This window comes from Zingiber officinale, chromosome 8B (genome assembly GCF_018446385.1).
Source record: "Zingiber officinale cultivar Zhangliang chromosome 8B, Zo_v1.1, whole genome shotgun sequence".
NCBI lineage: Eukaryota > Viridiplantae > Streptophyta > Magnoliopsida > Zingiberales > Zingiberaceae > Zingiber > Zingiber officinale.
The window spans coordinates 44325782-44455436 of record NC_056001.1 but is presented as its reverse complement, the minus strand read 5'-3'; the positions used below and the strand labels follow the sequence as shown (position 1 = coordinate 44455436).

Here is a 129655-nt window from a genome sequence, read left to right as displayed (position 1 = left end):
AGGCCCGAATGAGGTATATTTTAATTTAAACAAAATTTTTTTTAGAATTATTTCCTGTTTAAATAATAATTAACTAAAATAGAAAATGAAAACAAATCACTTCTTGAGGAAAATCAAAACCTCAAGGAAATAGGATGCTTTGAGGGCCTTCTATAAAACCTTGGGTTCCGGATATAATCAAAAGGCATGCTATAATAAAACCGGATTAGGATATAATTCGAATTCAAATAAAACCTTCAAATCATTAATAACCCAACACAAATCAACCAATCTAGCTTGGGTTCCGAAAGCGTGCTTAACCACGCAAATAGGACTTAACCAATATTATATACCTAAAGAAAAAATACATTATATAAAATCGAATAAACCAAACCAAAATCCAAAATACAAACCCAAATCAAATTCAAACTTTAAACACCTTAAAAATCAACAAAATTATCATCAAGTTAATCATAACTATAAAAGGAATCATCACAAACCTAAAACCAAAATTTAAATTAATGGCCAAAAATTCAGGGGGAGGCTCCAGAATAGCTGGCACCTCCAAAACTAACTTACCCGACAGGGTAACCCAAAATTTACCAACCCGGCAGGGTAATTAGGATTAGTTAAAAAGAGACCAAGTTTAACTTGAATCATGGTACTGGTGAAATTTTTGGATGATAGTACGTTAGGGAAGCTTGGGCATCGCATGTCTAGAAAGATATGGCTTCGATCTGGTGCATTTGGCCAAGTGGAACTGACCGAAGCTACCCTTAAATGAATCCAAACTAGTTAGACCAAGATTTAGTACTAAGTTCCGTGGATAGGACTATTCGGAAAACCTCGAAAGGTTGGTTACTTCTAATGATGTCCATGTGACTCACCAAGCTTAGAAGTTTATCCGAAGAATGCATATTTGTGGAAACCAAAGCTAAATCTGAATCTAACACACGTTAAACCAAAACTCCATAATTAAAAATCCAATTTCATCTCACGAAATCATAGGATTCCCTGATTGGAAATATAGATCGGGTGAGATGAATAAGGCTTCAACTTTAATTAATTTCAAAATTTTAATTTTAAACTTAAAAATTAATTTCAAAATTTTATTTTTAAACTTAAAAATTAATTTCAAAATTTTAATTTTAAACTTAAAAATTAATTTCAAAATTTTAATTTTAAACTTAAAAATTAATTTCAAAATTTTATTTTTAAACTTAAAAATTAATTTCAAAATTTTATTTTTAAACTTAAAAATTAATTTCAAAATTTTAATTTTAAAACTTAAAAAATTAACTTAAAAAATTAATTTCAAAATTTTAATTTTAAACTTAAAAATTAATTTCAAAATTTTAATTTTAAAACTTAAAAAATTAATTTCAAAATTTTAATTTTAAAACTTAAAAAATTAATTTCAAAATTTTAATTTTAAAACTTAAAAATTAATTTCAAAATTTTAATTTTAAAACTTAAAAAATTAATTTCAAAATTTTAATTTTGAAACTTAAAAAAAATCAATTTCAAAATTTTAATTTTAAACTTAAAAATTAATTTCAAAATCTTAATTTTAAACTTAAATTAATTTTACACTTAAATAATGCATGCTCAAAAGACTAACTTTAAATCCTACTTACTGTAGGAAACCAAGTGGATTTTGGACAGTGGTTGCTCCAAACATATGACTGGAGATCACACCAAGTTCACTCAACTCACTTACAAAAGCCTAGGAACAGTTGCCTTTGGAAACAACGGCAAACTCAAGGTAATTGGTATAGGTAATATTGAATTAAAATTAGACTTTATAATTACAAATGTTTTACTTGTTGAAAATTTTAAATATAATCTTCTAAGTATAAGTCAATTGTGTGATACTAGGTATAAGGTCAAATTTCTATCTACAGAGTGTTTAATCAAACATCTAGATAATCCTACCATAAGCCTAAAAGGTTTTAGAAAAGACAACATTTATGCCATCAACCTAACCATTTCTTCCATTAAGTGTTATTTAACAAAAAAAGAAGAAACTTGGTTATGGCATAGGAGGATGTCTCACACCAACTTTAGAAATATAAGTAAATTAAATGGACTTGTAAAAGGCTTACCAAAGCTACCTAACTTAGATTCAACCATATGTAATGCTTGTCAACAAGGCAAACAAACTAAATCAACCCACAAACAAACAAATCAACCACAAACTAACTTAATCTTAGAACTTCTACATTTAGACCTTTTTGACTCCCATGGAGTCAAATCTATAAATGGAAACTTATATTGTTTAGTAATTATAGACGATTATTCTAGGTTTACTTGGGTAAAATTCTTAAAACATAAAGATGAAACGTTTGAAATTTTTACAAATTTTTGCAAACAGATTGAAAACGAAAAAGATATTAAAATTAAAAGAATTAGGAGTGACAACGGGGGAGAATTTAAAAATCACAACTTTAACAGTTTTTGTCTAGAAAACGGTTACCATCATGAGTTCTCATGCCCTAAAACCCCCCAACAAAATGGAATTGTAGAAAGAAAAAATAGAACCTTACTTGAAGCTTCTAGAACAATGTTAAATGAGTATAACCTACCTAAATACTTTTGGGCAGAAGCCGTTAGTACAGCCTGCTATAACTCATAACAAAACGTTCTTCGAAATGTTTTATAATAAACAACCAAATATAAAATACTTTAAAGTATTTGGGTGCCCAGTCTTTATCTTAAATACAAGAGAACACTTAGGAAAATTCACCTCTAAAATTGAAAATGGAATTTTTGTAGGATATTCCCTAAATAGTAGAGGCTACAGAATTTACAATAAGGTTACCTTAAAAATTGAAGAAACTACTAATGTAAAATTTGAAGAAACTAAACAAGACAAAGAACCTACACAAACACCTGAGTTTGTTTCAGAAACCAACCAAACTCTAAGTCATGAAGAAGAGGAACAACATCAAGAGAGTCAACCTCCTAGAACAATAAGGGTTAACCCAAATCATCCAACTGATCAAATAATCGGTGACCCAGACTTAAGAGTTCAAACCAGATCATCTTTTAGAAACCTAAGTCAAATTTCATTAATTTCAAAATTTGAACCCAAAACTGTGGATGAATCCCTACTAGACCCAGATTGGATTATAGCTATGCAAGAAGAACTAGCCCAATTTGAGCGTAATGAGGTTTGGGACCTAGTCCCACCACCTAAGAATAAGAAAATAATAGAAACAAAATGGGTATTCAGAAACAAACTAAGTGAAACTGGGGAAATTACTAGAAATAAGGCTAGGCTGGTTGCCAAGTTGAAGGACTTGACTATGATGAAACATATGCCCCAGTAGCCATATTAGAATCCATTAGAATGTTACTAAGTTATGCAGCCCATAAGGGATTCAGACTATACCAAATGGATGTTAAGTATGCCTTTCTTAATGGACTAATTAAAGAAGAAGTTTATGTAGGTCAGCCTCCTGGGTTTGAAAGTCTAGAACACCCTGATTATGTTTTTAAATTAAAGAAAGCACTATATGGACTTAAACAAGCACCCAGGGCATGGTATGAGAGGCTAACATCTTACTTAACATCTAAAGGATTCAAACAAGGTCAAATTGACCCAACCTTGTTTGTTAAATCATTAAATACAGACATATTTATTGCACAAATATATGTAGATGATATAATATTTGGCTCAACAAATTCAGAATTTTTAGAAGAATTTATTAATCTAATGGAAAAAGAATTTGAAATGAGCTTAGTGGGAAAATTAACCTATTTCTTAGGATTACAAATCAAACAAACAAATGAAGGAAATTATATTTATCAACATAAATACACCAAAGAATTACTTAAAAATTTCGGAATGGAAAATACAAAAGAAATAAAGACACCTATGGCAGTAAACACAATCTTAGACAGTGACCCAAATGGAAAACCAATTGATTTAAAACATTATAGAAGTGCAATAGGTAGCCTACTGTACTTAACTTGATATTTTATTTGCAGTTAGTATGTGTGCTAGATACCAAACTTGTGCTAAGGAATCCCATTTGACACAAGTTAAAAGAATTTTTAGATATCTTAAAGGAACAACAAATGTAGGAATCTGGTATCCTAGGACAAATAATTTTGAACTAATAGGGTATTCTGACTCAGATTATGCTGGATGTAAATTAGACCGCAAAAGCACAAGTGGTGGATGCCAATTATTAGGTTCATCATTTGTTAGCTGGTTTAGTATAAAGCAACATTGTGTTGCTCTATCTACAACTGAGTCAGAATACATAGCTATAGGCGAATGTGTTGCACAATTATTATGGATGATGCATACTCTAAAAGATTTCAACTTAAATATCACAAATGTAAAAGTATTAATTGACAATATAAGTTCAATTAACTTAACCAAGAATCCTGTGCATCATTCAAGAACCAAACATATTGAAATTACGCACCACTTCATCAGGGATCATGTTACTAAAGGTGATATTGAACTCAAGTACATTGAGTCCAAATCAAATTTAGCTGACATTTTTACAAAATCACTCCCTGAAAGTGAATTTAGCAACTTACGGCGAAAATTAGGGATGTGCCTAATAGACTAGGATTTTTTTAAAAGACTACTTTTAAAATAATGTTTTTTCAACTTATAAGTTAAAACTGTATGTTTTCAAAACTTTCCATTTTTAGATTTTCAAAAATAGCTTTGGCCTTAGGCTAGTTTTGAATCCCTAGAAAGCATGTACCCATAGGACTAGTTTTTGAGCATCTCACCAACACCTTAGGCTTACCTTGCTTGTGTTTGACAAACATAGAAAGGGGTGAGATGCATAGGCTAACTGTCTGGACTTAAGATGCTTATTTCAGTGCATCAGCATAAGTCTGGACGTTAAATACAACTCAGATATTAATCAGATTAAGTTCATCAGTCAAGTCAAACACTGACTGCTTATAATCAACTTAATCTGACTAACCAAGTGAAAGCTACTATCTTCTGATAGTTAGTTAGTACATAATTGGTTAGACAGCTGTTTAATCTTAAGTGTCAAGTTCAGGGGGAGAAATTAATCAAAATTTTATGTGTTTGACAAATGCTTTTTAAAAACTAACTTATGTTTGAACATTAATTTACAAAAAAAAAAGTTAAATTTAACTAAGTGTTTGAAAAACTTGAAAGTTTAATCCCACCTAATTTTCATACCTGACTTAAAAAGTTGACTATTGAAAATTAACTTGTCTCCCCCAAGTCAACTTGATTTTTTCCTTGGATTTCAAAATTGTTCTCTTAAACCAAACTCAGATTTTTTCAAAGATTAGCTGTGATTATTTTTTTACAGTAACTCTACACGATGATTGTTTACCCTTGTTTTTTGATGAATGCCAAAGGGGGAGGGTTAGGTGGATAAGTTAGATAAACCAAATTGAAAACACTGAAACTAACTGTAAAACCAATGTACCTGGTTTCTTTTGCATATGTTTTCACTAACTTAACCAGGTTGTCATTCCATCAAAAAGGGGGAGATTGTTGGTGCGGTTAGCACTAACGATTTAACCCAGGTTTTGATGAATGACAAATAGGTTAAGTTAGTTTTGTTGTTGTCTGACACTTTGATCAAGTGTACAGGAGAAGTCCAGACAGGTCGACGGGCTGACCGGTTGTCTGGCACGAAGTCCAGCTAGGTCGACGGGCTGGCCGGATAGCTGGCGAGAAGTCCAAGCGGGTCGACGGGCTGACCGGACGCTTGGCGAGAAGTCCAAGCAGGTCGACGGGCTGACCGGACGCTTGGCGAGAAGTCCAGACGGGTCGACGGGCTGACCGGACGTCTGGCAGGTAAGTGAGGTAAGTCACTGGAGGGGAGTGACTGCGAGGACGCATTCCCAGGAAGGGAACATTAGGCGTCGATCCGGCTTAGATCCATTTCGCATCTCTAAGTCGAGATCGTGACTAGATTCCGGTCTCGGAAAGACGGAATCTAAGTCATACTATTTGTGCTAATTCTTACTATGATAAAATGTGCTAACAATCTGTGTTGCAGGATATATATTGCCTCGGACTAACTTTGTTTTGCAGGAAAAAGGAGTTTTCTGGAACAAGGTGGTCCGGGCGCCCGGAGGGAGTCCGGGCGCCTGGAGGTCCGGGCGCCCGGAAGTCAAATTATATCCAAACCAAGCCGTCACCACGTGGAGCATCTCGGTTTGAGCAGCGACGTCACATTCCAGGCGCCCGGAAGGAATCCAGGCGCCCGGAACAACATATAAAAGAAGCCCCAGGCAGGAGCTTCAGATAATCAATCAATCAATCTGAGAACTCTTCTACTACTGGTCTTGCTGCTCGACGTTCAGTGCGACGCCAACAAAGCTCCGACAAAGTGCTCCTTCGGTTTCTTAATTTCCTTGTCGGTATTGCTTTATTTTCACCAGCAGTTCTTGTGTTCATTTTTGTAACTATATTCGAATTGTTAGTGATTGCCCAACGAAAGTGGTCAAGGACCACGGGTCTTCGAGTAGGAGTCGTCACAGGCTCCGAACGAAGTAAAAAACATTTGTGTCTATTTTACTTTTCCGCTGCGTTTATACTCTAAGTTTTCAAATCGATATTCACCCCCCTCTATCGAATCTAACGGTCCTACAATTTCAAAATGTGTCAAGAATGATTTTCAAAATAGAATTTTGAAAAGTATAGGTGTGTTTTCGAAAAAATATCTTTTAGAAATATTTTGAAAAAGTATTTTTGAAAAATATAAGTATGTTTAAAATATCTATTCAAAGTAAATGTAAGCAAAAATTTGAAAGTCGTTTTTAAATATCCTCCCCCTGAATATGATATTATTTCAAAATAATATAATCAACTATAAATTGTTCTTAACTGTCTAACCGTTAGTTACTAACTAACTATCAGAAGATAGCAGTGTTCACTTACTTGGTCAGGTTAAGTCTTTTTATCCAGTTAGTGTTTGACTAAACTGTATTACTTAACCTGATCACTATAAATTTGGTATTTAACGTTCAGACTTATGTTGATGCACTGATATAAGAATCTTAAGTCCAGACAATCTACCTATGTATCTCACCCCTTTCTAAGTTTTGGCAATACACAAACAAGGAAGCCCTAATGTGTTGGTGAGATGCTCAAGTCTTAAATCTATAAGAACATGTTTTTTATGGATTTGATCTAGACTAAGACTAAAATTAATTTTAAAAATTCTAAAAATAAGGGACTTTTGAGAAGAATGTAAGAAAAGAAATTTTACTCTAGAATTTCTAAATTATTTGAAGAATAATTTTGAAAATAGTGGTCCTAGTCTATTAAACACATTCCTAATTATTGACGTAAGTTGCTAAATTCACTTTCAGAGAGAGATTTAGTGAATATGTCAGCTAAATTTGACTTGGACTCAATGTACTTGAGTTCAATGTCACCTTTATGGACATGATCCCTGATAAAATGGTGTCTAACTTCGATGTGTTTGGCTCTTGAATTATGCACAGGATTTTTTGTTAAATTAATTGAACTAACATTATCAATTAGTACTTTTATATTTGTAAAGTTTAAATTAAAATCTTTTAGAGTGTGCATCATCCATAACAATTGTGCAACACATTCTCCTATTACTATATATTCTACTTCAGTAGTAGATAAGGCAACACAATGTTGCTTTCTACTAAACCAGCTTACAAGTGATGGTCCAAGTAACTGGCATCCACCACTTGTACTCTTACGGTCTAGTTTACAGCCAGCACAGCTTGAGTTAGAGTAACCTATGAGTTCAAAGTTGAGTGTTCTAGGATACCAAATTCCTACATTTGATGTTCCTTTTAGATATCTGAAAATTCTTTTTACGTTAGTTAAGTAGGATTCTTTAGCACAAGTTTGGTATCTAGCACACATACTAACCACAAATAAAATATAGGTCGACTTACAGTTAAGTATAAAAGACTACCTATCGCACTTGTATAGTATTTTGGGTATACGGGTTTTCTATTTGAGTCATTATTTAAGGTTGTGTTAGTTGCCATTAATGTTTTTATTTCCTTGGTATTTTTCATTCCAATTTTTTTAAATAATTCCTTGATATACTTTTTTTGGTAAACATAATTTCCTTCATTAGTTTGTTTAATTTGTAAATCTAAAAAGTAAGTTAGTTTACCTACTAAGCTTATTTCAAATTCTTGATCCATTAAGGTTATAAATTCTTGTAAAAATTCTGATTTTGTTAAACCAAACATTATGTCATCTACATATACTCGAGCCATAAAGATATCTTGGTTAATTGATTTTACAAATAAAGTTGGATTAATTTGTCCTTGGTTGAATCCTTTGGAAATTAGGTAGGAGGTCAACCTTTCATATCAGGCCCTAGGTGCTTATTTAAGACCATACAAAACTTTTTTAAGTTTAAAGACATGGTCAGGATGGTCTAGATTGTCGAACCCAGGTGGTTGACCTATATAAACTTCTTCTTTTATTAGCTCATTTAAAAAGGCGGATTTAACATCCATTTGATAAAGCTTAAATCTTTTATGAGTTACATAGCTAAGTAGAATTCTAATGTGTTGGAATTCCAAGGTAGTTTTTGATGGGACCTTGACGCCGCTAGAGGGGGGGTGAATAGTGACTAACCCAATGTTTGCTAACACGTTGATTTAACGTGGTTTAAAAATAAATCTTATACTCCACGGTTGTCCGTAAGGTGGACGATCTCGATCCATCGGTGGGTGACTCCCCGGAAAACCTCCGACTAGCTCACGTAATTTCTTGTGTGTGGAGAAACCTCGCCACAAACTGGCACAAGCACGCTAGGCACACAATGACACTTTGGAGACTCTAATAGGGGTTAACCATCTCTATTTTCGTCAACCATGGCCAAGCACTCCGAGCTCTCTTTAATAGAGCTCAGGAGGAAACACATAACTATGTTTTCCGCCACCAGTCGACTAGTACAACCATCAGTCGACTGGTTCTAAGTGAAATTCGACCGTTACAAGTCAACAGTCGGCTACCAGTCGACTGATGAAAATAACAGTCAACTGTTATAGTAACGCTACAGTAACACAAAAATAACGCTAGAATTTTACCCTGAGTGCAGTCTCTTATACACTTGTCCTTATCCGGACAACCTAGACCTAGCCTTCTAACCTCCTCTATCAGTCTCGTGTCCCTCGGATGTCTCCCCATCCTTCATGCCTTGCCTTCTGGAGCTTCCATCGACCTTGTCATTGTTGTCGGGTCTTCCTTTGCCAAGAGGTCATGCCTCCGAGACTTCATCTATTGTCAAGTCACACTTGGACGTATGTTGCCAAGATTACATACTTGGACTTACACTACCAAGACTCACCCATGGACTTTCCTCCTTTGCCAAGATCACACTTGGACTCTCCTTATTGTATCTATATCCTACACACTCACAATGCATATCAAATACAACAATAAACCTAACTTAAACATTTGCCCAAACATCAAAACCTAGGGTCACACTAGATTGCTCCAACAATCTCCTCGTTTTTTATGTTTGGCAACCCAATTAAGTTAGGGAAATATAAATGCAATAACAATGCAAATAAAATTACATATCTACTCATGCATTAGTTAGGGAAACTAATTTTCATGCAATATGAACCTAATTCACATTTCAATATATGAAACACATCCCAATTGTGCCAACTCACTAGGTTAGAGACTTAAGTTCGTCTCCTAATTACTTAGCACATTTGATAACACATCTATCATGGGTCCCAGAGGCTCTTCCTAACCTTAGGAATCTTAACCTTAATCACCTCCCTTAGTGACTCATCCACTATGACTACACTCATATGGTGTACCATAGGTGACACTTGGACTACAAACTTGACTTTCTTAAACTTAGACAACATGTCTTTGGTTAATTTCTTCTTGTCCTTCACCTTGGACACCTCATCCTTGCCATAATTATATGTCACCCTAGAATATTCCTTCTTATTGGTCTTGGATGACTCTCCTTTATCCTTTGTCACACCTCCCTTACTAATGTCATGTGCCACCCTAGCACTTGACCTCCACTTGGTATAGGAGGAACCCAATTTAACACTTTTGAATCTTTGACCATCCAAATACATGTCAAGTCCTCTAGGTCTAATAATGAACCTTTCTAGGACTTTCTCCATTTCTTCAAGCCTTACCTGCAAGGCTTAATTTTCTAATTTTAGGGTTCTAACCCTTGAATCAACATGTCCACCTTGAACATCCCTAGTCCTACCCACCTTCCTAGGCATATGTCTCCCCTTCTTGGGATTTATTCTTAGGTTTTTACCCACTTTCCTTCCCTTAAGTAAAGTGATTTGGGTCTTACTAGGGCTACCCTTAATAGATTTAGCATGAATAGGTATCCTAGGATTATCACCTACATTAACCCTATTCCCATCATTGTACCTAAATCCATGATTATGCTTGGGTAAATAATCTACATTATTTCTAACAAGAATATAAGAATTAGAGCTTGGATTAAACTTTAAAATAGAGATTACCTTCCCTTTTACCTTTGAAGCTCCTCCTTGACTTGAGCTCCTCTTCTTTTCCCATTTCTTCAAGTGCGCCAATTTCTTGAACTCTCCTCTCCTTGGACACTTTGTGTGGTAGTGACCATACTTACCACACGTGAAGCATCTAATATACATATTCTCCTTCTTCTTTCTACAACTCACATTAGCTAAATCAGTCTTAGTGAGTTTAGGGTTTACCTCCCTTACCTTTTGGAGCGATGAACACCTACTCTTGTAGTGCCCCATCTTACCATACTCAAAGCATTTGATGTGGCTCTTCCCACTTTTCTTGGTGAATGAGGTGGAGGATTGAGTTTCCAAGATCTCTTCTTCCTTAGATGGATCCTCTTCCTCTTCACTCGAAGAAGTGAATGGTTCCACTTCCTCTTCCTTTGAAGATGTGGATGACACTTCCTCATCTTCCTTCTCCTCCTCGAATGTTGAGCATGTGTCAACAATCGATTGGTCCGTTTCCTTTTGAACTAATGAGCCCTTCTCCTTGGGTTCCTCCACTACTTGAAGTTTTGTAGGATCCTCATGAAGAGCAATTACCTTTTTCCAAAAATCGCTTGCGTTCTTGTATTCACCTACATTCAATACCAAATTAAGAGGTAATAAATTAATCAAAATTCTAGTTACCTCCTTGTCCACCTCCGATTGCTCTCTTTACTCCTCGATCCAATACCGAGGCCGGAGGTGCTTTTCCTTCTTGTCTGCTGGAGCTTCAAACGGTTCCTCCAACACAATCCATTTGGAACCAAATCTTTAACCGCTTCCTCCAATACTCGAAATCATCTCAATCGCATAGAGGTGGGATTCGGATATCCCATCCCAGAGGTCCTTCAGACTCCATCTTCCTCTAGTGCTTTGCTCCCTCGGCGATTAGTCCGTAGAAGAGCAACCCGCTCTAATACCAATTGATGGGACCTTGACACCGCTAGAGGGGGGGTGAATAGTGACTCACCCAACATTTGCTAACACGTTGATTTAACGTAGTTCAGAGATAAAGCTCCTACTCTACGACTGTTCGTAAGGTAGACGATCCCGATCCATTGGTGGATGACTCCTCGGAAAACCTCTAACTAGCTCACGTAGCTCCTTCTGGATGGAAAAACCTCACCACAAACTCGCACAAGCACGCAGGCACACAAGAGCACTTTAGATACTGTAATAGGGGTTAACCACCTCTATTTTCATTAACCATGGCCAAGCACCCCGAGCTCTCTTTAATAGAGCTCGGGAGGAAACACCTAGTTGTGTTTCCCGCCACCAGTCGACTGGTACAACCACTAGTCGACTCGTCCTAAGTGAAATTCAACCGTTACAAGCCAATGTCGGCTACCAGTTGGCTGATGAAAATACCAGTTGACTGCTACATTAACACTACAGTACTGCTACAATAACGCTACACGAACACTGAAATTTCACCCTAAGTGCAGTCTCTCATGCACTCGTCCTTGCCCACACAACCTAGACCTAGCCTTCTAGCCACTTCCATCAGTCTTGTGTCCCTTGAATGTCTCCCCATCCTTCACGTCTTGTCTTCTGGAGCTTCAATCGGCCTTGTCATTGTTATCGGGTCTTTCTTTACTAAGAGGTCGCACCTCCGGGACTTCATCCATTGCCAACTCACACTTGGACTTATGTTACCAAAACTACGTGCTTAGACTTACACCGCCAATATTCACCCTTGGATTTTCCTCCTTTACCAAGATCACACTTAGACTCTCCTTGTTGTACCTGTATCCTGTACACTCACAATACATATCAAATACAATAATAAACCTAACTTAAACCTTTGCCCAAACATTAAAAGCTAGAGCCACACTAGATTACTCCAACAGTTTTAATGTGATCAAATAAGTTAGGTTAGGTCTTATTAAGTTTAACATTGTGTCTAAGTGTGCAGGAACTTAGGAGCACAGGAAGTCGAACAAAAGACGCAGCTAACGAGAAGGACGATATGGGAGATAGCCGACGAGCTTGGTGTATCTGAGGGACGAGGTGCTGAGAATAGTACGCGGGCGGATGAGAAGGAGGCGTGCGACGTTTTAGAGGGACGAGAAGCCGGAGCAGAAGGTTGCTCAAGAAGGTCGGAAGTTGGGTTCGGGTGATCCCTACTTCGGATGGACGAAATCACCCAAACGAACGGAGCCAAAGCGGAAAACCCAGACTGAGGCAAGCGGAACCAGAGCGGAAGACTCGGACGAAAAAGTCAACTGTGTTAACTTTCTTGGTCCGAGCGCCCGGAATCCAAACTTTGCCCAAATCGATGTAGTGTTTAACCGTTATGTCGGGAATAGAATTCTATCCCATTTCAGGTGTTTGGAACCCTTCCAAGCGCCCCAACCAGGGCTGTAAATACAACCCTGGTCCAAGAGGTTCAGAACAACACTTGTGATTCATTTTAGTTTTGTTTTATTCTATAATTGAGTACTTCAACTGCTGTAAGAGGCTTTTCCGCCTGAAGGAGATTGTTTACTAAGCTCCAACTTCCTTGAATTAATAACTTCTCCGGTTGTAACCAAGTAACCCTTTCGTACATCTTTTTTTAGTCATTTATTTTATTTATACAAGTGTTAGATTAATTAAGCCGTAAATTCGAAAAAGATTCTTTTTATTTGTCAGGGCTATTCACCCCCCTCTAGCCGACAGCTAACGATCCTACATAATAGACTCAAGTCTAGCTATTGGGGCATATGTTTCATCATAGTCAAGTCCTTCTACTTGACTAAACTCTTTAGCCACCAGTCTAGCCTTGTTTCTAATAATTTCTACATTTTCACTTAGTTTATTTCTGAATACCCATTTTGTTTCAATTACCTTTTTATTGTTGGATGGTGGTACTAAGTCCTAGACTTCATTTGTTTCAAATTGGGCTAGTTCTTCCTGCATTGCTATTATTTTGGGTTTAATTTTTAAGATCAAAGATATTTGACTTAAATTTCTAAAGGAGGATCTAGTCTAAACTCTTAGGTTTGGGTCACCAATTATTTGATTAATTGGATAGTTTGGGTTAACTCTTACAGTTCTAGTAGGTTCATTTACTTAAGGTTGATCTTCTTCTTCGTATTCGTGACTTAGGTTTTCACTGGCTCCCCCTTGACAACTGTTACCTCGAACAAAATCAATTGTTTGAGTTTGGGGTTGTTCTAAGTTTTGGCTGGTCTCTTCAAATTTTATGATCCGGTGGTAAGAAAGGAGGGGCTGTAACACCCCTAGAAAGCCTAGATAAAGTAAGGGCAATGAGAGTACTAATGTAATAAAAAGAATGTGTAGATAGTCTACGTTGAATGTTACGATGGGAAGAATTTAGATGATTATGAAAGAAAATAAAGTTGAGAATATAAATCATCTATGCATGATTTATAATGTATGGAATTAATGTAGACAAAAGGAAGAAATATGAATACATGTATGAAATATTTATGCATAATGCATAATAGGGAAATCTACGAATTATTATGTACAAAAGAAAATAAAAATGTTAGAAGAGAGATTGAACCCTGGACCTCTTGTAAGGAACATGTATAAGATACCAAAGGGGATAGGAGAATTATTGATAAGGAGAGAAAGGATTAAGTAGTTAAGAATAAGAAAGGATTCTTTTTACTTAAAAGAAAAAGGAAGTAAAAAGAAATAAAAATATACATAACCAAGTTTTGAACCTTGGTTCTCTTGTGGATGCATGCATGTATTAACCAAGTGGGATAAGAGAGGATATTGTAAGAGGAGAGATAGAAAATTTTATTAAAGGAGAGAAAAGAGAGAGATTAAGAGAGAACTCACAAAGGCATATCTCTAGAATATTCCTATCATAAAGAAGAGGAATAAATGGGGAGGATGAATCAAGTCAAATTTCCTCCCCTCATTTTAGTATAAATAGGCATGGAGGGGTGACTTCAAATTCATCCTCCACTCCTCTCCCTCTCCTCCTCCCTCTTGTGCCGAGACCCCCTCTCCCTCTCCTCTTCTTCTTGTTGCCAAGCAACACAAGAGGAAGGAAGCTCCTCTTCCTCCTCACTCCCTCCCTCTTCTTTCTTCCTTGTTGTTGCCGAGCAACACAAGAGGAAGAAGCTTCTTCTTCCTCCCCTCTCCACCAAAAGACCTAGCCACTCCTTTCCCTCCATTGGTGCCGAACCTAGCAAGCAAGAAGAAAGGTCCAAGCAAGTTCTCAATTCTAGGAAACTTAAGCGAAGAAGGTAAGTTTCCCCTCACCTGTGGTACAAGGCTTTTTACATGTTTTTATGATTTTATGAGGATTTTAAAACCTAGAAACAAGTATGAGAAAATTCGGTTAAGAAGAGCTTTCGAAATCTAGTGATGTTTAACTAGTCTTCACTAAATGATAGATTTTCTATGCCATGGAAAAGGATTCTTCTTCATGTTTTTATACCTATATGATGCTTGATAAGAGGAGCACTTAACCCTAGAATTTCGGCCAAAAATATTTTTAAGAGACTAGAGAAATTCATTGTTTTACTCAACTAGTACAAGGTTCTTCCTATGAAATGTTAGGGACCATGTAATTAGTTTTCTTGCTTAGAAGATGTTTGAACTAAAAGGAAACCCACCCATATGTTTCGGCCAAGAAGGGGTTTAGGTAGACCCGACCCCGGGCCGGGTCTGGCCCGGACCCGGCCCGGGCCCGTAACCGGGTCAACGGGCCGGTTGCCCGTTGACCCGGTTCGCCGGGTCGAACCGCCGGTTAACCGGCGGTTCAGCCGCAAACAAATTTTTTTTTTTTTAACGGCTTGAACCGCCGGTTAACCGGCGGTTCATAGCGGTTTGAACCGCCGGTTCGTAGTCGCTGGGAGGGTTTTTTGGGTATTTTTTTTCAACGGTTAGGATCATTTGACCGTTTTTTGATCAATGGCTATGATTTAGTGTCCGTTACTATCAAAACTCTATAAATAGAGAGCTCATTTCATCATTTTTCACACACATCTTCTCTACTCTTAATCTCATTTTCGTATTCTCTAATCTCTACACGCTTTCGTTTTCAATTTTCAATTACAATGGAAGGAGGCCGCGGAGGTGCATCATCTCGAGCTCGGAAGGGAAAGCAAATAATGAATCCGCGGGAGGAGGACCCCAACATTCAATCCACCGATGATGAGATCGAGCATCTTCCGAATCCGACACCCGACACACAAGGAAGTACCGATGCAATTACTTCTAAGGTTCGGGAACTTCCTCCTCTAAAGTCTTCTATTTTTACTAAACATTTTGAGAAGGTCACTCTTCCGTCGGGAGAAATGCGTGCAAAATGTAAGCACTGCAATGCTTCCTACAAATTCCAAGCTGGCGACGGCTATGGGTCGTTGAAACGACATGTAGAAACGAAGCACCCAACGGAATATGGACTCGACCATTCTCAAACATAATTATCAAGATTTTCTTCAACTAGCGGTAGTACCGATTCCGGTTTATTTTATATTCGGATAATAAATTAAGAGAATCATTAGAAATTTGTTTCGAGAACATCTTTCTTTAGTTTTGGATCTAAATGCACATTTGAAGATTTTTGTAAAGAATCTCTTAATCCATGTGCTAAACGTGTTCCTAGGACTACACTTACTCGTACAATTAAAAAATTAGTAAAACAAGGAAAAAGAATTTAATTGATGAATTTAGTAAATTAGATAATAAAGTTTCTTTATGTTCCGATATTTGGAGTGATCATTGGCAAACACATTCGTATATGGGTGTGACTTGCCATTGGATCGATAACTCTTGGAATCTCCAAAAAAGATTATTAGCTTATAGAGTTTTTGATGAATCACATAATGCTCATAATATCGCACAATTATTATGTTTAATTTTAGAAGAATATGGTTTAACTCATAAAATATTTTCAATATCATTAGATAATGCTAGTTCTAATACCGCTTGTATAGATGATCTAAAATTTGTTTGTCAACCTATTATTGGAGGTTTATTTTTCATATTCGTTGTATATGCCATGTTTTAAATTTATGTGTTCAAGATGGTTTAAAAATTTTAGAAAGTTATATTAAACCAATTAGAATTGCAATTTCTTATTTATGGTCTCATCCATCTATAATGAAACAATGGGGTAGGTTTTGTAAAATTAATGGAATGAGACCTAAAAATTTCCACGTGATGTACCAACACGTTGGAATTCAACATACCAATTATTACAAGATTCATTTCAATATAAAGAATTATTATGTTCATTTTTGCACAAAACACTAATGCTAATATATATTTATTTTCACAACAATGGAATATTTGTAGTAGTATTTGTGAAATTTTAAAAGTATTTAATGATGCAACCAACAACTTTCCGGTGTTTATTATCCCGCTCAATTAGTTTTAGAAAATTTTTCTAATATAGTATTAGTTTTAAATGAACATATTAATAATGAATCTTTATCTCCTTGCATCTTAGCTATGAAAACTAAATGGAAAAATATTTTTATTTAATTCCTGAAATTTATTTAATTGCATTTGCTTTAGATCCTAGATTTAAATTAGAAGTTTTACAAGAAATGTTAACTTTATATTATGATGCTTTAATTCCAATTAAAGATTCTTCTTCCCCTGATCCAGCTAATATTATATATAATGTTAGAATTTATTTATATGATATTTATAATCAATATTATGCAAAATATGGAACACAAATTAATATTTCTGAAATTCAACAAACTACTAGTAGTAATTTAAAACTTACAAAAGCACAACTCTTATTAAAAGAACGGACAGAACATCTACGGGGATCCTCAAGTTCCACACAGGTACTGGAGAAGTATTGTACGACTTCTGTGGATGTTAATGAAGCAGAGTGCGTAAACTTCGAGATGTGAAAGGGGTGGTCACAGGAGGCTCAAAGCTTTGCCGTTCTCTCCGTGATCGAGTGTCAATTGTTGTTGTGGAGCAGACGTTCAGTGCCGACGGCAACATATCAGATGCACGACGATCAACTTTGTCTCCTGACTCATTGGAAGCCCAAGCATTACTGGACGATTGGACCAGAGCGGAGAAAAGAATCCAAGGAATGCAACTTTCAGATGACGAAGTTGAAGATTTTGATACTGAAGGAACAAATACGACAGGAACAGGAAATGGAAGTGAATGAAAATGTAAAAGGATAAAAATGTAAAAGAACTACGTGGGCTTTGATTCCCCTAAAGGGATACGTAGGCAACTTAAATAAGTGCAAGCCCTTTTTTTAATAAATTTTAATTTCTAATTTTTAATGTTTAATGTTTAATTTTTAATTTTTAATTTTTATTAACATATTAATCTTGAACCGTGACGAACCGTGACGAACCGTGAACCGGCGGTTCTGAACCGTGAACCGTAACCGTCTTGGGCGGTTAAGGTTAAGGGTCGACCTGCCTGGAACCGTCGAACCGGCGGTTCCGAACCGTCGAACCGTCGGTTCCGAACCGTGGTCAGGTCTGGGTTTAGGGTTAGGAATACCCTTAAATTTAAATAAACATGCTCATGAGGTAGGATACAAAGATGTTAAAAGATTTGTATGTTTCGGCCAAGTTGTTCATGAATTAAATTTATATGTTTGTTTCTTAGTAAATTTTACCATGAAACTCACTTAGGTTTTCATGCTTTAGACTACTTAAAAACCTAGCTAAAGAATGGTAGGTTTCGGCCATGTGAAGGAAATAAAAGAAAAAAAAAAGAAAAGGGAAAGAAAGAAACCTAGGAAATGTTATGCAATGAAATTTATGAAAATGCCATGATATGTGATAGCATATGAAATGCTATACATAATGAGAAGAATGAAATTTATGTAAATGCCATGATATGTGATAGCATATGAAATGCTATACATAATGAGAAGAATGAAATGTATGTAAATGCCATGATATGTGATAGCATATGAAATGCTATACATAATGAGAAGAATGAAATTATGTGAATGCCATGATATGTGATAGCATATGAAATGCTATACATAATGAGAAGAATGAAAAAATGAAATGCATGAAAGATTGTTAGGGATATGATATGATAGTTATGCATGATAAATTACTTTGTATGGTTTGTACCAAGGGTGGGCTCCGTAACCGGGGTCGATGGAATAAGACTCGGGCCTCATCAGTAATGGGCTTCTGATGCCCTAGGTCGATGGAGTAAGACTCGGGCCTAGTATGTATGTATGGTAGGGTTCAAGACTTGCTACCTTGGACCTACGTATGATGTATGTGGTACAAACCGGGATCCCCAATGATGATGATATTAATTTCAAGTATTTACAAATATAAGTTTTCAAATTCATGATGCATTGCCTGCATATGTGCTTGAATTAGCTAATGATTTGATATGATGCCATGATGATATGAATATGATATCTTTGTATGTTGTATGCTTATGATATTACGCATGATGTTAATATACGATGATTTTCGGTTTTAGTGAGTAGGAAAGGAACTTACTGAGCCATGAGTGCTCACAGCTTACTTTCCTTGTACCGCAGATAAAAGAACTGGATGAACTTGAGGAGCAACAGGAGGAGCGGATAATGATGTGTGTGGTGGTGGCTCGGTAAAGAACGATTCGGACAGATTAATATGATTAGTTATAGAATCAATATATGCATATTTAATCTGTGATATCATGCTTATTTAAATAAAATGAATTGTTTAAATTTTTTTTATTCTTCCGCTGTTATAGTAAAACATGTACGTAAGTAGTATAAGAACGTAGCGCCGCCTTTGGGTTGGGTAAGAAGGGCGGGCGTTACAGGGGCCCGCCCGGATGATGGTCAACGGCCCTGTGGCGGTCGCAATCAAAGTCAACCTACCTGAGAGATCGGCTCGGACATCGCCCGAGCCGACGCTTTGATAGCTCGGTCGTTAGTCACAATCAAAGTCAACCTACCTGAGCGATCGGCTCGGACAGTGCCCGAGCCGGCGCTTTGACAGCTCGACCGTTATGCCGAGCTTCCGACGCTCACAAGCTAAGCAGGACTCCTTTTGTTCAGAGGACCGCGCCAGTCGCCCTCGGTCGAGCGGACGACCCGCTCGGCTCAGCTGTGATGCCCATCGAACGACCGAGTGACTGACGGGCCAAGCGTCCCTTCCGCTCGGCCCGATACTGACAAAAATAACATCTGGCTATATCTTCCTCGAGACAAGCGCCACCGACAGACGGCATGGTTGGCGGTCGGACCAGATAGAGAATCGTACGGTGGAAACTTCCACTGTCACGTTAGGGATATGCTCGGAAAATTGAGGTATGGCGTCAGGCGTACTTTTCTGACACGACCATTTCTAGGTATGCTTTGAGGAGCGTGCACGCCTCAGAAAGCGTGCACACGCCCCCTGGGAGCCTTATATAAGGGCCCCCAACCTTCGACGGAGATATGTATTCTCATCTACTGTAGCTATAGTCTTCATTCTCGTTACTCTGCCTCGATCTCTTCTCGCCGGAGCTGACTTGAGCGTCGGAGGGTCGTCGCTGGGAACCCCTTCCCGGCTCGATTTTGTGCTTGCAGGTTTTTACTGGTGGCTCTCACCAGTCGGAGGTTCATACGCCGTCAACGAGAGCGCCACGTTCCCAGCGTCTGTCGACTCAGCACCCAGACAAGATCAAATTGGCGCCGTCTGTGAGAACGCACCTGGATTCGGAGCCGAGACGATGGAAGAAGCTGGACGTCAACACACCGTGACACTCTCCCAAGAAGAGCTCGACGCGCTCATCCAGGCGCGAGCAGTGAAGATAGTGGAGCAGCAACAAAAGGCTTACGCCGAGCGGCTGGCACAGCAGGCCACCTCAGCGTCAAGTGGCCGAGCGGCACTGGAAGATCGACTGGAGCAATTTTCTATCTGGGCGCAGAATAGAGGGCAGACCGACACACCAGGAGAGGCACCCGTTGCCCCTATTCCATTCCATCGGGCCCTGTTCCAGACTCTGTCCGAGCTAGCCCAAGCCAACCAGGGATCATCCGATGAAGCGCCCGTGCGGGATGCTAAGAAGGGGAAGCCGCCTCGAACTGAGTTATCCCCCGAGCGGATCAATCGCCAGTTCTCTGAGGTGATCCTACAAGACCCGCTCCCGAAGCATTACGCTCCTCTAGCGATCGGATAGTACAATGGTACAACCGACCCGGACGACCACCTCGGTAAGTTCGACAACGTCGCTACTCTCTATCAATACACTAACGGAGTCAAATGCAGGGTCTTCCTCACCACCCTGTCCGGCTCCGCACAATGTTGGTTCCGGAGGTTGCCGGACGGATCGATTCGAAGTTTCAAGGATTTCCGGACGATCTTCCTCCACCATTTTGCGAGCAGCAGGCGCTACCAAAAGACTAGTGTTAGTCTGTTCTCCATGAAGCAAGGGGCCAGAGAGACTCTCCGAGCTTACATCCAGCAATTCAATCAGGCCGCTCTGGACATTCCCGCAGTCTCATCCGAGACCATGATGCACGCCTTCACCCAGGGGCTGATGGATGGCGACTTCTTCCGCTCGCTCATCAGGAAATCGCCGCGCGACAATGACCATATGCTGAAAAAGGCGAGCGAATATATCAATGTAGAGGAGGCGCAAGCGACCCGTAAAAAGGAAACACCGGCAGAGTTAGCAACGCCGGCTGAGCGGAGGCCTCAAGCCATTCATCAATCACCCAGAGGACCCCGGGGCGAGGGGATGAGGTCGCATCAGGAATCAAGGTCGCACGCTGTCCAACACGTGGCGGCCGAACAACCTAAGCCGAAAGGAAAGGTATGAACTCTGATGTTTTGTTCACTTCATTAGTCGGCAACCCACAACACCCGCGACTGTCGGAGTCTCACCCCGGTCACTAAGCCAGTGAACTATCGCCACCGATCAATCATCAAAATGTCGGAAGGCGAGAAGCCAGACAATCACCCAAGCAGTGACACCTGCACAAACCAAGAAGCAACCCTCGAGCCTCCCATGAGCGAGCCAGACCGTCTGCTCGGGAGCAAGAAAATAGAAGCAACACCGCTGGGGGGGGAATCAACATCATCGCTGGTGGGCCAACCAACGGTGACTCCAACCGAGCCCGCAAGTCGTGCGCCCGACGATTGGAGATCCATGCCGTGGGATGCAGCCGAGAGAAGGTGAACGGGCACGAGATTAGCTTCGGCCGTGGCGACCTCGAGGGAGTTGAAGTGCCTCACGACGACGCCCTCATCATCTGAGCGGTAATAGCAAACTACACTATTCATTGCATCTTTATTGACACAGGGAGCTCGGTCAACATCATCTTTAAAAAGGTGTTCGACCAGCTTCAGATCGACAGGGCTGAGCTGCTGCCTATGACAACGCCCCTGTTCAGATTCACTGGTAACGAGGTTCAGCCGGTCGGCTAGATGAAATTGGCTATTTCGCTCGGTGAAGAGCCGCTCAGAAGGATGCAGACCACTAATTTCATCGTAGTGGACACGCACTCGGCATACAACGTCATTTTGGGCCGACCAGCCCTTAGTGAATTCCGGGCTGTCGTCTCGACATTCTATTAGAAGATCAAGTTCCCTGTCGAAGACCAAGTGGGAGAGGTCAGAGGAGATCAGTTGGCAGCACAGCGCTACTATGTGGAGATAGTCTGAGCCGAGTCGAGGTCCGCTCGGAAGGCCCCCCGGATCGAGGTAAATGCTATAACTGAAAGGCCCCCCCTTAGTTTATGAAGAAAAAGAAGAAGTGCAAATTCGGGATGGCCGACCGGAGGCCACCACCTTCCTTGTATCAGACCTGGAAGCTGGCCCGAAGGAGGAGCTGTTAGGTGCCTACAACGCAATAATGACATCTTCGCATGGTCAACACACTAGCTACCAGGCATCTCGCCGAGAGTCGCGCAGCACGAGCTCCATGTTCGACCGGACGCTCGTCCCGTCAAGCAGAAGAAGCGGGACTTTAGTGCTGAGTAGAACGTCATCATCCGAGCGGAAGTCGAGAAACTCATGGAGGTCGGTCACATACGAGAGGTGCAGTTCCCAAGCTGGCCAGCGAATGTGGTGCTGGTCTCCAAACTGGGTAATAAGTGGAGGGTCTGCATCGACTTCCGGGATCTGAATAGGGCGTGCCCAAAAGACTTTTACCCTCTACCCCGAATTGACCAGATGGTAGATTCAACCGCTGGATGTGAGCTGATATGCATGTTGGATGCTTATCAAGGTTACCACCAAGTGCCGCTCGCCCGAGAAGACCAGGAGAAAATGAGTTTCATTACAACGGACGGCACCTACTGCTACAACGTAATGTCGTCCGGACTAAAGAACGTCGGTGTCACATACTAGCGGCTCATAAACAAAGTGTTCCGGAAGTAGATCAGGCGAAACCTGGAGGTATACGTTGATGACATACTTATTAAATCAATCCGAGCGGTCAACCTTTGTGCAGATATAAAAGAAACCTTCAGGATGCTGAGAACATACGGGGTCAAGCTAAATCCCAGAAGTGTCTGTTCAGAGCAAAGAGTGGACGCTTTCTGGGGTACATTGTTACCGAGCGGGGCATAGAGGCAAATCATAGTAAAGTGAAAGCGCTGCAAGACATGCCGCCTCCCAGAAACCTGAAGGAAGCTCAGCGCCTCACGGGATGGATAACCACGCTGTCCAGATTTATCTCGAAGACCGCCGACCAGAGCTTTCCCTTTTTCAAGATTCTGCGCCGAGCCACCAAGTTCAAATGGGATGCAAAGTGCGACAAAGCCTTCGAAGAGCTCAAAGTATACCTCAATTCCTTACCTGTGTTAGCCAAGCCGGTCGTCGGGGAGCCCCTTAGAGTTTACTTGTCCTCGACTGAATATGTCGTCGGGTCAGCTCTTGTTAGGTCGGACGGCAAGGAACAGCCTGTGTACTTCTTAAGCCACCTACTAAAGAATGCTGAGTCTCGCTACACTGGTCTCGAGAAGTTAGCTTTTGCACTGGTACTCGCCGCTCGAAGGTTCCACCCTTATTTCCTTGCGCACCCGATCGTTGTGATGATAAACAGCCCCCTGGGAAGGGTCCTTCTCAATCCAGAGGCGTCCGGTGGGCTAATCAAATGGACCACAGAACTTAGCAATTCAACATACGGTATCAGCCCCGGACGACCATCAAGGCGCAGTCGTTAGCAGACTTTGTCACTGATGTGCAAGATCCCGAGGCCGAAGCCACCTGGAAGGTGTACGTGGACGGATCATCCACTCGGCAAGGAAGTGGGATCGGTGTGCTGTTAATCTCCCCTCACGAAGAACAGATGCACTTGTCCGTACGGCTGGATTATCGAGCAACCAATAATGAAGCAGAGTATGAGGCACTGATAGCGGGCCTGCAGTCCGCTCGGCATGTGGGAGCCAGCAGGGTCTTGATTCATTCAGATTCATAGTTGGCTGCTCAGCAACTTTCGAGAGCATATGAGATAAGCAGCGTTAGGCTCAAGCTTTATGAGGAAGCCTTCGAAAAACTGAAGGCCAGTTTTCGAAAGGTGCTCATCCAGAAGATCCCCCGAGCGAAGAATCAGGCTGTAGATGAGTTGGCTAAGCTAGCCAGCTTGATATCACCGATCGTCATTCAACAGCCGATTGAGCAGGTATCTTTGGTCGCCCACATCGACCAGATGGAGGGGCTCACATTTCCAAATGACTGGCTGACGGCTATAGCAGAATTTCTGAAGTCAGGAGCAACACCCTCCGATCGGGAGGAAGCACATCTGCTTAGGAGGAGATCTAGTTGGTTCATCCTCATTGGCGACCAGCTCTACAAAAAAGCGCTCTCCAGGCCTCTGCTTAAATGTGTTGGTCCGGAGGATGTGGACTATATTCTGCAAGAAGTACATCAGGGGTCTTGTGGAGGACACCCGGGCGGCCGCTCGTTAGCAAGGAAAATTCTGCTAGCCGGGTACTTTTGGTCAACCCTCCAGGAAGATGCCGCTCGGACCGTTGCACATGTCTTTCCTGTCAGAAATATCACAACTCCACCCACCGGCCCACTGAGGAGATGAAGGCGTCTACAGTGTCCTGCCCGTTTGACCAGTGGGGCATGGATATTGTGGGATCTTTCCCGATGGTGACCGGGCAGCAGAAGTTTTTACTTGTGGCGGTGGACTACTTCTCCAAATGGGTCGAGGCCGAGCCATTGACGAAAATAACCGAGCATATGGTCAAGAAGTTCATCTGGCAACACATAATATGTCGATTCAGAATTCTACGTCGACTCGTGTCTGACAATGGGCGGCAGTTCGTCAGACAGCAGCTCCGAGAATGGTGCGAGGGGTATGACATTCAGCAACACTTCACCTCTGTAGCCTATCCACAAAGCAACGGGTAGGCCGAGGTCACCAATCGGGAGATCCTTCAGATTCTTTGAGTTCGGCTCTGTTGGTGCAACCTTAGGTCAAGGTTGACCTGGTTGACCCGACTCGAGTTGACTTGACTCGAGTTGTATTTTGATGTTTGACTTGGGAAGATTGTTGATACAACTTTAGGTCAAGATTGACCTAGTTGAGTTGCATGTTGATGTTTGACACTCGTGAGAGAGTTCTATTCTTGATATGGGACAAGAATAGATGTTTGGGAGATTATTGGTGCAACCGTAGGTCAAGGTTGACCTGGTTGACCTGATTCGGGAAAAAGTCCAAGTATGGAGACTTGGCAACGGAAAAGTCCAAGCAGGAAGCTTGGCACTAGAAAAGTCCAAGTATGGAGACTTGGCACTGGAAAAGTCCAAGCAGGGAGCTTGGCACGCGAAAAGTCCAAGTATGGAGACTTGGTACTGGAAAAGTCCAAGCAGGGAGCTTGGCACGAGGGAAAGTCCTAACTGGGATGTTAGGCAGTTGGAAAGTCCTGGTGAGTGAAGCCAGGCAGTGAGAAAGTCCTAACTGGGATGTTAGGCAGTGTGGAAAGTCCTGGTGAGTGAAACCAGGCAGTGGGAAAGTCCTAACTGGGATGTTAGGCAGTGGGAAAGTCCTAACTGGGATGTTAGGCAGTGGGAAAGTCCTAACTGGGATGTTAGGCAGTTGGAAAGTCCTGGTGAGTGAAACCAGGCAAGGGAAAATCCAGATGGATCAGGGATGATCGGACTTCTGGTGTTGGAAAATCCAGATGGATCAGGGATGATCGGACTTCTGGTGTTGGAAAATCCAGATGGATCAGGGATGATCGGACTTCTGGTGTTGAAAAGTCCAAGTAGGTCAAAGGGATTGACCGGACACTTGGTGGAGAGTCTTAGCAGGTCAAGGGAGTGACCGGATGCTAAGCATGATATACCAACAGGTCAAGGTTGACCGGATGTTGGCTTGGGAGACTTGGGACTTGGTTTGGGCAAAACCCAAGCTCTGGATCGGTCTGCTGACCGATCCAGTGATACTGCGTTTGCCCTGATCGGTCTGGTGACCGATCAGAATCAGATCAGAGACGGGCAACGATCAGAAGCGGAGAAAAGAAGCTCCTGATCGGTCCCTGGACCGATCAGGTGTATGCCTGATCGGTCTCCACGACCGATCACGAGACGAGTGCGATTCTCTGTCTGTGAGAGAGCTGGGAGAGCTGGGATCGGTCTGGGGACCGATCAGGACAGAGCCTGATCGGTCCACAGACCGATCAGAGTACGCACAGAAGATTCTGTACACTGGCTGATCGGTCTGGGGACCGATCAGCGAAGGGCCTGATCGGTCCACAGACCGATCAGAGCTCCGATCGCGACACCTGATCGGTCTGCAGACCGATCAGGGTTCTAGCCGTTGCGACGCAACGGCTAGTTTTCTCACTGTCTTCTTCGCAGGTATAAAAGGATCAAGGGCATCTTCTGTGCGACAACTCTTCTTCCTCCTTGCTGTTGCTAAGTGCTGCTGTGCTTGAGTTTTGTTGAGCTCGTCCAAAGCTTCGCGTGAGCTTCCCCGACTGGAACAGCTGCTGCTGTTAGAGTTTTTGAAGCTGCTGCTTCATCCGGACTCCAGTCGACGAGAAAGCAAGATTGGTAGAGTGCTTGTGTATTCTTATTGTATTTCTTGCTTACTCTTTGTTCTTGTACTCTTTGTTTGCTGTTGCAAACGTTTGTGGCGAGGTTTCTCCACCCACAAGGAGTATATTGTATTAGCCGGTTCTCCGGGGACTCATCCACCGACGGATTGACTGGACTCGTCCACCTTACGGACACGCCGAGGAGTAGGAGCCCTAATCTCCGAACCTCGTTACATCCTCGTGTTAAGGTTTGGTTTTCTTCTCTTTCGTTTCTTTGTATTTTCCGCTGCGCTAACGAATTGTAGGAAGAAACGCGAGAGATTTGGGGTCGGCTATTCACACCCCCTCTCTAGCCGTACGAAGGATCCTAACAGGCTCGACCATGTCGGTGGCAGCTGGGTGGATGAGCTACCCGGCGTGTTATGGGCGATTCGCACTATCCCTAAGGAAGGAATGGGGGTCACGCCTTTCCACTTGGTGTACGGAGGAGAGGTTGTCGTTCCCGTGGAGGTCGGAGTAGAATCCGATCGGGTGCAACAGTACAACACAAGTAACGCCGAGCGGAGGCAGCTGGAGCTGGACTTGATAGACGAAGCGCGAGCCAAAGCAGTCATCCGGCTAATGGCGTACCGGTAGATAATGAAGCAGAATTATAATAGGCGAGTAATTCTCAGGGCATTCCAGGTCGGCGACCTTGTATGGAAGAAGGTAAAGTCGATCGGCGATGTGAGCAAGCTGGAGGCTCCCTGGGCCGGGCCCTTCAAGGTTGTCGAAAAGCTCCGATCGGGCGCCTATTACCTTGAAGACGAAGACGGACGGCAGCTAGAACGACCATGGAGCGCTAACCATCTCCAGCCGTACCGAGCTGATTGAAAGGTGCGCCAATGTAATTCATTAAGTGTATTTCTGTTCTTCGGTATCCTTTGATCGCAGGAAGGAATTCATGAAACACAAGGGTATAACAGGTTTGCGCTGAATGGCTACACTCCATCAAACCGTCGAGCGGTGACGTTAAACTCTAGAGTCGAACCGGTGACTATAAACCCCCCGGCCTGAAGACCGTCGAGCGGCGATGTTAAACTCTAGAGTCGAACCGGCGACTATAAACCCCCCGGCCTGAAGACCGTCGAGCGGCAACTTAAACTCTAGAGTTGAACCGGCGACTATAAACCCCCCAGCTTGAAGACCGTCGTGCGGCGACATTAAACTCTAGAGTCAAACCGACAACTATAAATTTCCCGGCCTGAACACCGTCGAGCGACGACGTTAAACTCTAGAGTCGAACCGGCGACTATAAAACCCTCGGCCTGAAGACCGTTGAGCGGTGACGTTAAACTCTAGAGTCGAACCGGTGACTATAAACCCCCCCGGCCTGAAGATCGTCGAGCGACGACGTTAAACTCTAGAGTCGAACCGGCGATTATAAACCCCGGCCTAAAGACCGTCGAGCGGCGATGTTAAACTCTAGAGTCGAACCGGCGACTATAAACCCCCCAGCCCGAAGTCCGTTAAACGACAACCTAAGGGTCGGTTCGACAAGAATGAAAATCCGATCAAAAGCATCTCTAAATCACCGAGTAGTGGCCGAGTGGCGGTTCCATATCCAGGAGTCGCTATCCTGGCACTTATCAGAAATCAAGGTCAAGTATCCCGCTCGGACCTAAGCAATCAACCAATGACAAGAGTAAACACGGAAAAACTAACTTTTATTAAAAAAAAGTTCCCGTCGGACGGCTAACATACATCAACAACATACAAAATAATTAGCCCTCCTCACTCCAGATAATCAAAGATCGAGTCAGGGATGACATCGAGTAGCCCGACCAGGTCCTTAGGCGGGATAGCCATCGCTTCAAGAAGGTGACCCTTACCCTTCAGATAAGCAGTCGTAGAATTAATGGCTTCCTCAAAGGCAATGACGAGCCGGTCACATACCTTCTGGACAAAATCTTCCGAGCGGATATAAGTTTGCCTCATCATAGCAAGGCGACTTGATTCGCCGTCCTGGTACTCCTTGAGGGCGGCTCAAGAAGCTTCGAGGGTGTCCTGGAGATTCTTCAGTTTTCCTTGGAATTCAGTTTGCTCCACCGATCGGCTTGTCCGTTCGGCTGATAGCAAGTCAGCCAATTCCTGGACACGTTGCTCCAGCGCTCGGGCCTCAACATTTTTTGCATCTAGATCAACAATGACTCTGTTCTTCCCTATAGTCGCCAGCTTGATCTCCTGGTCATGTGTCTTGACCCTGGCTTCAAGCCGAGCCATCATGGTTTCCAGTCCAGAGGATTTATGCCGCTCATCTTCCAGGAGCCTCTTTGTCTTGATGATCAGCTCGGCCTTCAGCTCAGCTGGTGAAGGCCCTTGGGCCGGGCCTCTCCCGGAAATCTTAAGTTTCTTCAACTCTTCCTCCAGCAACGCCAAGCGGTTGCTGACGGCGATGCTCTCCACCGAGCTCTGCACTCAGATAAAATAACATTAAAAGCCTAGCAAAATAATAATGTAAAGGGAGGTTAGGGAGGCATACACCGGTGGCTTGCTGCAGATGGCTGTTGCCGAGCTGACCGGGGGTCATCAGGGCAACACGGGCCCTCGCATCCTCCCATACTTTGGCAAGCGGTCCACGGACGATGATCTGATGCTCGGAAATTGTGGGTCGGTCAGCTGCTAGAAGGAACTATTCTGTTGGTAGGTGCAGGACGACCTTAACCACTCGGCGACTGCTCGGAGCAGACTGAGCTGAACCTGAAGGACCGGAGGACTAGCCGGTCGGAGCAGAAGTGATGTCGGAGCGACGTATACGTCGACGGGCCGGGGCAGAGAACTGACTGGTTGTGCTTCAATAGGATCTACCTGTAACGACTCACCTCCTACTTACTAGGCTGCGAGGCCGGACCGTCACATTATGCTGTGCTAAACTATATCCATGACCATTACTAAGTCTAGGTGCGGAAAACTGTACCAATTTAAAACCTTGCTAAGCTAATCCAAGTTTTTTGGTACTACATGTGCTAAGGGATGCAATCTAAGGTATACATGGCATATCCTACATCCCCTATGGTCAAGAAGCTGAATTACAAGGTCTCTTGGACGAAACCCAACTTCCCAATCGATCCAGATTGAACTCGATCGATTGCAAGCTGTTGGATCGATCCATGGATCGATTCAGATCGCTACTGTGCTCGGGGTAATAATCTGGATCGATCGGCTGATCGATCCAGACTAGTCAATCGATCCAGTGATCGATTCCAGTGCTCTCTGTTCGCGGGAGCGATTTCCCGATCGATCGAACGATCGATCCCTGAACTCTCTGTTTGCGACAGAATGCGACTGGATCGATCGGCTGATCGATCCAGAAGCTTACTGTTCACGGAACCAGGCTCCCAATCGATCCACTGATCGATTAAGGGCCCCCAATCGATCCACTGATCGATCGGGGTTTCTGATTTTGCAGCAAAACTCTGATTTCAGCACTGTTTCGTGTCAAACTCACCTACAAGAGTTCTATATTAACTGGAAACATACCGATAACACATAACTAGGATTATGAGCATAAATACTAACAATCTAAGCAAGTCTTTCACGATTCAAGGCATTAAAATAACTAGAAATGCGGAAAATAACACTATATAAAAACTAAAGTCTTAGTTTGCTAATTTATCCAAGATCTTCATTCCAGGTTCCTTCCACACACATCTTCATCGCATTAACCTCCAGCCTCCGCTAATCAATCTTTCCTTTACCTTTATCTGCAGTATAAGGAAAGAAGTATCTGTAAGCTTTACGCTTAGTAAGAAACCATCTACCTCACTAAAATATGCATACGATGAAATTTATGTTTTTAAAACATGCTATTTGAAATATATGCTGAATAGGTAAAAGCATAGCATGGCATACAAACAAACTAGTCATGGCAACAAGTGCTAATATAAGCTATCATATGATATCAATAGAAAACTGAACTGATACAAACAAACTGAACTGAGCTAATTCTAAGCTAATGCTAAAGCTGTACTGAAATCACATAACTATTTGTGAAGTTTTGAAAACTATTTTCATAAATAGATTAAAATAATAATCATGCTGCTGTTTGGGCCCGGCAACTGTACTTGCTATGCGCGCATCCCTATCTAGACCCGGGTTTGCAAGTCCCGAATTTAGTAGGGTTTACTAGGTTATCTAAATCTAGGGACGACTGTGGGAGTCCAACCCAATGGATATCTGATCCAGTACAGTGCTACTGCTAAAATAAAATACTGGTTATAGTTAAATTTTCTTATCTTGCTATTTCTAGGTTATCTGAACCTAGAGCTAGGTTATCTGAACCTAGAGGCGACTGTGGGAGCTCACCCATTGGACCGTAGTCCCATATAAGCTGTAGTGAAGCTGCATATACTAAATAAATGCTTCTATCGCATTTAGCTAACTATTAAAATGCCTAAGTCGCATTTTAATGGTGTTGAACATACTATCGGGCACTTGCCGTGCGCTGTTGCACACCCTATGTGCCACAAATCCATATACTACTAAACTAAAGCATGTAATCACACGAGAACTACTTATACTGCAGGTGAGGGGTTTCTTACTTCCTGCGCTAGACTTCCTTACTATCCGATCGCTAGATTTCCGGTGGAGACAATCTTCTCGACGATCTCCTCGCGTCTACGTGCTTTTCTCTCGGAGAGGAGCGTCCTCGTGCCGGAATTATCGCCGGAGGGTGCTCCTATAGCCCTTGGGATGAAACCCTAGGTTTGCTTGTGGTTGGCGCCGAGAGGTGAGGGAGAAAGAGAGAGGGCGGCGTGACTAGGGTGAGGGAGGAGAGAGTTACGTTAAAATAAAATAACTCTTCACTTGATTCCCTATTTATATTAAGGAATTAATTCACCCAACTCTAACTTAAATAAAATTGTTTCCCTTTCCTTTCAGCACGGCCCTGCTGGGTTCTCCTGGTTACTAGAGTTCACCTTAAGTCATAGGACCCAATAGGTCTCGGGTTCAATTCCCACGTAGGCTATTCTATGATTCTATTTATTTTTGCTACTTCTACTACTCTAAAATTTCCATAAAAATATCCTAAAATTTCAGAAAAATCATAGAATATTTCTAAAATAATTTTGAGAATTTTTGGGCGTTACACTACCAGTAGATCGAGTTGTGAAAGAGTTCGATCTGAGGAAATTGCTTCGATCGAAGCCGGAGCCAGGTCAACCCCTGCGGAAGGAACGCCAACCTGCTCAGACACTTGTTCCGCAGGTGTAGCCGGCCGGGCAGGTATCTCCGTCCGGCGCCATTTTCGGAATACCAAAGGAGCATCTTCGACCGAGTGCTCCACGTCCTCATCTTGAGTAGAGGGATGTCTAGCGGACGAAGTAGCATCGCCCACCGCTTCAGTTGTAGAAACCCGAATGGTCGATCCACCGATAGCAGTAGGTGCTTCGCCGCTCTCACCTTCGTGTGAGCCGACCGACGCAATGCCAAGGTCGGCCATCTCCTTAGCAGCCGCCGCTTCAATCTCGGCTGCCCTCAACCTCATCCGCTCGATAGCGCGAGTGCGCATCATGATGTCAGTTGCAGAAAGGGAAATAAATCAGTTAGATCAAAAGGAAAAAAGGATCAAGAGAGCTCTTACCCATGCTACTCGGAAGTTTCGAGCGGATCGGACTTATCACAAACATATCTAACACGCCCTCACAGAGCAGTTCGTGGATGTTGAACTTTTGGCCAGCCAGCATGTTGGCTGCGTGAAGGTAGGCCGGTTGGCTCCTGTATTTGCCGAGCTCTGGTGGAGAGGGTACGGCGGTCTGCCACTTGGTTCGGAAGGGTGGTGACTTGGGCAAACGCAGAAAGAAAAAGTATTCTTTCCAGTGTTTATTAGAGGTGGGCATTTTGTCGAAGAAGACAAGGCCGATCCGAGACTGGAAAAGGAAAGTACCCCACTCGGACTGTTTGGGATAGTAGAAGTAATGGAAAATCTTGGGAACTAAAGGGATGTCGTGCAACCTAAATAAGACAACTACGCTACACAGCAATCTAAACGAGTTTGGAACGAGTTGGCCGAGCGGGAAGCGAAAATAATTACATACTTCAATGACGAACGGATGTATGAGAAAACGCAGACCAGCTACAAACTGGTCTCGAAAGAAACAAGTAGTGTCGGTCGACGGATCATGAGGCCGATCAGACGGAGTAGCTAATATTAATTTATGGTCAGGAGGAAGTTCGAAGGTGCGGACGAGGCTCACCATGTCACCTGCATCAAACCGGCTCTCCATGGCGGTATACCAGAGGCCAGGAGCAGGGTCAGACGGTTGTGACGAACTCACCATCGCCGGAACAGTGGAGAAAGCGAGAATATAGGGAGGTCAACGAAAAAGACGACGGGGAAACGCTAAAAGCTCAAAAAGATGAGAGAAACAGAGGCAAAGACAAGAAGGAGCAATGGCCTTACACGGAGGATGGAAGAAAAGCATGAGTCGACGGAGCCCGGAACACAAATCGTCAACGGAGCGATGAGCACCGAATAGCCGGAGCACTAAAACGCTAAGACTGCGAAATGAAGCAGAGACAACAAGCCGACTTTATAAAAAAGAGGTTCGGCCGAACAGAGCCGTTCGATCTAGGTCGCGGGCCCCAAGACACAAATCACACTTTTGAATTCAAACCGCCAGAGGTCACATCAAGCCTGTCACCTCGAGCGTGCGATGACAACGACGGTGCCACGTGGCTGTCAATCATAGGAGGGCATTTAATGAACATCATTACGAGGCTGTGGCCGCATGCTCGACCCTAATGGACGGGATTTATGAGCATTCCGGGGAGATCTGAGACAGGTCATCATTGACCATCTTCAGATAGGCAAACCAATCAGTAAAAATTCTGCCAAGTGATAGCGGACACGCTTCTAGTCGGCGTTATGAGGTAGTGTTAGGGCTGCTAGGCTTTCTTGACCGGTCGACCTTGTGTCGGCAGACTAGTCCAGTCAGTCGGACTTACAGCCTCCTTCGGCTAGACTTGAGGAGGAGGCACGTGATCCGGTGGTAAGAAAGGGGGCCCACCCGGATGATGGTCAACGGCCCTGTGGCGATCGTAGTCAAAGTCAACCTACCTGAGTAATCGGCTCGGACAGCGCCCGAGCCGGCGCTTTGACAACTCGGCCGTTAGTCGCAGTCAAAGTCAACCTACCTGAGCGATCGGCTCGGACAGCGCCCGAGCCGACGCTTTGACAACTCGACCGTTATGCCGAGCTTCCGACGCTCACAAGCTACGCTCACAAGCTAAGTAGGACTCCTTTTGTTCAGAGGACCATGCCAGTCGCCCTCGGTCGAGCGGACGACCCGTTCGGCTCAGCCATGATGCCCATCGAACGACCGAGTGACTGACGGGCCAAGCGTCTCTTCTGCTCGGCCCGATACCAACAAAAATAACATCTGGCTATATCTTCCTCGAGACAAGCGCCACCGACAGACGGCATGGTCGGCGGCCGGACCAGACAGAGAATCGTACGGTGGAAGCTTCCACTGTCACATCAGGGATATGCTCAGACAATTGAGGTATGACGTCAGGCGCACTTTTCTGACACGACCATTTCTAGGTATGCTTTAAGGAGCATGCACGCCTCGGAAACCATGCGCACGCCCCTTGGGAGCCCTATATAAGGGCCCCCAACCTTCGACTGAGGTATGCATTCTCATATACTGTAGCTACAATCTTCATTCTCGTTACTCTGCCTCGATCTCTTCTCGCCGGAGCTGACTTGAGCGTCAGAGGGTCGTCGCCAGGAACCCCTTCCCGACTCGATTTTGTGCTTGCAGGTTCTCACCGGAGGTTCACGCCAGTCGAAGGTTCATACGCCGTCAACGAGAGCGCCACGTCCCCAGCGTCTGTCGACTCAGCACCCGGACAGGATCATTTTACATTTGAGGTTTCTTCAACTTTGTTATATACTCTATAACCTCTATTGTTTAATGAGTAGTCTACAAAGATTCCATTTTCTACTTTTGAGGTGAATTTTCCTAATTATTTTCTTGTATGTAGTATGTAAGTTGGGCATCCAAATACTTTAAAGTATTTAATATTAGGTTGTTTATTGTAATAGAGTTTAAATGATGTTTTATTATATGTTTTATTTATTGTGATTCTATTTTGTACATAGCATGCTGGCTGTGCTAACAACTTCTGTCCAAAAATATTTTGATAGTTTATACTCATTTAGCATTGTCCTAGAGGTTTTAAGTAGAGTTCTGTTCTTTCTTTCTACGATTCCATTTTGTTAGAGAGTTTTAGGGCATGAAAATTCGTGATGATAACCATTTTCAAGGTAGAATTGATTAAAGTTGTGATTTCTAAATTCACCTCCGTTATCACTTCTGATTCTTTTGATTTTTAGATCATTTTCAGTTTGTTTGCAAAATTTGTTGAATACTTCAAATGTTTCATCTTTATTCTTAATAAATTTTACCCAGGTAAATCTTGAGTAATCATGTATTATTACTAAGCAATAGAGACTCCCATTTATGGATTTGATTCCATGAGAGTCAAAAAGGTCCAAGTGCAGTATTCTAGTATTGAGTTAATTTAAGTTTGATTAATTGATTTGTGAGTTGATTTGGTTTGCTTTCCTTGTTGACAAGCATTACATATTGTTGCATTTAAATTAGGTAATTTTGGTAAGCCTCTAATTAAACCATTTAATTTTGTTAAGTTCTTAAAGTTTGAATGGGATATTCTTCTATGTCATGCCAAGTTTCTTCTTTTTATGTCAGGTGACACGTGAGTGAAGAGACAGTTAGATTAATTACACAGATGTTATCTTTTCTAAACTCTTTTAGGTTTATATTAGGGTTATTTATGTACTTGATTAAGCATTCAGAAGATAAGAATTTAACCTTATATCCAGAATCACACAGTTGACTAATGCTAAGTAGATTATATTTGAAGTCATCAACTAATAGCACTTTTTTTAACAATAAAGTTAGTTTTGAGTTCGATATTACCTATTCCAATTACCTTGAGTTTGTCGTTATTCCCAAAGGAATTGTTCCTAAGCTTTTGTAAGTTAATTGGGTAAACTTTGTGTGATCTCTGGTCATGTGTCTGGAATATCCATTGGCCAATATCCACTTTGTTTCCTAAAAAAAATAAGAATTTATTTATTAATTGGATAGATTATCTTTAATTTGGATTTTAAGTTTTAGATTTAGTTTCAACTTTTAACTTTGTTTAATTTTATTTATTAATTTAATTTGAAAGTCCAGTAGAGTTATTTTTGGAATAAATTTTTAAAGTAATTTTTAAAATATTTTTTTAAGTAAAATGATTTTTAAAGTAATTGCTAGAATAATTTTTTAAAGATCTTTTTTTTTAAAAAAAAAATAAAAGTAATAATTTTTAAGAAATTTTTAAAATAAATTTTAGAAGGATTTTTAAAATAATTTTAAAATGATTTTAAAATAGTTTTTAAATGATTTTTTAAATAAAATTTTAATTTAATTTTAATTTAAATATAAATATTTTACCTTAGTCATCTCATCCGATCTATATTTTCAGTCAGGAATCCTATGATTTTGTGAGATGAATAAAGTTTAATTTCAGAGTTAGATTTAACTTTGTGTTAGATTCAAGTTTAGCTTCGGGCTCGACAAATAGGCATTCTTTGGATAAAATTCTGGGCTATGGTAAGTCACCTGGACATCATTAGAGTAACCATGTCTTCGAGGTTTTCTAAATAGTCCTATCCACTGAGCGTAGTACAAAACCTTGGTCTAACTAGTTAGGATCTATAAGGGGTAGCTTCAGTTAGTTCCACTAAGCCAAATGCATCAGGTCGAAGCCATATCTTCCTAGACATGCATAGACAGAATTTTCCTAACTTACTATCATCCAAAACTTCGCTAGTACCATTGGTCAAGTTAAACTTTTGTCTCTATTTAGACTAGTCCTAATTACCCATCTGGGTAAGTTATTGATTTTTGGAGGTGCCAACTAATTTGGAGTCTCCTTCTGAATTATTGAACATTTGGATTTAAGTTTTAAGTTTATGTCGATTTGTTTTATAGTTGTAGTATACTTGATTATAGCTTGTGTTTATGTTGTATTCTTTTAAGTTAGGTTTAATTAACTTAAGGTTTTTCTTTTGATTTATTTTTGATGTTTTACTTTTAGAATTTAAGGGAGAGTCATTTGATTTATTTTTTATTTATGTAATGAATTTTATCTTTAGGTATATAATATTAATTGAGTCATACTTGCATGGTTAGGCATGCTTTTGGAACCCAAGCCTTAATTTGATTTTTGTTTTGGTTAACTAAAGAAATAAAAGATTTGTTGGTTGAGCTGGACTTGTATCTGAGTCCGGACTTGTTGTGCACAGCTCTTTGTGACCCAAGTATCATGTTGAGATACGTGGATCTAGTTGTAAATTTCTCTAGTAATTCTTTTAGTTTAATTACTTTGCTTTTCGACCTAAAATTGTCCTCCTTAAGTTTTGCAACTTAAGTTGGGATTTCAAATTGAATCTGTTTAACTGTTATATTTGATTTTGATTGTTCTTTAAGTATTTTATTTTCTTGGGTTAGTTCAATTATTTTAGTTTTAAAAGTAGTTAATTTTTATTTGAACATGAAATGATTTTAAAGAACTTTCTTCTTAAATCAAAATATACCTCATCGGAACCTTCGGAAACGAGTGTGGACTCTGGCTTGACTCGGGTTCGGATCCGTCTTCCGATTCATTCTCCGATTATGGTCCGTATACCATTAGTGTGAGGTAGTTATTTTGTCTTGGCTCATCGTTGTTTGATTCCTTCGAGGATGATTCTTCCCAAGTCGCCTTTAAAGACTTCTTCTTCTTGAGACTTGAGCAGTTGGTCTTGTAGTGCCCCTTCTTGTTGCATCCAAAGCATGTCACGTTCTTGCTATTTGAGTTGGAGGTGGAGTTGATCTTCTACAGATCCTTGTTGGTGAAGTTCTTCTTTCTCCTAGTAAATATTTTCCTAACCGTTACCAAGTTCACCAGGTATTCTTTATCGTCTGACTCTGGGTTAAACTCGACTTCAAGTTCCGGCTTAGTCCTGGATTTTTCTTTCGACGTTCCTGTAACAAGAGCAATACCTTTCTCGATTTTGGCGTTAGTATGTTCGTATAGCTCTAATTCACAAAAGAGTATGTATAATTTTAATTTTGATAAATTCCTCGAAATCTTATAGGCATCCACGATGGATGCCCACAATGCATTTCGAGGAAATTTGTTTAGAGCATACCTGATTAGATCCCGGTTCTCCATCTGGTAGTCTACGGTGTGAAGTCCATTGAGAATATCTTTTATCCTCGCGTGCAGCTGACTGGTAGTCTCATCTTTCTGCATTTTATATTAAATAATTTATTTAGATATAAGTCTCTTTTCATTACCTTTGCGTCGTTGGTCCCCTCGTGTAGTTCTATGAGTTTGCCCCATAGCTCTTTGGCCTTTTAGTGAGGTCCGACGCGGTTCAGCTCTTCTTTTGTTAGCCCGCACTGGATTGTATTGAGGGTCTTGAAGTCAATTTGTGCTTTTTTCTTCATTTCTGGATTCCAATTTTCTGGGTCCATTGGAATCTGGCACTGTCCATTGGTGCCTTGTACCCTTTGGTGACGTTGAACCACTGGTCGAAGTCTATTTTTAGGTACACCTCCATCCGCTTCTTCCAGTATGGGAAGTCGCCCCCGTTGAAGAGTGGGGCATGAATGATGCTTATCCTTTATTTTGGGTCATTTCACAGCTGTAGATAGAAAACTAAAAAAGAGGTGCCAAGACTTAGTCTTGGATTAGCAGAGTTTGAGATATAAAAAATTATAAAGAAAGAGAGGTGTTGCGCCAACTTCAAGTTAAAATCGAACAAAAAATAATTATCTGAATAGGTAAAGTTTTATCAATTCAAATAGAATGCGAAAAATAAAGAAGTTTAAAAATAATTCCCCCGGCTTGATTGGTGGTTGCACCAATTCAGAACAAAATCGGCTCTAATACCACTTATTGGACCGATACGCACGTGAGAGAGGGTGAATCACGTTGTTTTCAGAAACTCTTCTTATCTTTTATAAAATTTAAAGTGTATGAACACAGCGAAAAAGAAACAAACAACACCAAAAAAAACATGAGCGGTTTACTTGGTTCAGAGCCTTCGGCGACTCCTACTCCAAGACCTAGGTTCTGTGGATCTATTGATGGGTAATTCACTATAAGCCTCTTCCAGTACCTCTGGAAGAGAGAATCGAGTACAAGAATAGGGACAGTGTAACAACTTACACTTCCCTTTTAAAGCAGTAGAATTAAAAATTGCAACACTAATAACAAGTTACCAACAAATTGGAGAGTTCGGTGTGTTGTTGTTGGTTTGCCGGAGATGATCGAACGTCCTAGAAGCGTAGCTTGAAGGTAGACAGACTTTCTAGAGTAGTAGCAAAAAGCAGAAACAGTTAGAAACCCAATCGAATGCATAGTAGTTCGTATATCTATTCTATTTTGAAGCCTTCTCGATACCCACTTATATAAGGCATGGAAGGCGCCTTCCATAGGCGTGGAAGGCGCCTTCCATAGGCGTGGAAGGCTCCTCCAACCTGTGAAACTTGATCCCGAACAGCCTGACACTCATCCACGGTGAAGTCAAAAATTTATCCTGTGGAAGTCACCTTCCATAGCCATGGAAGGCGCCTTCTATGAACAATATGAAGGCACCTTCACTACTGAAGGCACCTTCGGACACTGTTCACCCAAAGGCAATTTTGCTCCTTTTTTCTACAAAACAACGTTAGTCCAAATAACCTGCAACACAAGTATTAGGGCAATAATAATTAATAATAAAGAGTAATGATTAGTTTCTGTCCTCCTAGGACCAGGAACTAGTCAAGGTCTCAGTTTGGGATCCCAAATGGACCTAAAATGGACCGACACCTAATGTCCCCTCAACTGGGATGTGTCCTCACTTAGTCACTCTCCTCCAGTGACTTACCTTAACTTATCAATTTGTCAGATATCCGGTCAGCCCGTCGACCTGTCTAGACTTCATATTGTTAGAATGTATACTAAAAGCCTAGCTTTTTGTATAAACATTTATTTTGAAATGAGAATCACATTGGTCAAATGTCTGCATTTAGTAAAATACAATTGTCCATTTAATTTATATTATAGATAACATGGTGTGTGGTGTCACATAGAAGATCATGTTATCAGTTCCTTATAAATTATAAATAGTAGCTCACAACCAAGATGGATTCGGACAAACCATTGGAATGGTTGTAGTGTAATTTGGTATTAATTTATCTTGACTATAAAATTATACTAGTGCACTATGTGTGTATTGAGCAGGACCATTTGAGGTTGTTTCTTTTTATACTGACTGCATAAAAGAATATAACCTCTGTTATTATGGATGTGCTACTCTTAATCTCGATATAATAACAAGCACATATACTTAATATTTATTTCTTTAATTTATCAATTGGTGAGATTTATTCATTAAATCAATAGGTCCGATAAGTTAGGAAATAATATTATTTATATGGTGTGTTGTTGATTATAGAAGGAAACGGTGTCCTAGTTATCTAGGTTGATGATGCCCCCTTGAAGAGCTCATAAGAATTGTCATGTAAACCCTGCAGGTGGACTTAGTTCGACATAACAATGAAGTTGAGTGGTACTACTCTTTGAGCTAGATATTAATTAAGTGAGTTGTCAGTAACTCATTTAATTAATGGACATTCGATATTTTAAACACAGGGAGATTAATGCACTCATGATAAGAAGGAGCACATAATGTAATATGGGATTGGTGCGGTAGTTCAATAATAATTCTTTAGTGGTATGAGTTATTATTGATGAACTTGAGTTGGATGTTCGGGTCGAATACAGGAAGCTCAAGCTCATCGGGAGACCAAAACCAATTCCTCCTCTCGGTCCCTGTTGTAGCTTCTATAAAACCTTGTATCCACAAAGTCTACTTCTTACCCAAGTAATGGGTCGGACACATCCTTGCTTGGTGCAAGGGGGTCGGCCAAGCATTACCTTGGAGCCCAAGAGGTGGTCGACCAAGCTTGGTGCTCAAGCAAGGGGTCAGTCACATAGGATTAAAAGGAGAGATTTTATTTTTGTCAAAATCTTTCCTTTTATAGTCATCCACATGGTTTTAAAAGAGAGTTTTAAATTTTAAAATCTTTCCTTTTATAGCTATCTACAAAGGTTTAAAAGAGAGATTTTAATCTTTCCTTTTTGTAATTATCTATAATTTTTAAAAAGAGATATTTTAATTTTGACAAAACTTTCCTTTTTGTAACCATGATTTAAAAGAGAAGTTTTAATTTTAATATTTCCTTTTTGTAGCCTTCTACATTGTTTAAAAGAGAGATTAATTTTAAAACTTTCCTTTTGTAGCCATCATAATAGGAAATTTAAAAGAGAGATATTTTAATTATTATTAAAATTTCCTTTTTTTGCCATGACCAAAGATTATAAAAGAGAGGTAGAGGGTGCCTTATGGATAACACACATATCTCTACAATTTCTCTCCTCTCTTTTCCTTGGTGGCCGGCCTCTCCCCCTTTCCTCTTCCTAAGGTCGGCGACACCTTGTTTCTTCTCTCTCTTTCTTCTTTCTAAGGTCGGCACCCATCTCTTCTTGGTGGCTGAAACTTAAAAGAAAAGAAAAAGCACTTGGTGGCCGGTTGCTTGAGAGGAAGAAGAAGAGAAGAAAGTTTCCTATTTTGGCATTCCTTGGTGGCCAGAATTTCTTGGAGGAGAAGAAGTGGTTCGGGTGGATTTCATCTTGGTAGATCATCGCCCACACGACGTCCAAGAGGAGGAGAGGAATACAGCAAAAGATCAAGAGGTCTTTGTTTACAAAGAAAGGTATAACTAGTTCTTAATTCCGCAGCGAAGCTAGTTTTTCTTTGTATGGATCCTGAAATACCAACATAAGAGGCTAGCGATTTTGTGTTTCATTTTTTGTGTTTTGATTTAGTGTTTTGATCTTGTGCTTCTATTGAGGTCTCTGTAGTTAAACCTAGGGTTACTGTAAGAAGTTTAAATATCCAATTTCTTTGAAAAGCTTTGTCTAGGAAGTGATGGATGATCTCATACCCAAGAAGGCCGAGTGTCTCGTCATGTTTAACCTGGAAGGTAATCCTTGAAATAGATATTTAATCAACTTCTGTAACATGGGATGAACTTGGATTAATAATGTTAAATATCATTTGCAATCCAAGTTTTAACTACTGAAGAACACATGAGTTGAACTTGAAGTAAAAATGTTAAGTTCCGTTTCCAATTCAAGTTTAACTCATGAGGAACACATAAGTTGTCAGGAAAGTTCTGTACTTATACAAATTTTTGTACAAAGGAAGCAGAACTGAATTCCAAGTAGCGACCAACACATGCCAACTATCCGGTCGGCCCTAGGGGTGGCAAATTTCGACCCGACTTGAAAACACGACCTGAACCGAACACGAAAAAAATCAAGTTAGGGTTGGGTAGTTTCGGATTCGGGTCGAAATCGGGTCGACCCAATTGACCCAATTAATAAACAGGTCGGATTCGGGTCAACCTAAAATGACCCAATTACAACTCGCGAACCCGTTTATAAATAATTATAAATTTAAACTAAAATTACAAATTTAAAAAAGTTAAAACTATAAACATAGAGATATGTTATTGATTGCAATGTTGCCATGGCTTATCATTTATGATATGGATTTTCAATTTGTGTAGATAAATATTATTTTTAATTTTTAATTTAATATACAAAATTTCTTTAATGAATTTAGGTCATGTTCGGGTCAAACAGGTTAAACGGGTCAAATGGGGCGGATTCGGGTCAAGTGCAAATAAACAGATCAGGTTCAGGTTGAATAGTTTGACCCAAATTAATAATGAGGTCGGGTTCAGATTGTCATTTGCCAACCTGCCAACCCGAACCCGTCAACCCGAACTCGAACCGAATTGCCACCCCTAGTCGGCCCGTTGACCTAGCTGGACTTCTCGCCAGATATTTAGTCAGTCCATCAACCTATCTGGACTTCGTACCAGCTATCTGATCGACCCGTTGACCTAGCTGATTTTTTTGCCAGATATCCGGTCGACCCGTCGACCTATCTGGACTTCCTACTGCACGCTTAATCAAGTGGTTAGATCACAACATAACCTAACTTAACTTACTTGTCATTCATCAAAACCTGAATTAGACCGTTAGTGCAAATTGCATCAACGGGACTAACCGCCTACCGAAGATAAGAAATCGATGGTCGGACCAAGCCTCATTCCACCAAAGTTCGAGGGGGAATTAGCGCACTGGAAAACGCCGAATGGAGGTATTCCTAAAAACTGACTTTGAATTTTTTTTTAATTATTAAATATGGTTTTGTAGTTCCAAAAGATCAACAAGGCGTAGAGAAAGAAGAGTACCTATGGACGAAGAAAGAACAAAGTGATTTCGTCACTAACATCAGAGATAAATATCACCTGTTAAGTGTGTTTCTGCCCAAGAAGTCAACTGCATCGGAAGCTACTCATCGGCCAAAGACCACTAGGAGAAATTCTAGAAACTCCACGAAGGCACATCCAAAGCGAAACTCGCACGACGAGACCTTCTTCGAAATCAACTAACAAACGTACGTCTGGAAAAAGGTGAGAAGGTTGCCCAACTACACGTGTAAATCAAGGAGCTAATCACCGGACTGGTAAACCTTAGTGAAACGGTAACAAACCGAGACTCGGTATGCTACACACTCAATGCTTTTCCCAGGACTCCAGAATGAACTTTGATAATCGACGCCTACTATATTTTGAAGGACTTGGAGGTAAGTACACTAGAAGAATTATTTTCGACTTTAGAATTACATGAATTTAGATGTGCAAGATCAAGTAAAGAGTTAATCCAGAACCTGACACTCAGAGCCACAAAGAAGGACGAACCCGAATCAAACTCAGATCAACAAGAAAACCAAGAAGCTTCCATGGTAAGGAAATTTAGGAAATTTTTTAGATTTAACAAATTTAAAGAAATGTAAAACAGAAAAATCCAAGAAATAGAAGAAAGGTTCGATGCTACCAGTGTAAAAAAGAAAGACACATAAAGGAGGATTGACTAAAACTCAAAAAGGAAAAAAGACAAGAGGCTCAAGCAAAACAAGTACAAGAATCTCAAGACCACTTGGAAAGAAAGCTCATCATCCGAGTCAGAAATAGAAGCATATACTGGTCTAGCACTGATGGCTAGCCACGAAGAATAAAGCACCTCAGAAGCCAACATCGATGAAGGGGGAGCGATTTTAGACGAATGCAGGGAAGCAAGGGGAAATCTAACATGGTAAGTGAGGTATGCCTCTTACCACCATTTCAGCATTAAATCAATATGCAAATTGAAAACTAAAAACGACAAATTAAAAAATGAAAATCTAGAGATAAAAAGGACTTTAGCAAAATCATGCTTAATAGAGGATCAAGATAAGTTAAAAATTGAAAATGCTAATTAGAAAGAACAAATAGAAAACTTTAAAAATTCTGCATGTTTAAATTTTTCTACTTCAAATTTTAGAGGATTAAACTGGTATTATAGATTTCACAAGGTCCAAATCAGAAAAGTAACAAAAATATATATCCCTAAAAGATATTTGATCAATCCAGTAGAAAGAAACCTATATTGGGTTTCCAAATTCTGTGTAGAATATTTTTTTTAAAAAAAAGTTACAATTTGCAGAAAGAAAGTTAAATGTTTAATTTCTTTAAAAAACTTTATCTAGAAGTGATTGTTGTTCCAATATCTAAAAAGATCTAGTGCCTCCCCACAGCCTAGAAGCTAATTATTGAAATGAATATTTAATTGACTAACTGTTAAATAGTTAACTGTTATAATTTTTTTTATTTTGCCCAATCTAAAAATATTTGTCAATTACTCAAAAAGGTAGTTTTTAAAATTTAAGTTTTTTTTAAAAAACTTATTTTCTACTTAAGTTAACTCCTTTATGCAAAATTTTATATCAGCTTTATAAATGTATGTTCAATCCCTATTAAAATTTTCAAAAAATTTCAATGTTTAAAAATATTTTTCAATTTTTTTTAACTTATTAAAGTCAAGATTTTATCGAAACTTAAACTTTCATGATTTCCTAAATAATCGTTATAATAATATTTTCCTTAGATTTTATTTTGGACTTTTTCCAATTCATTTTAAAGCACTCTTATTTTTAATGTAATCAAAGGGGGAGAGTTAAAAGTTAAGTTTAAAGGGGAGGTAGATATTTAAAAAAACTTGCATATTTTAAGGGGGAGGTAGATATTTAAAAAACTTGCATATTTATATTTACTGTTTCAAAACTTACAATTTCATTCAATGTCTTTAATTTAATATCTTGTTTATCCTAACTTAACTTGGGTTGATCCACATTAAAAAGGGGGAGATTGTAAGTACCTCATGATAGTTTTGATATGATCAACAAAGTCAAGTAAGTTCCTCTTGTTGTTTTGATGTCTTGTATCTAAGTTGGCAGGAACTTAGCAGCACAGGTAGTCGAGCGAAAGACCTAGCTAGCGAGAAGGACGACATGGGAGAGAGCCGACGAGCTCGGTGCGTTCGAGGGACGAAACACTGCAGAAGAGTACGCTGGCAGATGAGAAGGAGGCGTGCGATGTTTCTGAAGGACAAGAAGCTAGAGCGGAAGACTGCTCGAAGGCCGAAAAATAAATTTGGGTGAGCCCTATTCCGGATGACCGAAATCACCCAAGTAAGCAGAGTTGGAGCGAAGATTTGGACCCAAGCGAGCGAAACCGGAGCGGAAGACCCGGACCAAAAAGTCAACAGGATGTTGACTTTTGGGTCCGAGCGCCTGGACCCAAAAGTTTATTAGAACGCGACTTGCCGTGATCCGTTGCGATGGGGATAAAATTTTATCCCCCTCCAGGCGCCTGGAATCCTTCCAGGCACCCCGATCAGGGGTATAAATACAATCCTGATCTCAGTAGCTTAGAACAATCATTTGTAATCAACTTCTTTGTCTATTCTACTGCTGTGTGAGCTGCCAACGCTGTAAGAGGCTTCTCCACCCAAAAGAGACTTGAGTGAACTTCATTTGTCTAAGATTAGCAATCTTATGATTGCAAACCTAGTAAATTCTTTCATGCCTCTGCCTTTTAATTTATGCATTTTCGTTTTGTTATTATATAAGTGTTTTCTTTCAAGAAGGGTTGATTTTTATTTCAGGGTTATTCACCCTCCTCTAGTCGGTCACCAAGGGACCAATAAAAACTTTCGTCGGACCGAGTCGGTCACCTCAAGGATAGTCAATGAGGCTAATTGGGATTATCATTTTTTTTTAGCATTTTACTTAACCACCCACTTAGGTTTTGGAATCTCATTTTGAGTATCTAGCTCCTATAATATCAAAATCAAGTTGCGCATTCCCATTATACACCTCCTCTTTCTCATAGGTTTGCATACGCATCTCTAAATTTTTATTTTACCCATTCAAAAATTCACTACTCTCAATTTAAGCTATCAAATACACATATAAGGGAATGGATACATTAAGGAGACTTGCAATAGTACATTAATTTTAGTTCGAAGTGATTTGAAGTTCTTCAGTTCTATTAGAAAATTTAAAAGTTTCATATTTTTCAAATTAAGGAGTTCTATAAACATATTAGCGGTGTTGATTAATGAGTATCATTGTCATAGACCTTATAATGAACCTATAACAAATTTTATCAAACCTTTATAAGTTTACAAATTCACTACTCGGATTGAATTATGGGGACTTTATAAATTATATCAAAACTATGCTATCGAATTATTTAAGTCTGAGAACATAGTTTGTAAAATCATGACCTTAGATCATAGGATTGTTGGTGCAGCGGAGACCGGCAAGAGGGGGGTGAATTGCCTGCAAATAAAAGTTACCCTCCTCAAAGCTTTTCAACTCTTAAAATAAAGCAACACTTAATAACAGAAAGAGAAGTGAAGACAGAATCTTAACCTGGTTACAACCAAGAGAGTTGTTAATCCAGGGCGATAGAAAGCGCAGTAAGAAACTCCTTCTTTGAAGGCGGAGAAGCCTTGTACACTTTGAGAGCACAGAGGTTGCTTAAACAGTAATTACATAGTTGAACTTTGTTCTTAATCGTTGTATCGAATAGCTACTCGAGACCCCCTTTATATAGGTGTTCTAGTGCTTATCAGATAACCTGAACCTTCGGGATCAGGTTTGACTCGAGAGGGATCGGTCGACCGAACCTGCTGTACCTGCCAAGTCTTCCGTCCATGTGCAGTCTCTGAGGATAAAGCTTTTGTTTGGTCGACCGATCCTCATGTTTGGTCGACCGATCGGCCAACGGTCTTCCAGCTGAGTTGGCCCGATCATCTTGCTCGACTAAATCTCTGGATTAACTTCGGTTTGGTCGACCGATCAGGAGGTTCGGTCGACCGATCAGCTTTACCAACGGTCAGCTTCTGACGTGGCATTGGTTGGCTGCTGATTGAGAAGGGTTCGGTCGACCAATCAGGAGGTTCGGTCGATCGAACCATTGACAAGTCAACTTCCAGTTGACTTGCTCTGGTTCGGCTTCTTTGGGTGATTTCGGCCATCCGGAATAGGGCTCACCTGAACCCAGTTCCCGGCCTTCTCCTCGAGCAGTCTTCCGTCCCGGTTTTACGTCCCTCCAACACCGCGCATGCTCTTCACGCCCACCGGGTGTACCCTTTCGCAGCTCTCTCGTCCTTCGGACGCACTTAGCCCGTCGGCTCCCTTCCTGTGCCGTCCTTCTCGCTAGCTGCGTTTTCCGCTTGACTTCCTGCGCTCCTAAGCTCATGCACACTCAGACACAGGAATCAAATACAAAGCAGGACCTAACCTAAACTTGGTTGATCACATCAAAACTATCACGGGGTTCAACAAGGATTGTATGATCTTACAATTTGAAAGCACAAATTTATCCTAGATTACGCATAATCAATTTTTACAGTAAAATCAGATCAGGATCAGAGCTGGATCCATGGAAGATTTGAGATATCATAATTTTTTACTCGGATTGAATTATAGAGAAATATATTATATCAAATTGAAGTTCATTAAGAGATCTATAATTAGTTACAAGGTTATCTTTAACCATCCAATTTCAAACCTGAAAAAATAAATCGTTTAAAGCAGTTTCAGAGACTCGAAAGATTTTTAATCTTTTATTATTATATTTTTTTCGTCTATGGTAGAGTTAGGGTTATGACTTTAAAATTATTATTATTATTATTATTATTATTATTATTATGGTGGTGGTGGTGGTGTTAATAGAAAATTTATACTCTTTCATTTTATAATATAAATATATAAATATTGATCCGGTGGTAAGAACAGGGGACCCCGTTCGGTGAGGTCAACGCCACGTGGGAGTCAAAGTGGAAGGATGCCCGTCCGGAGATGGGAGGTCCGAACGTCCGACCGGACGGTCGTCCGACCGGTGTCGGGCTGATGGTTAAAGGCGCCCTGTAGGAAGTCAGGGTTCTGGCGCTCAGGGGGAAAGATCGCAGGGACGAGCGGACTGCACGCTCGGCCAATGCCATAAGGTAACATACTGCTAATGGTCTCCACAAAGCACGTGATGGAGAATCCCCCCAAGTAAATCACCGCATACGTCCGGCCGGATGTTGAAGGAGCTGGCCGACCGGACGACAGATCTGGAGCAAAGGGGAAAAGGTCAAGGGACGTCTTTTTCTGACAGCAGGTATGTTTCACACGCAAGCCATGCTCCAAATCTTATGACAGGAGATTTCGCTGTCCCATCGAGGACATGCTTGGACTGTAGCAGTATGGGTCAGGGAAGCTCACTGACAAGTCCTTACGGGGGTATGGGCCATGGACACGTGTACACCTCGGTAGGCGTACACCCACTTCTTCGCTGCCCTATATAAAGGCCCTCTTACTTCGCCGGAGGTACACACGCTACTAGTTTAGGAGCCCCTTTCTCTCTATTGAGCTTCGCCTGACTTGAGCGTCGGAAGGTCGCCGCCGGGAACCCCTTCCCGGCCCAACTTCTGTGCAGGTTGGCCGGAGCTTTGGAGGCATACGCCATCGACTAGGAGAGCGACACATGCCCAGCGTCCTTTGGTTCGGCGATTCGAACAGGATCAAATATAAATATTATATATATTAAAATTTTATGATACATGAGTATATATATATATACACACACATTCATGTAACATAAAATTTTAATATTTTTTAATAGGATCGTTTCTACAATCCAATCTCAACTAATTTGATCCGGACTCTAAATCAATTTTACATAGGATTATGATTCTATAAATATGTATAAGAGCATAGATATATTAATTAAACTTTAAGTACATTAGTTTTAATTTTAAATGATTTGGAGTTTTCTAGATCGATAGACCTACATCATTAGAAAATATAAAAGTTTGATATTTTTCACATGAAGGAGCCCTAAAAACTCTTTAGTGGTGTTGGCTAATATCCTAGACCTTAAATGAGATTATGACAAATTTTATCCCGTTTTGTAAGTTTAAAAATTCATTGAGACTTTCAGAAGTAAATTAATTTTGATTTGGAGTGATTCAAATATTTCTAGATCCCTCAATTAATTTTGTCTATGGATTTAGATAAATCTGAATTATTTTAAATTAAAATTAATGTACTTTTACAAATTTCCATAATATATCTATATCCTTATAACTAAATTTAATAGCATAAATTCATAGTAATAAATTTTTCAATATTGAACATACACATGCAAACCAATATAATTATTTCGTGAAAAAGGGTATAATAAGAAAATGCGCCGTATGATTGATATTATAAAAGTTAGGTATGCAATTTGTGAAATCTAATCTTATCATTTGATTTTAATATGTTTCAACGTGTCCTCATTCAGCTTGATTACGACAAATAAGATAAAGGGAAATCCAATATGAGTTTATTAAAAATGACTAAAAGTGAGAATAAGAAAATAAGATTAAATCGTAGATGAATTTATTTTAAACAGTAAAAGTGAGAGAAGGTTCGGTTTTTTTAGTTATATAGCGAAAATAATAAACTCAGCTAATTTTTTTTAGCTGGCCTTAATTTTTTTAAGGGTTATTAGGATAAATAGGAAAGTTTATTTGTGCTCTCATTTAAAAAAAAAAATTATAAACTCACTATAGTTAAGAATTGAACCGTTAGTATATCTAGAGATGGTTTAGTTATATAAAGATTATTTGATTGATGAATCGACTGTAAACATTAAGTACTTTTTTGATAAAAGTGTTAGGTGCTACGGTTCAACGCTTCTCTGACTCATTAGATATTCGTGGGATAATTTGGTGTATTGTTGAATTAATTTCCTCTAGTAAAAAAAACTTGTGACACTAGCTACCGAGTTTCGTGTTTTTGATATCTCTGAATTTATTTGAATGACCCATAAAAAATTTATCTATCGATCACCTCTTAAATTGATTATTTTAAAAAATTAAATATCAAAATTATAAAAAAAAATTTAATTCTGTCACACCTCAACTAAAATATAAAGTAAGAAAATATTATCGGACAATAACCAATAGCTATTAGCAGTCGACACAGCCCTTGTTAGCTCAAATTCACTATAGTCTATTCAAATAATTTTAATGGATTCATCAAAATAAGACAGTTAATTATCCACTAATATAAGTCATTTGAAACTATAATGCAACGATAGTATATTTAGATTGTTATTCAAATATTTATAATTTGATCTTCAACTATAATAAATTTATAAAAAAAAATTTAAATGGAGCATACAATTAAATAATATTAAAATTTTAAAATCTAGATTGTTATTCAAATATTTATAATTTGATCTTCAACTATAATAAATTTATAAAAAAAAAATTTAAATGGAGCATACAATTAAATAATATTAAAATTTTAAAATATACATCGCGAGTACTTTTTAATTTATTCTAATAAGATGAAAATTTTTTAAATTTTAAGATAAAACCGATCACCTAAGCTACTAAGTTTATCATATTTTGTTCAATGGATCGATTTAATCTTTTTTCGATCGATTAAATGAATACATTTTGAATTGTATGTGTTTTAAATTTACAATGGATTTAGCAGTCAACTCAACGCTATAGTTAAGTTGATCAGTCATTAACGAGTCAATCTATTTAATAATTCTGCTTTTACTTGTTTACAACTCGTTTGATTGGTGAACCATTTCTACGTGGTCAAGGACTCTTCTGCTCGATTCGTCTATCCCACCTCCACGTCCTCTTGACAAATAAATCTGAGTTAATTTCAGCAAAAACGTAATGATCCTGTATAGTAAAGTTTTAAAGATTTTTTGGGTCATTAAAATGTTTATAGTCAAAATATTTTAATAATTAAAAAGGACAACCATTATAATTAAAAACATAAATTTTATTATAACATAAAAAAAAATGCAAGAATGCTCATATAACATAATATATGATTTTCAAGCTCTTTTATATTTTTGGATTAATACATGTAAACTTTAATTCCACGTCATAAAATTACGTACACATTGTCAGCTAGCTAATCCCTGGGAATTATCTGAGGGCTTCATATGCCTTTGATGTACACCTTGATTATAAAATGCTGAAAATCAAAAATTAAAATCTTTGAATGTCAAAAACTACTTGAAATCCTGATTAAAGGAGATAACACATATTACAAAGCCATAATGCATTTATAGAAGCGAAATGTTGCTGAAATAATATAACAAATGTATTTTAGCTAACAAAGTTGCTGCGTCGATTAATATGAAATCTAGCAGACTAGCAGAGCACGATGATAAAATATGAGAAGAACAATTAGTAAATTGGAACAAGGAAATTTGCAAGGAAATGAGAAAAGCCCAACGAGTCACGTGAGCGATCAGACGCCATCGCCAAAAGTAGATGCGGATCTAACACGCCCACCCCGCTACCATGATTGAACAGAAAATAAGAGACCGACGACACACTCCGACGACGACGACAACTACGACGACCACGACCACTAAATTGTCGACGGAGACTATACTAGGAGAACGCAGCAGAATCAATCACCTTCACACGATCAAGGAACGCATGAAGCCCCAGTCGTCTTCGTCTTCCTCCTCACCTCCGCCGCAGCACCCATCCGAGTCGCTGCCAATCACGTCCCCACCGCCGCAGCACCCGTCTGAGTCGCTGCCGATAGCATCACCTCCGCCCACGCCTCCGCCGGTCCGGCAGATGAGATACGGCATCGAATGGAAAGCGCGCATAATGGCGTCGGCGCCCCCCACCCCGCACTCTGCTGCGCGGTGCTTGAGCGCCTCGAACATCACTTCGGGCTCATGCCGCATCGCTTGCAGGACCTGGGCGCAGGACGAGCCGGGAACCGCCAGCGTAACCGCGAAGCAGTACGGTCCGTCGCTCTGCGCCACGCGCACAACGCTCGGCCCCCCGAACAGGTTGTGCAGCCCCCCAAGCGCCTCCTGGTAAGCCCCTCCGAGGAACATCCCCAAATAGTACCCGCCCCCGCCCCCGCCGCCGCCGAATTCGTGCAGCGGTAGGCTCGTCAGCCCTCCGATGAACTGGTTCACCTTCCCATCGCTGTCGCAAGTTAGGTCGGAAAGAACGCCCTTCACTCCCGGCCGCTGGTCGAGATGATGGATTGGGACAATTGGGAAGACTTGCCCGATGCTCCACAAATCTGGAATCGAGGTGAAGATGGACAAATTAACATGGTAAGTCTTCACCTGATCAGCCACGCCTAATTTCTTCGTCACGATATCGCAAAGGCCATCCACGGCTGCCAAATGTTCAAGGCCAATGATACCGTCCTTGAAGTGTTCGACGCATGTCCGCTTCAACTGCTCTGCATAGATTGCAGAGGATTCATAGTCTCTGCGATATGCAGCGGCCATCAGACTGTTGTAACCGGCACGCGCGTCGTCCGCAAGCTCGTCGGCGAGGAAGGAAAGATTGGGACCGGCGAATGGCGATGCATCGGCCTTGATGGAGTCGGATGAGACTGCTTCGAAGATGAGCACGGAATGATGGGACACCAGGGCGCGGCCGCTCTCGCTGCAGATAATTGGATGGTTTACATTCTTGCGGTCGCATGCCAACATCACGGTCCGCACCACGGTGCAGGCGTATTCTTCGAGGCCATAATTCACCGACATGTCCGAATCGCCGGAGTGAGAGCCGTCGTAGTCGATGCCGAGGCCACCGCCAATGTCGATGACGCGCATGGAGGCTCCAAGCCTGGAGAGCTCGCAGTATATTTGGGCGGCCTCGACGACGCCTTCGGCGAGCAGCGAGGTGGATGGGATCTGCGAGCCGATATGGAAGTGGAGGAGCTGCAGGCAATCGATCATGTCTAGGCGCTGGAGTTTCTGGACTACAGATAGGGTTTGCATGGTGGTCAGGCCGAACTTGCCCTTTTCTCCAGAGGTGGATCCAAAATGACCAGAATGCTTGGTACGAAGCTTGGCGCGGAGACCGATTACCGGCCGGATGCCAAGCCTCCGGCTGGTCTCGACAACCGTGTCGAGCTCCTCCTCCTGCTCCAGGACGATCACGGTGTTGAGATTCATGCTTCGGGCGATGAGGGCGAGGGCAATGTACTCCTCGTCCTTGTATCCATTGCAGACAAGGAGAGCGTCCGGGCTGCCTCGAGTAAGGCAACTCATGGCGAGGAGGAGCTCCGCCTTGGATCCGGCCTCGAGGCCGTAATGGAACGGCGCACCGAACTCAACGATATCCTCCACGATGTAGCGGTCCTGGTTGCATTTCACCGGGTAGACGCCATGGTAGCGCCCACCGTATCCGACGGATTGGATGGCAAAGTCAAAGGCGGCATGAAGGGACTCCAGCCGGTGCTTCAGGACGTCTGGAAGGCGGACGAGGAGCGGAAGGCGGAGGCCAAGCCCGCCGGAAGATTTGGAAGCAGAGGCCTTCTTTACAACCTTCATGAGGTCGATCTCCTGGTGGGGAAGGGTGGCGGCACCGTGCGGCCGCACGGCGATGTCGCCGGAGGAATTGACGCGAAAGTAAGGCGCGCCCCATCCGTCGATCCGATAAAGGGCGCTGGAATGGGCGGTGGACCAGGGCGCAGAAAAGTCAGAGGTGTCGTAATCTCCCGTCGTCGGAGCGCCGCCAAGGAATGCCCTCGGCGCGGGAAGAGGGCCATCTCTCGCGAAGGCGTAGCCAGGGGGCACAACTGCAGCATCTACGCACGCGAGGGCCGGCATCTCTTCCCGGTCGCAGCCACAAAACAAAAAGAAAAGCCTACCTTCTCAGATCTGAATCTCAAGATGGGGGCTTCGAAAGCCGCCGAGGCCGGAGCCCCGGCCACCCCCTCAAGCGAAGCAGGCGGCCTCCGACGACCACGGAATACCCACGCCGGCCCTTCAGAAGGAAACTTAATCAAATAGATCGCTTAAAGAGCTAAGAACAGCCACCAGCGAGAACAGCAGAACTCGCCGGGAATCCCCATTCCAGCAGCAGCCAATACTCCCAAGCAATCAAGGGAGGCGAAGAAGATGTAGATCACAATACGAAGCCCCAGAACGGAACGGGAGCAGAGGACGGAAACCTAACGAAAACCCTAATGTAGAAGCGATAGACAAGGAACGGAAGCCTGGCGGAGTTTCAAGCGAGGCGGAGGAGCATTATATAGGGCGGGCGAATATAACGGTTCAGTTGTTTGCCACCAGAATAAAACGGTGCAGCCGAAAGATAAGAATCTCGAGCGCGTTACGCACCCCCTTTTTATCTCGCTATCTCGGGGGGAATATATCGTTTTATCCCCTGGCTGGCGGACCCGCCTCAGCTCCGTGATCTATCGGCGTCGAGTTGCCGCGTGGCGCGGATATGTCACGTGTCTTGCTCGGCTCGATGGGGCCGCTATTTCCGCCGAGACATCCAACGCGATCTTATCTGCGAGAAAAGGAACTAGTCCAAGAACGGTAAGAATCAACGGCCAACTCCCGGCCACGTGAACGACCGGATGATATCCTCGCCGGAATCGACGCGTCGTGTTTGCTTTCTTTTTTTTGTTTGGCCCATACCGGAGAATTTACCGGACCCACCCATTATCACTGCTCACCTATTGGTCGAAGGAGTGGGCCCAGGATACCCAATCTTTGTCAGCAGATTCCGTCAGTGTCTTTTCTTTTAAAAAAGGTATATATGTTTGAATAGGTATGTAATAACGGTCATCACCAGTATCCAAAAATAAAATAAAATAAATATTTTTCTATTTATTTTATCGGCATTCAAATATGGTTATGGTGAGGAACAATTTTGCTTCTATTTTAGTTCTTAGAAACGGTAGTTGAAGCGACACGTGTCGCATTGGGGCTGTGGATAAGTACCGGTGAGTCAGGGAGTTGGTGGCCACCAATAGGAGACGCGCTCTGTGCGAGTAAATTGTGGATGATATCCTCCCCATTCCGTCGACGGAGCAATCATCTAAAGAAAATGATGCTCTTTTGGGAAAACAAGATCGAATTCGATTAGACTACTGTTCATCTACGCCGTTCGAAAGATAGAATCGTATTCCTATAGATTAAAAGAAGAGGAGTTGAGCCATTGAACTTAATTTGCCAATGAAATGAAATTAAAATATTTACATTCTATACCCAACTCATTTTTCTTTATTCAATTTGACGTGGGTCGCCACTGCTTTTACTGCACGACCATAAGTCTCCCTTCAGGTCCAGATTTGGTAAAGTTTCTAATCCCTCGCACTCATGCAAGTCTCCTACCGCACGTCAACACTGGTCAGCGAGAGGTTGACGCAGCCTAAGTGACCTTCCTCCAACAGTTAGGTCAGCACGAAGCTGCCAGAGAAAATATTATCTCCTCGAAGGAACAGGACTTCAGATTGGAGAAGTTAAATTGATCAACTTGGCAAAATTAGAAGTACTTCAAGCAATTTCACTTAAGGTCGCCCCCTCCTCTTGCTTCACACACTTCCCTTTATATATCAATGAGATGCACTCCCCAATCTGCCTATCACGGGTACTTGCAAGCAGTCAAAAATACAGGGTTGATGTAAGACCGTCATTGTCAATCGTCAGAGGTATAGTTCTCCATAGATGACATACCTATAGGAATATAAATAAATTGAACGTTTGTAAATAAATTTAATGTCAAATTTAATAAAAATTTATTTATATTCATTTAATATACATAAAATCAATTAATTGAATAAATTTGAATAACTCATTAAATTAAATAAAAAAATTTAAACACATAATTATTCAATACATTAATGTTTCTAAATAATATTTATAAATAACATTCGTGAACAACAGTGGTAAAGAATGTTTATCAATAAATTTTTTATTAACATGTGTATTAAATAAAAAAAACTTTTAAAATAAAGCAAACAAATTTGTATTACGAAACTTATGACTAATTAAATAAGTTTAAAATATAAAATTTTCAAATAATCAAATAAGGTTAAATTGAGGGCTAGATAATATCTAAATGAACTAAGCTCAAACTTATAAAAAAAATAAACTAAGTCAAGTTTAAATATTCATTTCAATGTCTTGATTACGTAGGTCCCTTGTGGCTAGCAAGAAAAAGAGGGGGGTAAAACATCAAATGCCTTTCTCAAATAATATCAATTACTCACTTAATCAAAATATAATGGAATTAAAAGAGTACAACACACAAATTTTTTACTTAGTTTGCAAATAGAGGATTGCTACTCCAAAAAAAGTCAGGTCAGTAAGAAGATCTTTTTCTCAAACAAAATGTCGGAGGTGGAGAAGCCTCATAAATGAAAATAATGCTCGGAAATGAAAGACAGAAAGAAACTTGAAATACAAAGTGCGTTGTTTGAAAAGGAGAAGGTCAGTGCTCTATTTATAGTCCACTGGTCGAAACTGACAAGTGACAATTTGCTAACGTGACATGGTCTAGTCACCCGGACTCTCTCTGAACGCCCTCAACATGGCCAATCTCATCTTCTCACAAATGACTATGCAACGAGCGTGGAATAAAATTTTATCCTACACCGGCTGCCCGGACTCGCTCTGGGCGCCTGGACTCGCTCCGGGACCCTTGTTGATGCTCAGCCACAGCGTCGAGGAGTTGAGCACCTCGGTTGGACCAAAGTGATCCGGGTGCCCGGATCTGCTCTGGGCACCTGGACTCCGAGCACCCGAACATGAGCCAACTTCCAGTTGACTTTTTTGTCTGAGCTTCCGCTCTAATTCTGTTCGCTTGGGTGATTTCAGCCATCCGGAATTGAGCTCACCCGAACTCATCTTCCGGCCTTCTAAAGTAATCTTCTACTCCGGCTTCTCGTCCCTAAAAAACGTCACGCGCTTCCTTCTCGTCTGCCAGCAGACTTTTCCACAGCATCTCGTCCATTGGACGCAACGAGCCCGCCAACTCCTTCTCGTGTCATCCTTCTCGCTAACTGAATCTCTCGCTTGACTTTTTATGCTCCTATTGTAATACCCCGGTTCTGAGATTCTGGTTAAGTATGGCTTAAAAAGGTTAGATGGTACTATCCATATCACCAAGGTGCGCCTTCCTTTTCGGAAGCTCAAACTTAAGAACTCCAAAGTTAAGCGTGCTTGGCTTGGAGAAATCTGAGGATGGGTGACCTCCTGGGAAGTTTTCCAGGGTGCGTGCGAGTGAGGACAAAGCACGCTGAAAGGAACTCCGGTGGTCTGTGGAGCTAGTCATCAAACCGATGAGTAATTCTGGTGGCGTTCCCGGTTCGGTTTGGGTGGGGCCCGCCTAGGCCGGGGCGTTACAGATGGTATCAGAGCAACCTTGCGACCGTGAGTGCGCCTGTGGCAGGAGAACCAGGGCACCACCTAGCGAGGGAGATTCTGGGATTTGTCTATGGTGTGATTCATGGTTACACAACGAGGACGTTGTGTCTTTAAGTGGGGGTGATTGTAATACCCCGGTTCTGAGATTCTGGTTAAGTATGGCTTAAAAAGGTTAGATGGTACTATCCATATCACCAAGGTGCACCTTCCTTTTCGGAAGCCCAAACTTAAGAACTCCAAAGTTAAGCGTGCTTGGCTTGGAAAAAATCTGAGGATGGGTGACCTCCTGGGAAGTTTTCCAGGGTGCGTGCGAGTGAGGACAAAGCACGCTGACAGGGCACCACCTAGCGAGGGAGATTCTGGGATTTGTCTATGGTGTGATTCATGATTACACAACGAGGACGTTGTGTCTTTAAGTGGGGGTGATTGTAATACCCCGGTTCTGAGATTCTGGTTAAGTATGGCTTAAAAAGGTTAGATGGTACTATCCATATCACCAAGGTGCACCTTCCTTTTCGGAAGCCCAAACTTAAGAACTCCAAAGTTAAGCGTGCTTGGCTTGGAAAAAATCTGAGGATGGGTGACCTCCTGGGAAGTTTTCCAGGGTGCGTGCGAGTGAGGACAAAGCACGCTGAAAGGACCTCCGGTGGTCTGTGGAGCTAGTCATCAAATCGATAGGTAATTATGGTGTCGTTCCTGGTTTGGTCCGGGTGGGGCCCGCCCGGGCCGGGGCGTTACACCTATGTTTTTACACACTTAGACACAAGGATCAAAACACAACAGGACCTAACTTGACATTATTGATCACATCAAAACTACCACAGGGTACTGACAATCTCTCTTTGTGAGTAATCCAAGTTAAATTAGGATAAATCAAAAATAAATAATAGTAATATAGCAAGTAGATAATTTGTAATTAAAAAAATATATAATGCAAAAATAAAATCTACCTTTCCCCTATATTTAATATCTAATTCTCTCACTTTGATCACATTAAAAATAGAGAGCAAATCTCCTGGTCCCCTTTTTTATGGACCAGGGGATGAACCACTTATAATTGTAGTCGAATTATGGCAGCGATTCGGCCGCAATTGATTGCGATCTCTTTCTGGGTTCATCGTCCCCTCTAGGTTATAGTTTGGTTCGGAACGGGTGGCCAGAGGCCGCCAGAAGGCCACCGGTGATGGACAAGTGGCCAGGTTGTTGGGCGCCGAGCGGGGTGGCCTCCAGGCTACCTCTAGCCGCCCTCTCCGAATCAAACTATAACCTAGAGGGGATAGTAAACCCAGGAAGGGATCGCAACCAATTACGGTCGGATCGCGGCCACGATCTGACCGCAATTATAAGTGGTTCATATATCCCCTGGTCCAAAAAAAAGAGGACCCGGAGATCTGCTCTCTTAAAAATAGGGGAAAACTTTGAAATAAATATAGAATTTATGGATAAAATAATTTAAAAATTATTTTTAATTGTATAAAAAATTTGAAATTTTTTATAAGAGTTAAATAGATATATGCATAGTTGTGATAATACTTTCACGAAGAAATGAAATTGATTTGAGCAGTAATAAATTATTTTCTACATAAAGACGTATTTTTTAAAAAACATTGCTTAAAAATAATTTCTAAGATCAAAAAATTTGAAATATTTTCTGAGAATGTAAGAGCAAGTATTTTTTAGAAAAAATAAATTTTAAAAAATTAAATCTTTGAGAATTTTTAATATTAAAAATTATTATTTAGATAAATAATTTTTTAACAGATAATATGATTAATTATCATAAAAAAGAATAAAGTTTGTAAAAATAACTCTGCGAAATATTTTTAAATAGAAAAATATGATATTTGTAAAAAAAATCATAAAAAATAATACAATAGTCAAAATAATTTTGAAATTTTCTACAGAAAAATAACGAAATCCTAAATCTCAAAAATATTAATATCATATTAATTTCAAAGAAAATTTATATGAAAAAAAAATAATTTTAAGCAAGAAAAATATAAAATCAATAAAACATTGCATACAAATTTTTAATCTAAACATGATTTTGGAATCCAATATAGGTTCCTACATTAATTTAAAAAATTTTGAAACATATTATGTGATAATTTTCTAATTTGATCCTTATTGTATCTAAAATATCAATTAAGTTCTTGATAATTTTAAAAAGTAGTAAAATTCGAAGATGCATAATTCTTAAAATTTTCTCTTTGTTCTTTCAGTTTTTATTTTCTATTTTTATTTTGTCGAAATCTTCTAGTCGATGAGATTTTGTTAAAATTCCTTTTAGCTCTTGGTTATCTTTTAATAATTTTTTATTCTTATTTTCTAATTGATAGAAAAAATTTTATAATAACAACAACAATAACCAAGACTTTTCCCACTAGGTTGGGTGGGCTGTATAAATCCTTTTACGTCATTGAGCTCTATCTCCTACTATATCATTATCTATAGTTAAATAAATTTTATCTTATTTTACTGGTCATGAGGTAGAAACCGTACCTGATTCACCTCGTCAATCCCGTTATCTGAAGCTCCCCTTGTAGTGTTCCTTGCTTTGTCATCTTCTTCATGACTTGCCATTAGCGCAAGTCCGACGTGGACTTTAATCTTCGACTCTGATGATGGTGTTTCATCCCACGTCGCCATTAAAATTTTGTGCTTTGTCTAGGTTAGTCTTTTGTCCTTGTTTTTCAGTTTTGGGCAGTTATCTTTGACATGTCGTTCTTCATTGCAATGATAGCATCTTACTTTCCTTTTTTTTCTTTTGGTCTACACTTGATTGAATTTATTAGCTTTAAAAAAATAAACTTCTTTATCATAAATGTCGTTTCGTCATCGTCCATGGATGTTTCAGAATCTGGTTCATCTATTTTTGCCTTTAAGACAATGTTCTACTTTAACTCTTTCTTTAGATCTGCACATCTAGACAGCTAGACTCATAAATTTCAAAAGTGGAAAATAATTCTTCTAAATTACTTATTTATAAGTCTCTAGAGATGTAATATGCATCTACTATAGCTGACAATTTAGATGTTATAGGAAAAGTGTTAAGCGCATACCTTAGCGAATCTCGATTGGTTACCTTTTCTCCGAGATTCATGAGTTCGGTGACTAGTTCCTTTAGCTTGGTGTACAATTGAGGGACTGTTTCACCTTCCTTTAGTCACAGATTCGTCTGTTGATTACGAAGAAGATCTCTTCTTGTGAGCTTGGTTTCGGAGGATCCTTCGTGAAGCTCTAGGAATTTTTTCCAGAGGTTTTTTGCAGGATCACAGACTCCGATTCTATTTACCTCTTGTGATGACAGTGCACTTAGCATATAGAATTCTACTTTCCCGTTGGCCATAAATTCTGGTTGTTCCTTCTCCATCCAGTTTTCTTCTTTCTTTAGCTCACTGTTGTTGTCAATAGGTACTGAAAAAACATTTTTTAATATTATAAAGATATCAAAATCATTTTTAAAATATACCTCCATTTTCTTTTTCTAGTGTGGAAAGTATCTCTCGAACTTTGACTGGTGGATGCTTGTTTCGGCTATCGTCTTTTGTGCTTCGTTCGACGGTTAGTCCTTCTAAAGCAATTGGACTCTGATACCACTTATAGGTCCCTTGCGTCTGGCAAGAGGGGGATGAATTTCCCTACACAAAATAAACTAGTCAACACTTTTCTTCAACAATCAGGCTTTATCAATTACACACTTAATCAAAATATAATGGAATTAAAAGAGTATGAGATACACAAATTTTTTACTTAGTTTGTAATCAGAGTATTGCTATTCCAAGAAAAGTCGGCTCTATAAGAAGATCACCCTCTCAAATAAAATATCGAAGGTAGAGAAGCCTCGTACATGAAAATGATGCTCGAAAATGAAAGGCAGAAAGAAACTTGAAGTACAAAGTGTGTTGTTCGAAAAGGAGAAGACTAGGGCTATATTTATAACCCATTTGTCAAAACTGACCGTTTGCTGGTGTGGCATGGTCCGGGTGCCCGGACCCTCTTCGGGCTCCCCTAGCGTAGCAAATCTTATTTTCTCGCAAACGGCTGTACAACGAATGTGGGATAAAATTTTATCCTGCTCCAGACGTCCGAACCCGCTCCGGGCGCCCAAGCCCTTGTTGATGCTCATCTGCAGCACCTCGTCCCTCAGACGCACCGAGCCTATTGACTCCTTTCTGTACCATCCTTCTTGCTAGTTGCGTCTTTCGCTAGACTTCTTGTGCTCCTAATTTCCTGCACAATTAGACACAAGCATCAAAATACAACATGACCTAACTTGACTTGGTTGATCATATCAAAACTACCACGGGGTACTTATAGATTATTTTGTGCTCATCTTGGTTTGACTCAGTTACTTTATCAAATAAGATTGAATATCACACAAGCTTGGCTCGGCTCATTTACAACCTTATATACCTAAATATGGGCTTTGAGTTAATTTCCTATCACCGTACATGAGACATCACATGCCCAATTAGCCGGCATTGGTCCTCTTTCTAACAACTCTTGTCAAACTCATGCTTAAGATATCATTGTGTAAATACCCCGTGGTAGTTTTGATTTGATCGACTAAGTCAAGTTAGGTCTTATTGTGGTTTGATCCTTGTGTCGAAGTGTGCAGAAACTTAGGAGCACAATAAGGCAAGCAAAAGATACAGCTAGAGAGAAGGACAACACAGGAGAGAGTCGACGGACTCAGTGTACCCGAGGGGCGCGGTGTTGTAGAAGAGTACGCTGGCGGATGAGAAGGGAGTGTGCGATATTTCTGAGAGACAATAAGTCGGAGCGAAAGTTTGCTCAAGGAGAAGGCTGCTGGAAAATGAGTTCGGGTGAGCCTTATTCTGGATGGCCGAAATCACCCAAAAAAATGGAGCTGGAGAGAACGGAGCTGGAACGGGAGGAAGATAGGACAGTCAACATGTTTGTTGACTGTCCAGCTCGATCAGGGCACCCATGTTAGAGCAATCTGGGTACCCTAGATTTTGATATTTGAACAAAGATTTAAGTTAGATTTATTATTATATTTGATATGAATTGTGAGTGCCCATGATGTTGGTACAACAATGAAGGTCCAATTGTGATCTAAGCAAAGGAGAAAAGTCCAAGAGGAGTCTTAGCGGTGTAAGTCTAAGCATACAGTCTTAGCAACGTAAGTAAAAGTGTGACTTGGCAAAGGTTGAAGTCCCGGAGGCACGACCTCTTGGCAAAGGAAGACCTGACAACAATGACAAGGCCGAAGGAAACTCTTGAAGGTAAGACATGAAGGATGGGGAAGCATCTGAGGGACACAAGGCTGATGGAGGAGGCTAGAAGGCAAGGTCAAGGTTGTGCGGGTAAGGACTAGTGCATGAGAGATTGTACTCAGGGTAAATTCTAAATTTAGGGTTTTACTATAGCAGTTACTATAGCAACTACTATAACAGTAATGTAGCATTTAATATAGCAGTCGACTGGTACCGAACATAATACCTTTGTTCGGTTAACCCATGTGGACCAGTCGACTAGTGTTTTCATCAATCGACTGGTATTGAGCCGCTGGCTTGTAACAGTTGAATTCCACTTAAGACCAGTCGACTGGTAGCGGGAAACATAGTTAGATGTTTCCTCCCGAGCACTATTTAAGAGAACTCAGGGTGCTTGGCCAAGGTTGACGAAATAGGTTTGGTTAAAGTATATTAAAAGTCTCCTAAGTAATTCAAGCTCTTCTTGTGACCTAAGGGTTTTGGATCAATGTTGTGATGAGGTTTCTCCACCGAGAAAGAGGTTTGAGCTAGCCTGGGTTTTCCTGGGAATCATCCACCGACGGATTGAGAAGTCCACCTTACGAATAGCAGTGGAGTAGGAGCTTTATCTCTAAACCACGTAAACGAGCGTGTCTTTGTGATTTGCTTGTCTTCATTCTTCTTGTTTTAGTTTAGTTTTCTATTTGTTAGTTTGTTTTGTATTCCGCTGTGCACTAACATTATAGGAAGTAAACGATTTGGGTGAGACGCTATTCACCTCCCCTCTAGGGGATGTCAAGGTCCCAACAACCCAGACCCTCAAGGGAAGCTAGGGCGCCCCGGGCTCTTGACCTATAAGCGGGCTGGGTCAGCCCGGTCTAGGTTCCCGAACCTGGTTTGGGCGCTTGGACTAGAAAATCCTATCCTTGACGAGTCGTTGCGATGTGGATAAAATTTTATCTACGTCCAAGCGCCTGGAGCCATTCCAAGCGCCTCGAGCAGCTCAACCAGCAGGCTATAAATAAAGTCTTTGTCTCGGTAGTTGACACAATACACTTTGTAGTCAAAGTTCTATTCTGTTTTCACTTTCTGAGCATTATTCTCGTGTATGAGGCTTCTCTACCTCCAACATTTTATTGGAGAATGAGATTGTCTTGCTAAGCTTAATTTCCTTAGAGTAGTAATCCCTTTATTGCCAACCAAGTAAATGATCTGCCTTGTACTCATTCTTGTTACTCCATTTATTACTTTTAATTAAGTGTGTAATTGTGAAGCTAGGGTATTCCCCTCCTCTTGTCGGTTGCAAGGGATCACCAAGTGGTATCAGAGCCCAACTGTTTTACAAGGACTAACCACCGACCGAAGCACAGAAAATGATGGTCGAACGAAGTATCTACCCACTAAAGTTCGAGGGAGAGTTCGCGAACCTGAAAAAGAAGATAGAGATATTTTTAAAAATAGATTTTAATTTATTATTAATAATGAAGTTTGACTTTGTAGCACCAAAGGACAAAGAAGAATATCAATGGACGGAAAAAGAGCAAGCGGACTTCATGGCAAATGACAAGGTAGAATTTCATCTGCTGAGTGTTCTACCGCCACAAGAATTCAACCGAATCGGGGCTTCGAGTTAGCCAAAGATCTCTAGGAAAAATTCTTAAAAATCCACGAAGGAACCTCGGAGGCAAAACTCGCGAGACGAGATCTGCTCCGGAACCATATCAGCAACCTCCGGTTAGAAGAATGTGAAACCGTCACACATGTCCACTCAAGAATCAAATAACTCATCACTGGACTCATGAATCTCATAGAAAAGGTAACCAATCGAGATTCACTAAAGTAAGCACTTAATGCATTTCCTAGCACTCCTGAATGGTCATCTTTAGTAGATGCATATTTCATCTCTAAGGATTTAGAGGTACGTAGTTTAGAGGAATTGTTTTAGACATTTGAAATTTATGAATCTAGATATATAGATCTAAAGACAAAGATGATTCAGAACATTGCCTTAAAGGCAGAAATAGATGAACCATAGTCCGAAACGCCCCTTGACGATGATGAAACAACATTCATGGTAAGAAAGTTCAAAAAGTTCTTTAAAACTAATTACTTCAATCAAGTGTAGGCCAAGAAAAGAAGAAGGATGGTAAGATGCTATCGCTGCAACAAAGAAGAGCATGTTAAAAACAACTGGCCAAATCTGAAGAACAAGAACAAAGAAAAGGACAAAAGACCAACTCTAAAGAAGCATAGAAACCTAAAGGCAACATGAGACAAAATGTTGTCAGATTCAGAGAGCGAAGGTCACACTAGATTTGCATTAATGGCAAGTCACTAAGAAGAAGATAAAGCAAGCTCATTAGAGATGAGCATCGATGAAGGGGGAGCAACGTCGGAAGGAAGCAACACTACAAGGGGAGCTTCAGATAAAGGGATCGACAAGGTAAGTCAGATACGGTCTATACCTTTTGACCAGTTATTTAAGTTTATAAAAATATTATCAAATTTTTTTTTGTAAATTAGAAATTGATAATAAAAATTATCAGAAGAAAATAATGAATTAAAAGGAATCTTAGCAACATCTTGTAAATTAGAATATTTTGGCAAACTAAAAATTGAAATGGAGAATCTAAAGAATTCTACATATTCAAATATTGCTATTTCAAATTTTAAAAATTATCAAGGACTAAATTGATATTTTAGATATCACAATGGTTAAATTAGAAATTTATCATCAAAATATATCCCTAGAAATTTTTTGATTAATTCAGTTGGAAGAAACCTATTTTGGGTTTCGAAATCGTGCTTAAACTAAATTTTTATGGATGTAATATTTTTAATATATTTTTTTATTTATTTAGAATTATCTAAATAAATTATTTTATATATTTTTTCCTGAAAATTAATTTCTTCTTTAGTTTTTCTAAGAAAGAGAATTTTATCACTTACCTGTAAAAAAAATTCAAATTTTTCTGACCATTAAATCATTTTTTATGAATTTTTTTAACAAATATGATATTTTTCAATCCGCAAAATAATTTTTGCAAATCTTATTATCATATTCTCTGTTCAAAAAAATATTTTCAAAATTAGTTGACTATTATTGAATTTTATATGAATTATTCATCCAAATGCTATCTTTTAATATTAAAAATTTTCAAAAGGTTATCTTTTGAAATTTTATTTTTTCTTCAAAGATACTTGCTATAATACATTCTTAGAAATTTTTTAAAAAATTTTTAAGTTTAAAAACTATTTTTAATATTTCTTTTACGAAAATATGTCTTTATGTCAAGAAGAATTTATTACTGTTTAGATTAATTTTAATTTTTAATAAAAATCTGCTTTCACAATGTTTGTCTAACATTTTTTAAAAAAAATTTCAAAAAAAATCATAATTAAAAATATTGTTTATTTCTATGAATTATAATTTATGAAAATATAGATTTTCAAAATTTAAACTTGAAAGTTTTTGAATGGTACATTGGTTATTAAGTGGTATCCCTATCTTTAAGTCAACTTTATGTTTAGTTCAAGTCAACTTCATAGTCTCCCCTCTTTTAATATGATCAAAGGAAGAGAATTAAAGATTAAATTTAGGGGATGGTACATTTCTTTTGCATTACATTGGTCAACATTGGTTATAAATTACAAATTTTATACTTGGTTTTTCGTTGTTATTTGTGTTTTATTTATCCTAACTTAACTTGGGTTGCTCACATCAAAAAGAGAGAGATTGTAAGTAACCCGTGGTAGTTTTAATGTGATCAATTAAGTCTAGAGCTGTCAGACAGTCCAACCTATGGTAGGACGGGTCGACCCGTGGTAGGCCAACTATTTGGCTGGGCGGGGCAGGCAGACTCGTCAACTTGGCGGATTGAGAAATTTCTAACCCAACCTAATCCAAGGCGGATTGCGGATTTGGCAGGCCAACCTGCGGGTCCAATAATTTTTTTTAAAAAAATTTAAAAATATTTCATATCTTCAACATTTTACTTCGGAAAGGTTTCATTAATCAAATGTATCCATAAACATATATTTTAAATATAAATGGACACAAACGAGTACTTATGCGAGATTAAAAGTACTATTTTTATTTCAAAATTATAACAAATACAGATAATATATTTGCATAAAACTTAGCTTACATATGTTTCTCAACCTGCGGGCCGACTCGCGCGGGCATGGGCCTAGGCGGGTTGGCTCGCGGTGGGCTTGAGTTGATAAAATTTCAACATAACCCGCTTAAATTGTTTAGCGGGATGGGCTAACCCGACGGGCCCAACCCAAGTTGACGACTCTAACTAAGTCAAGTTAGGTCCTGTTTTGGGGTGATTTTTGTGTCTAAGTGTATAGGAACCTAAGAGAACAAGAAGTCAAGCAAAAGATGCAGCTAGCGAGAAGGACGGTACAGAAGAGAGTCGACGGACTCGGTGCATCCAAGGGACGATGTGAGGCAGAAAATTATGCTGACGCACGAGAAGGGAGCGCACGGTATTTCCGAGGGACGAGAAGTCAGAGCGGAAGTTTGCTCGAGGAGAAAGCCGGAAAATGGATTCGGGTCAGCCCTATTCCGGATGGCCGAAACCACCCAAGCAAATGGAGCCAGAGTGAACGGAGTCTGAGTGGGAGGAAGACCGGACAATCAACAAACATGTTGACTAGCTAGTCCAGTCCAAACGTCCAGACCCCCGGGGGTAGCTAGGGCACCCCGGCCTTGCACCCTGGACGCGGGCTGGGTTAGCACGGTCTGGGTGCCCAGACTAGAAAATCCTATCCTTGACGAGCCGTTGCGATGTGGACAAAATTTTATCCACGTTTAGGCGCTCGGAGCCATTCCAAGCGCCCCAAGCAACTCAACCAGCAAGCTATAAATAGTCTTTGTCTTGGTAGTTGACACAACACATTTTGTACTCAAAGTTCTATTCTGTTTTCACTTTCTGAGCATTATTTTCGTGTACGAGGTTTTTTCGCCTCCGACGTTTTATTCAAGAAGAAGATTATCTTACTGAGTTTAATTTCTTTAGAGTAGCAATATCCTGATTGCCAACCAAGTAAACGATCTGTCTCGTACTCATTCTTGTAACTCCATTATGACTTTTAATTAAGTGTATAATTGTGAAGCCCGATTGTTTAAGAAAGGTGTTTGCTTGTTTTTATTATGCAGGAAAATTTCCCCCCTCTTGCTGACTGCAAGGGACCAACACATTGTTCCCACTAAAACTCATACTTAACATATCACCATCAAGAATGACTAGATTTAGGAGATGGATCCAGGGGTTGGGTCTAGGAGAGATATTCTCGGGCAAGGATGTTCTTGTGGCTTAGATCGAAATGTAGTTGACATTCTCGGATGAAAATGCTCTAGTGCGCTAGCAGGAAGATAATAAATTCATATGATCCTTCCTTGGGTGTTCCCGAACATGTATATTCGTAGACAGAAATGTTTCCAAACGGTAACATCTTTTCGGGGAAATTCTCACACGGGGATACTCCCAAGCCACATGTCTTTCCAAGGATGTTAACACATGTGGGTGTTCCTAAGCCACAAAGTCTCTTTCCAAAGATGTTCTCGAGCGAGGATATTTCTAAGTTGCAATGCCTTTTTTCGAGGATATTTCTGAGCGAGGATGTTCCCACATTGCAAAGTTTTCCGAGGATATTTCAGAGCATCTCCAATGGGGGATATTTGGAGGAGATATTTCTCCAAATATCCCCCACCCCCAAATATCCCCCATTGTGGGGGATATTTGATGGGGTAATAGAAATCACCGGACACACATCTGTGTCCGGTGATTTCTTCATGTGGGGCCCACAAAAAGTGGGCTGCCACTACTTATTTAATTTTTTTTTGTTTTTAATATGGTGGGCCCCACCTTTAACATCGGTGTCCGGACAACTTTTTTGTTTTATTTTTTTTTAATTTAATTAAATTCAAACTATGCAAACATTAAAAGAGTCCGTTGGAAGAATTAATTGTCGAGGAATCAAACGTTCGAAAAATGAACCGTTCGAAAACGTTCGAAAAATTAACTGTTCGAAAACGTTCGAAAAATTAAACGTTCGATAATGTTCAATTTCTCCCTATATATACATCATTTCTTTCATCTATTTTCATCATTTTCATACCCATTGCCTACCAAAAATTTAGAGAGATGGATAAAAATTCTGGTCATTATTTTAGGGATTTGTTCAACTCTCCAAATATCGACGAAAATGTAAGTGAAGAAAGTTCTCGAGTCCGTCCTAATTTCTTCAATCCTCAATTTCCATTTCCCACTCAACATCCACCAAATTTCCAACCTTTTCCATACCCACCACCATATTACCATAATTTCCAAAGTTATCCAAATTCTTTGAGTGGCAACCCTCGAGCTCCGTTTTATACATATCCTCCAGAATATTGGCAGAGTAATCAATATTTCATGCAAGGCTCATCTCATGGAATTAATCAGCTTCAATCACCAGAGATTAATTCAAATGAATCGAGAAGAGCTAGTGTTGATGCAATTGACAGTGATAAAGGTACACCTTATGTAGTCCCCGATTCACAATTTCCTCCATTTTCATCAGAAATAGGGTCCGACCATATTATTCTCAATCAAGCACCAGAGATGGGCAACGAATCAGATGAAGACCATAACAAGCGAACAGTATGGACAGTGACAGATGATAAGCTCCTTGTAGCGGCCTACACAATTATGAGTGAAGATTCAGTAGTTGGTAATGCCCAGAAGAGTGAGTCATTTTGGAAACGAGTTGTGACATACTTCAATACCAATCGAGCTAAAGGAGCTAAAAAGAGAACTGCGGAGAAAGCAAAATCACATTGGGCTTCATTGAAAAAGATCGTAAATAGATACAATGGAATCTACACAGAGCCGGTCCTTGTTGTTCAAAGGCCCTGGGCCAAATTATAAATTATGTCCCAATTTTATCTAATGAGCACTACTTTTCTTTAATTAAAAAAAAATCATATATGAAAACAGAACCATAGAATGAGGGGGTCAAATTGGATCTCATACTACAATTTACATGAACTCCACAAACTTACATGTATTCCAAACAAAACCATTCTCTCCCTAGTTACATTCCAAGAACACAATATAAAATAGACTTTATTTACACATTTTCTAACAAAAAAAACTCTAACAAATTCAAGAGATTTTAACCTCTTCCTTAAAATAAAACCACCAACAATGAACGCTCATCAAAAGCCTTCAAACTCACAAAACAAAATCCCAAATATGTATAACACACCAAAATCTTCAAACTTTCAAAACATCATAGAACTCTCAAAACCACCACCACACCACCAATACATAACATAGGAAATCCACCAACTCTCCCAAAAAATCAACTTACACATTAAAGCTTCATCAATAAATTCAGTCAGCAGCTCAAAACCCAACAACATCATAAATCAATATCAATTTCTGATCAAAATAAAACACAGCCACAGGGTATGTTTTCTGAACTCCCAATTACAAATAAAACCTTTAGAAATCCACCAAATAAAATTTTACTCAATGAATTAGCCACATATACAACCCTTCAAAAAATATACATTGCTCCACCTTCTTTAGAAACCATAACATCAGACTCCAACAACAATAGTATCTCACAATCAAACATATCAAATATTAACCCATATCAAAACAAAACCAACCAAATATATAAACCCCTACACTATCAGAACATCACATTTTCTGATAACCAACCTTTACAAATTTCCAACAACCAATACAAAAACCACTATAAACACGGCACATCATACCAACATTCCTACCCACAACAGATCATGAACCATCAACATCATCACAGCTTCAATCCAATCCCTTCTAGGCACATTTTGTAAATAAGCTTCTCCTCCTTGCAAGATACTCATTGCAACATCCATACTCCAGCCGACCAACCACCAAAAGAAGAGCTACCCAATCTGACATGAATAAAACCTCTTTGTATCAAAGCATATCAAGAATACTTCATAAAAAAGGATGCTCCTTGAAACAAAATTTCCACCACAGAAAATACTCCACCATTTCCCTCCTAAAGCCACGGTAAACAAAAAAGTATCAATTTATCAAACTATCAATTGATCTAATCACCAAAAGAAAAAGAGTATGAGTAGCACCAATTAGCATAAGTACTAGAGTTGTTATGACTTATGAACACTTTAAAAGTATAAATACAATGTCACGTGTACTCATAAGTAACAAAACATTTACCTATAAGTGCGAATGAGAGTGAATGCAGAGAATATAATTAAATTATCGATTGTAATACACCTACAAAAAAACACAAAGGTAACTCATTTAAAGTGTATTCGTGATGCACTTTTAAAGGCAAAATCATCAATAATAGCATCATATTCAATGTTTTCCAAAATATTCTTTTCAATGCACAAAATTGCTAATCCATTTAGTCTATCTTGAGTCATTGTGGTCCGTAAATAAGATTTTATTAATTTTAATTTAGAAAAACTTCTTTCGGCAGATGCCACTGTCACGGGTATTGTCAATAATATCCTATAAGCAATCATCACATTTGGAAACATATCCATTGTTTTTATAAAATCTAATATTTGAATGGAAGACCATTTTTTATTAGTTTCATAAGATTCACTTGGTAACATTACTTGCAAAACTTGGAGTTCCGAAAACATATATTTTGCATCAATATCAGAAGTGTCACCATTTCTTAAAGTATTTTCAAGATTAACACAAGAACTCATCAATTCATTATCATCTAATGAAACTAATTTTGCAACATCATACAATAACCCAAATATAGATTCAAAATATTGCAACTGTTCAAATCTACTCTTCAATTGCCCAAGGGCAATATCGACCACTAAGATAAAATAATCTATTCGAAAAGATTCTTCTGGTGATTGATTTTCTCTTTCAGTGTTAGCAATTTCATCAAAATATCTCTTTCTACAAATTTTACGTTTTACAGGAAATACAGGTTCAATTTCCATATCAGATGCTATTTTTTTTGCATCAACCATAGCAGAAGCAAAACCATTTTCTCTATATTTTTCAAAAAAGGAAACAAGACCAGACAATTATTTTATAGCAACATCAAGACACATATCCTCTGACTGTAATTTTTTGCTAACTAAGTTGATTTTATGCAAAATATCATGCCAAATAACAAGGCTTAATATAAATTCAAAACTTGAAAGTTCACCAGATGCTAAAGTTTCAGCATCTCTACTTAATTTACCATCTTCACTTATTTCTGCTAATTTGAACAAAGCTTCTCTGATTTGGGAAGCTTGAGATAGTATTGCTTTGACTGTTTCAATATGGCTTTCTCATCTTGTAGTTGACAATGATTTTAAAGTTAATCCATCAATATATTCAAGCAAAATATTCCATCTTTTTGTTGAATTAGAGAACACGGTGTACATACATTGACATGCTCCAAAAAATGATTTTGCTTTAGCACAAGAATTTGTCATGTCACAAACAACTAAGTTAAGAGAATGAGAACCACATGGCATGTAAAATGCTCTAGGATTAATGTCAAGCAATCTTCTTTGCACACCTTGATTTTTACCTTTCATATTAGATCCATTATCATAACATTGTCCTCTCACATTATCAATATCAAGTTCTAAAGATTGTAAAACAACTTGCAGTTCATTGAAAAGACCTAAACCAGTTGTATCTTCTACATTTATAAATTCTAAAAAGTACTATTCTATTTTAATTGGAATATCTGAAACATCTACACATCTTAATATGAGAGTCATTTGTTCTTTGTGACTTGCATCCGGTGTACAATCAAGAATTACTGAAAAATATTTTACCTCTTTTATTTTTTTAATTATTGCATTCTTGACTTTAGAAGCTAGAAGAGATATTAGCTCGTTTTGAATTTTATGACTAAGATAATGATAATGAATCTTTTTATCTTTAATGAGTCGAAAATGCTCTTACATTATTGGATCAAAATCTGCAATCATTTCAAGTAGACCCAAAAAATTACCATTACCATCTTCATAAATTTTGTCATGTGTACCACGAAATGCCAAATTATGTGTAGCAAGACATTTGACAACAGCAACTATTCTTAGCATAACATGTTTCCAATGTTTTGTGTCCTTTTTAATTTGTTCTTGTATTTCCTTATCAATTGTCAATGTTTTCTTTAATCTCATTTGTAGTTCAACAAAGGCTCTCAGATTAGTGAGGCGTTCAACACTATTTTCATGTTGTTTAAGTTTGTCACATAAATGTTTCCAGTCATTAACTCCTTCTTTTGCTAAATTACTTTTGGTGTGTATTACTTTAAACAACTTACAACAAATACAAAATACTTTGTCCAACTCCTTCGAATATACTAACCATTTTCGATCACGAGTCTCACCATTTGGTAACATTTGAACATAGTAAGTATGAGAAAAGTGTCGAGATTCTTTATCTAAAGGAAACTTAATAATATCTTCTCTTTTAGGGCCTCTTTCCACAAGTAAATCTCTTATTTTTGTATCAAGGTTATCCCAAACTCTTGGATCAAATATGTTTATATCATATCTAGGTGTCGAACATTGATATTCATTTGTACGCTCATCATCACAACAATTATCAGTATCTTTAGTTTTGTCAATTTTAGTTTCATTCAAATCATTAAGATATGTATTCTCTTTGTTCTCATTTTCTACATATTTCTCATTCTCATCACTTTCATTACTCATAAATTTTTCATATTCATTATTATTATTTTCAACAAAATCTTCATTTGACAAATTTGATTCATTACTTAAAATCTGAACTAAGCTTTCTGTTGTGTTATGTGATTTTTTACTAAAATATTTATTCAATGAACCTCTTAAGCTTTGGGCTATCTCCTCCTCTTTTTCCTTTTTTTGTCTTTTTTGATATCCAGAGAGTTGTTTCATGATGATAGATAATTATGAACAATAAGCAATAAACAAAGAACAATAAAACCTGATATGGAGAATTTTTCTTTGATTCAAAATCCACTTATATAAGACCTAACACGGATATCCTGCAAGTTTATAAAAAAACACAACAATTTAATTGTTTAGAAGTTGGGACCTTATTCATGCAATTAAGGACACAAGCACATTAATCTAATTAGCTAAATGACATGAAAACTTAATTAATCTACTTATCATTTACTAGCTAAAAGAATCCATTTGAAGAGAATAATCAACTAGAAGCCAAGGCTTTTTAGAGTAAACCAATAATAAAGTTTTTTTAATCAAAACTAAATTCCATATATGAAAAGAGAACTATAATATGAGGGGCCAAGGATATAAATGCATAACAAAATAAAACCTCACCTCTCCAAATTTACATCTTCCAAGCTCTCAAAATAAAAAGGATCAATTTACACGTTCACACCTATCCAAAAGAAAATCACAACTACGTGCATCTATCTTTGCAAATTTCTTGGAAAAAACCAATATCTTGCCTCAAACCACAGAAACCGAGCTTTATCCCATATTCACACTCTTCAGTTTTGAAAGATCGTAAACCCATCCTTGTTCTTCCACTAATAGAAAAAGCCCCAAGCCACCAAACAAACCAAGTCCCTCCAATTCCTCTTTTCCTTGCAAATCTGCTTTCCAGCATAGTATCGGAAAACTAACAGCATATTTTCAGTCCATCAGCACCATACAAAGACTATGAATTCCAGCCAGCAAATCAAATTTCTCTAAGAAATCATCACCCTTTTACTTTTAACAACAACTCCAGATACCTCCATGAAACCATGTGAATTGTGAAACTGCCCACAGATTTACCAACTTGGCACAAGCATACAAATTCTTCTCAAAGGATCTGGCACAGTCCCAGCACCTCAAACACAAAAAGGATAACAACTTGCTTCTGTACAATAAACCTCGAACTCCATGTCTCCACAGCAACTGCCCACTTTTCCAGCCAGCACCATTTACAACTTCCTAATCTAAAACCTGAGAAAGCACAACGTGCCAGGTTCTGTCTTCCACTCCAAAAACCAGTACACCATATAAGATACCATGGAGCATAAAAAGAAAAACTATAAACCATCAATTGATAAAATCCAATAGGCTTGAATACAAAACACCATAAATCATAAGAACTGGAGGAACCCAATCAATCCATAACCCTTGCCAGCCTACTCCACTTCTCTAAAAACATATTTACAATATCTCCTACCCCGGCTTAGAGGAAGATCTGATATATGGTAATTGGTAATTGGTAAACCAAGCCTATTCTAACTTGAAAATAGTAAAAAATTGGGAAAATATAAGTACCAGAGAAGAAGAAGGAGGAGTAGAAATCATCTGGTTGAAATTGTGGTAAAATATAGGTATACAAACCCTAATTGATTGCCTAATCAAACAACAAAACCCTAATTAACTAGGCGAAGAATCGAGATCTAGTCGCGGACCGCAGTTGCCTAATCGATAAAAACGATTACTAACCTGAGGACTGGAGGAGCAGCCGTTGAGGTTACCGACGACGCTGGCGATATCCTCTCGATGGTGAGGTTAAAGGCACTGGAGACGGCCGGGTCGGTGAGGATGGGAGCCGAGAGAATCGTCGTGAAGGGGAGAGTCGAGAGAGCTAGGGATTCGCTTCAGACTTCGGAGATGGCTTCGCCGCTTTGACAACGGGCGAGAAACCAGAAACGCTAGGTGAGATTGTGAGAAGAATTAAAATTGTATTAAAAAAATATATATGTTTATATATATTTTTTGGGCCCTTAGTATTTGTGGGCCCTGGGCAAGGGCCCTGGTAGCCCTGGCCCAAGGCCGACTCTGAATATACAATAAATGGTATAATGATCGACCAAGCGGATGGAGTGATGAGGATTCGATGGTGCGAGCTCATGAAGAATACAAGAGTACTTTTAAAACTACTTTCCAATATGAGCATGTGTGGAGAATCGTGAAAGATAGTCCTATGTATGCTCCTCAATCCTCAGATCGACAGGCAATAAAAAAAGCAAGAACATCAGAATCATCAGGTGCACATACTGACTCTTCTAATCCTAATACAACTGCTGATATAGATGATAGAGAAATCCGATTTCGTCCAATGGGACAGAAGGCAGCAAAGAGGAAAGGTAAAGAAAGAGTAGACCTACTTGATGAATTGAATCAGGCTATGCAACAATCAATGGCGCAGTTGGAAGAGTATAATAACAATAAGAAAGTTGATCAACTCATCCAAGCACATCAACTCCTCGTAATGGACACACGAGGCATGACTGATGAACAACTTCAAAATCATCTAGCGATATGTGAACAACTGAAGAAAAAATTGAACATGTAGTTAATTTGGTTTATTTTAGCTGCTCCATGTTACTTTTATTATTTATAGTTTATTGTTATGTATTTTATTAATTAAATATGGTTTTGTATCTTTGTATTGTAATTTTAATTTTATAAAATATTTGTATTTGTATGAACTTAAATTTATATTTCTATTAAATTTTTGTTAGAATTAAATGTAAGTTAATTAAATTTGATGAGATATTTAATTGTAGAATTGAGGATATTTGAGAGTGAATATTTGATGAGTGGGACTCATAAATATTTGATTGGTGGAATATTTCATTGTGGAAGTTGAGATATTTGAATAGTAGGATATTTGAAATATGATATAGAAATGGGGTCCACAAATATTTGGGAGAAATATCCCAAGCTATTAAGCTTGTGGATGCTCTCATGTGTTCCTAAATTGCAATGTCTTTTGTTGAAAATTTTGCTTTCTGGTCGTGTCCCGGATCGGCACGCATGGATCTACAAGGGAACATCAAAATTATATGCCAAGGACGGGGACTCAAGCAATCTAATTGACTACTTACTCAACCAGATTAACTTGATTGACCTGATCTATCTTCTCAACTAGGTCATTTTAATCGACTCAAAAACTCACCTACTTTGAATGAGCGTATTCGCTTGATTATATTAGTCTAATTAATTCGGAACCTAACCGATTCTCTTTATTAGTCGAACTAGTTTGGCATGACTTTCCTTACCTATTTTGATTAATCTCATTAATTTACGCAATTTATTTATCGAGTTCATAGATCCATTCGCCCACCTACCTTGCTAGATTCACACATTCTGATTAGTTTTCTCGATGGGCATATAATAATAAAATAATATTTAGTGAAATATCTCAATTTATATTGAATCCTTTGATTTGCATGGTTCATTTAATATGTCACATAGTGCCTAATTTCTCATATCTGTTTATATGTCATAGAGTTCTAATTAATTTGCTTAACTCATCCATCACTACTAATTTACTTGGCTTATCGCACCTAATTGTTCCACTTGGCCACTTAATTGACCTCGTGATCTCTCACGTTTCAATCAACTCGACTGATCGAACAAGTTTACCGACTCGTTGGACTATATTAATCCACTTGTCAATTACCTAGCCTAATTTTCAATTTGCTTAGCCTAAACGACTTTGACGTATCTGTCCCAATTAACAAATTTGATTGACTTAATCAGCCAACAGATCTTATCCGGTTGACTCATCCCCAGCAGCTTATTTGTGGCGAGGGTTCGATTTTCACGCAAAGTATTTTTGAACGCTTGTGGTGCTCAAATTATTGATTTTGTAAAATTGGAATGAGTATAAATATGGATATCATTTTTAAAAATAATGTTTAGTTTGTTGCATATTTTCTATCGGAATAAATCAAAATTTTCTTTTTTAATCTTAAAAGAAAATAAGAAAAAAAATTAGATGTGAGAGAAAAATATGATGAAAAAGAATGATTAGAGAGAAAGTGTGATGAAAAACAATGAAGAGAGAGAAAGTGTGATGAGATAAAATGAAAAAAAAGAGTGTGATAGGAGAGAACATGATGAGAGAAGATGAGAGAGAAAATATGATGTGAGAGAAAGTATGATGGGAGAGGATAAAGAGGAAGAAAAATGTAATGAGAAAAAAATGAGAAGAGAGGGTGTTATGAGAGAGATTGAGGAGAGAGAAAGTATGGTGAGAGAGAAAGTGTGATGAAAAAAAAGATAATAGTGAGTGTGATGGGAGAGATTGAGGAGGGAGAAAATATGATGAGGGAGAAAATATGATGAGAGAGAAAGTGTGTTGAGGAAAAAAAAGGTGGGAGTGTGACAAGAGAGATTGAGGATAGAGAAAGTTGTTGGGGTTACAAGGTTGCATATATAGTCATAGTCCCACATTGAAAACACATGGGAAAGATCATGAGTTTATAAGAGAAAAATATCTCCATTTGACATATGACCTTTTGTGTAGAGCCCAAGAGCAAAACCATGAAGGCTTAGCCTAAAGTGGATAATATCATGTAATTGTGGAGATATCTAAATTCTTTACCGCACAGTATGTGAGTACAATATTGACCTCGAATAAAGAAAGTGGGGGTTCCTATGTTCGGATTAAGAGGACCAGACACCAAGCAGGAAGTCCTAGTAGGTCAGGTGAGAGAGAAGTGATATGAAAGAAAATGAAAATAGGAGAATGACTCATTGAAGGGGAGAGTACATGTGAATGAGTTATTTTCTAATTTCAAGAATTCATTCCCTTATTTGTATTTCTATTCCTATAATTCAAACATTAACAATGACAATCAATAATTCTTATTCCCATTCTCTACTCCTATTTCCCTAAATCAAACGTCCTCGAGCCATCTTAAATTTATTAGACGGAGAATTTAGTAGACGGAGAGAATGTGGGTTGACCCGTCTACTTTATGATTAATTAATATAAATTGAATATCTATAAAATAAATATAATATTATTTTTAAATTATATAGAGCTTAATATTAGATTCGAATAACCTAATAAACTCTATTTAAATATAATTTTTTTATAATCTAAATGTCTGAACATTCAGTCTAACTAATTCTAGAAATGGTCTAGATGGACTACTTGACCCATGGTCTGACCACCATTCCATTAGATAAATCTGAAAGTGTGAGCTGCCTCGTCCAACATTCAAGGTTTAGATTTATTTTAAATATAAATATTGATATGGTAGTAGATAAAATTTAATAATCTATATAATAAATCTCATCTTATATAATTGGATAAGACTGGATTATTATAATTGTAATTATCATGAAATTTTAAAATCATAATCTTTTTTTTTCTCCTTGAGAAAGATATTCAATAATTTATTAAAAAAATATTTTAGGAGCTCCGTTTCTAACACATTTATCTTACAATAAGATTTAGAGCATGTTACTAGCAATAATCTATGCAACTCTTTTATTCGAAACGGTCGAATTTGGCATAAGAGCCGGTGGGTCATCACATTCCCTATAGACAGAATAAAAAAATTAGTTCCATCTAATTTTAAATTATATAAAAAATAAGATTATAAATACTCACAAAAAAAAATGCACAATCGATCCCTTTTTTAATTTCCTATGAATAAAATTACCTTTTAATTCTAGTATAATTTTTTCTTTTTATTGGTTACATGGAAAACGTAAACGGAAGATTATATTAGTAAAGCTATTCCTACTTAACAAAAATTTGTATACATAAAATTTTATTATGTTAAAATATTCCTTTTCAATTTACTTAATATTCAATTTTATTTTAATACTAGTATAGCAAGTAATTAGAATATGTAATGCCTTCGATTAAAATTAAGTTCAATTAAATTTAATTATTTTAGTAATTTTAATTAAGACCGTCCAATTTGGGAACAAACTGGAATCCGTTCGAACAATTGCATAAATAAGACAAGTATGTATTGCTTTTATACATGTTATAATATGAATATTATTAAATAAAATAAATTTATATTATAGTAATTATAATTTTTTAACTGATAGAGCCTGAACTTTGATAAATAAAATAATTTCGTATTGTAACCAGGACAATTTAAACATGACTGAATAATATAAATATGTGTTGTAATAGTTAAGAAATAGCCATGATTATAATATAAATATTAAGTGAATAAATTAAATTTATATTGTAATAATTATAAATTGTAGTTATTATAATATAAATATTGTTAAACATATTAAGTTATAAAATCATAATTATTATAATATGAATTATAACCGCTATAATCTTATAGCAGTTGCAATGTAAATATTGTGAAACATATTAAGTCCAATTAATTGGTTCATAGTTTAAATTTAAAATATTTCACTCAACATATTACAATCGGTTAAATATTGTACTCTAAATAATTGTGTAAATTTTATGAGTGTAGATTCTTTGATCCACAATCTCTAGTCTTTTTTATAATTTGCACATCAGATCGCGATTGAAATTCAGTCAAAATTGATCATGATCTTTCCTGGATTCATCTTCTCATTTATGTTATAGTTTGAGTCGAGACAAGCTGTCAGAAGCCATCGACATTGGGTGGACTATATGACGTTGAGCAAGGGGGCTCCTGTCCATCGTCGGTGTCCTCTGGTTATCTGTCTTGATCCAAATTATAATTTATGTAAGAAGATGAACTCAGGTGAGATATAATTTTAATCGGATTCCAACTTCTATCTAACATATAGATTATAAAAAGGACCTAAAGAGAATTAGAGATTATGGATAAGAGTATCTGCTCTCAAATTTTATGGATAAGAGCATATTTATTTTAACTCTTTAATATATATCAATTTACTTAATTATCCGTGCATACAAGATGTATGTATAAATAGTGAATGAGGTGAATTTACATGGATTAAGAGTTAAAATTTTACAGGAGATTTTTCAACAATTTACTATATTTTTATTTATTATTTATTATTTTACGATAATTAAAGTCGCATTTTTTTATTTTCGCCCTCGACAAGCCAGGAATAGAGTACATTGGACTTGTCATCGCTGCTCGCCTCTCTCAGTTCCTTCAGTCTCCTATAAATGAAGTAGCGGAGGGAGTTATCCGGCCCTTCTCTGTCGCCTCTTCTCATCTGTTTACTCCAAGTCCTCCGCTTCCTCCTTCGGTCTGCTACGATCCCTCCTACGCAATGCATCTTCTCCCTGCAAGTGCAGATCGCTCCACGAGTTAGGGTTTGGTTCTCGAACCCCTATCGCACCGCTGCGAAACCCTAGGACCCTTCTCGCCTTCGAACCCCCTTTGAAGGCTCGAGTAACCTTTTTGGGACGCGGAAGCTTGTTTTGTTGCGTTCTTCTTCTTAGGTGGCGGGGCTGATTCCGATCCGCCCCTCAGGATCGAAACCAGCTCGGTCGGTTCCATGGAGACTGCTGCGGGTCTTAACAGAGCCATTCCGGCGTCCTCCTCCAATTCTTCAAGGAAGGAGTGGCGCGCCATGCCGGACGTCCCCTATCGGAGCAATGGAGGCGAGGTGAGGCGGAGAGGGCTCGTCGTTTTCTATTGTTGGGTTGCTTGTGGTTGTGTTTCGCATCTTTTACAAAATTTATATGTTTAATGCTGGCAGGAGCTGGAGCATGTTGATACTACCCAATCAGCCGAGAGAACAATACATGAGGTATGTTTTTGTCGAAGAAGAAAAGTCTTTTTCCTCCCTTCTCTTAGTAGGCAAAACATTTTGCGACAAGGAATCGACATCTGACTGTAACACGGGCTGGAAAGGTGCAGGTTGGTGTAGGGACGTACGATGCAGGCTTCTGTTCAATTACAATTGATAATGGCGATGATATGTTGCAGCGGAAGCTGCAAGAGATCACAAGTTTGAGAGAACAGCTTCAGCAGATGGAGATTGAACTAGCTAGGGCAATTGCCAGGTCTGAGATGATGGAATTGCAGAATAGTTTTGAAGTTAAGCTTAAGGAGCGGATTGATAGCAATAACAACCTGAAGGTATCTAAGATAAGCACTTTTATCTTCCACGACACAAAAGAAAGTCTAGCTTGATCTATTCGAACTTATGGTGTTTCTCTTTAGCAGTTGTTGTGGCATAGGACTTTTCAACTGTTATAGGCTTCATTTTGTTCCTGAATTCTCATCTAAATAGGCTACTTAATGCAACTCATACTATTTCTTATTTCCCTCAACTCCTACTTTTAACATCATTGTCATTGTAGAGTTTGATCTTGATTTTCTTATTCAGATCATTGCTTTTTTGAATGGTTGGAGATTGAAAAATTTCAAACCTCTACATGGATAAACTTGCTTCTCCCTTCCACTATAGAATATTGGTTGTTTTACTTTAGTTTTTGATAGTTAAAGATGTCTATTCATGGAAAATTATTGTATAATATGTAATTCTGTCTTATTTGGTGCTCAAGAATATAGTTTTGGTTACTACAGCATATAATGCAAGCACCAGTTTTAAATTTGATGACATAACTGGCTTCTGAGTCTTTTGGTTGCTTTATATGTGCTGTTTTGTGAAACGTCGTTGGGACATTTGCTAATTTCTTTCCCCATACATTGAAGTAGTTTGAATATAATATGTATTTTGAAATGTTTCATTCTCCATTCTTTCAGTCTTGTGTTTGTCTGATGACTATTTCATTTGCATCAACGATTTGTTTAGTACTTCTATGCTTCAAATGTTTTGAAATGTCCAAATTCTCCATTATCAGTCTCATGCTTGTGTGATTGAGGTTATTTCACTTGCATCAATGACTTGTTCCATACCTATGCATAAATACATTATTCTACTCCTTGACAGGAGCAACTTCATGAAAGGGAACAACACATACTTGAACTCGAGAGGAAAGTCGAAGATAAAGACAGGGAGCTACGAACTATGAAAATTGACAGTGAAGCTGTTTGTGTTGCCTGTCTCCGATTTCTATTATTCTTCTTCTATGTAATTTTTTAGTTTTGTTCTAAGAATTTTATTTTTGTTTTACTTTTTATTTTGTTATAGGCATGGGCTAAAGAGGACCTTCTTCGGGAGCAAAATAAAGAATTAGCCAGCTTCAGGTATGTGTAGTTTCTCTGACTCAATGATCTTATGCATTTTCTAAGTAAATATACTGCTAGAATCATGAGCTTGCTATTTCCTATATGTAGAAGGGAGCTTGATAACACTGAAGCAGAAAGAGCACAACATCTTAGCCAAATTTGCGATCTCCAAGAACACATTCAAGGGAAAGACAGTCAAATTCTTGCATTGCAGGAGCAGGTTGCTTTCTTAAAAATTCCTACTTTATTTGCATTTTTCGCAATTATCTGAGAGCCATATACTACTTGAAGTTGAAACTTAGATTATCCATCTCTTTGAAAATTCAGTAACATCTTGATTTTTTTTTTCATCTTGTCTCCCATTCGTGGTTACTCACTTAGAGATACTATTTTATTTAAATTATCATTCAAGTAATTGTAATTGATGATGATTTAGCATAACCTACATGGTAGTTATCTGGTTTTTGATTACTATTACTCGTTAATTTCCATGATTTACTTGTGTAAGGGGGCATTCATTTGGTTCATGTCAAAGGAATACATTTCATGAACTTGGTTAATTATTTGGTCATATGTTCTAACTACATAGTTGATGTCAAAAGGATTGATATCTTTTAGTTTGGTAGGAGTTTAGTGTTTATCTTTTGACCTGATAATAATTTATTGGGACTATTATATTTTCCATTTAGTGCAATTTCCTTTTTAATTTGGTTGATATAAGTTCATAAAAATGTAGTATCTTTATGTATTAATCAACTTTTGATTAATAAAAATATTCCATAAATTATCTCTGTGTGAGGTTTTTTCGCCATCGTGTGAGATAGGTATTCCATGCTTCATTAATTCATCTCAATTTTTATGTGATCTAAAAGTTTAATTTGGTGCTGCATGAATTTCGTATTAATTCTCTCTGTGAGCGTACTTGTGCTGCACCTAGATACCATGCATGCGATTCTTGTATTGCTGCTTTACCTTTCTACCTTTTCTATTAATTCTCTCACCTTAACCTAGTGTTCTTCTTAACCATCATGCCCTTGATGGCTCCAGAACCTGATTTAAGCATTATCACTCGTTTTCAACTCCTTTAATGTCAATGATATATTGTTTTTTTCTAGGTCATTCTCTTTATTTACTTAAAGTACCTCTAAAACTCCAAGTATCCTTATTTTTTACTCCATTGTCTTTGTTGAAATGGGGGAAAGTGTAAGGTGTTTTATGTGATTGTAAAATCTTTCAATTTAGTAGCCTGAACCAAACTAAGCATTATTCTAATGCTGGCTTTCTTGGTAATATGCCTTCTAGTACTAGATACACTGAAGTTATATCAAAGGAGGAACATGAATGGTACTTTCAATTCCAAACTTTTCCAAATGCTTCTTCTAAGCCCATGATTCTCAAGGTAGTCTTGCACTTGTTTGGTGCATGCCTTTAGGTCAAATACTTGGATTCTCAATTTAGGAGCTACTGAGAATTTTCTGGTAATAGTTTTTTTTTTTCTAAGATCCTTACACTAATGTTTCATTCTACCAATGATACATTAGCAGATGGGCCACTCTCACCTTCATTGTTGCTTTTTTCTATATATTATATGCCGAAATTTTCTTGAAAATTACTATTTGTGTGAAAATGCGCAAAGTCACCAAGTTGCTCAACAATTTTGTTGATTTTTTTTTCATTTGAGATTCATGATTTAGAATGCTGAATGGCACTTAGAATGAATTTAGAGGAATGTATCAGTTCATAATGGCTACATGTTCATCTTACTCTTGTATCTGCTTCTTCTCCTTCTAAATAGACAATGACATACTAGAAAGGTAAACATTTTGTCTTCCTTTCCTAGTTGTGTTACTAAACATGCTTTTACACATTTTTAGTCCATTTTGAATTTTTGATGTCTGATTTGTTAGCCAAGTCCCTTCAAAATTTGGTTTTCGGTATAACGTTTTTGCCCTAGATAATTATTCATGCCTGAGTTGGCTATTAGTGAAAAACAATGATATACTAGAAGGCTAAACACTTATTAGTCTTCCTTCTCTAGTGTCATTAAACATACTTTTACACTTTTTTTCACAATCCATTTTGATGTTTGGGGGTGTTAATGGTGTTCGTTTAAGGTTTGATTTTAGGTATGTTGTTCTTTCTTGATAATTGCTCATGCATGAGGCGCTTACTAATGAAACATTGGTTGGGCTTTTCTGTAACAACCAATGATCAAATTTAGTCCTTGCTGCACTACTTTAGAGTCCCAACCACTTCTTTCGTCCAACGCAGCCATTGCATGTACATTGCCCAAGTCATTGTGGCTCTTCCTTGACAAATCTCAAGTTCATGATCTCCTTATCTTTGGTAGTCCCGCTTTGATAGTTGTGGTGAATTTCAAATTCATTTATTTTCTCATCTAGTAGATTCACTAAATTAAAATGTCGGCTTAGAATTTATTTATTTATTTTTTAACAATTTGGTGGTTTATTATGTTGATGCATTCAATTTTGATGTTAGACAATGGGATATGTTAGAAAATGTATTTCATAAGATTGTGACAAGTGTATGCAAAGTAGCAAGAGGAAGAAGCAACATAGTGATTTGATGTCTCAATAGTTCAAGGGTGAATGAACGCATGGTAAAATGAAACATTCACTAGTCAAGGTTGACGGAACGCTTGGCGAAGCGAAGATTCCATACAAAGATCCCAAATGTTTTTTTTCTAATGACGTAGCTATTTCATTTGTGCAACAATGAGTGAGTGCACATGTAAGATTAGAGAATTGAAGGATAGATTAGGCTTGAGAGAAAGCCTTAAAATTTATTATTATCCTAGTTAACCATACAACTCTCAACTGCTAGTTGCCAAATGTGCCAATCGACTCATTAGATACCATGTGTTAGTTGACTCTGCAGTTGATTGATGACTTAGGCCAAGGGCATTAATTTGGTGTGAGAGATCTGGTTGTGTGGTGTAACAACAGTCCTTCAGAAGTTATGATTGAATAGTTGACTAATGGTGCAACTTGATTGGCGGTTTAATGATTATAACAAAATGATTAGTTTGTTATAATGATTGATTCTAGAAACAATTGTTGGAGGCAGTTGACTGACTAGTCATAGTTATTATTGGTGTTGTTGCGCCTAGGTGCAAGGCACAACTAGGCGAGCCTCTTGCGCCTGGTTGCCTTAAGTGTGCGCCTTGTGAGAGGTGACACGGGCACTTGAGGCACGATTCTTCTCGCCTCATTGAAGCGAGACACACAGTTGCAAATTAGGTCCAATTTTTTTTTAATGTCTAGCCCATATCTTTAATTACCCTTTTAATTACGTAGCATGCACCACTTATCTCTGTTTGTGAATGAAATTGGTGTGATTTTGAATATGGAAGTATAAATATTTAAGAAAATATTAAATACATTTATTAAAAAAATAAAAATAAAATAGTTTTTTGTTTTATGTGAAGCTTCGTTTCAAAAGAAGGAACAGGTTGAAGCCAAAAAAAAAGTTTTTATTAAGTATAATAGGGCTTTGAGGTGTTAATATGATATACGTGACATTGACAATCCTATTACTTTGGATGAGATAAACGATAACAATGAATGGATGATTGAATATTGAGTGATAACATTGATGAAGAAAATGATTTAGCATTTGATGATGACAATTTGACTTGGAGTGAAGTTGCATGAGTTTCTGAAGTTGGTGAAGATGCCTATAGTTTTAGATCTCGACTTTCTTCTTCTTCAAAAGAAGTAAGGGCAACTACATCAAAAGGAATTAAGAGAAGATCTTTTACAATTCAACTTATTGTTGAAGAGAAGGAAGAAATCGGTCTTGAGGAAATCTATGAAGTTTCAGCTATACAAATTTGAAACATTTGATGATGTTGATAATGATATGATTGAGAAAGATGAAGATTTTGTTGATTTAGATATTTGAAGATTTTTTTTCTTTAATTTGAATTATGCGTAGCATGAATTTATTTGCTAGTGAATTTTATATTTACATTATTATTTAATATTTTATGGACTATAATTTTGCTAGAGAAATATTTTGACATATATATATAGGACATATATATATATATTTGAATTCTAAAAATTTATACCCAGAGTGCGTTACTTTAGTAAGATGTGCACCTCACCTTGCATCGTACACCTCAGACCCAGAGCATCTATGCGCTTTTGGATGTCTCGTGCCTTAAATAACTATGCAATCTATCAATTGAAACGACAAGAAAAGCGGTTGAGTGACTAGTTGACTAATGCTAAAGGAGCTGTCGGTTGAGATTTCTTGGAAGTTTGGGAGAGGCTTATAAATATAGGACATGTTGGCTATAAATTTATTCAACTTCTACAACAAATCTACTAAGCCAAAATCTTTACTCTCAGGCTCTCTTTTCCATACTTTTCATACTTTGTATTTTTCTTTACTCTTTTGTAAGCATGAGGTTTCTCCACGTCCAAAGCTATCCGAGAAGGAGAAAGCTAGTGGAATTTGTGGAGCGACTTATCGAAAGATCCCATAGGCTGTGGAGTAGGAGCCTAAGGGCTACCAAATCACATAAAAAACTGAGTTATCATTGCTTTTCTCTCTTTACTTTTGTTCATTTTTTTCATCGTCCATTCCTTTGTTTTGTGGACCCTAAACAGAGTTTTCTTTTTAAAGCTGCCCCCCACTCCCCAGCCTTCTTTCAAATCCTACATATAATTTTTTTTGAATCAGTTGGATGGAGGGGAGTGGCCGAGTGGGAAGTGCTATGAACTTGCTTATGAATAGTTAGATTTTTTTTTTTATAAACATGCGAACAAACAATGTTGTATGTAAAGTTGTAATAAGTTATACATTAGTGTGGAAAAAGTCTAATAATTTCCTTCATTACAGCTACATTTCATTCTTCAAGATTCAATAACTGGCATTATAATAGGGAATTAAAAGTATCAAGAAAAACTGACAAGACTGTGTCCTTTTGTCAAGTTGCCAATAGAAAATAGATTGAGCCGTAGCAAAAAATGCACTGACAGTTAGTGATCTGACTGCCATTTTTCTGAGCTTGTGAAGATGAGTGTTAATGGAAATACTTAGCGGTTGTACCTAAAGATTTGTGGTAAAGTTGGCAGATAGTATCAACTTAGACAATTAATATCTGGTTAGTGAAATTGGATTTTCACATGACTGGAGGCATATTGTCAGAAGAGTTAGCACAACACACTTTTACTAAAGGTTCTGAATAAGCTTATTCACAGTTGACAGATAAATTTTCTGGAGACTGCCAATCATTCACCAAACCAATACAAATATTGTGCAGAGAATATTATGTCCACCTGCCATATATTTTGCCAGGAGTTGCTTCCTAAACTTTTTTAATATAAACTTTGATCTGCTTGTACTGGATTTATGATAATCGCAATTGGTCATTTTAGTAGTTTTTTTCTTCTTCCATTCTACTGCTAATGCATTTGCTTAAAATTTGTCTGGTTATATATCCTCTCCAATGATGTATCCTTCTGTTGTTATGAAGCAAAGTAATATAATATTCTTCCTTTCAGAATCAACTTGCACAAGAAACGATTCATTTTAAGGATGAACAATTGAGGGAGGCACACTCATGGATTTCACGTGTTCAAGAAATGGATGCTTTGCATACCTCCACTAACCAGTCATTGCAAGCTGAGCTACGAGAGCGCACTGAGCAGTTTAACCAATGCTGGATCGGTATCCAACGACAGGTTAGATTACTAATGCTTTGTGTCTCTGTCTGCTGCGAAAGTGTAATCATGGATTTTTTTCATCTGTGCTATATTGTGCATCCACAATCTTTTATTTGGTTGCTTCCTCTTCTATAACTAATCTTTGGCGCCTTGCTAGTTTGTTGAAATGGATCGCCATCATATGCAAGTCATACAACAACTTCAACTGGAGTTGTCTGAGGCAAGGGAAAGTGCTGGAAAATACAAAGATAACCAACAAGTTAATCCTGCAAACTCCATGGATTCATCTTCTTATAATGCAAACCAGATTAATGTAAAAGATGACATCAAATCAAATGCTCTGTTGGGGTTCATATCTGATGCAAGTGTAGATGGAACTACAGCGTATATTTCAACTTCAAATTCTTCTTCTAAGGTAAGATAAAGTGTGGCAGCCTTTCTTTTCATTTCATGCACAATAACACAGTAAACAATCTCTTCCTCTGCATGCTAGTTAAGATCTTTCTTTTATCCGTGGAATCGGTGAACATATTTTTCTAATATTGTTTGCTTGCATTTATTAATCATCGAGATGTGTTACTTCTTGGTAATATATGTTGGTAAATTTTGTTAATATTCATTCAAACTGTTTGTATAACTGTATACTGCCCAGTCTAAACTCATTAGTCTATTATATTATTGGAACTGAAAGTCTTAAACCATGATAAGCTGCAATGACATCATTGTTTTTCTTGGAAGAATAAACATGGATATTTAGCCTATTTGTTTATGAATTGTTCTGTTTTGATGAATTTTTTGGATTCTCCTTTGTCTTACCTGTTCCTATTTAAGTATTGTTTAAATTTAAGTGAGAGGTCAATATCAACACTTTATCAATCAACGCTGTCCATACAACCAATGAAAGAAACAAAAAACATACAAAAAATAGGTTTGACGACTTGTACCAAGATGAGAATGACTAGATGAATCTGTAGAGTTAATAAAAAAGCATGGAATTGAAAATGGTTTCTGAGATTATTAAAGTGCAGCTTAGGGGTGGGTATCTACTCAACTCAACCTAGAAAGATGAACCAAACTGTCCTGAAAAATCAGATTGTTTGAAATGCTTCAGGTATTTTGTGATTATTGTTTTTTGAGATTTGAGTAGGATTAAATTTTTGTTTTTTATATTAAAATCCAAAAAATGTCCAAAACTGGACCAATTTACAATAAATGTAATTTAGCATCATGTATCATATTACATATATTTACATCAACATATTTTATAAAATGTCCCCAAAATCAAAAGGCGGAGAAATATCTAAACCAAGGTTGGCAAATAGAGTTTACATCCATCCGTGATGGAGTCATTGAGGCTATCCTGACAATTATGAGTCTGAATCCACAATTCTTGGAGATATTTGATCCTCTGAATATTACATTCTGAAGAATTGAAAGTCGAGGCAATGAAAGATCTTCAGAAAAATTTATCACATGATGATATGAAACACTGATATCCAATGGTCAGAAATTGTGAGATCGTTTCAATGAGAGAGCTCAGAGATCTCAGCTGCTGATTTTGGAAAGGAGAACAATGATCTTCTACTCATTGTTTAGTCTGTTATGCCAATAAATTCAGATTATAGACCTAGGCTTTGCCTGATGCATGCTGTAATTGCTGAGTTGGTTTGGTGCCAAGGGTCTTCATCACATGAGGAATATTTTAACTGAATGGCAGTTATCTTTTTTTTTTTTTTATAATGGACAGATGACCTCTCCTAATTCACCTACCGAGTAAATTCAGAGCACAACTTATGCTCACTCAGAAGCCGACATCTAGAATAATTGTCCATGTTGGGATTCAAACCTTGGTCCTTTTAGTTGTTCCTATGAGTACTTTACCACTGCACCACACCCATGGAGGTGACAGTTATCTTTGATGGTATTTGAGGAGTGATGTCCATATTAACTTCAGGAATTTACTTGTATTGGTGGTGAGTTGCAGTATTGGTTCAACTGCATTTAAAGGGATAGAAGAATTGGAAGAAGATAAAACATGTATAATCCGAAAGTAAATTTCTTCTCATTTATCCTCTTTTAGAAGATCAGGATTCTCTTTGAATGAATCAAGGAGAAATTCCATTCCATTCCCTCTTGTACCAATGAATAATATCTGATTTAGTATGGTAAGATAACGTGTGGCATTTTATTTATTACACATTCATGGTATATTTTATGTATATTTTATCAAATTCCCACTTGCTGTTATTCTTTTTTTTTTTTTCATGCAAATTTACTGTAAATATGTAGTGTGTCATTATGTCTGTTAGAGTTTCATATGCTAAATTTTGTTCTTTTTCCAGAGTGAGCATGGCCCTGGTGTTCCTCTCCTGCAATCATCTCTAATTGGAACAAATGGCTTCATTTCTCCTGGACAAATTGCCCCTGTGCATTCTTATGTGCTGAATCCCTCAAGTGTTCCGGTCACTACGGCACTCACCAATTCACATATTCCAAAATCCCACATGGATCATTATCAATCAATGCCTACCATTCCAAATCATCAACCATTACAAAAACAGCTGGTACTGGTACAAGGGATTTTTTTCTTTTTAAATTTTGTGTTTCATAACTATCACATTTTTTCACCTACCATTTCTATTTTGTTTGTGTTAGGCCCTTTCAGATGTATCTCAGACACCTAACCAGAGTAAGGGTTCATCAAATCAAACAGAGCACACTCTTATAGGACCAGATGCTCATTATAGCTTCAATCTACATGGTGAAATACAGTCTGTCCTCCCGGAGAATCTTAGCAGCCACAGTGAAAAACAAGTGTCTATCCATTCAGGCAACAGTTCAGGTGAAGTTCAGGTGATCATATGAAACTACCTCTAGTTCTCAATCGTTATTCTGCAATATCTAATTCTAGATATTAAACTGATGCCAGCCTTTTGATTCTAGGTGCTCAAATCCAGTGTTAGACAGGCCCCAGCTACCCAACAGCCTCAAGGTGCACTGGATGAACATTCTCATTTGGATTTTGCAAGAGAATACTGCCCACCAGAGAAGAAGACAGAAACTAAGGTTTGTCTATCGTGTCACTTTGCATGCATTTATTCAAGAAGGGCAGCTGCTAATTGTGGTCCCAAATTCTTGATGAACATAAGTATCCTCGTTGAAAATTATGCAAAAATCAGTCTACAGGTGTGTTTCTTGTTTGCATTTCTTTTTACAGACTGAACACATTTTACCCAATGGGAGTCAATCCCAGGAAGAGGTGTTGAAATCTGGACAACAGTGCCCTATTCCTGGCAACGCACAAACTTTGCTACTTAGTAAAACACCATTAGAGCCCAAGCTTCTAGATGAACGATCACTTTTGGTTTGCATTGTTCGGGCAATTCCTGCTGGATCAGATGGCAAAATCAGAATCAGTACAACAGTAAGTATCCAATATTGTAATATGCTAATATCACTATCTGCCATCTTCTCCCTTTTTAAAATCCTATCTGCCTTTTGTTTAGCTTCCAAATAGGCTTGGTAAAATGCTGTCCCCCCTACATTGGCATGACTACAAGAAACAATATGGAAAGCTTGATGATTTTGTTGCTCGTCACCCTGAAGTAAGCTTTTTTCATGCGCTTCTATACTCTGGAACCTGTGTTCATGTTCATTGAAGTTTTCTGTTGCAATTCCAGTTATTTGTTATTGAAGGGGATTTTATTCACTTACGTGGAGGAGCACAACAAATCATATCTGCAACAGCAGCTGTTGCCAAAGTTGCTGCTGCTGCTTCTGCTTCTGCTTCTTCTGCTCCTTATACATCTTTACTACCTTCCGTTGCTGTCACGCCAGTGGCTCAAGTCAATCGCCAAAAAATGTCACAATCAGTTGAATCAAAAGCTGTGAGCTCTGTGCCTTATGCAGATGACACTGCAGTGGGTAATGCAGGAACCCAATGTGACAGCTGCACCCACATTTCAACAAGACAAGATGTCCATCCAAATGATGTCAGATCAAATATTGTTCAAGGACTGTCAGACTTAAGTATTTTTAATAAATTAAAAAATGTGCAAGAGGTTAGTGGCTTACCATCTGAAATCAAACTTGGAAATTCATCAGTGGACTCTGCAGTTAGAAATACATCAAACCATGATAGCAACATTTTGCAAAACAAAGGGATGGGCAATGGAAGACGTAGCTTCGGAGGGAAGCAGCAGGGGAGGTACCATTAGCATTAGCATTTGCACTTGTATTTGTTTGGGATTGATTTAACTATGCTCACTTTTGAGTAGTTAGATGATTCAAAATATTGACCGTTTCTCAGGTTCTCTGGTTCTGGCTTGAATTCCCGGCCATAGTAAGCGTAGCTTGTCATCATTTTCTTCTTCAGGAGGATGATGTTAGTTTCTGCATAAGTTTTTTTAAATCACTATTATTCATGGCACTCTCCTCTCTTTTGTACCATCTTAATTCATCTTTATTGTTGTTTTTTAGATAGATAAACTAAGCAATTGCTCCTTTAAAAGGTGGGTATACTTTTTCTTGCAATGAATAAGAGGGTGTTTGGCTAAACTTATTAAAAACAGCTTATAAGTTCGTACAACTTATAAGTTGTTTTAGGAGCTTATAAGTTGTTAGGTCTTATTTTAAAAATAAGTTGTTAAAGTGTTTGGGTGAACTTATTACAATCAATTTAAAGATATTGATGTGTTTGGTATTATAAGATCTTTTTATTAATAAAATTACCAAAAAGGGTATAATACTATTAATAGAGGGTTTTGAGATTTTTATTAATAGAGGATTTTGCGTGAATTTCTGCACCGGGGGAGAGAAAATTAGAAAGAGGCGTTGGCGGAGAAGATGACACAATGTTGGAAGAAAAGTCGGCGGAGATAAAAAAATATTAGGCTTATAAAAATTTATGGAGGATAAGATGGGGATTTATGAAATTATATAAGGATATTTTAGAGAAACAAATTATTAAAATAAGATATTTTTTTAAAAAGTAGGGTCTTCCATACTTTTTTAAAAACAGTTTATAAGCTCCAAAACAGCTTATTTTGACAACTTATAAGTTGTTTGAAAAAAAATTTACCAAACAAATTTGAAGAGCTTATAAGTTCCAAAACATCTTATAAGCTGTTTTAGAGAGCTTATAAGCTCAGCCAAACACCCTCTAAGTCATCATATTCAGACTATTTTTTTGTTCCATTTTGATCATGAAAATTACATACCAAAAGATTCCTTGTTATAATGTTTTACTAATTTTTCGATATGACAACAAAGAAGAGAAGTTGCTGTTCCAAGTTCCAACTATTTTGAATCAACAGCACAGGTTACAGAAATCTATATTTTGTCTAGTCAGAGAGGGTTAATGCAAATGCTCCCCCCATTTACCTTCTGAAATTAATTGGCTCATTTAAAAATCAAGCACGTGCATTCTTATTGATCATCTCAAGTTTTTTCCGTTGTTCTGAACATAGAATTTTTGCCTCATTACTCTGACAAATAACTTGTTTTATTTGATTGTAGGATCTACTGATCAGTGGTTAGTTGCTGTGGAACAGAAGCTTGATGGCCCGTTCCAAACCCCTACGCTTTTCCCTACATGCTGAATTTTTGTTCTGAGTTTGTGCCCAGATTCATGATTGGAACTGATACGCAAAGGAGGAAAAAGGAGAAAAATTATGCAACTATTAGTATTTAATTCTTGGAGAGCTTGATAGATTGGTTACATGTTATTAGCACCTGGTCTCGGTTTCAATTCACTTCACAATTTATTTACCTTCTTTTTAAGTGAATTATAGTCAACTTGTTTAATTGCAATTTTATATGGTCCTTGCCATTTCATAACCCCATATTGAAGAACATCAGAAAATTAACTGAAAAAACTCTCTAGTCAGATATCATACAGATTTGCTGATAAAACAGAATCGGTTGATTTCGATGTTGCCTGAAAAGTTAAATGCATTGGTCGACCCATGATGATCTATCAGACTTTTTATATTGCATCTTTTGTTTGCCTTATTGTATCCATGTTATGATTAGCACAAGGACCTGGAGTTTAGTTTTGAAAAGGAATAAGATTGGGTGGACCTCGTTGAGCTTTATACACTGAAAATTTGCTCGACTATTGCGATAGATGGTGAATAAGATGCATGCCGAGATTCAATACCGCTCAAGGTTTTGGTGCCCGAAGGTAAGAAACCTTTAACTCCACATTAAACGCGTTCTTGCTGATTTTTTATGCGCCCCTTTTAAGCTGCCATCATCGATGTATTAAGAGAGACAAATAGTGTTAATTGACACTAACTATTAACATTAATTTAATTTGCTTCGATCTCCTCTTCATGGCGGTGCTGCGGTTCTTCCCTCCTTTCTCGCCCGTCGTCTCCGCCAAGATCCACGCCGTCGTCCTCTTCAATATCTGCGACTGCTATGTCCGTCGCCCCGACCAGGCCGACCGCGTGATTGGAACCCTCCTCGGTTCCGTTTCTGATGGCGTCGTCGAGATCAAAAACTCCTACGCAGTTCCTCACAACGAGTCCGCCGACCAGGTTCGCCCCCCTGCTTTATCCTCGTCCAGTGTTTTTTTTTCTAGGAAAATTTTTATTTGGACTCATTGAGGATCTATAAGAAATGTGATTTTCATGTTGATTTCAATCAATATTTTGTCTCAAGTATTCGCAGAAAGACCTTTATATGTTCTTTTTTAGCCTTCATTTATGATTGCTTTTCAACTTTTGATCTCAGGTTGCATTAGATGTCGATTACCATCGCAACATGTATTTGTCTCACCTAAAAGTGAATCCCAAGGAAGTACTTGTTGGATGGTAGGTTAGTCTGCTGTTTATTATGTTATCATGTACATAGTTTTCTATCTAATAGTTTCTTAACATTTTTTTATTATTTAAAAATGGAATACAAAACCTATGGGTTTATTTTTTTTCTCTAGTTACCATTTTTCACCTTTTTGTATTAATTAAAAAATGGAATAAAAATTTATAGGTTTAATTTTTTTTTCAAATAGTGACTGTCTTATGGGGCTCATATAATCTTAGATGGTGTCTTCTGAAACTATTTATTTGATCATATGTTTTCTTCGTGGAAGTTTTTCATCTCCATCAAATAACTAATAGCCATTCTAACTAAAATTTTGACATTCTTATTGATTTCATTTTTTTCTATATGGACAAGCATTCCTCTTGCTTCCTCTTCGAGTTAATAATGCACATTTTATTGTATACAGGATACTTTCTAAGGTTAACAAGATCACTGTCACTTGGACATCATGTTCTGAATTCCTTGCATCTCTTTGACAAATACTGGCCTTTTGTATCCTATACTGCTTCAACTTCATCTAATGTGATTCTGAACTATTAATCCTGAGTTATATTTGTTTTAACATACTCTACCATTATTGTAAGATCTGATTTCACCATCAATGTTTTCTGTCAATAACAAAAAAAATTCAGCTTGTTTTTTGTAACTAGTCATGATTCTGTATTTCCAACAATGTCTTTGGGGCTTGGGACTAGTTGTCATGGTGCTAATGTGTTCAATTTTAGTAGCTAGTTAATTCTGTTTAGTTCATGTCCTAAATGGAGGTTGAGTCATTGTCATGATTATTAACACTGAAGCAATTGGTAATAGAGTTAGATTTCTTTTCATCTTGAAAGCTACTGATGCCTCTTACTATCCTAATCACAGGTTTTCGACTGGTTTTGGTGTTTCGGGTGGTAGTGCCTTGATACATGAATTCTATGTAAAAGAACTTAAAGAAGCACAAAGTTCCATTCCACCTATCCATCTCACTGTTGATACAAGGTTCAAAAATGGGGAGGCATCCATAAAAGGTTATGTCTCTTCTAATTTGTCTCTTGGAGATAGACCACTTGCTGCACAATTTCAAGAAATTTCCTTGGATTTGAGGATGATTGAAGCAGAACGGGTTGGATGTATGAACTTGGACTTGAGTAGTTTAAATATTTTGCATTTATCTTGTTACTGTAGTAGGATAGGCTGGATTTTTTTATCATGACTTAGTCTAGTCTTGCATCTCGTGATTTTGTGTCATTATTGGACTGTCTAGAATGCAATTTAGGTATGCTATTTCTACAGTCCTAGAACATGGTTTGATGCGTTTCTAATTTTTAAACTTTGACCTTAGGTATGCTATTTCGACAGTCCTAGAACATGGTTTGACGCGTTTCTAATTTTTAAACTTTGACCCTACTGATTAATGGCCTTTGTATGTTTGCCCTTTTGGATGTTTTTCAAGCAAATTCCATTAACGAATCATGACTGAAGGAACATCTTTTAAGATTACGGTTCCTATGAAATGGTGCATTGATTAATCATTTGATTGAACCGTCCATATAAATTTTCGCAAAAGCTGCCTGATTAAATCATAATATTTTTAGCTATAGCCCCAAAAGATATATCTACTTTACATCTACGAAATTTTCTTATTTCATCTTTTATTTAGTTATTTCCTTTCTGCAATATGTAATTTATTTCATCATTTATTCAGTACTAATAACAGGGTGGCATCCTCTCTTATTTTTACTGTTTCATTTGAACAACGAAGTAACTGCTTTCTTCTTTGTGTTTGCTAGTTGACATCTTGAAGACAACTGCTGTTGATAAGCTCCCTAATGATCTCGAAGGAATGGAAGCTTCAATGGAGAGATTGTATTCTCTGCTCGATGAGATTTACAAATATGTTGATGATGTCGTGGTAAGGGTCTCAACTGTCAATGGACTTTGTACCTTTTAATTTACGGGTATACAATGTAGATTCTATGATTTTCTAGGAGGGACGAGTAACCCCAAATAATGATATCGGGAGATTTCTGGCGGACACATTGGCTTCAGTTCCAAGAATGTCAACAGCAGCTTTTGACAAGGTCTTCAATGACAAGATTCAGGTGAAGACTCCTTCCAAAATCATAGTTGTTTTCGCAAATGATTGTTTAAATTGTTTCTTGCAAGACTTTGTATCCTTTACTCGATGTGCTTAGAGTTTTTCTCACAACAAGATAAATGCATCTCTATGCGATGTGCAATAGCCTGACCATATATGCCTACTGCATTTCTTTTCTTCCCACTGGAAGACCGCTAGAATTATTACGGGCCTTCATTTTTCTAGTTGCTTATGTGAGATCCTTTTCTTTGTCACAGGACAATCTAGCTTTGGTTTACTTATCAAGCCTCGTTAAAACACAACTCGGCATTGCAGAAAAGTTGAATACGGCCGCTCAGATATTGTAAAGCATCAGTGGTTTTGCAATTAAGATGCTGACGTTTTGATGAAGTTTTCTTGTGCTGACCATCATCCTTGTTAATAGAGTGATGTTGCCTAGTTATTGACATTGTTATTCTGTCTTCAGTTTCGCTCCAATTGTGGGCATCTCATTATCTAGTTGATTCAATATTGTTTATACTGCATTTTACTGAATAACATTCAATTTTTACTGCATTTTACCGACTTAGAATACACTGCATTTTGCCTAATTACTTTTGATGAAAAGTTATTTGAGCAACATTCAAAGTCGATCGACTTTTTTTTTGGAAAATTTGATTTTTCAACATCACTGGCAGCTGAGAACCCTCCCTTCCCTCTTCCACATAAACTGAAACCTACGCATCTACTTCCCCGTGGGGTGGTATTCTATGCAGCAGCCCCTCCGACTGCAAAACCTCCATCAGTATTTGTAACCTCTCCGACGTGTTCTAGTGCAAGAGTGCTGACAAAATACTTCTCCATACCTCAAATTCGTAGTTCGATTTAACAAAATTTGAGAGCTTTGTTGGTAATTGGTGATCGCATGGTAATTCTTGCCTCCAAAGGGACAGAATTCGAGTCTCAGCGATTGAAAAGGTCTGATAAGTGTAGTTATATTTATTTATTGATATGCAGGAGGATTTATAGCATTAGCATATTGTAAGATGTCAAGTAGTTGGCAATATACTTGACTTCCACCTAATCACTTATAACCTTGGGATTCTATTATAATTTAATCTCAATCGCAAGACACTCAGATAAATTGAATCACTTAAGGAGACTTATTGCGAATCAGTACAAGACACAAGATGAATTCGATAGATAAGCAAACAACTAAAGTCATTCCTTCTAATAAGGAGACTTATTGCGAATCAGTACAAGACACAAGATGAATTCGATAGATAAGCAAACAACTAAAGTCATTCCTTCTAATGAGCGCACACTACATTTCATCACTTGCGTCTCTGAGATGTTGATGTTTGTTACGAAGTAACACAGTTTAAACGACTTTTTCATGTTTTCCTTTTTGTTTGTAAAATTATCAACATAAGAACTAGAGTCGTGGATTACTTCACAGAGAGAAAAAAACAAAGCACACTGAGTGGCACTAAGAAAATGATACGCCAGGTCTTTAGAAAACAAAATCCAAGTGTCAAACCACTTTACTATTTGCTAAAACACAAGTCATTGCACCTTTCAAACACATGCTAGTTAAACAACCTGGCGAAAACAGAAGAACAAGCAACTAATTAATTCAGTATGTACAGATGCCTGGTCAACCTGCACACAAGTTGCAGTATGTTACTTGGTGCCAAATATTGAGTGAGATGAAAATTACTGACGATTCAGGATCAAATCCAATCAATGAATATCAAAATAGCAACAATGCCACCAGAAAAGAAACCGCAGATCCAAATGGACCATTTAATATAAAACATGAAGAGGGGATCACAACCAGCATTCTCGCTGGGTTCATTTGTATGTTTCATTAGAACTCGACAATATATCTATGGAAAGAATCTTGTGAAACTGATGCTAGTGGTAGTAGATTTTCTAGCTTAACACAAAACAAGCTTATTCTGGACTAAACAATAAGGCTAATCAAGATTATAATACTATGATAAGCTCTTTTCATTTTATTGTAAGGACTATTATTGAGATCGTCCTCTATTATTGAAAATGAAGGGAGCTTATTCCTTTTGTGTTTACCAAAAACATAAGAATATACCTGGAAGTAACCCACCCATCCGAAGTTGAGTCAGTCGCTTCCAAAATCTTCATAGCTGACTCCTTCGGAAATGGTGTCTAGTTTCTTAATGTCTTCTTCTGAGTAATAAAATGTAAAAAAATTGAAGGTTAAAAAAGATAACTCCGTGGAAAATTGCAAATGTGCATCAGAAAAGAAAAGACAAGACAGTAACCTTTGAATTCCCTTCCTGGGGAGTCTGAGAAGTTATTTGAATCATGTGGAAGATAAGGAGATCTATCATAATTCTCCAAAATGTCTTTAAAAAAACGAAATATTATGTTAGAAAATAGAAGACAAAATGGAAATAAAATGATCCATTTGAAGTGCAATGATAGGAATCAACCAGTACAGTGAGCAAAATCATCTGTTAAATCTGAAAAACTGAAATTTCGAGGAATATGACTAAATCCAAGTGTAGAAGTGTCAATATCCAAGAGAGTATCATTTAATGGTTGCCCAGTCAATTCTGAGCTACTGAATGATCCAACTGAAGCATCGCCAATAGATTGGTGTGTGTCCAAGATGCTGCTATCATTACTGAATGGAAACTCAGAATTGTTCAAGTAGTTAGGTTCTGACTTGACTAGCGTTCTGTGCATTCCTCGAATCCCTGCTGTGTTGGAATCATGTGAAGATAACATACTCATTGAAGGATTCATGCTCTCAGCAAGAATAGAGGAATCATTGTCAAGGTAGATTCCTTCTTGTTGTGATGGCCTTCCATTCATAATAGCATTTGGAAAACCTCCATCACAAATCATGCCATCAAGCTGGGCAGATGTAGATGTGTGCTGAGGTATATAGCACAACGGAGGTTGATGCACTAAAAGAGGTAATGTAGTAAGAATCTCCAATAATTTTCCATAACAAGCTGATTTTTAATTATTCACAGTAGTAATCATTAATCAATAAACATTCCAAAGATAGCATATTAATTTTGTTAAGATCTAAACATGGGATTCCATACTTTTGTTCTGCACATAATGAACTGAGGCCTTCACTCTTCACAATGAACTGAAGTTTGTCCATACATCCTTTTATTAGTATATTGCATATTTTTATTTCAAACCAACCCTAGAATACAACTCGTTGTTACATTGACTAAAAACTAACCTGTAATAACTTGTCACTCATGTTTACTAGAGCTTAGCTGAGATTGCTTTTTTCCTTATCATAACAGAAATCAGTATATGACCAGATCGTTTAGACATACAACATAAGTGCAATCAGTATGGCATTATCGTTAAACAATAACAGCAATCAGTATATGCTTTCTTTTCTCTTTCTATTTCACATAGTGAAAACCATCCAATTCGGATTTTGATAATGTTATGTTAGAACTGAATTATCAAGGAAAGGCTTCATAACTTAAAAAAGTTGTAAGTAAACATCTACATATTTTAGTCTACGGTATCATCAATTTTGACTCTGCTATCTTCAGATAATAAACATTAAAATGCCATCTCAATTAAGTTATTCTCGATAGGATATTTTATTTTATTTTAATAATACTAACTGGATTAAACAAATGCATTAAAAATAAGGCAAGAAAAGCATCCCATGTAGTCTTTGAGGAAGTAGTCTGGATAAAGCCAACGCAATACAAATTGAGGAGAAACTTATTGCACATGATATAAGATGGCACAGACTGGATTAGACAAATAATATATTATTAAGGAAAAGACAAAAATAATGTCATGTATATAATAGAAAACTTGTACGAATTCTGAAGTCACATCTCCAACATTAAAAGCCATAATCCTGTAGTCAATGTTGTCTCCAAACTACATTATTCTTAAATTGAATAAATTGATGTATTCTCTCCCTTGATTCGGACTGTTTTGTAGAAATTAGTTCATTACTCTTTCTCCCATCAAATGTATGTGATACTTAAAAGTGAAACAACCATTGTTAAACAAATCTATGCTGTTTTCACTCTTCAGGTATGACACCATCCAAGTATAGAAATTCCAAAACACAACTGAGTTATAGTTAATAACATAAAACAAATATGTTAAAAGGAAATATGGAAAAGAAAAGGTGGATCTAAAAATCATAATCCAAATTCAAGAAATCAAAAAGGTTGAATAGGATACAAAATGGTATATCATCTAAAACTAATCACAACAATGTTTAAGCAAACTCCATGCAAGAGTAATACAGGAGTAATACAAACATAAGCCAATTACAATAGTCAACTAATAAGTAATAAAAGAGCTTTAAAAGAAACATACTAGAAGAAGAATTAGACCCATTGGGCAGAGGCATTCTAGAAACACCAGATGGGCATGCTGTCTGCATCATCTCAACTTGTTTTTCAAGGAGCTTGTTGAAAACCATTATCTGGTTCTTAACAATGAGTCTAACATGATATGCCTCAAAAAATTCTCGATTCTCTTCCTCAAGTTTTTGCCAAACTGTAGTGCGAACGATGGGCCAAGCGTTAGCATTTTATGACTAAATAGCATGAATTGTCAATGACTGAAAAGCAAATCAATAATTATCCTAATGGTAACTTTGAAATTCTTGTCAACTGTAAATTGATCTTATATTATTCATCGTATCATTAAGTATAATTATTTCATACTCTCATATAGCAACATTTTGCAGATATACATGCAGACTGTCTAGCATAATAGCAGAAATCAGATAAGTAGAATTAATTTAACGCTTCCAATTATCCCTGCTTCTTTCAAGGCTCTTATCATTACAGGAATTACTTTCATAAAGCAATATTGGATGATTTAATAGCTCATGAAATATTGTTTAAACAACTTGTAATATCAAACCAAATTGTTTCTTGTAAACCATATGGAGCATAATAAAGTTCAACTATATTGCTTAACATCACTACAATGCACCAACTCAGCTTTTGTAACACTAAAAAAAAATTGTTGAATCAGCTAACACTGAACTTGGGGCGATTGGCACAGCCCCACGGAAGTTTTCCACCAGCCGGTGGGGTAAATTAGGAAGCGCTCGCGGCAGGCGGCCCAGAAGCTCAACATCCCGCATTTAGAGGAAAAATTCCTGCAAATGCGCCGTAGCTGGGGATCGAACCACAGGTGCCTGGGTGACAACTTGGCGCCCTTCCGCTACATCGTAGCCCCGTGGGCAGCTTTCATAGCACTAGATGACACTGAATATGATATGAAGTACAGATAATGTTTTTAACAATTTCAACTCTTTGCATGGCGTTCTTGCTGATACAGTTAATAATTTACAAAAGATTAAACATACTCCATCAAACCGATATGAAATAGAAAAGTAATATGAATTAGATAGAAAAACTTGAATAAAACCTCAATACAATATACTTCAAGCTATAAAGCATATTTATCAAGAAGCTACCAAGTTGAGTGAAACTGGGCTCTATCTTTGCCTGAATAGACAATGTGTCAATTACTTCTTTTTGATTCATATAGAGCTGCAGGCACCGCTCAATAAGGTTCTGAACCTGAAATTTCACAAGTAATAAACTAGAAAATGCATAGTAAACAATCTGAAAAAAAACACACGAACACAGAAATGGTAAATGATATTGGGAATGTTTTTTTAAAAAAGAAACAGATATGTTGATATTTTTGTGGTAAATAGATTAGGAAAAGATGAGAAAAGTCACAAAGCATCAGGTTGTTGCACTTAAATGCTATTAGTTTGTTATTTTTACAGAATGTGAGTCTTGTGAATAGCATTTATTCAAAACATCATATTCATGATAATTCATGTGACTATAGAGAGCACATTCATAGCAACAATGGGAAGGAGGTAAATCATGAAAGGGCCAATTTTGTTACAGCATTTAGTAGAGCTTGATAGAAGGTAACATTGTTTTTTAAAAAAGAAAATAAAGCATAGAATATGAATATAAAATAAGCATATTTTAGACAATACATAAATTACAAACAAATAAAAAACATGATCCTATGAAAGATGTGGCATAACAAAATTGAGGTTCCCTCAAGGCTCGTTAAGTTCAAGAGTGCATATCAGGAAACTATGATAGTTGTTATGGTTTGATGAGTCTACTATAATTAATTGGATTGCATTACTTATTATTTTGGGTGATGTTGTTTAAGCTTAGCAAAGTGTGTCAGTTTCTTAGGTCCAAAACCAAGATTTAGTTGAGCCTCTAAACTAGCACTTGAAGCATGTGACTATTGCTTTTGGGACTGATAGGCCATATAACCACAGGAAAATTATCCATGTAAGCAGAGTAGCTTAGTCACACTTTTTAGCAACCACCAAATAAAATGCACCATTGAAGTCTATGATTGCTTAAATGAATTCCATATCATCAAGAAAAAGTAGGTTGATTTGGTATGCCCTGAAATATTTGTACAATAAGGCAGCCTTGACAGTAGGACGCTTGTTTTATAAGAAAGATCCCCAACTTTCCATTTTCTTTTTCAACAGAAAGAAACTGTTCTTTAGTTTGTCTTGGTAGCAGTTTTGTAAGCAAATTAAGTAAAATTTTAAAATGCATAATCTCTTTCAAATTTATTTTCCTAGAGAAGAACACTAGTCCTCTTTTAAAAAATTGTTTATTTTTTGTACTTATTTTTCTTGTAAAAATGCTAGGTATAGCTGAGCAAAAGACAATTTTACCTAAGTGATTAGCTGCGACATGGGCTTTGCATGCTTTGAGTGACATTTTTTTTTCTCTCTAAGATCAGAGAAGTATCATTGGGTGGGTGAGAATTCCATGAGGTGACTAATGCCAAGTGTCCTAAAATTTAGATATGGTCTTCAATTTAGTCTTACATTGGCAAGAGAGGAAATATTCCTTGGTTAACTAAGGTAATAAGGCAAATCTACCTAACTGGCTAATTAATTAGAACTGATGGACCTCTAACCACAAGATACCTTTTTTTTTACCGAATCATATCATCGAGAAACAATCTTGTCGTGACCCATTACCTACAGCTCCATCCTCAAGCTCAATTACGAGCCAACTTTAACACCCTAACTTATTGCTGAAGAGCAGGGGTTCGCCCTAGCACCACTAAGGTCTATGGCTCTAACAATTCAAAATGACCAGCACCTTAAATTGGTTTCCCTCAATCCTTTTAACCAATGGATCATCTCACATCACCAACTTGGGGCTTCTGTGGAAGTTCCGTCAATATCACCTGGGCGCTTAGCATGGCTCAATGCATAACACTGCTTCCGCTACACTCGCTTGTCTACGGCCTACCAACTGAATCAACAAATGTTCAGCGCTGAATCAAAACAAACCGACAGCAATAGACAGAGAGATCAAACAACTAAAAAAAGGAAACGTGACCGCGATCAAAAGAAGCAAAACCTAACACGGCAAAAGATACGTACCAGTTGTATGTCCTCGCGAGAAACCTTTCTGACTTCTCCACCCTCCATGGTTTCCCCTCGCTCCGGTCCCAAAACCACCAGGATCGCGGTCGCCGAGGACGGATCACCAAGGCGTACCAAATCAACTCGTCAACCTCAGATGATCATGGAAGAACGAACCGCGATCCGCCTGAAGGAGTAAATCGAACTGGATTGAGAGAGGGGAGAGACGAGAAGATGCAGAGAGCCCTCGAGGCGGAGCTCGCCGGAGAGGTGGCGCTTGTGCAGCTGGCAGAGAGCGAGGGATTGGGGCTGGAAATTGGAATCGGGCAAAGAGGTAGCTGGAATCGGAGTGACACCAATGAGAAGGAAAATGAGGGATCGGACCGAGCTCCACGTCGCCATTGATCATCAATCCAACGGTTCCCAGATTTTGTTTCTTTATTGGTGTTATTTTTTTATTTGGTTTTGGATTTGAACAAGAAAATAAGACGACAAAATGGAACTGATAGGATTTAAATGGTGTCAAATATAATTAATCCATATAGCATTATATATATATATATATATATATATATATATATATATATATATATATATATATATATATATATATATATATTAACCACATTGTTTTTATTGAAAAATTATTTCATATTCATTATTTAATTTTAAATATGTTGGGACATCTAAAATTGTCAAAGGCGATAACTGGCGCAGTTTTAGTAAAATAGATAAATAAATAAAATAATTTTCTTCATACTTAAATAATAAATGAAAACTATTAAAACGGAATAAAATTTAAAAACCATGATATATCAATTTAGTTTACCTCGAATTCAATTTTTAATTTAATTTTTTTTTTCTTGACCAAATCGGTTTCGTTCATTTAAGATTGGACAACATTGGAATTGGATTTGATATGATTAATTTAAATTTAAATGAAACCAAGACAACAAATTTAAATTTATGATTGTGCTACCTGAAAATTTAAAATTTTGATTCTTCTATTTGAATTACATGGTTATTAAAGTCATAAATTCTGATGTTAATTCATCAACAACCGTAATTACTACCCTTATCGAGACATGCACAATTGACTGCTGAAAGTCAACTACTATTTCAGACTGATACACAGAATAGTAAACAATTGGCTTTCAAAATCGATTGTTGTGAAGTTCTTCAAATAGAAGAGTTGACTCAAAACAAAATGATATTTAATGAACTCACAATAATGCTGATTGAATAACTCTAAACAGTAGACTGTTGCCCGAGATTCTCTACAAATCGTATTGATATTCATTGTATATAATTAATCAAGCATCCGACCAATTTACATGTAATCTAAAGATTAAAATTCAACATATGATAGATTTGGAGAAATAAACAAGGATCAATACCCGACGAAACCAACAGAAAATACCTTTTCATATAATCTTCAAATTACTATGGTACCAACCGTGCCAGGATCAGCATATGCCATTTGCAAAAAAATTAAAATTCATAATATTCATTTAATTGTGAAGGTATCCATAAGATATTAAGATATTTAAACTCATATGATAACATATATGAAAATATTTATTAATCAAAATGACATAAACTATCAATGGCAAAAAAAAAGTATCTATAGAACTCTTGTAATTCAAAAATTATGCACTCGTAAATATACTCGCCATTTAAGAAAAACAATAGATGAGTATCATATATCAAAGAGCTTCTGCATTCATTAAACAACATAAATTTTAACTCCATTGAAAGACTTTTAAGTTATTAGAACAAAAGAAATTGCCGCACAATTTTAAAACTATATTTCTCAAGAAAGGGACAAGAAATATATAAGAATTTACAACTTTAATGCCAAGCATATTTCTCAAGATACTTTTTTTAAATAAATGGGGCCTAATATAATAAATCATGCAAAAGTTATTTTAACTTGTCTGTATTGTGTTTTGTAAAAAGATTAAACAATTCTCAAGTAACAAAGTAGTTTCATTTTTTTTAATGTCAATAATTATAGAAAGTGTAAACAAACATTTTAGATACTACATAATGGTAAAACAATTGCAGCATAATATAATCAAATTAGAAATCCTTCCAATAGATTCATGATCTAACTCAACAGTGCCATGGAGCACCAAGATTTTATCTTAGTTCTACTATATTATATGTATTCTTTTATCACAGCTAAGAAAACAAAGTTAAGAATAAAATAAAAGTATTACAAGTTCTAAATCCCACAGAATTGGAGAAAATACTAAAAAGACACTGACATTCAATTTGACTTATAATGATAACAGTTTGGTCATAATTGCTGCCTACAACTTGTAGTTTGCAATATCCAGAACTCCCATGTGTTTTCCACAAGTTGTGGCAGAATTTTTAACCTTTCATCCTTTTTTGAAGCAAAAGCTTGTACATGTTTTTGACAGAATCTCTATACAGTAAACCATGAACGTTACCAAATAGCTCATGTGATAGGTAAAAATCAAAGAGCGCCCTTATTTTTGTTATCATAAAAAGGCACCCCATGTTTAAAAAAATATATTAAATGGTCACCCTTTTCATTCCCCAAATACTTTTGTTCAAGTACTGCTGTAGCAATTTTGATCAAAGCTAGTAAAACATCCTCAAAATTAATATTCAATAAATTCAATATTGGTTAAAACTCCTCCAACGTCTTCAAAACTAGTCCAACTTAGTTAAAATTGGTCAAATACTATTGGAACAATTTTGCAGAAACAGCTACATTTGCAGTAATTTTGGCTAAAAAGTACTACAACATGAAAGAATTTTAATCAACCCTGCTACAAGATAGAGCAATTGACTAAAACCGTTTAGTGTAGCTTTAGCCAAAAATAGGATGGATATTCTTTTAATTTTTTTTAACATGGGGCGTAAATGATAACGAAAATAAAGAGCACCTTTTTGATTTTTTGCCTTTATTATAGTTACCCATCAGGACGAGAGCTTTTCTCAAAAGTTGCATTGATTGCAAGAGGAGAGGATAGAATTTTCTCTACATAGCTACAACTTGACATCTTTGGTGGCACCTTTATCTCCCCATTCTAAGTTATATGGAAAATCAAGCATAATTGATTGCAGGAAGAAGTGACACCACAGACGAAAAACCTACTACGGTCTAGTTACCCCATACCTGTAGGGATCTTGGAACTGAAGAATGATGTTTGCAATACCTGCTGATAGAACAACTTAGGTATAGATTCAGAAACCTGCAGGTGCTGTGATTGGGACCATGTTACGCAGAGCTTGTGATTCCACAAGATGACAGCGCATGACCACATGCTCAAAGTCATGAAGATTAAATCCTGCAGAAAATAAAAGTTGGAATGTCTCTCTTTTTTAATGTCTAGAAGATAGCAAAAAAGATGAGAATATTTAATAGTTGACATGGTATCTAGGACTGTAATCATAAATGAAAAGTGCCAAAAAAATGGCAATTATCTAATTGTAAAACTTTCTAAGATTAACTGTATTTAACATATTCAAGTATAAGGAGGTAGTGACATCAATTAGAATGCAAAAAAAAAATCTTCTTTTTGAAGAAAATCAAGAAAAATTATGGGCCCGACAGAAACATAGCATTTCCCTTGATTTTCTCTTTTCAACAACTATTTCATATGCATGTAGAATTGGAAGAGTGCTAATTCTAAAAATTGTGAATATGATTATGGTCACACACCTGTCAACTGGTCTGTCCAGCTTCAATAAACTTAACTGTATATCTTGCTGAAGTGAGGACCAACCAGGTTCATAAGCTTCAAGGAATCCAAGCTTTGCCTTGTTAGGAAGGTCATGTGGATGAACAAATGGAACCCCTGCAGGCCATCCTATCTCCATCCTTATCTTCCCACACGGGCTATCTGGCGATATCATGTGGCGTTCACATTCCTTGACATTGCAAAATCTGAGTTTAACTCCTTTCTTTTCGGCAATTGCTTGAACACGTTCTTTAAGAACCCTCTGTGCCTCTAGACGTAGTTTCTTAGAAGGGGGCAAAGACTTGTGCCCTTTCTTTCCTCTCTCCCTCTTTATATCAGGCTTCAGAGTTGCTGCAAAAAGATCTAAAATTGATCACAGGCTAGCAATCAGGACAAAGGAATTCATTTTCCCTCAGAAGCAAAAGAAATATAAATTCATTTGGAATAGACAACCGAGGCATAATTAAAATTATTAAGGAATCAAGAAAAAAAGGGGCAGCAGAATTCAGTTATTGCAATAGGCATTTATAAGCATTACACGAACAAATAATATGAGATCACACCAACAAGTTGCAAACATTGATTGAGCCTATATTACCCCAATTCTTCATTTTTAAAAAACAATCAAAAGCCTTAAATAGTCTAATAATGTTAGAAAGAGATTTCGTAACATTTTTCCAAAAATCTTATCTTCTATTCTTTTCTGCCGTCACAACTATATCATAATTTTTAAGCCAACTGTAAAAACATACGAGTGATAATTAAATACTAATGGATGATAATCAAATCCATGGATTGAGATTCCGTTTGGTGGCATTTGATGTAGGTGAAACTTATTGTTCCTCATGCCAACTAACATGTGGAACAACCTCGAGACTATGGCACATTGACAGGTCATGTTCATGAGAAGTTAAAGTGAAACTCTGGCTCAAATGAGATTTCAATCCTATCATATTAATCTTATCAATCTTGAGCTGTTTTAGTGAATTTCCATTGACTAGTAATAAGGCTCAATCGAATAAAATTCATCATTGGTCTCCACCATTAGCACCAAAAGCACACCATGAGTATGATAGCCTCTCAAGATCTCATATATTTACACTAGGATGATAGCACATAACACGGCAATGTTTATAAGTTGGAACGTCATGAACTCTGGTCTTGGATGCACTCAGCTTGAGCAAATTTGCCTATTAGAAGCTTGACAAGCTATATTGAATGGAGTCAAGATATTAGACAAGAATTATTGAATTTAGAAATTGGCATCACAAGTTGATAACTTATTTGTGTCATGGTTAACATAAAATAACTGAATTTATGACTATTGAATGATAATGACAAGAATTATTGAAGTTACAATTGAATGCTGTGTTTATGACTAGCACCTATTGTGTTCAGGCTATAATTAATCGCATGTTTAAATGATCATTATTCTAAATAACTGAGAACCGTGTTTATGACAAGCACATACTCCATTCAGGCTAAAATTAACCTCATGTATTTAGATCTTCATAGGTATAATGATAATGACATGGTAAATAATTAGTTGGCTGTTTTGTGCCCCACTAAAAAATAGTCATATATCCTAAGAGCAGTTAGTGTATTTCGATAAACAGCGGAATGCCATATTATGCTTGAGATTAAGTAAAGATCAATGGACTTAGAAATTCTTAAAGGATTGAATCACCTCCAATTATCAACAAAAACACTGCAAATGAGCTAAACTAGATCTTTGCTAAATGTACAGTTTTATTCAAGTTGAGTTGTATACTTATATGTTGCTCATGGAGGTCAGTTTATTCAGTCAATTTTTATAGCTAAAAGAAATGGAAGTTGGACCAGCTTAACCAATGCCTGATTATGTTGAGTATCAAATTGAGAAATGTTGCATTAGCATCACCTAAAGTTGATTTCTGGCAGGAGCCAGTATGTCCAAGTTGTTGACTACCTAGTTTACAAGCTTTTTCAATGTAGACTACGTTGGAAATGATTACAATGCATCCCCCAAAACCTAACAATTCTATCTTATTGCAAAATCAGATAGGACTTATTTTAGGACATCCTAAATAAAGAATTAAAGTTTTTAAAAACCACTCTATTTGCTTCATAAGAAAGTTCTCAATAGGAAGTCATGATGAGACCCTCAGTTATTAAGAGTTCTTGGCTAAATGTACAGTTTATTCAAGTTGAGTTATATACTTATATGTTGCTCATGGAAGTCAAGTTTATTCAGTCATCTTTTATTGCTAAAGGAAATTGAAGTTGGACCAGCTTAAACAATGCCTGATTATGTTGAGTATCAAGTTGAGAAATGCTGCATTAACTTCTAAAGTTGATTTCTGGCAGGAGCCAGTGAGTTCAAGTTGTTGACTACCTAGTTCACAAGCTTTTTTTTCAATGTTGACTATGTTGGAAATGATTACAATGCATCCCCCAAAACCTAACAATTCTGTCTTATTGCAAAATCAGATAGGACTTATTTTAGGACATCCTAAATAAAGAACTGAAAATTTAAAAAACCACTATATTTGCTTCATAAGAAAATTATGAATAGGAAACCATGATGGCACCCTCAATTATTAAGAGTTCTTCATAAGAAAGTTCTCAACAGATAACCATGATGAGGCCCTGAATAATTAAGAGCGCCATCAGCAAATAGTAATATTGCAGCTTCTGTCAACAATCAGCAGATGGTCAGTTAATAATTTTTTGTAATTGGCATACTAATCTCCAGATTATTTCTAGCTGACTGCAAATTGTGGGTAGAGCCTACTTTGGATGATTTTGACATCCCTCAATTAAAAATCACTAGGCATTCAACATAGAATTGTAAAGTGAATTAAATTTTGATATTTTGACCCAACTAGCACAATCAGACAACCACCTAAAGTTTCACCCCTGTTATAATCTTATTTAGGAAAATTTCAAATTAAATGTTATATTATAACCTAAAATTGGAATTTGTAATTTGAACTTTGAAGCCTAAAATTCTAAAATATTTTTATGTTTAGTAAATTTTGATTTTTAAATTGATTATAAGTTATGGTATTCATTTGATGCAATTTAATGCTTTCTTAAAGAGAAAGCTTCCTATTTTCCTTCAACAGTATTATAAATAAACTCCCTCTCCTCCTCCCATGTTGAAACCATTGGTTCACCAATGGTGGGAAGAGGAGAGTTATTTTCTTTTCCAAACTAGAGTAGGTTCTTCCACTTTTATCTTTGCCATGCACATATTTTTGAAAATTTTGTTCTTATTCTATTCGTATCTTTGTTCTTATCTTTAGTCATGACTTGTTGCATATTAACTACAACCCCATTTTAGTTACTAGTGCAATCTGATACAACATAGAGAATCAGTAATTTTAGTTGGCATGAGAATAGCAAATTTTAATTGACATACTGATAAACCCTATTTTCACATCTATAGATGCAAATACATGCTTCATCAAACATTTCTTTGTATAAACAATGCAACTAATATAATCTTTAAGTTGGCATAAGTTTCACAATTCATTATTATAGGTGCTACATTGGAGAACCTTCCATATAGCTTTGGGTATTGTGATTTATTTATTATTTTTCAGAGGATACGTTCAATTAGAACAATGTCTATGAAAGACCAGATTTAGTATTTTTCTAGTCATTTATACAAATTGTAATTAGATAGTTTTGTAAATTCACAAACTAGGTAAGATTGCTAGAACTCTTTATCTAATTGGGTAAACTTTCTAATAGTTAAATCAAGTAACAAGTAGATTTCTTTATGATATGGTGGTAAATTAATTATTTGAGATATGGACAAATTGATGATAAGCTTGATTTCTTTTGGATAAGAATTTTAATCAAATTGAATTTGAATTAGTCATTATAGTGATCCCTAGATACTATCTATAATAAATATGTAACTTAATGATTGCTGACTTATTGAACCTCAACTAGATATTTTTTATGAATTACGAACTAATTAGAGTCTAATATTGATGATTGAACGTAGTCTCTTGGGAACCTAGACTTGACCTAAATCTTTATTCTTTAATTTAATACCAGTTAAATGTTAGATTGTGCAGTCATTGACTTGCCAAATCATGTTACAAGAGCCCAGATCTTGAGTTTAACTATGACCATAATTTAACCATGATTGAATATAGATTTAAAGCTATTGTTTTGCCATCGAGTTCTAACCAAATCTTGAACCCATAAGTAAAGGTTAGTTACATTTCTTACTATATCGTAATTACTTGGATCAACTTACTAATTAATAATTTAGCATTATTTTAAAAATTGGTTGCCAGACTCATTAGAATTTTGGTCCCTCTTGACTCAACTAAGATATTTAGGAGTAAATCATACTTTGGCTAGGGATCAATTTATATGAAATTGAATGTGTAATCTGTACCAAGTTTATGGAGTTGCACCATTGTCCCATAGGTAAAGGTTACAATTTTCTCCTGTTTGGTATCCTTAGTTTTCTAATTTAAGGTAATTATAACCTTAACTTGAGATGTAAGAGGCACAATAATGAGCATACATGTAGCATGCAACCAACCAATGATGACTTAATTAGTTATTTGATGCATTTAACTTAATTTGATTAATTATAATTATTAGCTTTCTTAAACACAAATTGGTTCATGATCATATATTATTCTTAATCTTGATTTACACCAAGTTCATAGAATTAGCACGATTGACCTGGTTAGTAGGTTGTGAATTAGTTGTCCATAATTCCTAAACCCAACTAAATTAATAAAATTTAGCCAAATATACGTAGCTCTAATAGTCAATATATATGAAAATATAAGGTAATGTTAGTTAAAGACCATGATTCAATATTTAACGAAGTTAGTAAACCCAGTTAGTTAAGGAGGATGATTAACAAGTCATTACTATTTGATTATTTAACACAACAGTGTAGCTTCAAGATTTTATACCTTGATAGTGACACATCTATCAAAAGAATATGACCATTATTATAGATTGACCATAATAGACTTATTGAATTAAAAATTCAATTGATTAAGTTATGACTATTGATATTGTACTCCATAAATAAATAAAAAATCATCTATAACTTTGAGAATCTTTCTTATAAACAAATCTTCACTCGTGATTATTTTACAAATTGATCCAATAATTCCATAATAACTCTTACAATGATGTTTTTGACCTCAACACTTGATATTATCGTCCTTACTTGATTTATATAATGCACTTAACTTTGTACTCTATATTCTTGTTATAGAACTTTATATTCCTTATTGTTTCTCAACCACTCATTTTATCCCACAGTGTGGGGTATTAGTACTGGTAGCTTATGTTATGTAGTGATACTTTTCAGTATTCGAGTTGTTAAATGTGTGGTAAGAATAGGCTTCACTGTGTGGACTCATATCACACCATGGCAGGTATATACACCACTCCAAGGGATTGCTGAAGTTTCTCCAAGGGAACCACTCGCGTCTTGGGTGTTGTGCACTTGGCCTTGATACGCCTTTCATCAATATTGACTTAGATTACTTTGAACACTTGTTTGGTAAAGAGGTGTCAATGAAACCCAGTGGGATTGGTAGCATAAACTGTCAATTACTAATGTTCATTCCTTATGTTTTATGTTTCATATGTTGACTTGTACTCTTGTTTATATCATATGCTTATTTATTGTATTTTTTTGCTTGAAATTGATTTAGTATTGTATACTGTTCTGTTTAATAAACTCTGTTAAATCGGTGTTCATGTGCACCGCTATGTTATTGAGACTTTCTAGCTTACTTACCCCCTTAGTTGCTTTCTAAACTATTATTTAAATTCCTAAATTTTCCATCTTATGCTTCACCTCATTCTAGGGAAAATCCACTTAGCATGTCGCTAAAACATTGCATTTATTTATATTTTTTATCACAGGTTATTATGAGGAGATTTGTACTCAAATGGTGTTAGCATGAGCTGAGGGATTGAAGGATTGAGTGAGATTTATATGATTATGGCTAGCATTCAATTTGACGTTTAAAAATAAAAATATCCTCCTTCGATGGATTTTGTAAGAAATTTTAAGCATAGAATGATTCTATTTTATTAATTTGTTCAAGAGCATAACAACCTCATTCAAGGAAATGCACCCATTGGGAATACAATGAATTTGAGCATTTCAGTAAGGCCTTCAGTTCCTTAGAACAATGAAGAAAGGTTATTGTGAAGTTGAAAAAGAGACTAATTGATAAGATGAAAGGCACATATGCTCGTAAAGTAAATTTGTGTTCACATGAATGTAAATTGTATACTCTTACCATTATAATGAAATTGCATAGTGCACACAAGTAATCATAAAAAAAACAAAAAAGTTATGCTCATATATTGTTTGAATCATCCTGCGATAACAAGATTTTCTTCTTTGATTAAACATTGGTAATAAAATGTTGAGTTACCAGTAGAGTGTGGTCTCCGCATAAATTCATCCACCGATATAGGAATCTGGAATTGTGCTTCGACTCCATACCCAGCTGCTCTCATCTCAGAGCAGCTCAGACTTGCCATTGATCTGGGCATAAGCTTGAAAATCACTGAACTTCTTCCATCTATGTGAGCATGTGAATTAACTATATCCATCCTATGCACAGCAGGCTTCACATAACCAGCAGTTGCCTGGTAAAGTGCTAGTCCAGGATAAACAACTGCATCTTGAGGACCAAGATCACCATCCACAAGTATCCAACGCCCATGGATATCTTTTATATGCATTCCTGCTCTATCTGATTTGACAAGAGTGATTAATGCCTTGTCAATATCATGGTCTGGGGATATGACCATCTGTCCACCTTCCAGGCCTGTCATAGCATGGTGTTGTGCTGCTTGAAATGATGGTCTCGAGTGACAGCATACTGAAAGAACTGAGGAGGAAATTTCTCCATTCCTCAATGGCATGTTATCAAGTACTTCTGTAAATGAAAAGCTACGCAAGTTTAATGAAAAGTTGATTGCATGCAAGATATCTCTGGCAGCCTTGCCAAGTATTGCAAATATGTCAGGCAAGCCACCTGGAGTAAGTTCCATTGCACCATGTGTCTCTACTGGAGTAAGTCCAGGTCTATAATCATATGTTTCTTGCCACAATATAGGATCAGCATAATAACCAGATGTCTTGCACCATTCCCTGGTTTTCTTCGTGTGAGCTATATCAGTAGGAGTATATTCATGCTGATAAAAAAACAAACGAGCAGATTCTAGACCAGATCTGAGAAGAGCACTATCTCCAGGAGGAAACTCAATGACAGCAGCAGAATATTGAGCAAGGGATTGTGCAAGAGTTGATACTGAGATCTTGTAAGAATCTGATGGAAGTCCTTCAGAGGCTACGAGATCTGTAAGCCTTACATGTCCAATAAATGGTATAACACTCCCACCCATTGCACCCTGGTTTTCTTTGAGATATCAAAGACAATAATCTACAAAGGGAGCAAGTTGTGCTAACTTAGATCTTAAAGTTACATCATAATAAAAAATAATGCATTCATTTAAAGAAAATACCTTATAGTTTATTAAGCAAGCACAAAAGCCCATGGAATTCCATTATCTCAAGATTCGTCAAATTTCCATGTGGATATAAAAAATCCTACAAATTTATGATGTTTAATTCTAGAACATATCCATGTCAGCACATTGACCAAGCCTTTTCTGGAAATTGATTCTAAGGACATTAGTCCTTGTGGAATTTTATCAGTGTGGACAAAATTAAATTCCAAAAGTTCTTAAGAAACCTCCTACCAAAGAATGGAGACCATAAGTGCTCATTAGTGAAAAACTATAGCTCACTTACAATCAACAAGAATAATAACAGTACACCCCAACTATTTGGAATTATGTACATGAATCTTAACCCATCATGGTTGGTAGTAAAGTTATATTTCTAGTAATGCCCTGAACATTCAGATAACTTTTATAGATACTAACTATTTTTTGTTGTCCTTGGCTTACAATTGATTTAACTTGTCTAGCTATAGATCTATGCATGGTCTTTGCGCATATATATGCCATCTGACATTGCTTCCATTTTATAATCTCTTAATGTTGCACCTTAATGCTTGCAAATGATACTTTTTAACTTTATTTCTCATTCTTTGTGTTGTTTCTTAATTGTCTAACACTCCGACTCATAAATTGTAACTAGTTATACTACCATCTTATAACATGACTCTGAAAGTCTCTAATCATTTAAACCATCCAACCTTTGTCCTATGAAAAATATCTCTTTCAATTCTACTTGTATAATACAACCCGAGATATCTAGAATTCATACTTGGAAGAATTTTAGATTCAACTGGCTTAGTTTATCTTCCATTATTTCTCCCTTAGAAAATAGGTAAGTTGCAACATAGAATGATACTGCAAACAGAAAATATGTCTTAGTAATAAATCTTTCATTTTGGCTGTGAAAGATATTGTATTCCATATACATCTATACTACACGTCTCTGTAGCTAGAACATAGGACTTGTTTTCTCAAACAATTGCTACTCAAATTGTAGTATGGAATGGCAATTGTCTCGGAATCTATCAAGCAGAAGTATGAGAAGACTAAAAAAAAACATGCACCAAAACACTACCTTGGAACTGCATAACAAACCGTTCCACTCATCGCCGGTTAAATATCAAGAACTAACACAAACAAGGTATCCAACCTGTTACTTCATCTCCCACTCACATCATTTGCACTCGCGTTGAACCAGCCAAAATGCCTGGAATAATGAATACCTGGGAAATCTACATACATGTTAAAGAACCTTTTTCATGAAACAATGGCATATATTAAAAAGTGGAGGATGAGGGTATTGAGAGAAGGAGATCAGGTCACATGCATCCAAGAAAAAAGTTCACTCACGGCGCAGACCGGGAAACTCGTACCCCTCCTCCCGCTTCCGCTTCGGTCGAATCGAGCGCCCGGGGAGATGAGGGTGAGGACTCTTGGACTCCTGAAGTCGCAGCCCGGTAGAGGCGCGGCGCAGTGGTGAAGTAGCAGAGAGCCCTAACGGCGGCACCGGCAGCGAGGCGACGAGGCGACGAGGAGGAGGCGTAGAGGGGAACAGAGAGCGCTAGGGTGGAAAGGAGGGCCGATCTCTTCGGTAGCAAGGGGGCGGCGTTTTTACGGTCTTCGAGTCTGGCCAACGACGCAGAGGGGCCTCGAGTCTGGTTATGCACGTCGTTGAGAATGTATTTGAGTTTTAACGGTAATTTAGTGCCCAGGAAGGTTCCGGCTGACGTCGGGCCGGGCATGTCCCGTGTTCCTAGCCCGGCCCGTAAATTACAAAATGATTTTAAATTATACAAAAACAAATATTTTCAGACTGATTCGTATATTATTTTTTTTCTAAAGTTTTTTAAAAAATTCCAAAAGATTTAAGTTGAAAAAATTTTCAAAAATATTTCTTTTGTAAAGTACTAACTTAGAATTTTATTTAACTTAGATTTTTTTTCAACTTAGAAACTTTATTGTAAATTTTTAAAATCATTAAAATTTATTTTCAAAATTTTCTTAGTTTTAATCCTTAGATTTTTTCTCGAAACCTCATTTTTTATGTGATCAAAAGAGAAGAGGAAAAAATATAAATCTAAGGGGAGGTAGACCAAAATTTCGCTAAATTTCTCTATCTTTTTGCACTTTATTGTAATAGTAGTTATTTCTTTTTTATGTATATTTACCCTAACTTAACTTGGGTTGCTCACATCAAAAAGGGGGAGAATGTTGGAACCCCAAGGTTGTTTTGATGTGATCAACAAGTTAAGTTAGGTCCTGTCGTATTTTTAACCTTGTGTCTAAGTGTGCAGGAGCTTAGGAGCACAGGGAGTCGAGCAAAAGACGAAGCTAGCAAGAAGGACGACACGAGAGGAAGTCGACGGGCTCGGTGCGTCTGAGGTACGAGGCGCTGCGGAGGAGTACGCGGGCGGACGAGAAAGAGGCGCGTGACGTTTCCGAGGGACGAGAAGCCGGAGTGGAAGGTTGCTCGAGAAGACCGAAATTGGGTTCGGGTGAGTCTTATTTCGGTTGGCTGAAATCACCCAAGCGAGCGGAGCCGGAGTGGAAGACCCAGACCGAGGCGAGCAGCACCGGAGCAGACGGCCGGACCAAAAGTCAACTTGGTTGACTTTAGTGGTCCGGGCGGCCGGAGTTGGATTTTTATCAGGATCGCGTTAAACGCGATCCGTTGCGAAGGGGATAAAATTTTATCCCCTCCCAGGCGCTGAACCCTTTCTAGGCGCTCCGACCAAGGTTATAAATATAGCCTTGATCCAGAAGCTTAAAATCATCTCATAAATTGTGTATTCCAACACTTGTGCACTTCCAGTTGTAGTTTAGCTTCTATTTCTTTGTGCGTCATTGCTGTAAGAGGCTTCTCTGCCTAAAGAAGATATTCTAGTGCGCATTTCATTCCTTGGATTAACCTCCTTGGTTGTAATCAAGTCAAGTTTGTGAGTCTCCTTCTGTTTATTACTTTCTGTGTATTTTTATGCAAGTTTTTGGTTGAAAGTTCGAGAAAGGTTTTCCTTTATTTTTACAGGGTTATTCAACCCTCCTTCTAGCCGGCCGCTGCAATCCAATAACAAGCACCAAAGTAGCGACATGAGAAATTTGACAATACCATGAATAAATATGGATTCAAGATTAATGAATGTGATAAATATGTCTACATGAAAGTCATAAAGAATGACTACGTCATCTTGTGTCTATATGTAGATGACATACTTATCATTGGAAGTAATGATAAGATAATCAAATCCACTAAAGATATGTTAAACTCAAGATTTGACATGAAAGACATGTGCCTAGCTGATGTGATTCCAGGAATCAAAATATTTAGAACAACAAAAGGACTTGTTCTTAGCTAGTCCTATTACGTGGACAAGATTCTTGAGAAATTCACCAAGGGTGATATTGCGTTGGCATGAACGCCGATAGATACGAGTCAACATCTATCAAAAAATCGAGATGAAAGTATCTCACAGATAGAGTACTCTCGAGTGATTGGAAGTTTGATATACCTGATGAGTTATACACGAACAGACTTGGCCTACGCAGTAAGTAAACTAAGTAGATAGATGAGTAATCCTGGTGTTATGCATTGGAAAGGGATAACAAGAGTACTGAGGTACTTGAGGTATACTTATGAATATAGACTGCACTATACGAGATATCCTGTTATGATAGAATAATACAGCGATGCGAGTTGGATATCTGACATAAAAGACTCCAAGTCTACGAGTGGATATGTTTTCACTCTTGGCGGTGCAACCATTTCTTGGAAATCTTCTAAGCAAACCGTAATAACCAGATCCATGATGGAATCTGAGTTCGTAGCTCTTGACAAATGTGGTGAAAAGGCTGAATGTCTACGACAATTCTTAGAAGATACTCCATGATGGCTGAAACCTGTGCCAACAATTTACATTCATTGTGATAGTCAATCAGCAAATGGTCGGGCACAGAGTCATCTGTATAATGTTAAGTCTAGACATATACGTCGTAGACATAATATCATTAGACAACTACTCTCAATAGGAGTTATCACTGTTGACTATGTGAAGTCAAAGGACAACCTAGCGGATCCGCTAACCAAAAGGTTAAATCGATAGTTAGTTGCAAGCTCATCGCAAGGAATGAGCTTGATGTCGTTGTCAGCGATCAGTGCAAAGGACACCCAACCTATGCTGACTGGGGATCACAAGAACTAGATTTAAAAGGACAACTAATCTGCACTGACTAGACACACTGTGGAGGATAACCCAATGAAACAGTGACTAGACTAGGGTAAGCCAATAGACTTTTAATGATAAAAAAGAGTAGATGACAATTCTTGAGAGATCACCTATATGAGAAAGAAGTGGGGCCGTTTCGAAGAGAATTTGAGACACAATTCTTAGAGTTTCTCACAAAACCAAGCATATTCATAGCCAAGAACGAACACACTCATGTGAACTAAGTTGTATCAGGGTGAGTCTTGGGTAAGATTTGTCACTGCTTACACAGACGACAGTATAGTTCAAGGACATCGTGTCTACTATTAGCCAGTAAGCAACCAGATCTTCACAAGTGAAAGTTCAAAGGGTAAAACCTACCTATCCTATACTTGACTCAACTATTGAATGTTATCACATACCCTATCTCCATTCATGTGCAGGATTGTTGAATATGCGTGAATGGAGAAGAGGTGAAAGAGGATAGAAGCTTCATTGTGAATGAGATTTTAGTTCCACATTGAGAGTTTCATGGCATGTTGGTTGGTTTATATTGATTCACATGCATTGAGAATGTGAACAAATGTATGGAGAGACTCTCTCTCATGCTTGGGTGCGCAAGGGGGGGGGTGCAAATCCAGGGTCCAGATTGCACTGAACTATGTTGACTCGTGTGCGGGCACGACCTGCCGCGCCGAATGTCGGACCGGTCGGGGCAAAATTTGCCCAAATGGAACAATCAACTTTTTGCAACGTAAACCTTTTACTGTTGTGTAACGGATGCATTAAATTCAAGATTAATGCAGAATCAAAACGATCGAGTGATAATGAGTGAAAGGGTGAGTGTTTCATTGCTTGGCAAGTAATGGTCATTAATCGACCATTGACGTTGTCGTTGATCTGAGCTCCTATAAATGGAGGCTGCGATCACAGGCAGAGGACGCACAACAACGCAAGCAGAAGCTCTCCACCTTCATTCCCTCCTCCATCATGCAACTCCTGCTCGGTAGAGTGCAAGTGATAGCAATTAGGTTCCACTCAGTTCGTCGTGACCACTAGTGTATCCTGGAAAACAAACGACCTTATTGAGTCTCGAAGCATAGCCGGAGGTGGACGAATTTGTTTCAAGGAAACTGCGGCTCTCGTAGCCCTCGGTCCTTTTTTCCCTCTCGAGAGGTTGTTCACCCGCTCAAGCTCCTCTGCTCCTTCAGCCGCTTAGCCTGTCTGCTTCTCCCGATCGGTCCCTTGCCCGTCAGCTTCTCCTCTCGCCTGCTCGGCTACTTTGCCCAGCTAACTCAGCTTAATCGACCAACACTTCTCGCTCGGGTTGCATTTCCGCTTCGCCCGACCGGCATCAGCTCGCTCAACGTATCTACTTCGCCTGATCGACCTCTTTGACCGCTCGACCTGTCTTCTTGCCTTACTGGCCTCTCACTCTGCCTGTCTTCTTGCCCGACCGACCTCTCACTCGGCCCGTCTTCTTGCCCGACTGGCAATCTCGCCCAATCTGCTCCCTGTCTGGCCGAACTGTTGGTTGGTCCTAGGAAGATTGTACCGGTTCCACTGTATAAAAATTTTGTATAAATGTCAAACCTTTCCTAAACAACCTATTGTGTTGTTCAGAAATTAAATTAGGAATCACAAACGGAACTTAACATTATTGATTCCAAATTTAACTTATCTGTTCTTAATGGTTTAGATTTAGATCGCAAATGATGCTTAACATTATTGATCCAAATCAACCTATGTTATAAATTCAATTAAATATTAATTTTCAAAATTGACTTCCAGGACTGCATGGCGAGGCACTAGTCATTCTTGGGTATGGGATCATCCACCACCGCCTAGACAAAGCTTTTTAAGGAAAGCTAATATTTAATTTCCTTATATAACTCTAGGTTTAAACAAAAGGAACAATCGAATCACAAATTCGAAAAACAAAAAAAAAACACAAACTCGAATCACAAATTCGAAACTCTAGAATCATATGCCTCTTGTGTTTGGAATTCATACAAAGAAAAACTAGCATGATGCGGAAAATAATTACTAGTTATACCTTTTCTTTGTATGCTAATAACCTCGAGATCTTCTGCAGTATTCCTCGCCTCCTCTTGGACGTTGTGTGGGCGACGATCCTCCAAGATGAACACCACTCAAAAGCTCATCCTTCTTCTCTACTATTCGGCCACCACCACCACCAAGGAAAAAGCGAGCAAGGGGAAAGGAAAAGAGAAGGGCCGACCACAAGAGAGAGCACAAGCAATAGAATAAGAATTGATGTCTCATGAGGTCTCTTCTCCCCTTCTTTTATAATACCTGCCCAAGGCAAATAAGGAAAGATTTTTTACAAAAAATTAAAATCTTCCCCTTGATTTCCTTTCCTCCTTTTATTTTCCTTTTCCTCCTCTTTTATTCTCTTAATGGTCGGCCCCTTGATTGGACACCAAGCAAGGGTGGCCGACCCCTATAAAGAGGGAGAAAAATATTTTGTAAAAATTTTATAAGCAAAGAAGGAAAGCTCTTATAAAATTTTACAAGTTCTCTTTTAATTTCCTAATGTGATGTTTAAAAAAGGAAAGTTCTAAAAATTAAAACTAAGTTTTAAAATTTAAAACATTTCTTCTAAAATTTCCTTTTTTATCATAGTTACAAAAAAAGAAAGTTTCAAATTTAAAACTCTTTTTTTTAAAACCATATGGATGGTTAAAAAAGGAAAGTTTTAAAACTTTTTTTTAAACTACGTGACCTAATTCAAATAAGGAAAGTTTTATAATTTTAAAATCTCTCTTTTAAAACTTGTAGATATCTACAAAGAGAAGATTTTAAAAATTCAAAACACCCCTCTTAATTTGAATTATGTGGCCGACCCCTTCATGAAGCATATGACCAGCCACCTTAAGGAGAATATGGCCAACCCCTTTGGCTTGGTCACCAAGTCATGGCCCGACCCCTTCTTGGACACCAAGATGGGTTTCTCATGAGTGGATATGAGGCATTAATGAGGCTACGACAGGGACCTAGAGGAGAAATTGATTTTGGCCTCCCGACGAGCTCGAGTATCCCGTGTTCACCCCAAACACACAACTCAAGTTCATCAATAATAACTCATTCCACTAGAGAGTTATTATTACACTACCACACCAATCCCAAATTACATTATGGGTTCTTTCTTATCATGAGTGTGTTAATCTCCCTGTGTTTAAGATATCGGATGTCCACTAATTAATTGAGTTGCTGACAACTCATTTTAATTAATGTCTTAGTCCAAGAGTAGTACCACTCAACCTTATCGTCATGTCGGACTAAGTCCACCTGCAGGGTTTAATATGACAATCCTTATGAGCTCCTCTTGGGGACATTATCAACCTAGATTACTAGGACACAGTTTCCTTCTATAATCAACAACACACACTATAAGTAATATCATTTCCCAACTTATCGGGCCTTTTGATTTATTGAACTAAATCTCACCCTTTGATAAGTCAAAGAAATAAATATTAAATATATGTGATTGTCATTATATTAGGATTAAGAGCACACACTTCCATAATAACCGAGGTCTTGTTCTTTTATTTAGTCAGTATAAAAAGAAACCGTCTCAATGGTCCTACTCAATACACTCTAAGTATAATAGTGCAATTATATAGTCAAGATAAACTAATACCTAATTACACTACGACTGTTCTGATGATTTGTTACTTTCCATCTCAGTCGTGAGCTACTGTTTATAATTTATAAGGAACTGATAACATGATCTTCTGTGTGTGACATCACACACAATGTTATCTACAATATAAATTAATTGAACAATTACACTTCATATATAAATGTAGACATTTTTGACCAATGTGATTCTTTATTTTAAAATAAATGTTTACAAAAGCTAGGCTTTTAGTATATACTCTAACACGAACTTGCTCGGCCTTACTGCCCAGTCAATCAATTTACTGCTTGTCCGCCCGTCCATTAAGTCCGCTTGGACTTTTAGTGCTTGGACTCGAAACTCGGTCTGCACTCAACAATTAGCAGAAACCAACCCCCGCTAGCAGTCTGAGATTATCTGCTCAGGTCATCTCGACTGTAAGTTGAATTTAATTCAGTGTAATTTAAATTCAGCTAATACCTCATAAATCTCCGGCAACAGATTGTTTATTCCAACATTCATTTCCTAACTTATTCCTAAACGTTCAAAGAGTGTAAGAGGCTTCTCTGCCTTCAACGAAGGAGATTTTTAGTACTTTCTTTTTTCTTGTATTAACAATCATTTAAGTTGTAACCAAGTAACTCTTTTGCCTCTCTCTTTTTGAAGTTGTTCATTTAATTTGTTATTATAACTGTGCTACTAATTAGAGTTAGAAGTTGAGAAAGATTTGTAATTGTTATACAGATAATTCACCTCTCTTTTGTCGGCCTTCAAGGGACCAACAAAGTGTTCATGGAATCTACATATATCGATGGATGAATCGCACATGCCAGTGGGTAAGATATCAATTGAAGAAAGCAGATTTTGCTGCTGTAAGTTTAGAAATTTGATCGAGGTTTATCAGAGATCGAACAGTTGAAGTAGTTTGTGTGTGCGCGCAAGATTCAAAGAGGAATATCTAATGTCTCTGGTAACCTTTTCATGCTGATTTTTAAATATCTCGAAGACAGATTACAATCTACTTGATAGAAATGTAGCTTCAGATGGCAATGTGTTTAACTCAACACTATTATTATCACTGTCCAACAACATCATTATTTGTATTCTTATTCTAGTAGCTTTTAGTAAAGTCAGTTACTAGCATCTTTATATGCTTTTCATGATTTCTGCACCATTCATTAAAGAAACTGTGCTGAGTACGCTTCACATACTTTGGATTGCACACAACTCGCTAAAGCATAGAGCCTTCCTGTTTCCTCTCTTAGATTAGTGTGGATCTTGACTACCTCTTTTGTCTTCATAACCTCATCTATCTATCTTTCTTTCTTTCAGAACTGAGAAAAGAATGCAGCCTGTCGGTGTCCCCATATTTGTTCTATCTTGTTCTTGTTCCATCATTGCTAGGGTTTGTTCTGAGCATGCTCCCATGCATGCCCTGTAAGTGCCAAAGCCATCATTTCCTGCAATGTGGCTTGCAGACAGGTAAAAAATTACTGTGAGCCTGCCAAATAACAGGAGTACAAGAGTCACATGTGATGGGTTAGAGTGCAGAAGACAGTTCCTACAAACAACCACATGGCTGTCTTGAGTGATCAAAGCGGTCTTTAAATGCCTTAAATCACTGCGGTGATCAGCCTTTTTGGGACTATAAAAGAATCCCAAAGTCAGGGATGAATATTTAGTAGACTGTAGACTGCCCAAAAGGACAATATAGTTTGAAAAAAAAAGTCATGCAATTAAGAATCCTCACATGCATTAGTGTCTGTTGATGTCGCGTTCAGCCCCCTTACTGAAATATATCTCCTCCATTTTTAACTTCTTGATATATTCATCACTTTTCCCCGAAATCTTTCACTTTTTTGTACCTTTTTTTTTTTAAAAAAAAAGAAACTTTGCTCATTTTCCATTCAAAGTGTTTAAAGCCTTTAACCAAGCTCGTTGCTGCTGCTTCCAAGGGAAGAAGAAAGATGAGCACTAAGCTCTGCCTTGTGCTCTTCTCACTCCCTTGCTTCTTCGTTGCGCCTGCCACTGCCTTCTCATGGCCTTCTTCCCACAACTACCCCTTTAGATCTGACAGCATCGCGGCCTCCTCGGAGCCGGTGGACGTCTCGTATCACATGGGCCCTGTGGTGGCATCGCCGGCGAACATCTACGTCATATGGTACGGGCGCTGGGCGGCGGCGCCGCAGAGCATCATAAGGGACTTCCTCCTCTCCCTATCGTCCCCTGCTCCGCTGCCGCCGCCGCCCTCCGTCGACGAGTGGTGGCGCACGGCCCGTCTTTACGTCGACCAGACAGGATCCAACGTCACCGGCAGCTTCGCGCTCGCCGGGGAGCTCCACGACTCCGGGTACTCCCACGGCGCGTCGCTGTCGCGCCTCGCGATGCAGTCGGTGATCCGCTCCGCCGTGGCGGCCACCGACCGCCTTCCGATGGACCCACGCGACGGGATCTACCTGGTGCTCACCTCGCCGGACGTGGAGGTGGAGGATTTCTGCCGCGAAGTGTGCGGGTTCCACTACTTCACCTTCCCGGCGATCGTCGGCGTCACGATGCCGTACGCGTGGGTGGGGCACAGCGGTACGCAGTGCCCCGGGATGTGCGCGTTCCCGTTCGCCCTCCCGAGCTACATGGTGGGGGGCGGCGGCGGGGGCGGGAACAGCAGCGCGCTGGTGGTGGGGCCGCCGAACGGCGACGTGGGCGCGGACGGGATGGTGAGCGTGATCGCACACGAGCTGGCAGAGATGGCGACCAACCCTCTGATCAACGCGTGGTACGCCGGCGACGACCCGGCGGCGCCGGCGGAGATCGCCGACCTATGCGTGGGAGTCTTCGGGACGGGGAGCGGAGGCGGTTTCGCGGGCCACGTGTTCAGGAGCGCGGAGGGTGCGGGCTACAACTTGAACGGGGTCAACGGGAGGAAGTTTATGGTGCAGTGGCTGTGGGACCCCATCAAGAAGTCTTGCTTCGGACCCAACGCCATGACTTAAATTCTAGACCTGTTCAATTTCCTCATGCACAAGGTTGAAACATTCTCACGTCACTAATCTCGAATACAACTAACTTCTAACCCTACACTAACTTTAAAAAAAAAAGGAAAGAAAACAATGTCATACAACTAATTGGGTCACTCGATCGGTTTACAATGTCCTAAGACGTATCAAAAACTCCTAAGCGGATATGATTTGAAAGGCTATCAAGGAACAGGGTAGGACTTGCTCTTGCACATGCACTTGTAGGCCATGGGGCACGTCTCTGCCTCCTGCAGCGTCGCGCAGACGAAGCTCACCATCACCAAATTGCACGGCGTGCACGACCCGCACGCGTGGGAGCAGTCCGGCAGGCTCGACCCGGCCACCTGCAGCGTCTCGAGCTTCTTTCCAGCCGCTCCGTCCCCGACGCCGCTTCTCCTGACTGCAGCATGCGCCGAAGGAAAACGACTTTACATTAGTTATTATTCATTGCGTCACCCCGTCAAACAGGTAGTGCGCGTGCAGGTTAGTAATAAACAGCGACCTGAACGAAGCTGGCCGATGTCTCTGGCCGCCGTGGCGACGTCTGCGAGTGCGACGAGGAAGATGAAGGTGAGCGTGAGAAGGGGAAGGCGGAGAGAATGAGCTCCCATTTCGTCTGATGATGTTTGTGTGTCTTTCTCTGTGTGTGGGTGTATGGATCTACATATATAGCTCTGTTACGGTGAGAGAGAGAGAGATCAAATTAAGTGTTTGGCAATGAAAAGTGTGAGGAGGCGAGGCTGCGGTGAAGAGGGGAAAGGGCGGAGAGGAGGTCACGGCGGACATGAGAAGAAGAAAGAGCGATCACAGGGTTCATGGCGAGTGTGCCGCAGAGGACATTAAAGCTAGCTACATTGCGCACACAGAGCCTGAGGCGGAGGCAGAAGCAAAGAAGGCGTAAGTGCCTACAGTACTGAGGTCATAGCCATTTGCATCCCTTCATAAAAGCTGCACCGCCTGCGCCATGGTTGTGCGCTGCATTTAATTTTCTGTTAATTTGGTGGGAAAAAGAAAATCGGAAGGGCACTTTCAAGAAAAATTTAAGTGATATATAGGAAAAAAATATTTGAGTATCTATATGACTTATCATAGCATTAATTTGAGTCTGATCCGCCGCATCAAATAATTTAAAAAGATTAGATTAAAATTTTATTAACTTATTTAAAAGCAAGCTTAAACGGACTAATTTGAACAGATGATAGGTCTAAACACACAAGTACGTGAGGGTTCAGATTGGTGCGCGGGTTAAAGAAGGAAATTTTTGTCTTCAGAACGAAAATTCAATGGACTCTTGGTAGGTTCGCCTAATTTATAATTAAATTTAATATTAAAAGATTATTGTGTAATCATCCTCCTCACGTCAAGATTAATTAGTTTGATTAAACTCGAGTGGATTTGAATTTAAGTTTTGATATGTGGATAATATGTGAAAAGAGGTGAAATAGGTCAAGGTTGACCGGATATTTGACGATGTGTGAGAGAGAAATCAAGTAAGTCATGAAGAACCGGATACTTGACTAGGAAAATCCTAACTCGAGAGTTAGACAAAAGAAAAATCCAAATGGGTCAAGGAGAACCGCACATTGGCAAAAGAAAGTTCAAGTGAGTCAAGAAAGATCATATATTGACAAAAGAAAGTCTAAGTGGGTTAAGAAGGACTGTACATTGACAAATGAGAAGTTTAAGTGGGTCAAGGAGGACCTCACGTTGGTAAAGGAAAGTTCTAACTGTGGTTAGATAAAAGAAAGTCCAAGTGTATTAAGGAGAATCACACATTGACAAAGGAAAGTACAAGTAGGTCTAAAAGGACCGCACGTTGGCAAAACGAAAGTCCTATCTGCGGTTAGGTAAGAGAAAAAATCCAAATGGATCAATGAAACATCCCAATTTTTTTTTACGGGCGTCCCGAATCATAAATGCACTTACAACCATAACATACTCTCGATTTAACTAAGATGCTTGGATAGTCCTTAAAACATTTAACTACTAGCCACATTAGGTACTAATCATATAGTTCCAGAATTTATTTTACAAAAGGAAACATCCAACTGATGCGGAAACTAAACTAGAAGGTATTCGGGTTGTACTGCCGTTGTTCCAAGCTAGCCCACTTGTCAACGCCTCCTGCCTCATTCGTCTCGTTACATGAAATAGTTAAAATTTGTGAGTCGAGAGACTCAGTACATTCAAACCATATTATACATTAATTAGTTCTTATATCCATGCATCATATCGAGGAACCTATACTAATTAATTTATCCTCTAGCTAATTATTTTGTATAAACATAAGGAGAGCATAATCATAAATATACTCTTGCCAAACATATATGTTATCATACTTTTTGCCCCACATAAATAATTGCATAGATAAAACATAACATAAGCATAACAAACATAATCTTAAGCATTACTAATGCAAAGATCTAAGACATAACAAGAGCATAACATAAGCAAAAACAAAATTAGAAAATATGGAGCATAAACTTACTTTACAGAAAGGAAAAATATACATAACTTAATAAGAGGCGAACATAACGCAGGTGTGGTAATCATCATTAGAGCTCGTTCATTTGGTCCATGATCATCTAATTAGTTGCGCAAATAGCATATGACTTATGGTATAACTCACACTAGTCGAAACTAATGCGTTGCACCATCATTCATTTTTTGAAATTAAGGTCCTCCCCGAAGTTCATCCCGAGACACCAATTCCGTATTGTCACCCCATATTGATTTTCGAATTATATTTAAAGTATTTGAGTTGATTGATTATAGTTAATTTAATAATTTATGTGTATTAATATATTTTTAATATTTTGCTAGATATAATCAATAAATAATGGCTTCTAAATATTTGTAAGTCTCTGATAAGAGAAAAGGACAAGAGAAGATATATTAATTCAAACCAATTAGATGATATTGATAAATATTTTGTAAGCAATAATTAAAATATCGATAAAAGAAATAACTGAGGATTCGATGAATGTGGATTGAGAATTTGATGGAGAATGATTATAAAAAAAAGTCAATAAATTTGATGATGAAGATAATACTAATATTATGGTAAATGTTGGATATCAAGAATATAAATGTAGATAGCTTATTTTTTTTTGAATATTGATAATTTGAAAAATTATGATAAAATTGATCAAAATATTTAATTAATATGTTTGCATAAAAAAATGAAATGGTCATTAGCAATCCCTTTAGGATGACTGTACACATTCTGAAAGGGGGTTTAACCACCTAACCATCATGTTCAAACCCCTATAAGTATTAAGTACTCAATTGAAGAAGCAACTCCAACCCCTAATGAAT

At 38.1% G+C, this 129655-nt stretch overlaps 9 protein-coding genes across 24 annotated transcripts; 4 read left to right on the top strand and 5 right to left on the bottom strand.

The window, feature by feature from the left end:
- Nucleotides 1-51045: 51045 nt before the first annotated feature.
- Nucleotides 51046-54024, bottom strand: LOC122014719 (arginine decarboxylase-like). Its single transcript, XM_042571104.1, has one exon. It carries the CDS (start codon nt 53602-53604, stop codon nt 51430-51432), a length of 2175 nt encoding a protein of 724 aa, XP_042427038.1. The 5' UTR covers nt 53605-54024; the 3' UTR covers nt 51046-51429.
- Nucleotides 54025-69892: 15868 nt separating this feature from the next.
- Nucleotides 69893-75035, bottom strand: LOC122014599. Of its 3 annotated transcripts, none has more exons than XM_042570921.1 (3): nt 74827-75035; nt 70607-73400; nt 69893-70427 (listed from the first exon to the last, which is right to left on the bottom strand). In XM_042570921.1, the coding sequence occupies exon 2, from the start codon at nt 73288-73290 to the stop codon at nt 72325-72327; it is 966 nt and encodes a 321-aa protein (XP_042426855.1). In that variant the 5' UTR covers nt 73291-73400; nt 74827-75035; the 3' UTR covers nt 69893-70427; nt 70607-72324. The 3 variants fall into 3 exon arrangements, 2 of the variants coding, with proteins under 2 accessions (XP_042426855.1, XP_042426856.1); XM_042570922.1 differs by having other exon boundaries at nt 69893-70317; XR_006120715.1 differs by lacking the exon at nt 70607-73400 and having other exon boundaries at nt 69893-70317.
- Nucleotides 75036-75220: 185 nt separating this feature from the next.
- On the top strand, nt 75221-75679 carry LOC122013744. The gene has a single exon (XM_042569971.1). The coding sequence runs from the start codon at nt 75221-75223 to the stop codon at nt 75677-75679; it is 459 nt and encodes a 152-aa protein (XP_042425905.1).
- Nucleotides 75680-80206: 4527 nt separating this feature from the next.
- LOC122014840 lies at nt 80207-93742 on the top strand. 7 transcript variants are annotated; one of them, XM_042571289.1, is made up of 16 exons: nt 80207-80676; nt 80770-80820; nt 80925-81152; nt 81970-82068; nt 82171-82226; nt 82317-82428; nt 87743-87922; nt 88062-88319; nt 90247-90474; nt 90560-90757; nt 90848-90970; nt 91122-91328; nt 91411-91509; nt 91585-92111; nt 92214-92246; nt 93422-93742. In XM_042571289.1, coding segments are annotated over exons 1-16 (2511 nt in total). In that variant the 5' UTR covers nt 80207-80565; the 3' UTR covers nt 93423-93742. The 7 variants fall into 7 exon arrangements, with proteins under 7 accessions (XP_042427223.1, XP_042427229.1, XP_042427222.1 ...); XM_042571295.1 differs by having other exon boundaries at nt 80208-80676; nt 81000-81152; nt 92214-92288; XM_042571288.1 differs by having other exon boundaries at nt 80208-80676; nt 92214-92288.
- A 497-nt stretch (nt 93743-94239) lies between these two features.
- On the top strand, nt 94240-97386 carry LOC122017517 (eukaryotic translation initiation factor 3 subunit F-like). The gene is made up of 6 exons (XM_042575157.1): nt 94240-94446; nt 94643-94722; nt 95600-95847; nt 96508-96629; nt 96706-96819; nt 97073-97386. Exons 1-6 carry the CDS (start codon nt 94240-94242, stop codon nt 97160-97162), a joined length of 861 nt encoding a protein of 286 aa, XP_042431091.1. The 3' UTR covers nt 97163-97386.
- Nucleotides 97387-98284: 898 nt separating this feature from the next.
- LOC122014949 lies at nt 98285-104602 on the bottom strand. Of its 5 annotated transcripts, XM_042571510.1 has the most exons (8): nt 104257-104601; nt 103970-104147; nt 102277-102382; nt 101160-101342; nt 99269-99748; nt 99098-99181; nt 98905-99002; nt 98285-98456 (listed from the first exon to the last, which is right to left on the bottom strand). In XM_042571510.1, exons 3-7 carry the CDS (start codon nt 102344-102346, stop codon nt 98935-98937), a joined length of 885 nt encoding a protein of 294 aa, XP_042427444.1. In that variant the 5' UTR covers nt 102347-102382; nt 103970-104147; nt 104257-104601; the 3' UTR covers nt 98285-98456; nt 98905-98934. The 5 variants fall into 5 exon arrangements, with proteins under 5 accessions (XP_042427444.1, XP_042427442.1, XP_042427441.1 ...); XM_042571508.1 differs by lacking the exon at nt 103970-104147 and having other exon boundaries at nt 98905-98999; nt 104257-104602; XM_042571507.1 differs by lacking the exon at nt 103970-104147.
- Nucleotides 104603-106368: 1766 nt separating this feature from the next.
- Nucleotides 106369-117141, bottom strand: LOC122015461. 4 transcript variants are annotated; one of them, XM_042572360.1, is made up of 6 exons: nt 116832-117141; nt 116557-116704; nt 115482-115714; nt 114383-115399; nt 107939-108320; nt 106369-107564 (listed from the first exon to the last, which is right to left on the bottom strand). In XM_042572360.1, exons 4-6 carry the CDS (start codon nt 115359-115361, stop codon nt 107558-107560), a joined length of 1368 nt encoding a protein of 455 aa, XP_042428294.1. In that variant the 5' UTR covers nt 115362-115399; nt 115482-115714; nt 116557-116704; nt 116832-117141; the 3' UTR covers nt 106369-107557. The 4 variants fall into 4 exon arrangements, with proteins under 4 accessions (XP_042428294.1, XP_042428291.1, XP_042428295.1 ...); XM_042572357.1 differs by lacking the exon at nt 115482-115714; XM_042572361.1 differs by lacking the exon at nt 115482-115714 and having other exon boundaries at nt 107939-108308.
- Nucleotides 117142-125209: 8068 nt separating this feature from the next.
- LOC122014512 (protein EXORDIUM-like 7) lies at nt 125210-126361 on the top strand. Its single transcript, XM_042570749.1, has one exon. The coding sequence runs from the start codon at nt 125291-125293 to the stop codon at nt 126311-126313; it is 1023 nt and encodes a 340-aa protein (XP_042426683.1). The 5' UTR covers nt 125210-125290; the 3' UTR covers nt 126314-126361.
- A 62-nt stretch (nt 126362-126423) lies between these two features.
- Nucleotides 126424-127350, bottom strand: LOC122014514 (protein EPIDERMAL PATTERNING FACTOR 1-like). Its single transcript, XM_042570750.1, has 2 exons — nt 126840-127350; nt 126424-126737 (listed from the first exon to the last, which is right to left on the bottom strand). Exons 1-2 carry the CDS (start codon nt 126946-126948, stop codon nt 126520-126522), a joined length of 327 nt encoding a protein of 108 aa, XP_042426684.1. The 5' UTR covers nt 126949-127350; the 3' UTR covers nt 126424-126519.
- Nucleotides 127351-129655: the final 2305 nt, after the last annotated feature.

What these genes read in the sequence shown, in the direction of transcription:
- LOC122014719 (XM_042571104.1), bottom strand. Translation starts at nt 53,604, where the DNA reads ATGCCGGCCCTCGCGTGCGTAGATGCTGCAGTTGTGCCCCCTGGCTAC.
- LOC122014599 (XM_042570921.1), bottom strand. Translation starts at nt 73,290, where the DNA reads ATGAAACAACTCTCTGGATATCAAAAAAGACAAAAAAAGGAAAAAGAG.
- LOC122013744 (XM_042569971.1), top strand. Translation starts at nt 75,221, where the DNA reads ATGGTGCGAGCTCATGAAGAATACAAGAGTACTTTTAAAACTACTTTC.
- LOC122014840 (XM_042571289.1), top strand. Translation starts at nt 80,566, where the DNA reads ATGGAGACTGCTGCGGGTCTTAACAGAGCCATTCCGGCGTCCTCCTCC. An exon ending in ATCGGAGCAATGGAGGCGAG is followed by an intron (nt 80,677 to 80,769) that starts GTGAGGCGGAGA and finishes TAATGCTGGCAG; the next exon opens with GAGCTGGAGCATGTTGATAC. An exon ending in ACAGTTCAGGTGAAGTTCAG is followed by an intron (nt 90,758 to 90,847) that starts GTGATCATATGA and finishes TTTTGATTCTAG; the next exon opens with GTGCTCAAATCCAGTGTTAG.
- LOC122017517 (XM_042575157.1), top strand. Translation starts at nt 94,240, where the DNA reads ATGGCGGTGCTGCGGTTCTTCCCTCCTTTCTCGCCCGTCGTCTCCGCC. An exon ending in TGAAGCAGAACGGGTTGGAT is followed by an intron (nt 95,848 to 96,507) that starts GTATGAACTTGG and finishes TGTGTTTGCTAG; the next exon opens with TTGACATCTTGAAGACAACT. An exon ending in AATATGTTGATGATGTCGTG is followed by an intron (nt 96,630 to 96,705) that starts GTAAGGGTCTCA and finishes ATGATTTTCTAG; the next exon opens with GAGGGACGAGTAACCCCAAA.
- LOC122014949 (XM_042571507.1), bottom strand. Translation starts at nt 104,304, where the DNA reads ATGGAGGGTGGAGAAGTCAGAAAGGTTTCTCGCGAGGACATACAACTG. An exon ending in CTCGCGAGGACATACAACTG is followed by an intron (nt 102,383 to 104,256) that starts GTACGTATCTTT and finishes GTGAAATTTCAG; the next exon opens with GTTCAGAACCTTATTGAGCG. An exon ending in TGATTTTGCTCACTGTACTG is followed by an intron (nt 99,182 to 99,268) that starts GTTGATTCCTAT and finishes GTTTTTTTAAAG; the next exon opens with ACATTTTGGAGAATTATGAT.
- LOC122015461 (XM_042572360.1), bottom strand. Translation starts at nt 115,361, where the DNA reads ATGGGTGGGAGTGTTATACCATTTATTGGACATGTAAGGCTTACAGAT. An exon ending in GCGGAGACCACACTCTACTG is followed by an intron (nt 108,321 to 114,382) that starts GTAACTCAACAT and finishes GATCAATTTTAG; the next exon opens with ATCTTTTTGCAGCAACTCTG.
- LOC122014512 (XM_042570749.1), top strand. Translation starts at nt 125,291, where the DNA reads ATGAGCACTAAGCTCTGCCTTGTGCTCTTCTCACTCCCTTGCTTCTTC.
- LOC122014514 (XM_042570750.1), bottom strand. Translation starts at nt 126,948, where the DNA reads ATGGGAGCTCATTCTCTCCGCCTTCCCCTTCTCACGCTCACCTTCATC. An exon ending in CATCGGCCAGCTTCGTTCAG is followed by an intron (nt 126,738 to 126,839) that starts GTCGCTGTTTAT and finishes CGCATGCTGCAG; the next exon opens with TCAGGAGAAGCGGCGTCGGG.